Consider the following 133,378-nt stretch of genomic DNA (forward strand, 5'->3'; position numbering starts at 1 on the left):
GCTTTTAATATGCTCAAAGTTTTGTGGGTTTTGTAACACTAGCATTGTTAAAGAGCAGTGTTTCTTTAGCCTAGAGAACCTTGTACAATTGAGAACACTGAGTCAAACTCTAAGGTCCTAACTTTCTTTTCATAAAACTCTATGGTGTTAACTTCTGTTTCCCTGTTGTAAATACCCTCCATCTTAGCCAGAATGTGCACATACTGGGTCTGCTGGTACTGAGTTGTAGCCTTTTCTCCTTTTCCCGAATAAATCTTTTTCGTGATGGGGAAAAAAAAAAAAAGAAATACAAATAACAAAATGGCAATAACTATGTACCTATCAATAATCACTTTAATTGTAAATGGATTAAATGCTCCAATCAAAAGACATAGGGTGGCTGAGTGGATAAGAAAACATGACCCTTGCATATGCTGTATACAAGAGACTCACCTCAGATCAAAGGACACACAGGCTGAAAGTAAAGGGATGGAATAAGATATTTCATGCAAATGGAAATGAGAGAAAAGCTGAAGTTGCAATACTTATATCTGACAAAATAGCCTTTAAAATGAAGAATATAATAAAAGACAAAGAAGGGCACTATATAATAATAAAGGGATCAATCCAACAATAGGATATAACCCTAGTAAACACCTATGCACCCAACATAGGAGCACCTAAATATATAAAAAAGATATCGACCAACATAAAGACAGAGATCAACAGTAATACTACCATAATGGGGGACTTCAACACACCACTGACAACAAGGGAAAGATCCTCCAGACAGAACATCAATATGGAAATAGCAGCCTTAAATGACACATTAGACCAGTTGGATTTAATCGATATTTTTAGAGCTTTCACCCCAAAGCTGCAGAATATACATTCTTCTCGAGCACACACAGAACATTTTCCAAGATAGAACACATGTTAAGCCACAAAACAAGTCTCAATAAATTGAAGAAAATTGAAATCATATTAAGCGTCTTCTCTAACCACAATGCTATGAAATTAGATATCAAATACAAGAAAAAACTGGAAGACACACAAATACATGGAGGCTGAATAACATGTTACTAAATAATGAATGGCTTAATATTGAGATCTAGGAAGAAATCAAAAGATACCTCGAGACAAACAAAAATGAAAATACAACAACCCCAAATCTATGGGACGCAGCAAAAGCAGTCCTAAGAGGGAAATTCATAGCAATGCAGGCCTACCTAAAGAAACGAGAAAAATCTCAAATCAACAGTTTATCCTTACACCTAAGGGAACTGGAAAAAGAACAGCAAAATAAGCCCAAAGGGAGTACAAGGAAGGAGATAATAAAGATCAGAGCGGAAATAAATGAAATAGTGACCAAAGAAAACCCAACAAACCACAAAAGATCAATGAAACCAAGAGCTGTTTTTTTCAAGATAAACAAAATCGACAAACCTCTAGACAGACTCATCAAATTAATAAAAAATAAAATCAGAAATGAAAGAGGAGAAGTGACAACAGACACCACAGAAATATGAAAAAATTACACCAACAAATTAGACAACCTGGAAAAAATGGATAATTTTCTAGAAGCATACAACCTTTCAAAGCTAACTCAAGAAGAAACAGAAAATCTGAATAGACTGATTACTACCCATGAAATTGAATCAGTAATGAACAAGCTCCCAACAAACAAAAGCCCTGGACCAGATGGTTTTACAGGTGAATTGTACCAAACATTTAAAAAAGAATTATCATCTATTCTCCTCAAGCTCTTCCAAAACATCCAGAAGGATGGAAGGCTCCCAAACTCTTTTTAACAGGCTACTAACACCCTGATCCCAAAATCAGACAAAGACATTATAAAGAAAACTACTGGCCAATATCCCTAATGAACACACATGCAAAAATCCTCAACAAAACATTAACAAACAGAATTCAGCAACACATTAAAAAGATTATACACCACGTCCAAGTGGGATTCATTCCTGGTATGCAAGGTTGGCTCAATATCCACAAATCAATTAATCAAGCGCTGCCTAGGATGTGGAGAAAAGGGAACCTTCGTGCACTATTTGTGGATTGCAGATTGGTGAAGCCAGTATGGAAATCAATATGGAGGTATCTCAAAAAACTGGAATGGAACTACCTTATGACCCAGCAATTCCACTCCTAGGTACCTATCCAGAGAAGTCCAAAACATTAATTTGAAAAATTTATGAACCCCTATGTTTATTGCAGTGCTATTCACAATAGCCAAGACATGGAAACAACTGAAATGCTCACGGTAGATGACTGGATTAAGAAATTGTGGTACATTTATACAATGGATTATTACTCAGCCATAATGAAGAATGAAATCTTACCATTTGCAACGATATGGATGGACCTAGAGAACATCATGCTAAATGAAATAAGTCAGATGGAGAAAAACAAATACCATATGATCTAACTTATATGTGGAATCTAAAGAAAAGAATAAATGAACAAACTAATCAGAAACAGTCTCAGAGATATAGAGAAAAAAACTGATGGTTGCTAAATGGGAGGGGGTGGGGATGAGGGAGAACGTGAGGAAACTAGAAAGCACAAATTGGTGACCACAAGGATATGAAAGACAGTTTGGAAAATATAATCAATAATGTTGTAAAGATTTTGTAGGGTATCCAATGGACACTTGTCTTATTAGGGAGACCACTTCATGGACAGTGTAGATGCCTGACCACTGCAGTGTACACCTGAAGCTGAAGCTGAATAATAGTGAATGTCAAAGATAATTTAATATATATGTATATAGTCGCAGGATGTAGAGTACAGCATAGGCAATAGAGTCAGTGGAATTGTAACAGCTATATACGATGTCAGAGAGGTAGTAGATTGGGGCCTGGGGGTTATCATTTTGTGAGGGGTATGAATGTCGAACTATTACATTGTTTTGTACACCTAACCAAAACTAACCGAAAAAAAGAAGAAGAGGAGAAGGAGGAGTAGGCAGAGGAGGAGGAAGGGGAAAAAAAGAACATAAATATGAGTCATAAAATGACAATAACTATATACCTATCAATAATCACATTAATTATAAATGGATTAAATGCTCTAATGAAAAAACATAGGGTGGATGAATACATAAGAAAATAAAACCCATACATATGCTTTATCCAAGAGACTCATTTCAGATAGAAAGACACACACAGGATGAAAATAAAGAGATGGAAAAAGATATTTTATGCAAATGGAAATAAAAAATTAGCTGGGGTAACTATATTTATATCAGAAAAAGTAGGCTTTATAACAAAGGGTATAACAAGCGAAAAAGAACACTACAAAATGATAAAGAGCTTATCAAACAAGAGGATATAACCCTTGCAAACATTTATGCATCCAACCTAGGAGCACCTAAAATTATAAAGCAAATATTGATGGATATAAAAGGAAAGATTGACAAAATAAAGTAATTGTAGAGGACTGTAACACCCCACTGAGATATGGCTAGACTTTCCAGACAGAAAATCAACACAGAAACAGTGGCCTTAGATGACACATTAGGCCAGATGCGCTTAGTTGATATTTTTCAGGACATTTCACCCAAAAGCAGCAGAATATACATTCTTTTCAAGTGCATATGGAATATTTTCCACGATAGACCACATGTTAGGTCACAAAACAAGTCTCAATAAATTAAAGTAGATTGAAATCATACCAACCACAATAGTATAAAACTAGAAGTCAATTACAAGAAGAAAACTGAAAAACCTACAAACACATGGAGGCTAAAAAACATGCTAGTAAACAATGAATGGGTTACCAATGAGATCAAGGAAGAAATCAAAAAATACCTTAAGAGAAATGAAAATGAAAATACAATGACCCCCAAACTTATGGGACACAGCGAAAGCAATCCTAAGAGGGAAGTTCGTAGCAGTAGAGGCCTACCTCAAGAAACAAGAAAAATCACAAATAAACAATCTAACCCTACAACTAAAGGAAATAGAAAAAGAACAGCTAACAAACCCAAAGTGAGTAGAAGGAAGGAAATAATAAAGATTAGATAAGAAATAAATAAAGTAGGTCCAACAAAAAAATACAAAATATCAATGAAACCAATAACTATTTATTTGAAAAGATAAACAAAATTGATAAACCTTTAACGAGACTCAACAAGAAAAAAGAGCGAAGACCCAAATAAATAAAATCAGAATGAAAGAGAAGTGATAACTGGCACTACAGAAATACAAAGGATTATAATAAAATATTACAAAGAATGTATGCCAACAAATTGGACAATCTGGATGAAATTGATAAATTCCTAGAAACAAACAATCTTCCAAGATTGAGTCAAGAAGAAACAGAAAATCTAAACAGACCAATAACTACTAATGAAATCATATCAGTAACCAAAAAACAAAAGTCCTGGACCAGATGGCTTCCCAGGTAAATTTTGTCAAACATTCAAAGAAGAATTAATGTCTATCCTTCTCAAACTATTCCAAAAAATTCAAGAGGCGGTAAGGCTCTTAAATTTATTATGCAAAGCCAGTATTACCCTGATTTCAAAACCAAACACATTGCGAAAAAAGAAAATTATAGACCAATATCCATGCAGAACATAGATGCAAAAATCCTTAACAAAATATTAGCAAACAGAATTCCAGCAATATATTAAAAACATTATTCACCATAATCAAGTGGGATTTATTGCTGCGATGCAAGGTTGATTCCATATGCACAAATCAACTACTGTGATACACCACAGAAATGAAATAAAGGATAAAAATTGTATAATTATATCAATAGATGCAGAAAAAGCATTTGGCAAAATCCAGCATCTATTTATGATAAAGTGGGAATAGAGGGACCATACCTCAACGTAATAAATGATATATATTACAAAACCTTAGTTAACATCACTCTCATTGGGCAAAAGCTAAAAGTGTTTTCCTTAAGATCAGGAACAAGACAAGGATGTCCCCTGTCACCACTTTATTCAACGTAGTACTGGAAGTCCTAGTCACAGCAATCAGTCAAGAAAAAGAAATAAAAGTCATCCACATTGCAAAGGAAGAAGTAAAACTGTCATTATTTGCAGAGAGAAACCTGAAATCTCCACAAAAGTACAATTAGAACTGATAAATGAATTCAGAAAAGTAGTAGGATACAAAATTGATATTCAGAAATCAGTTGCATTTCATACAGGAATAATGAGCTATTAGAAACAGAAATTAAGGAAACAACCCCATTTACCCCATAAAGAAAATGCCTACAAATAAATTTAACCAGAGTTAAAAGACCTGTACTCAGATAATTATAAGACATTGAAGAAAGAAACTGAAGAAGATACAAATCAGTGGATGAATATACCCTGCCATGGGTAGGAAGAATTAAAATTGTTAAAATGTCCATAATTTCCAAGGTACATAGATTTGATGAAATCGCTATCAAAATACCAATGGCTTTTTTTTTCACAGAACTAGGACAAATGAATCTAAAATCTATAAGGAACCACAAAAGATCCTCAATAGCCATATCATTCTTGAGAAAGAAAAACAAAGCTGGAAGTATCATGCTACCTGATATCAAACTATACTACAAGGCTATAGTAATCAAAACAGCATAGTCCTGGAATAAAAATAGACACATACATCAATGGACTAGAACAGAGAGCCCAGAAATAAGCCCACGCCTAAATGGTCATCTAATCTATGACAAAAGAGGCAAGAATATCCAATGGGGTAAAGATAGTCTCCTCAATAAATGGTGCTGGGAAAACTGGACAAATACATGTAAAAAAAAAAAAAAGAAAGTAGACCTCCTTCCTACACTACACACAAGAATAAACTCAAAATGGATTAAAGGCTTAAATCTAAGTCCCCGAAGCACAAAACTCCTAGAAGAAAACATAAGCAATAAAGTCTCTGACATTGCTCTTAGTAATGTCTTTTCTGGATGTGTCTCCTTAGGCAAGAGAACCAAAAGAAAAAATATAAAAATGCATCAACCTAAAAAGTTTTTGCATAGCAAAGGAAACCATCAACAAAATGAAAAGACAACCTATCAATTGGGAGAAGATATTTGCCAATGATACATCTGAAAAGGGGTTAATATCCAAATTTATAAAGAACTCATATAACAACCCCAAAAAGACAAACAAGCCAATTAAAACATGGGTGAGGATCTGAACAGACATTTCTCCAAAGAGACATACAGGTGACCAAGAGTCAGATGAAAAGATGCTCAACATCACTAATCATCAGAGAAATGCAAATTAAAACCACAATGAGATATCTCACACTGTCAGAATGGTTATCATCAATAAATCAACAAACAAAATGTGTTGAAAGGGAACCCTTGTGCACTGTTGGTGGGATTGCAAATTGATGCAGCTAGTATGGAAAACATTATGGAGGCGCCTCTAAAAGTTAAAAATAGAACTACCTTGTGACCCAGCAATTTTTTGTCTGAGTATTTACCAAAGAAATCCAAAATACTAATTTGAAAAGATATATACACCCCCATGTTCATTTAAGCATTATTTACAATAGCCAAATATGTAAGCAATTTAAATGCACATCAGTAGATGATTGGATAAAAAAAGATTTGGTACATATATACAATGGAATATTACTGTCATAAAAAGAATGAAATCTTGCCATCTGCAACAACTGGATGGACCTAAAGGATATTAAGCTAAGTGAAATAAGTCAGACAGAGTAAGACAAATACCACATGATTGCCCTTATATGTGGAATCTAAAGAACAGAATAAACAAGCAAACAAAACAGAAATAGACTCAGATATACAGAGAAAAAAAAACTGATGGTTGCTAGATGGGAGGGGTGCAAAAGGTGAAGGTGTTAAGAAGTACAAATTGACAGTTACAAAATGGTCATGGGGATGTAAATGATAGCATAAGGAATATAGTCAATAATATTGTAATGACTATGTATGGTGCTAAACTTGTCAGCAGGATCTCTTTGCAAATTATGTGTCTAACCACAATGCTGTACTTCTGAAACTAATATAAAATAATATTGAACATCAACTGCAATTGAAAATAAAATAAATTCATGTAAGGCAAAACAAAGAGACATGTAGAAATGTGTTCCTATTTTGGCATAGTAGAAACAATTGTATAGACAAAAATTAAGATGGACTAAGTTCTGACAATGAAGTTCGTAAACTCATCCTAGAAAAAGTGCTACATACCTCATTGCTGAATATCACTATGGTCACCTTCGAAGTACTCTCCTTGGGAAGCTATGCATTGATGCCAGTGCCAACCCTGTTCCCCGAAAATAAGACCTAGCTGGACCATCAGCTCTAATGTGTCTTTTGGAAAAATTATAGTAAAATAAGACTGGGTCTTATAACATAATACTATAATATAATACTGGGTCTTATATTAATTTTTTGCTCCAAAAGACGTAATAGAGCTGATTGTCTGGCTAGGTCTTATTTTCGGGGAAACATGGTAATCCACCCTTCAAAGCAATTTTGGAACTCTTTCTGGAACGGTCATCAGAGCTGTCATTACCCTTGATGTCCTGAATGTCATCAAAATGTCTTCCTTTCAATATTTCCTTTACCTTCGGGTAAAGAAGTCATTGGGGGCCAGATCAGGTGAGTAGGGAGGATGTTCCAATACAGTTATTCGTTTAATGGCTAAAAACTCCCTCACAAACAGTGCTGTGTGAGCTGGTGCATTGTTGTGATGCAAGCGCCAGGAATTGTTGGCGAAAAGTTCAGGTCATCTAACTTTTTCCATGCAGCCTTTTCAGCACTTCCAAATAGTAAATTTGGCTAACTGTTTGTGCAGTTGGTACAAATTCATAATGAATAATCCCTCTGATATCAAAAAAGGTTAGCAACATCATTGCAACAAGTTCGCAAATTTAATTGTCAGCCCTTGTATATCTAAAAATGATTATTATTCTTTTTATTGTGGAATACTGGGGAACAGTGTGTTTCTCCAGGGCCTATCAGCTCCAAGTCGTTGTCCTTCAGTCTAGTTGTGGAGGGTGCAGCTCATCTTCAAATCCAGCCACCGTTTTCAATCTTAGTTGCAGGGGGCGCAGCCCACCATTCCATGTGGGAATCGAACCCGCGACCTTGGTGTTATGAGCACCGCGCTCTAATCTGGTTGCCCTTCCTGGAAGCTCAGCAGCAGCTCGTTGTCTTCAATCTAGTTGTAGAGGGCACAGCTTACTGGCCCATGTGGGAATTGAACTGGCAACCCTATTGTTCAGAGCTCAAGTTCTAACCAATGAGGCATTTGGCCCCCCTAAAAATTATTTTTAAGTGACTTGATTTCAAAGCCACTATTAAGGATTCTTTTTACTATCCCTATTTATCCATATATAAGATAACCACAATATCAACATTTTTAAGTGGATTTGGAAACAAAGCCATTGACAGTAAAATTGTTTGCATTAAATTTTATAATATTTTTTAAAAAGCATATTACAATATTACAATCTGGATATTGAAATTAATACAGCCCACCAATTTTGTTCAGATTTCCCGTTTTACTTGCATTCTGTGTGTGTGTGTGTGTGTGTGTGTGTGTGTTTTACTTAGTTTTATACAATTGTATCTCACATGTCGGTCTGTATATCCACCTCTACACTCAAGATACAGAACAGTTACACCACCACATTCACTCCTGTTGCCCCTTTATAGCCACGTTCCTTCCACGCCCTCCTGTTCTCCAGTTCCAGTGTGTCGTCCTTTCAAAAATGTTATATAAATGGAATCATGCAGTATGTAACCTTTTGGGATTGGCTTTTTTTCACTCAGCATAATTCCCTGGAGAGTCACTGAGTTGTATGTATCAACAGTCCACTCCTTTTCTTGTTGAGTAGTGTTCAGTGGTATGAATCGACCAGTTTGTTTAACCATTATCCATGGAAGTACTTCCTATGCTGTTTCCAGTTTTGGGATATTACAAATACAACTGTACAATATTCATGTACAGTTTTTTGGTTTGAACATGAATTTTTATTTGGTATCTCATTTTTTCATTTATTTCCAATTACCAGTGAGGTTGAACATCTCTTCATATATTTGTAGGCTATTCAAGTTTCCTCTTTTGAGAAGGGCCAATTTTGCTCATTTTTGTCATTTGGTTATTGCCTTTTTCTTACTGCACTGAATGAGCTCTGTATATATTTTCAATACCAATCCTTTGTCAGTTATACAAGATTGTATGTGTTGACATTTTGGTGAGCATTTTTTCTCAAAGTGATGTGAAGTTTAGGGATTGACAGAGAATTTCTGAAACTTGGATTTGGATCACTGATGATGGGACAGAGAAGTTCCACTTAGTGAATGTCATTCAGGGTTTCCCACATTGAGTTCGGGGAGACTGCTGCACCCCTACACTTTGTAGCATTGCCTTCGCATCTGTTAAATGCCAGCAATGTGCTTAAATGGTGGCATGTTGGATACTAGACAAAACTTATCAAAACTTCTGCTTGCTTGAGGACAAATGCCACGAGCCCTTAGGTTTGTTTTTAGCAAATCCTTTACATAATTTTTGGAGGACTTTCAGATGTATTTACTGCATTACATAACCATATTTTTCAGCATTTTGACCAGCCCTCAGAAACTGCTGACATCGTGATTTACTATTTCACTGGTGTTTCCATTTTCCCAGCACTGCAGCCAGAATTTAGAATTCTGACTCACCCTTCAGAGAGCCACAGAGAATGCTGATTATTCTGGTATGGTCAATGCTCACAAAGCGACTTTGAAAGGGGAAATAACTCTTGGACATGCCAAAGTCAGGGCAATTTCAGGTAATAGTGAGGCTTTTTCTTTTCTTTCTTATCTGCTCAGCTGCTTATTCTTTCTCCCTTGACAGAAACAGAAGCCACATTTCTGTAATCCTGGCCACGAAGCTGTGGATTATACAAGCTGGCTTGGCCAGTACTGTCCTGAGCTCAGTGAGTTGTCTTTTCCATTTAAACCAAGAGCACACTGAGTGCCTGCTGTGGCGTGATGCCTACAGTAAAATGGTCTGCATAGCTGAGTTAACAGTTCCAAATTTAGCTCTCATTTTGATAAATTACTTTATAAAACTTTCCCTGATAAAATTATCTTGACTAGTTTATTTATATGAACATTGCAATTCCCCAAATTACTAACAGAGAAAACTGATATACAAAGTTTCTTGTAATTTCCCCTGAAACCAAAGCAAAAACTATAGCAAGTAGTAGGATTTCTAGGAGTGTGAGGTTTATACCTATGTTATACAAATAAATGTTAAGGAAAACAGGCTTTGGACATTTTCAGTACATTGTGGTGAGGAATAAATATGGTATAATACATGAAAATCCTTTGCAAATTCCAAAGCGTTTTATGAAGGTAAAATAATATTAAGATCAGTTTCTGTCAGCCTGCTACATCTGAGTCACAAAATTCCTTTTCCCCATTGATTTATTATATATAAGGAAAATATTTTGGACACGTGAATAGTCAATCATAGTATTTCTCTTGCATATAAAGAATCACTAGAAGTAATTTTTCCTTTTATTTAGATGTTGCTTTCCCCATTTGATGCAATAAAAGTTCTCAGGAGACTAAAACCAAAGGTTTATCCAAAATGAAGTTTTCTTTGGGTGATACAGAATTCAAAGACAGCTCTGGAGTAAACTGGATAGTTAATTTGATCTTTTCTGTGCTTACTCTTTTCTTTCTTTTGGCCACTTCAAATACATGTCTTGTTTTCTAGGGATTTCCTGAGTTGATCAGGGCCACTTCTTTCTCTCTTCAAGGTTGACCTGCCCTGTTCCATCACAGTCAGAATCGCACAGATTCAAGCACAACCTCTCTAGGTAAGAGCTATATATTTAAGTAGGAGGCATTAGTATCCGAACCTACTGTTTTTCACAGGGTAGGATGCATACAATGCTTTTAGGTTGTATATGGCAGAGCATCAATTAAAGTTGCATTATATAGTGATAAAGTCTCATTTCAATCTCTTTCAATCCTCTGATCCACGTCAGGGAGAAAGTCTGAGTTTGCTGCTTACCAACCTTTAACTCCTTTATAACTTTTCATATGGAGGAGAGCATAGGTTGAGTAGCCATTTATAACATTCATTTTATTATGATAACATAATATACAAGTTATACTGTTTTCTCACTTGTGCAGTAAAGTTTCCTCTTTTTTGCCCATACACACATACATATTTTATTTTATTGCTGTACAGCTGAAAAGTTGCAGACTTTGTACATTTTTTAACAGAGATATTATTGATATATAACATTATATTAGTTTCAGGTGTACTATATAATGATACAATATTTGTACGAGGAGTAATCAAGAAATACAGTGAATAGATAAATTTTAAAAATTTATTACAGTAAAAGACACATTGCCATTAATCCCCCTCAAAATACTCCCCCATCACTTCAAACATATTTATCCCATCGTTCTTGCCACTCTCTGAAGCAGTTCTGGAAGTCCTCTTTCATGAGTGTCTTTAGCTGCACTGTTGTGGCTGCCTCAATGTCCTGAATCAATTCAAAATGTTTACCCTTCATGGTCATTTTGACTTTGGGGAAGAGCCAGAAGTCGCACAGTGACAGATCCAGTGAATAAGGAGGATAAGGACACACCATAATGTTCTTATTTGACAGAAATTGCTGTACCAGAAGTGACATATGATACAGAACCTTTCCTTGTGATCAAGAACTACAGTTAATGCTGTTGCTGAGTGCCATCCAATGGAAAAGCAGGGATCTTCAATACAGGAAGTGGCACATTGAACCTTAGTAATAGTGTGTGACAAGTTTCAACTTGTTCAGTGCAGTTGGCCGGGTGTGAGCTATGGTTGAGAGAAAGTGTGTTTTAAAGTGTGCAGTAGGTGACGTCATAGGAATGGTGGCAGCAAGGTGGTCTGCTTGAGTTCTCCTCTGGAATTTACCATAAATTGAACATCTATAACCCACCAAAGGACTCTAAGAGACTCATACAGGATTACTTGAAGGTGGGCAAATTGGGCTAGCAGGGGAACAGAAAGGGAGCTGAGTGGAAACGCTGCCGGCACCCACGGGTACTGAGACACAGGGGTTCCCAGGACAGAACAGAGACCACAAGAGCCAGGATGTGGGCTCTTTCCCTGCATCCCACAGCTGATCTCCCCTGCTGAGAGAGCAGCATATCCAGCATTTGAGGCAGTACCTCAGCTGAAACCTCCAGCTTGGCCCTAGCTTGGACAAAGGACATAAACACCATACCTGGGCCCCTCCTCCCACCCTCCTAATCCTACCCCCGCCCTTCCAGAGACTCAAACTGGCCCCTGAACTGAGGAGTCGTGGCAGATTACAGAGGAGCTGTAGCGCTCAGGATCTGGAAAGACCTGGCTTGCAGCTCTGACCCAGGCTGGGAAGAGTTGACACTGTAGTGCTGGGAGAGAGAAGACTTCTCCATCCCCAGGCCCCACCTTTTCTGGCCTGCCTAGGGCAGGGCAATTACAACTGCAGAGACACACCCAGTCACCATCAGGCAGCAGATGCAGCTCTGGGCTTTCAGCAGCTCAGAAATCTCCCGCCCTCCACATCCACACACACACACACACACACACACACACACACACACGGAAGAAGTGCCCTAAGACTCAGGAGACCTGGGCACAGGGCTGGTTGTGTTACTCTCAGTGGGCATATGTGCAGGCAAGAGGACAAACTGCACTGACTTTGTAAAAACTACCATCCAGACCCCATAGCCCTACTCATCTAGCATAGCAGTCCCAGGGTCACTTTGGCGACCAGGTGACTGGCTGTGCCTGCACAACATGCAGAGGACTCTTTGGTACAGCAGAGGACAATTTGGAGATTACTTGGTGGGCTTAAGCCAAGACTGGCACTGCTTGTTTTGTTTTGGTTTTGTATTTTTGATATTTTTGCCTGTGCTGAGTGTGGGTTATTCGTTGTTTTTACATGTGAGTATATTTGGTTTTTTCTTCGTTGTTGTTGTGCTTGGTGATTTGCTTTGTTCTGAAATTGTCCTACACCAGGGCCCAGCTCAAGAGGCACAAGATCCAACACACCCAGAGGCCAACTCCAGATCAAACCAGAGTATTACCGGGTTTAACCTACAAGTGACACACCCAGGGGGAATTCTCTACAGGCACAAGAGCCCATAGGGGCCAAGCCTCATTTGAGCAGTCAACCCTCACACAGCAGAACATCCACTGTGGGCAGAGCCAAGTCTCACAACTAGTCAGCCTAGGAGTCAACCCCACCTACTTACAAGCCAAAAGCAATTAAAGATCAACTTTAACAGGACAATATACACAACACAAGAGTCACCTTTGGAGCACATGCACAGGAGAACAAGCAAGTGGTGCAAGTTAAATATAAAGGTCACATACTACATAAGATAACCCAGCAAAAACCAAGAACCCTAAGGGACCTACCTAGTACATCAAAGCAAACACAGAGAGTCAGCCAGAATGGGGAAAACAAAGAAACATGTCCCAAATAAAAGAACAAAAGAAACCTCCAGAATTGGAACCAAATGAAATAGAGGTAACCAACCTATCAGAGACAGAGTTCAGAACACTGATGATAAGAATGTTTAAGGAGCTTAGTGACGACATAAAGAAGGATAGAGAAATCATAATGAACAATCAGTTAGAACTAAATAATATAATAACTGAAATAAAGAACTCACTTGAAGGAATTACCAGCAGGTTAGAGGAAGCAGAGGATCAAATCAGCGACTTAGAAGACAAGTTAGCAGAGATCACCCAAACGAAACAACAAAAAGAAAAAAGAATAAAAACCAATGAAAATGGTTCAAGAGACCTCTGGTACAACATCAAGCGCACAACATGCACATCATAGGAATACCAGAAGGTGAAGAGAGGAAGCAAGGGATTGAGAACATATTTGAAGTAATAATGTCCAAAAATTTCCCTAACCTGGTGAAGGAAACCAACATACAAACCCAGCAAGTACAGAGAGTTCCAACAAGGATAAACCCAAACAGGTCTACACCAAGACACATTATAAGTAAAATGGCAAAGCTTAAAGACAAAGAGAGAATCCTAAAAGCAGCAAGAGAAAGACAGAGGGTTACATACAAGGGAACTCCTATAAGACTATCAAATGACTTTTCTACAGAAACATTGAAGGCCAGGAGGGAGTGGTAGGAGATACTCAAAGTGATGGAAAACAAAGGCCTACAACCTAGATTGCTTTATCCAGCAAGGCTATCATTTAAAGTTGATGGAGAGATAAAGAGCTTTCCAGAAAACAATAAACTAAAGGAATTTATTACCACCAAGCCAGCATTGCAAGAAATACTAAAAGGACTTCTGTAAATAGAAGAAAGATCAAAACAACCTAACTACAAATTTAAAAATGGCAATAACTATGTACCTATCAATAATCACTTTAAATGTAAATGGATTAAATGCTCCAATCAAGAGACATTGACATTGGTGGCTGACTGGATAAGAAAGCAAGACCCTTGTATATGCTGTATACAAGAGACTCACCTCAGAACAAAAGACACACACAGGCTGAAAGTGAAGGGTTGGAGTAAGATATTTCATGCAAATGGAAACGAGAAAAAAGCTGGTGTTGCAATACTTATATCTGACAAAATAGACTTTAAAATGAAGAACATACTAAAAGATAAAGATGGGCACTATATAATAATAAAGGGATCGATCCAACAAGAGGACATAACCCTAGTAAACATCTATGCACCCAACATAGGAGCACCTAAATATATAAAACAGGTACTGACTGACATAAAGACAGAGATCAACAGTAACACTATTATAGTAGGGGACTTCAACACACCTCTGACAACAAGGGACAGATCTTCCAGACAGATAATCAATATGGAAACAACAGCCTTAAATGATATATTGGACCACTTGGATTTAATCGATATTTTCAGAACATTTCACCCCAATGCTGCAAAATACACCTTTTTCTCAAGCGCACATGGAACATTTTCCAAGATAGACCATATGTTAGGCCACAAAACAAGTCTTGATAAATTTAAGAAAATTGAAATCATACCAATTGTCTTCTCTGATCACAATGCTATGAAATTAGAAATGAACTACAGGAAAAAAACCGGAAGACACACCAATTCATGGAGGCTGAATAACTTATTACTAAATAATGAATGGGTCAAGCAGGAGATCAAGGAAGAAATCAAAAGATATCTCGAGACAAATGAAAATGAAAACACGACGACCCAAAATCTATGGGATGACGCGAAAGCAGTCCTAAGAGGGAAATTCATAGCTTTGCAGGCCTACCTAAAGAAACAAGAATCATCACTAATAAACAGTTTATCTTCACATTTAAGGGATTTGGAAAAAGAACAGCAAAATAAGCCCAAAGGGAGTACAAGGAAGGAGATAATAAAGATCAGAGCAGAAATAAATGAAATAGAAACTAGAAAAACAATACAAAAGATCAATGAATCCAAGAGTTGGTTCTTAGAGAAGATAAACAAAATCGATAAACCTTTAGCCAGACTCATTAAAAAAAGAGAGAGAGAGGGCCCAAATTAATAAAATCAGAAACGAAAGAGGAGAAGTGACAACGGACACTGCAGAAATACAAAAAGTTTTAAGAAGTTACTATGAGCAACTATACGCCAACAAATTTGACAATTTGTAAGAAATGGACAATTTTCTAGAGGCGTACAACCTTCCAAGGCTAACTCAAGAAGAAACAGAAAACCTGAATAGACTGATTACCACCACGGAAATTGAATCAGTAATCAACAGTCTCCCAACAAACAAAAGCCCTGGACCAGATGGCTTTAACAGGTGAATTTTACAAAACGTTCAAAAAAGAATTATCACCTATTCTCCTCAAGCACTTCCAAAAAATCCAGAAGGAAGGAAGACTCCCAAACACTTTTTACGAAGCCACTATCACCCTGATCCCAAAATCAGACAAAGACACCACAAAAAAAGAAAACTACAGGCCGATATCTCTAATGAACATAGATGCAAAAATCCTCAACAAAATATTAGGGAACAGAATTCAGCAATACATTAAAAAGATCATTCACCATGATCAAGTGGGATTCATCCCTGGTATGCAGGGGTGGTTCAACATCCGCAAATCTATTAATGTGATACACCACATTAACAAAATGAAAATTAAAAATCACATGATCATATCAATAGATGCAGAAAAAGCATTTGATAAAATCCAACAGCCATTTATGATAAAAACCCTTAAGAAAGTGGGAATAGAGGGATCTTATCTCAACATAATAAAGGCCATATATGACAAACCCACAGCTAACATCATACTCAATGGGGAAAAGCTAAAACCATTCCCCCTAAGATCAGGAACAAGGCAAGGTTGCCCGCTATCTCCGCTTCTATTCAACATAGTTCTGGAAGTTCTTGCCACAGCAATCAGACAAGAAAAAGAAATAAAAGGCATCCAGATTGGTAAGGAGGAAGTAAAGTTATCATTGTATGCAGACGATATGATACTATATATAGAGAACCCTAAAGACTCCACCAAGAAGCTATTAGAGCTGATAGATGAATTTAGTAAAGTAGCAGGATACAAAATTAATATTCAGAAATCAGTTGCATTTGTATATACCAATAATAAAACATCAGAAGGAGAAATTAAAAAAACAATCCCATTTACAATCGCTCCAAAGACTATAAAATACCTGGGAATAAATTTAACCAAAGAAGTAAAATATCTATACTCAGAAAATTATAAGACACTGAAGAAAGGAATGAAGGAAGATATAAATAGATGGAAACACATATCATGTTCATGGATAGGAAGAATTAATATAGTTAAAATGTCCATACTGCCTAAGGCAATATACATATTCAATGCAATTCCTATCAAACTGCCAACGTCGTTTTTCACAGAAATAGAACATATAATCCTAAAATTTATATGGGACCATAAAAGACCCCGAATAGCAAAGGCAATCTTGAGAAATAAGAACAAAGTGGGAGGTATAACAATACCTGACTTCAAACTATACTACAAGGCTACAGTAATCAAAACAGCATGGTACTGGCATAAAAACAGACACATAGATCAATGGAACAGAATAGAGAGTCCAGAAATAAATCCATGCCTATATGGCCATTTAATCTACGACAATGGAAGCAAGAATGTACGATGGAGTAATGACAGTCTATTCAATAAATGGTGCTGGGAAACCTGGACAGACACATGCAAAAAAATGAAGTTGGACCACCTCCTTACACCATATACAAAAATAAATTCAAAATGGCTTAAAGACTTAAATGTAAGATCTGAAACCATAAAATACCTAGAAGAAAATATAGGAAGAAACTTCTCAGACATTACCCGGAGTAAGATTTTTACTGATATATACCCTCGCTCGAGGGAACTAAGAGAAAAAATAAACATATGGGATTATATCAAACTAAAAAGTTTTTTCACAGCAAAGGAAACCATCAATAAAACAAGAAGGGACCCTACTGAATGGGAAAAGATATTTGCCAATGATATATCTGATAAGGGATTAATATCACAAATCTATGGAAAACTCACTCAACTCAACTCCAAAAAAAAAACAACCCAATTAAAAACTGGGCAGAGGACACGAAGAGACACTTTTTCTAAAAAGGACATAGAGATGGCAAACAGACATATGAAAAAATGCTCAACCTCACTAACCATCAGAGAAATGCAAATAAAAACCACAATGAGATACCACTTCTCCCCAGTCAAAATGGCTATTCTCAATAAATCAACAAACAACAAGTGCTGGCGCGGATGTGGAGAAAAGGGAACGCTTGTGCACTGTTGGTGGGATTGCAGATTGGTGCAGCCACTATGGAAAACAGTATGGAGGTATCTCAAAAATCTGAAAATGGAACTACCTCATGATCCAGCAATTCCACTCCTAGGTATCTATCCGGAGAAATCCAAAACTCTAATTCAAAAAATCTTTATGCACTCCTATGTTTATTGCAGCTCTATACACAATAGCCAAGACATGGAAACAACCGAAATGCCCATCGGTAGATGACTGGATTAAGAAACTGTGGTACATTTATACAATGGAGTATTACTCAGCCATAAAGAAGAAAGAAATCTTACCATTTGCAACAACATGGATGGACCTAGAGAACATTATGTTAAGTGAAATAAGTCAGACAGAGAAAGACCAATACCATATGATCTCACTATATGTGGAATCTAAAGAAAATAAGTAAATGAACTAATCAGAAACTGTTTTGGAGACATAGAGGAAAAACTGAGGGTTGCTAGATGGGAGGGCTTTAGGGATAAGGGGGAATGTGAGGGGATTAGAAAACATTCAGTAACCACAAGATGGCCACGGGGTTCTGAAAATTAATTTGGGGAATGTAATCAATAATGTTGTAAAGATTTTGTAGGATATCCGATGGACACTTGTCTCATTAGGGAGACCACCTCAGGGATGATGTAGATGCCTGATCACTGCATTGTACACCTGAAGCTGAAGCTGAACAATAATGAATGTCAATTATAAGTTTGTATGTATATGTATATATATACATGTATATATATATATATATATGTATATATATATATGTGTGTGTGTATATGTATGTACTTACAAGAAGCGGAGTACAGCATTAGGAATAGAGACAGTGGAAAGGTAATGGCTCTGTGCGATGTCAGAGGGTTAGTGGATGGGGGAGGAAGGTTCACACAATGTGAGGGATATAAAAGATAAACGTCTAAGTATTACTTTGTCTTGTGCACCTGAAACTAATTAAAAAAAATGGCTTTGGAAAAAATAAAGGTCCATTGCATTCCTATATACTAAAAATGAAATCTCAGAAAAAGAAACAAAAAACAACAATTCCTTTTGCAATTGCAGGAAAAAGAATAAAATATCTAGTAATAAACATAACCAAGGATGTGAAAGACCTATATGCTGAAAACTATGACATTTTTAAAACAAATTGAAGAAGACACAAAGAAATGGAAAGACATTCTGTGATCATGGATTGGAAGAATCAACATAGTTAAAATGGCCATATTACCCAAAGTAATATACAGATTTAATGCAATCCCCATCAAAATCCCAATGGCATTTTTTAAAGAAATAGAACAAAAAATCATCAGATTTGTTTGGACCACAACAGACCCCTAGTAGACAAAGCAATCTTAAGAAAAAAGAACAATGCTGGAGGTATCGCACTCCCTGACTTTAGTTTGTACTACAGGGCAACAATAATCAAAACAGCATGGTACTGGCATAAAAACAGACATGTAGACCAATGGAATAGAATTGAGAACTCAGAAATAAAACCACATATATATGGATAGATAATTTTTGACAAAGAAGCTAAAAACATACAATGGAGAAAAGATAGCCACTTCAATAAATGGTGCTGGGAGAATTGGAAAGCCACGTGCAAAAGAATGAAACTGGACTGCTATCTGTCACCATGTACCAAAATTAATTCAAAATGGATCAAAGACTTAAGCATAAGTCCTGAAACAATAAACTGCATAGAAGACAACATAGGTACTAAACTTATGGACCTTGGGTCCAAAGAGCATTTTATGAATTTGACTCCAAAGGCAAGGGAAGTAAAAGCTAAATTAACGGAATGGGACTATATGAAACTTAAAAGCTTCTGCACAGCAAAAGAAACCATCGACAAAATAAAGAGGTAATTAACTGAATGGGAGAAGATTTTCGCAAACAGTGCCTCCAATAAGGGGCTAATATCCAAAATATACAAGGAACTCATGCAACTCAACAACAAAAAACAAACAACCCAATTGAAAAATGGGCAAAGGACCTGAAGAGGCATTTCTCCAAAGAAGACATACAAATGGCCAATAGACATATGAAAAAATGCTCAACATCACTAATCATCTGAGAAATGCAAATAAAAACCACAATGAGATATCACTGCACCCCAGTCAGAATGGCTATCATCAACGAGACAAATAGTAACAAGTGTTGGAGAGGCTGTGGAGAAAAAGGAACCCTCATACACCGTTGGTGGGAATGCAGACTGGTGCAGCCGCTATGGAAGGCAGTGTAGAGGTTCCTCACAAAACTACGAATAGAATTACCATATGACCAAGCAATCCCTCTCCTGGGTATCTACCAAAAAAATCTGAAAACATTTATCCGTAAAGTCACGTGTGCTCCAATGTTCATTGCAGCTTTATTTACGGTGGCCAAGACATAGAAACAACCAAAATTTCCTTCCATAGATGAATGGATAAAGAAGTTGTGGTACATATACACAATGGAATACTATTCGGCGGTAAGAAAAGATGAAATAGGACCATTTGTGATAATATGGGTGGATCTTGAGATTATAATGCTAAGCGAAATAAGTCAGACAGAAAAAGCAGAGAGCCATATGATTTGACTGATATGTGGTAATAAACCAAAAACAACAAAAGAACAAGACAAACAAGTGAGAAACAAAAACTCATAGACACAGACAATAGTTTAGTGGTTTCCAGGGGGTAAGGGAGGAGAGGGGTGGTAGATGAGGATAAAGGGGATCAAATATATGGTGATGGAAGGAGAACTGACTCTGGGTGGTGAACACACAGTGGGATTTATAGATGATGTAATACAGAATTGTACACCTGAAATGTATGTAAGTTTACGAACAATTGTCACCCCACTAAACTTTAATTAAAAAATAAATAAAATAAATAAAAAATAAAAATTAAAAAAACTTTTGTATTGCGAAGGATACTTTAAAGAAAGTGAGGAGAATATCCACAGAATGGGAGAAAATATTAGGAAGTCATATATCTGATAAGGGTCTAGTATCAGAATATATAAATAACTCTTAAAACTCTACAATAAAAGGATAAATAACCCAGTCCAAAAGTGAGCAAAGGATTTGAAGAGACATTTCTTCAAAGATGATATACAAATTGACCAGTAAGCACCTGAAAAGATGCTCAACTTCACTAGCCATCAGGTAATGCAAACCAAAACCACAACAAGATACCACTTTACCCCGACAATGATGGCTATAATCAAAAAGACAACAAGTGGACAAACTGGAACCCTTATACATTGCTAATAGGAATGTAAAGTGGTACACATGCTTTGGAAAACAGGCAGTTTCTAAAAAAGCTAAACATAGAGTTATTATACAACCAGCATTTTTACTCCTAGGTATATGCTCAAGAGACATGAAAACATATGTTACACAAAAACTTATACACAAAATGTTGATAGCAGCATTATTTAGAAGAGCTAAAAAGTAGAAACAATGTCCATCAACTGATAAATGGATAAACAAAATGTATATTCAGGAAATGGCGGCATAAGGAGTGCTTCTTGAAATCTCCTGTGGAAGTTAAAACAAATTGAACAACTACAATTCAACAAAGGACTCGGTGCACATCACACAAGCATGCCTGAGATACTTGCACTGTGAATCAGCTGAAGGTGGGCAAATCGGGCTAGTGGGGGAGGAGAGGAGGGGGAAGGGCAAAGATGAAGGCCCCAGGCCGGGCCACAGGGCCTGTCATGCAGGGTCTCAGCTCCCACTCCCCACATAAGAACGCAGGACATGGTGAGGCCAAAAAGGAACACCCACGGAGCCATAGATAGGGGAGTCATACCACTATAGTCTCAGTGGTGGCTGGGTTGGAGACACAGGAAGCAGGAGCCACACGATCCGCAATCCGTCATCCATTTCTCTGCCAACCAACCTCACTTGCTAACTGCAATCCGCCGTGCAAACTGCAGTCCACTCTTGCTAGCTCACCCACCATCTTCTTGCTAGCCCCCATTTGCTGCTGGCGTAGCCACAGCAGTTATATTAGTGGCAGTGGCTCATTGGTTACAGCTGACGGCCAACTAGCCACAGCTGATGGCCATCCAATCACAGTTGATGGCCATTTATTACTCCAGAGTGAACCTTTCCATGTGAGAGGGAGAGCCTGGAAACTGCACACCTGGTTTTGTCCCCACAGGGCCCCATGACGCAGACCAGAGCCACAGCCTCGGAAGAGGGAAGAATTCAGGCTCCAGGCGCACCCCTTGTGACCCACAGTCCTGCCTGAGGGATCAGCATACAAGGCAGCCGAATCCAGAGTTTGAGGCAGAGACTTCAGGTGAGAACAGTGGTGTCATGCGGGGTCTCTGGTCCCGCTCCCCGCACAAGAACACAGGACATGGCGAGGCCAAAAAGGAACACCCACGGAGCTAAGGACAGGGAGTCATACCATTATTTCTCGCTGGCGGCTGGGTTGGAGACACAGGAAGCAGTAGCCACATGATCCGCAATCAGCCAATCACTTCTCTGCTAACCAACCCACCAACGTAGCCCAGCAGTTATATCAGTGGCTAATGGCTAACGGGTTACAGCTGATGGCCAACTAGTCACAGCTGACTGCCATCTACTACCTGAGCCAGCACCTTTCCACGTGAGACCGAGCCTGGAAACTGCTCTATGGGACTCTGTCCCCACAAGTGGCGTAAGCCCGCACCACTAGGCAGAAATCAGACAACAAAGACACAGAGCCTGGCTGCCTCCCTCTCATCCTTACAGAGCTCACCCTTCCCAAAGTTATAAGTAAGCTTCAGAAAAAACAGGTAGCAATGTTGGATTAAAGAACAAAATATCTACAACCCTGACAACTGCACTGATAGTCCCATGCACTCCTGCGATAAGGAAATTGCTGCGGGAGATTGAGACAGCTCTGGGCTGGTGAGAGCCACAAACACCAGCCGGCTTTCCACATACCTCCCTTTCCCCACCTTTCCAGGCAGTTCCCTGTGGGGTAATTAGAGCCTGGGAGACACACGGACTCAGCATTGAGCTGCAGGGAAAGCTTTGGGATTTCAGAAGCTCTGGCCATGGTGTTCTCCGTGCATTTTCGAGGGCTGAGGCAGAAACTGCATTGACTGTACAAGCAACTAACCACACCCCATAGCACACTGGAAGCCTGCCCTGCCCATCTAGAGCTGCATTGCCAGGGGCACTCTGGGCACCTGGTGGCTGGCCCCGCCTCTGCAAGCTACACAGAAGAGGTTTGATACAGCAGAGGACAGCCTCCAACAGCCTGGGGAGACTGCTAAATGGTGTTAGGCCAAAAACTGCTCTGCAACATAGACAAGTGGTGGCTGGACTTAGTGTATTTTTTTTCTTTCTCTTTTCTTTCTTTCTCTTTTTCTTTCTTTTTTTTCCTTTCCTCTTCTCTTTCTTTCTCTTCCTTTTTTTTCTGTTCTTTTTGTTGTTCTGTTTTTCTTTGTTTTGTTTTTTGGGTGGTTTTTAGTTTTTTTTCTGTTTTTTGTTTGCTTGTTTGTTTTCCTTTTGTTTTTGTTGTTTTTGTATTTTTGTTTGTTTTGTTTGTTGTGTGTGGTTTTTGAGTGTGTGTGTATTTGGTTTTTGTTGTTGGTTTTTGTTTTATCTTGTTTTGTGGGGTGGTTGTAGTCTCAGCATTGGTCCAGGAGACGAGATTACACCGAATTTGTAGAAACCACCAACCTGTAGTCCCTGTAACCCCGCCCTGCCCACCTACAGCTGCATTGCCAGGGGCACTTAGGGCACCTGGGTGGCTGGCCCCACACCCACCAACAGTGGAGGATGTTTTTTATAGCAGCAAACAATCTGCAACGTCCTGGGGAGATTCTGGTGGTGAACACTGACACAAACACTGCACCGCGGGTCAGCCAGTTGTCTCTGTTGGTTAGAGCACAGTGCTCATGGCACCAAGGTCACCAGTTCGATTCCCCCATGGGCCACTGAGCTGCACCCTCCACAACTAGATTGAAAACAATGGCTTGACTTGGAGCTGCACTGCCAGTGGGCTGCTGGTTGGCTCAGCTGGTTAGAGCGCAGTGCTCATAATACCAAAGTTGCTGGTTGGATTCCAACATGGGCCAATGAGCTGCGCCCTCCACAACCAGGTTGAAAACAACGACTTCACTTGGAGCTGAGCTGCGCCCTCCACAATTAGATTGAAAACAATGACTTGACTTGGAGCTGAGCTGAGCCCTCCACAACTAGATTGAAAACAACGACTTGACTTGGAACTGATGGGTCCTGGAAAAACACAGTTCCCCAATTTGAAAAAAAAAAAACAATAAAACTGCACCACAACCACTAAGAAGCAGCTCTCGGGAATTTAGGAGCCTGAGGTGGAGGCTAGCGGCAGTGTCCTCGGGGCGAGATACAAGGTGGTCACAGGCCAAGTACAGGCATGAAATCTGAATCTCTATTAACGTTATAAAAACCACCGGTCACATTTCATGACTCACTTGAACTCCACCCCACCCAGCTAGTGCCACATCACCGAGAGCACTCTTAACATCAGGTCAACCAGCCAGACACACAGTCCTAAAGAGCCTCTTTCAACAGTTGGGCCTTACGGGCAACTGACAGGTGGCAACAGGCATAGGGGTCCCTGGGCCTTTTGCTAAACTGTCTCAGGCCCAATATTGGTGGCAGCCAGCCTCAATTCACAGAGAGGCCACCTCCACATGCCTTCAGGTCCAGCACAAGCAGCAGCCAACTACTTATAGCTTTGAGGCACCTACCAGAAAGCCACGGGCTGGTAACAGGCAGGACTGAAATTGCCCTGCATGGGAGCCCCACGCAAGAGACACCAGAAACAATATACACAGAAGCCAGCTTCAGACAACACCAGAAAACTACCTGATTTGACCTACAAGCAGCACACCCAAAGGAAATTCTCAACAGGCACAAGAGCCGGCAGGGGCAAAGCCTCCACTTAGGCGGTCAGCCCTTACACAGCAGCTCATGCACTGTGTGCATTGCCAGTTCTCATAGCTAGTCAATCTGGGAATCAATGCCACCCACTGACACGCCCAAAGCAATCAAGGTTCAGCTGCAACAGGAGAACACTCACAACACAAAGGACACCTCTGGAACACACACATAGGACATAACTGTGTTTCTCTGAAAATAAGACCTAGCCGGACCATCAGCTCTAATGCATCTTTTGGATAAAAAATTAATATAAGACCAGATATTATATTATATTATATTATACCCGGTCTTATATTAAAATAAGACTGGGTCTTTTTTTTTTAATTAAAGTTTATTGGGGTGACAAATTGTTAGTAAAGTTACATAGATTTTTGGTGTACAATTCTGTAATACATTATCTATATCTCACATTATGTGTTCACCATCCAGAGTCAGTTCTTTTTCCATCACCATATATTAGACCCCGTTTACCCTCTTCTAGAGCCTCTCTCCCCCCCTTCCCCTCTGGTAACCCCTAAACTATTGTCTATGTCTATGAGTTCATGTTCCTTCATTTGTTTGTCTTGTTCTTTTGTTGTTTTCAGTTTTATATACCACATATCAGTGAAATCATATCGTTCTCTACTTTTTCTGTCTGACTTATTTCACTTAGCATTATAATCTCAAGATCCATCCATGTTGTCACAAATGGTACTATTGCATCTTTTCTTACTGCCAAATAGTATTCCATTGTGTATATATACAACTTCTTTATCCATTCATCTATCGAAGGACATTTTGGTTGTTTCCATATCTTGGCCACCATAAATAAAGCTGCAACAAACATTGGAGCACACATAAAACCAGGTCTTATATTAATTTTTGCTCCAAAAGTCCCACATGGGCCAGTGAGCTGCGCCCTCCACAACTAGACTGAAGACAATGAGCTGCCGCTGAGCTTCAGGGAGCGGGGGGGGGGGGGGGGGGGGGTGAAGGGGAGGCAGCCGGATGGCTCTTGGTTAGAGAGTGAGCTCTTAACAACAAGGTTGCTGGTTCAATTCCGCATGGGATGGTGGACTGCGCCCCCACAACTAGACTGAAAACAGCTAGTGGACTTGGAGCTGTCCCTCCACAAGATTAAAGGACAACAACTTGGAGTTGATGGGCCCTGGAGAAACATACTGTTCCCCAATATTCCCCAGTAAAATTAAACAAACAAACAAACAAAAAAAGAATCAGTCTATTCTTTACTCCTAAGGAAACTGGAAAAGGAAGAGCAAACTAAGCCCAAAGGGAGTACAAGAGGGAAATAAAGATCAGAGAGGAAATAAATGAAATAGAGACCAAAAAAATAATACAAAAAATCAATGAAACCAAGAGCTGGTTGTTTGAAAAAATAAACAACATCGACAAACCTTTAGCCAGACTCACCAAGAAAAAGACAGAGATCACCCAAATTAATAAAATAAGAAATGAAAGAGACGAAATGACAACAGACACCAAAGAAATACAAAAAATTTTAAGAAAATACTACAAGCAACTATACACCAACAAATTAGACAATCTAGAAGAAATGGATAAATTTCTAGAAGCATACAATCTTTCAAGGCTGAATCAAGAAAAAACAGAAAATCTGAACAGACCAATTACTACCAATGAAATTGAATAAGTAATCACCAAGCTCTTCCCAACTAATAGAAATCCTGGACCAGATGGCTTCACAAGTGAATTTTACCAAACATTCAAAAAGGAATTATCACCTATTCTTCTCAAACTATGCCAAAAAATCCAGAAGAAGGGAAGGCTCCCAAGCTCAGTTTATCAGGCCACTATCACCCTGATCCCAAAATCAGACAAAAGCATTACAAAAAAAGAAAACTATAAGCCAATATCTCTAATGAACATAGATGCAAAAATCCTCAACAAAATATTAGCAAACAGAATTCAGCAATACATTAAAAAGATTATATACCACGACCAAGTGGGATTTATTTCTGGTATGCAAGGTTGGCTCAATATCTGCAAATCAATTAATGTGATACACCCCATTAACAAAATGAAAAATAAAAATCACATGGTCATACCACTAGATGTAGAAAAGCATTTGACAAAATCCTGCATCCATTTATGATAAAAACTCTCAGCAAAGTGGGAATAAAGTGATCATATCTCAACATAATAAAGGCCATATATGATAAACCCACAGCTAACATCATACACAATGGGGAAAAGCTAAACACATTCCCCTTAAGATCAGGAACAAGACAAGGTTGCCCACTTTCTACACTTTTATTCAACATAGTTCTGGAAGTTCCAGCCACAGCAATCAGACAAGAACAAGAAATAAAAGGCATCCAAATTGGAAAAGAGGAAGTCAAATTGCCATTACATACAGAAAACATGATACTATATAGAGAGGACACCAAAGATTCCACCAAAAGATTATTGGAACTGATAAATGAATTTAGTAAAATAGCAGGATGTAAAATTAATATTCAGAAATCAGTTGCATTTGTATACACCAATAACAAACTATCAGAGGGAGAAATTAAGAAAACAATCCCATTCACAATTGCTTCAAAAACAATAAAATACTTAGAAATAAATTTAATCAAGGAAGTAAAAGACCTGTATTCAGAAAATTTTAAGACATTGAAGAGAGAAATTAAAGAAGATACAAATAAATGGAAACATATACCATGCTCATAGATAGGAGGAATTAATATAGTTCTTAAGTGGTCCATACTATACATAAGGCAATATATAGATTCAACGCAATCCCTATCAAATTACCAATGATATTTTTTCACAGAAGTAGAACATATAATCCTAAAATTCAAATGGTACCATAAAAGAATCCAAATAGCCATGGTTATCTTGAGAAATAAGAAGAAAGTGGGAGGTATCATGCTACTTGACATCAAATCACACTACAAGTCTGTCATAATCAGAACAGCAAGGTATTGGCAGAAAAACAGACACATAGATCAATGGAACAGAACAAAGAGCCCAGAAATAAATCCATGCCTATATGGTCATTTAATCTATGACAATGGAAGCAAGAATTTACATTGGAGTAAAGCAGTCTGTTTAATAAAAGGGTCTGGGAAATCTGCAAAAAAATGAAGCTGGACCACATTCTTATGCCACATACAAGAATAAATTCAAAATGGATTAAAGATTTATATGTAAGACTCAAAACCATAAAACTCCTAGAAGAAAATATAGGAAGCAAATTTACAGACATTACCCTTAGTAATATTTTTACTGATATATCCCCTTGGGCAAGGGAAGCAAAAGAAAAAATAAACATGTGGGATTACATCAAACTAAAAAGCTTTTCTACAGCAAAGGAAACCATCAACAAAATAAAAAGGTATCCTACTGAATGGGAGAAGATATTTGTCAATGATACATCTGATAAGGGGTTAATATTCAAAATTTATAAAAAACTCATACCAAAAAAAACCAAGCAACCCAATTAAAAAATGGGCAGAGGACATGAAGAGACTTTTCTCTAAAGAGGATGTACAGGGGCCGGCCCGGTGGCTCAGGCGGTTAGAGCTCCATGCTCCTAACTCAGAAGGCTGATGGTTCAGTTCCCACATGGGCCAGTGGGCTCTCAACCACAAGGCTGCCAGTTCAATTCCTCGAGTCCCGCAAGGGATGGTGGGCTCTGCCCCTGCAACTAAGATTGAACATGGCACCTTGAGCTGAGCTGCCGCTGAGCTCCTGGATGGCTCAGTTGGTTGGAGCGTGTCCTCTCAACCACAAGTTGCCAGTTTGATTCCTTGACTCCCGCAAGGGATGGTGGGCTGCGCCCCCTACAACTAGCAACAGCAACTGGACCTGGAATTGAGCTGCGCCCTCCACAACTAAGATTGAAAGGACAACAACTTGACTTGGAAAACAGGCCTGGAAGTACACACTGTTCCCCAATAAAGTCCTGTTCCCCTTCCCCAATAAAATCTTTAAAAAAAAAAAAAAGAGGATGTACAGATGGCCAAGAGACATATGAAAAAAATGCTCAATGTCACTAATAATTAGAGAAATGCAAATAAAAACCATAATGAGTTACCACCTCACCCCGGTCAGAATGGCTATCATCAATAAATCAACAAACAGCAAGTGCTGGCGAGGATGTGGAGAAAAGGGAACCCTCATGTACTGTTGTGGGGATTGCAGATTGATGCAGCCACTACGAAAACCAGTATGGAGGTACCTCAAAAAACTGAAAATGGAACTACTTTATGACCCAGAAATTCCACTCCTGGGTATCTAACCAAAGAAATTCAAAACACTAATTCAAAAAAATATGTGCACCCCTATGTTTATTGCAGCACTATTCACAATAGCCAAGATATGGAAACAACAGAAATGCCCATCGATAGACGACTGGATAAAGAAACCGTGGTACATTTATACAATGCAGTATTACTCGGCCATAAAGAAGAATGAAATCTTACCATTTGCAACGACATGGATGAACCTAGAGTGAAATAAGTCAGACAGAGAAAGACAAATACCATATGATCTCACTTATATGTGGACTCTAAAGAACAGATTAAACGAACACACAAAACAGAAATAGACTCAGACATATAGGGAAAAAAAATCTGATGGTTGCTAAATTGGAGGGGTGTTGGGACTCTGGGGGAGAAAGTAAAGGGATTAGAAAGTACTAATTAGTAGTCACAATATAGCCACGGTGATACGAAATACAGTTTGGGGAATATAATCAATAATGTTGTCAAGATTATGTAGGTTGCCAGATAGGCACTGTACTTCACAGACTGTGTAGATACCTGACCACTGTGCTATATACCTGAAGCTGAAGTTGAATACTATTGAATGTCAACTATAATTAAATATATATACCATGTTTCCCCCAAAATAAGACCTAACCGGACAATCAGCGCTAATGCGTCTTTTGGAGCAAACATTAATATAAGACCCGGCCTTATTGTACAGTAAGACTAGGTCTTATATAACACCGGGTCTTATATTATTAATGTTTGCTCCAAAAGACACATTAGAGCTGACTGTAAGGTTAGGTCTTATTTTCGGAGAAACGGGGTATATATGGTCATGGGAGGTGGAATACAACATTGGGAATATAGTCAGTGGAATTGTAACAGCTATATTCGATGTCAGAGGGGTAGTAGATTGGGGGCCGTTATCACTTTGTGAGGGTTGTAAATGTCTAACTATTAAATTTTTTTGTAACAAAAAAGGACTTAAAAAATGTATATCCATAAAATGTAATATTATCCAGCAATTAAAAAGACTGAAGCACTGATTCATTCTACGGCATGGATGCACCTTGAAAACATTGTGTAAGTGAAAGAAGCCAGACACACAAAAGGCCACATATTGTGTGATTCAATTTATATGAAATATCTAGAATAGGTAAATCCATAGAGACACAAAGTAGATTAATTAATTAAAAGTAGACACAAAATAGGTTGGAGGGGGGAACTAGGGAGGGGTGTGAGGAATGGAGAATGAATGCTAATGGATATGGATTTCTTATGATGAAAATATTCTGGAATTAGTGGTAAAGAGAACACAATCTTTTGAATATACTGAAAAGCACTGAATTGTACACTTTAAAAGGGTGAATTTTAAAGTATATAGATTTTGTCTCAATTTTTAAAATGCAGTAAAATTAATAAAAATAATATCACAGCTAGGATATTGATATTGGTATAATCTACCAATGTTATTAAGATTTCCCTAGTTTCTCTCTTGTGCTTTCAGTATTCTGTGTTTCTACAAAGGACTTAGCAATTATGAAGAATTATATTACTTTTAAAAATAATAAAAACCCTACGATTATATGTAAACCCATACTTAGAGCTGGAGTTACAACCCACAATTCTCATTGTAATTTCATTACAAAAATTGCCCTTCATATATAGTTTTATAGAACTAATATCATAACACAAAAGGCTATTTTAATTCAACGCAATTTATCTGTATATCACGTTCTTAACACAGCAATATAAATTTCCAGGGTTCTTTTCTGGTTTTTAACCATGAGGCATACTTACTTCATCTTAATTATGAACACTTTTACACCATGCTTTTCTTTTTTAATGTCTCGTTTATTATAAGAAGTTTGCATATTGCCTCCCAAGACATTAGAAATATCCCTTTGTCTATTCACTACGTGTACACTTAAAACTAACATGTTGAATGCCAACTATAATTTAAAAAATAAAAACCAAATAAACAGAAAAGAAATACTCCTTTATAAAAGGGACAGAATATTTCATCCGATGGCTGTACCATAATTCCCATAAATTATCCCCTTATTGTTGGACATTTTGGATGTTTCCAATTTTCTTGCTGCAAACTGCTGCAGTAGGCAACTTTATTTTCTTCTTTTGTATGATTTCCTCCGGATAAGGGGTGGGGTTTCCTCCGGGTAAGGAGAAGGAGAAAGCCTCCTTCTCCTCCCCGCAGGTCTGGGGGCTGGTTACTGATTCAAGATTTTGAACATCTTTTTGGCTCGTGGCAATTTCACCTTGGCGCAACATCTGCTCTCCGCCTCCCCTGCTTCCTGCTAGGCCCCAGCCTCACTCAGCAAAGCATGACCCTAAAGGCTGGCCCCTCCCCCCACATACCCTTTTCTTCTGCTCTGCTGTCACCCTTACCTTCGTCACCTGCGGGCCTCTGCTCCAGATGCTCAGCAGGCCTCCTCCTCCCCGCAGGTCTCGGGGCTGCCTCCTCCCGAGGCAAGTTGGTGCTACGCGTCGCAGCGCACGGCTATCCTGACTCAGCTTTGCCACAACCAGTGCAATTTGGCACGTCGGTTCTCACTGTCCTTACCTTGGCCTCAAGGTGTCCTGCCCAAGTCCCCAGGAAGACAAACCCTGAGTGGTGTTTCATTTTCCCCTTCCCATGCTTTCCCGCCCCCAGCGCTGGGCGTATCTAGTAGGCCCTTGATAAATACCCAAAGTATTTTAAAAGCACATTGAACTTTTTCCATGCTGATCTTTCACTTTAGTTAGATCCCTTAAAGTACAAAACAATCTGCACCAGGAGCAGACATGAATTATAAGAGCAAGTTCATGCATTAATTCATTCAACAAGAATTTACTGAGCACCTACTACATGCCAACATTATGCAGGCCAGTGAATAAAAGACAGTAAAAGCAATATAGTGAAAATAGTGTGTTAGATGGTGATTCGAACTAGGGAGAAACATCAGGCCAGGGTAGAGTGAGGAGTGGCTAGTGAGGCCTCCCTGATAAGGTGACAATAGTAAGAACTGGCAACATTAATTGGGGTCTATTGCGGGACAGTGTACTAGGGCCCTCACTTCCAAAAGCCGTTTAAACTCACGGCACAACGCAATGAGGCAAAGACGACTACTACTCCCATTGCACAGATAAGGAGGGAGTAAGGCGCAAAGCTGGGGTGCCGGTCAGTCCTGAGTCTAAGGCCTCGGCAGTCCCCCAAGGCCTCCACGTCCGCCTATCCCCGGCCTCCGGACCTACCCCGGCGGGGACAGGGTTAACTCCAGACGGGACCTCCCCAGCCGGAATATGCGCTTGCGCAAAGCGCGGAGTGCGCCTGCGCAGAGCGCGGTGCGACGTGGCCAGCCGGAAGTGGCTTAGACGGAACTGTCACCAGACTGAGCTAGCCACGGAAGTCCAGCACAGGGCTGCTGCTTTGCGACCCCGCTGGAACGACCATGCTGAAGAAATTCGACAAGAAAGACGAGGAATCGGGTGAGAGAGCCTAGGCCTGGGTCAGGCTGGACCATCGTGCAGGCTGTCAGCACCCTTCCTAGGAGCCCTCTTTTGGGATTTCTGTCCTCACCCGAGGTCGAGGCCCAGTGAGAGGCAGGGTCTTGTGCAAAGGTCCGCAGCTGGTCAGTGGCAGGCCTCGGAGAGCCCGAGCCACTGTCCTCCTTTCTTAAGCTCGGACCGCGATTCGCTGGGTGACCATGGGGCAGGTCACGCGCCTCTCAGCGCCTTAGCTTCTCCATCTGTACGGGGAGTAGCAGGTGCTCCTTTATTACTTTCCAGTCTGACCTCTTGGGATTCGCCGGGGATGTGTTGGTGCTGGCCAAACTGGGGTATTTTCTGTGGAGCTCATGTCTTGGAGCTGAGAACCTTGACTCGTTCATTTATTCAGCGAATATGTACTGAGCACTTACTACCTGCCAGGAATTGGCATGTGTCCAGCACTTACTGCAGTGTCCTGATACTGCAGGAGGACAAGTGAGACACTCAGTGCCTAAGCTTGGAATAGTAGAATAGTCACAGGTATAATGGAGGAGACAGACAGCAACCAAATAGTAGCACATGTAGTTAATTACAAATGTGACATCTGCTGTGAAGAAGTACTAATCGCTAGGAGGTGGTGGTCCCTATGCAGTAGTAGGGACTCGGTTTAACTACCTTTTGCATAAAGGAATGCAAGACATGACACCATGAAAGGCAAAAAAGGACCGTGCCAGGGCTGTTGGGTGACTTAAGTGCTTTATGGTAGAGGGCGCCCCCTTGCAGGAGAGGGATAGGATCTATATGCAGGTTGTGGTTGCCATTCTGAGTTTAGACTTGACTAGGTAGACAATAGGGACACCTGTCCCTTCTCTATGGGAGAGTTTTGAGATTCAGGGTCACAACTTATACTCACTCAGTCTTTTCTGCTCTCCAACCGCAGGTGGAGGCTCCAATCCATTCCAGCACCTTGAGAAGAGTGCAGTACTCCAGGAGGCAAGTATCATTTGCTCCCCTCCATCTTTCATCATAATGTTTACTATCGATGCAGTTTTAATACTAACACATTGAAAGTTCTGGTTTAAAGAAGAAAGTTCTGGTTTAAAGAATAATAGGAGAGAAAACCTGTTTCTGGAAAGACAGGAAAGCTTTGTTCCTGGAGAGAGTTCATCGTGCTTACATTTTTGTAGTGGTTCTTCATTTCTCTTTCTAGTTAACAAGCATTTAATAATTATCTTTTAGTCAATAAGTCAGTACATTCTTAACTGATATTTAAATTTAAGGAAGATTTCAGCAGTTATTAATAAATCAAAGGAAAAAACTATTTTCTTAGGAAAATAAGCTTGTCTAAGCAAGTGTATTTATTTACCCTGGGACTTCCCAGCCCTTGAATGAGCTTGAGGGCAGTCAATGGAAGGGAAATAAATTGGGCTAGAAGATAATATCCTTGGTCCCTTCTTCTTAGGCCCGTGTATTTAATGAAACTCCCATCAACCCTCGGAAATGTGCCCACATCCTCACCAAGATTCTTTACCTCATAAACCAGGTAACAGGGTCAGGTTGAGGGGTGGAGAAATGGTGTTGGGGGATGTTGCGGGTAGGGGGGAGAAAGTCAAACAGCCCTTAGGCGATTCAACAGCTGCTGTGTGGTTGTAACCAGCAGCCAGGATCTGAGGATTTGGCCTGGGATGATCCAGCAGGAAGAACCTTCTGGACCATCTGTTCAAAATTGAAACTTTTTTCTTGGTTAAAATAGGGGGAGCATCTGGGGACCACTGAAGCAACAGAAGCCTTTTTTGCCATGACCAAGCTCTTTCAATCCAGCGATGTAAGTGCCCCAACCCCAGCTTTCCTTGAGAGGGGATAGCTATGACAGGGTGGTAGGAGCACCAAGGGAAAGTGACCCCACCAGTCAGTGTGGACTGCCTTTACATCTTCTGGAGTTTTCTTTTCCTCACCCTGACCCTCATACTGGGCTAAAGGTTATAGGATGTTTCCTATCTCTTTCCCAGCCCACCCTCCGTCGGATGTGCTACTTGACCATCAAGGAGATGTCTAGCATTGCAGAGGATGTCATCATCGTCACCAGTAGGCAAGTTTAGGGTCTGTGGATGGCTGTTCTGATGGGTTCCATTGATACAGAGGCCATTTTTTCTCATGTGTACTAGACAATGAGACTTTTGATTGACATATTGCCAAGTGTCCTTTCATCTTCTGTCTCCCTCATTCTTCAGTTACAGCTGCCTACCCCATGGCAGCCTCCAGAGTGTGCTGTTTCCCTTTTAATTTTCTGTCCTTAGCTTGGGCACAAACCTTTCTTTCCCTTGATTCCTCTTAGTCAGCTGAGCCAGAATACAACTCTCACAACGACTTTAGTGAGTATCAAGAGAGAACATGAGAAAAATAGACATAGAGAATGCAAGAGGTGTACAAATAGACCTCCTTACTAAGTATTTCTTTCTATCGTAGGCTGAGTGATTTAGGAGACAGATGTGACTAAAGTACAATCCCTGCCTTTGAGAACTGGGGCACAATTCTCTCATTTCTTCTTGTCACAATTTTTTTGGGGGCGGAGGGAGGTGTTATATATTCATTTGTAGATTCATTTAGAAAATATATTTTTGACTGTCTACCAGTCCCTGTGTGTAGCTCTTGGAATAGAACAGCAAACAAGACAAATATGTCCTCTGCAGCATCCCCAGAATTGACAGAGAAATAATCAGATAGTCAGGCGTTAAAATAGGATATATTATGGTTTACCATGGGATGTGTGATGGGCTGTGAGAGCAGATCAGAAGGGCACCCAACTTGAGTTTGGATCAGGAAAGGCCTCCTAGAACTGTCTGAGTGGAGTCCTGAAAGAGGAGTGAGAAAGAGCAGGCCAGAGGTCGGGGGGCAAGGCGTTCCGGGCTAAGGAAACAGCATACCCAAACACCTGGAGAGGAACAATCACATGCCCTACTTGGGGCCTTCTTTGTTGAAGAGTTTATGCTTAATGCTAATGGCAGTAGGAAGCCTTGGAAATGTTTCAGTAAAAGCAGGGGAGTGACCTGGTCAGTTTTAAGGTTTATAAAAATCCCTCTGGCTGCTTTGTGAAGTTTGGCTTGGAAGGGACAAAAATAGAGAACAATAATTAGGAGACTTGTATAGTAATCCAGGCAAGTGTGGTGCTGGCAGCTAGAGAGGAGTGGACAGGGACTTGGGCTTGTGGAAGGCAGGCCAGGCTCCTGTGTAGGGACAACACCCTCTCCCCCTGCAGCCTGACAAAGGATATGACCGGGAAAGAAGACAACTACCGGGGCCCAGCCGTGCGAGCCCTCTGCCAGATCACTGATGTGAGTCTGCTCCCCCACCCAGCCATCCTGCTCTTACCCTGCTTTTCAGTAAAGGTTCAGTTTCATCCTTGGCACGCTGTAGGTTGTCCCCCACCTCTGGGGCAAAGCACCGAGCCAGGTGATGGGGGGTGAGAGGTGAGGTGCACGGCAAACATGTTTGCTTTCTTCCTCCTTTCCTCACCCACCCACTCCACATCATCTGCATTCCTAAAGGTTGCTGAGAATTTATTGTGTCCCCTCTTGCCCCATTCCTTGTCCCTCCAGAGCACCATGCTGCAGGCTATTGAGCGCTACATGAAACAGGCTATCGTCGACAAGGTGCCGAGTGTCTCCAGCTCTGCCTTGGTGTCTTCCCTGGTGTGTAGCTGCGGCCGGGGCCCTGCATGGCTGGGCGTGGGGGTGGGGATCAAGAACTGAAGAAAATATCAGTCACTTTCCAGTAGGAAATAAAAAGTATTTCTGTATCCTCAGATCTTAGAGTCCCAACCTCCTTCTCAGTGAAGAGCACTAAGGAACTGAGTTGATTGAGGAGGGGCCAGTTGGATGGCCTTTGACCCGTCCTTTGTGGTGACAGATTATTGGAGTTCGGGCATGGCAGGAAATCTGCTAGGGCAGGGAGAGTGAAGGTGGGAGCCACCCTATGCTTGTGCACCATCTCAAAGGAGCAAGACAATGGAGAGGTCCTGGGCTTTAAGGAAAGAACCAGGGCCCAGCTGAACTGCGAGCCGGGCCCAGGAGATGCCTCCTGCCTGCATGCTACTTAATGTACCCCATTGCCCACAGCACCTGCTGAAGTGCAGCTTTGACATGGTCAAGCGCTGGGTGAATGAGGCCCAGGAGGCAGCATCCAGTGATAACATCATGGTCCAGGTAAGGTGTGAGTGGAGCAGTAATGTTTAAAATACTTAGGGGAAAAAAATACTTAGGCAGATGGCATGCCATTGGCCAGTCAGAATGGACTCTCACTGTAGAGATCCTGGTGGCCCCTAGACAGAGCAGGTTTTAAATCTTTTGTCATTGGATTGTGGCGAGATTTGGGAGGTTTGGGGAAAGAATCTAGGCCACCACTTGGGACGATCCAAGTGGAGTGGGAGGCTTGCGTTAGAGACTGCTTACCACTTGATGCCAAAATAGTCAAGTCTTTTGATAAACAGCTGAGTATTATTTTAAGATATGTGATGTAGAAAACCTGACCCTGACAGGCAGAGGGCCTTTGCCATGCTGGCTCTGTTAGTGATGCAGGGAAATATCTTGGTGGGACTTTTGTCTGCCTAACTCTTCTTTAGTGAGCTAGGCCAGGAATGCCTTTTATCTCAGTTTGCTTGTCTGTAAAATGGGAATAAAAGTTTCTGCCTCAGAGCTGTGAGGATAAAATGAGACAGCATCCATAACATCTGACCCATCTGGAGTATACCTATAGGCGGTCCGTGTGTGTTTATCTCTTTCTCCTCACCCACTGCACTTATTCTCATCTCCAGGGCCAGCTATGGCCCCTCAAAACACTTCCAGGGCCAGAGAAACTTCCCATACAGAAGGCACCCACAACATTCTTAGTGCTTAAATACTACTCTGGTAAGGAAACAGAAAAGAGCAGAAAGGACAGGAAATAACTCTGTGCACCTTACATCTCTGGAAGGCAGTCCCTGGATTTCAGGCCCTCCAGACCTTGCTTTGCTAGTACCTGCCATGAGTCCTGGGGCGAGTCAGTGGGCTAAGAATATGCACCTTCAGGGGTGTCATAGGGTTTATCATTGTAAGGTCTCATGTCTGAGGTGTTTTGCATAACACCTTACATACAATATATGTCCATGCTCAGGGCCCATTCCCTCCTTTTTCCTGTCGAAAGACACCAGGTCTCCTCCCATTTTTTTCATCTCTTTGGTGTCTGTTGTCTCTCTTCACATCTGTACTCATGATGCCTGTCAGGGCCCTTGCCAGAATCGGGGGTGGGAACAAGAACTATAGATATACTCATGTGATTTGTTGAGCACTGTGCCAGGAGCCATTTATACGGACCATCTGGGGGAATTGTCACAGCCACTCTGTGAAGCAGCTACTATTTTAGAAATGAGAAGGCTGAAGCCCAGAGAGACACAGTGGCCTACCCATGGCCACATAGCTAGTAGACCTGGGCTTCACATGCATGAACTCTGCTTCTATCTCCTGTCCTCTAGTACCATGCACTGGGACTCCTATACCACGTACGTAAGAATGACCGCCTGGCTGTTAATAAGATGATCAGCAAGTTCACCCGACACGGCCTCAAGTCTCCCTTTGCCTACTGCATGATGATCCGGGTGGCCAGCAAGCAGCTGGAGGAGGAAGACGGAAGGTAACGGCTTTTGCCTTCCCTGCCTAGATGGGACCTACCATGGGACCTATCACTCAACCTGCCATGCTGAGCCATTTCCAACTTCTTGCTGCCTGTGTTCTTTCGTAGTCGTGACAGCCCAATGTTTGACTTCATCGAGAGCTGCTTGCGCAACAAGCATGAGATGGTGGTGTACGAGGCCGCCTCAGCCGTCGTCAATCTACCAGGCTGCAGTGCCAAAGAGCTGGCCCCGGCTGTGTCAGGTTACCAGACATTCCTTTACCCTAGCCTCACACATTTGTGACTTCTGGGAACTAGACCCCGCGCTAGGGGTCAGGAGGAGAAAGAAAATGCCCTCAGTCTAATAGGCCACAGTCTAATGTTAAGAAAAGGAATCAGTACCTAGTAATCACCTGTTCTGTGCCAGGCACTGTATTGGGGCCTCTCATATGTGTTACATTTTGGGGATGCAGTACTTTTAGTTCCATCTTACCATTAAAGAAGCTGGGACTCTGGTAAGTGACAGGTGAGATTCACATCTGCTCTGCAGCCTGTCTGGCTGGCTAGCCATGGCAAGAGGGCCTGGTGGAGGAACCCAGGAATTATGAAAACAGTACATGCTCCCTTGGGGCCGAGGTATCTCAGGAGTCATGGCTCCACCACTTAGCATCTGAGTGAGCTTGGGCAGGTCATCCATCCTCTCCATACTTCACCTTCTCTGGAATGTGAAAAGTAATCATTCCTGTTACATAGGGTTACAGTAGGCTGTAAACTTGTGTAATCTACACAAATAGCTTAGAATAGTGCCTAGCACCAAGGTTCTTTGCTATTATTAAGGAGAATCCACTGCCTCAAGTTGTTTCATATCTAGTCAGTGAGCATTCAGTGCCTTGTTTGTGCAGGTTCCTGTGCTAGGTATTGAGATCTCACTATATATCAGAGTAGCAAGCATGTAATGATGCGCTAAGTGTTTGGTACCAGAAGTGGGCACGTTGAGAGGTTAGAAAAGGAGAGGTTCTTAGGGGTGCTAAACCTAGATTCAAAGAGTAGGAGAGGGGGAGAGTGTTCTAGGACAAACCCAGTGAATGATAAGATATGGCAGGAGAGTTCAATTTGCAAGTATTTTAGAATAAATGGACCTCCTGTTTTTCTAATCTCCATAATAGTGGAGCAACCTGCTCAGGCAGAGAGATGGGGTTCATGTTTAGGAGACAAGTCTCCCTTCTTGGAGACAAAAATACAAGAACTAAATGAATTCATTCACTGATTTGGGTGTTCGTTCATTCTTATTGTATTCCCCATATTTCCAACATAATGAAATACATAAATAAGATAGAGCCTTCAAGATAAGAGTTATTTTAAGAAAAACAAAAGTAAGGCCTGAAAAAGCATAAAAGAATAAAAGCCAAATTATATAAAGGAACATGGATACTTCAGAAAACAGTAGTCATGTTCACTGCTATGGCCAGAACAGAATTGAGCCCTGAGTTTCCTGACAACCAAAGCACAGGGCCAAATATGCTTCCTGACATGTGCCCATGTTGTATAGGAACCGAGGCTGTTGTTTAAACCAGGACTGAGGAAGTTCTGTTAGTTTCTGTGTGTACCTCAGGAGAGTGGAGTGGATTTCTGTTTCACACAGGTCCAGGGATCAGGCTTCAGATTCAGGCAGTCCTGGATTTCAGTCCTGATTCTACCATTTATTGACTGCTAATGTGGAGTTACTTTAGTTGCTTTATCCCTTTGTGCCCTAGTCTCCTTATCTGTTAAATGGGGATAATAACAGTAGCTGCTTCATAAGGTTGTGAGGAATCAGTGAGAAAAGGTACAGCAGCTTCTCAGCACAGTGCCTGGCACACAGCAGGTGCTCAGTAAATAGCAGCTGTCATTATTCACGAGACCCACTGGGCTGTCATATGCATATTAAGAACTCTGTGCTCATGGATCAGGTACCAAGGGAGAAGAGAGTTCGCTTCCTTGGTTGAGGTGGGGATGCCAGCAGGGAAATGAGCTGAGCAGAGGGTTTGGGTATGGACAACCTCAGAGCTCTTGTACACAATCAATGCCCTGTTCCTGTCCCTCCCCTGGAGGCCTACCTGGGGTTTCCCAGCAGCTGAACAGTGAGGGCAGCCTGGCACATAGGATCTGTCTCCCCACAGTGCTCCAGCTTTTCTGCAGCTCACCCAAGGCTGCTCTCCGCTACGCTGCTGTCCGCACCCTCAATAAGGTAAGGGTCCAAGGGTAAGCAGAATGGGAGCCTGGCTTTCTAAGAGGGTCGGAGGAGGTGGCTTGATCCAGTTGGAGGTGTTTCCTAGCTCCTGACTTGACCTGGATGGGTGTAACCCTGGTCACTGTTACTTTCCACCAGATAGTGAGATACACTCATCTAAGGGACCTCTGACTGAGCCAGACCCATCTAGCGGAATGACAGAAGTACTATTTTGTATCTTTCGTCCCTGTCCTCTTTATCTCTTTCCTCCCAAAACAGGTTGCCATGAAGCATCCATCAGCCGTGACAGCCTGTAATCTGGACCTGGAGAACCTGGTCACAGATTCAAATCGCAGCATTGCCACACTGGCCATCACCACCCTCCTCAAGACTGGCAGCGAGAGCAGCATTGACCGCCTCATGAAGCAGATCTCGTCTTTTATGTCAGAGATCTCAGATGAGTTCAAGGTACCCGGGGCACCTTGGGAACACCCCAGTCCCCAGAGTCAGGAAGATGCTCTGTGCCCCCTCTCCATGTTCCCTAGCCTCTAGGCTAGGACTGACCTGACAGATTGTTCAGGCTTGAGGCTTCAGTGAAGAAGGCTGGCACATCACCTTTCAACAGGCACCCTGGGAGATGTGCACAGCCCTGTCTCTGGTGTTTGTCTGTATTGTTCCTTTGTACAGTCAGTTGGCAGGGCATGATATAAGGACTGAGGGAGTGAATGTTGTCAAATATGATGCTGTTTTTCAAAGTCTGGGTGATGGTGGTGCCGTTGATCAGTTTGGGGAAGGAAGGGAGGGTCAGGTCTTGGAAGAAGGAAGGGGAAAGGTAATGATGGTGACTGCAGACATGTTGCGTTTGTGAGCACCACATGGAGCTCAGACAAGAGATAAACATCTGGGAGTCAGTGGCGAAGTTGAATATTGAATGTCAACTATAATTAAATATCGGGGGTGCCAAAAAAATGTATACAAGTGGACATTTTGGTCAACGTTGCTCAAGCAGTAGTTCGCCGTAATCAGAAATATCTGGATGCTCATGGTAACCACTCTGAGCACCTCTTGTCATTGCAAAAGTCAAACGTGACTTATATTCATCTTTTGTTTTTGGTATATATTGAGTATTACAATTTTAATACAGTTTTCCTTTCTTAAAATATGTATACATTTTTTTGGTACCCTCTGTACATATATACGTGCATATATAGTTACAGGACATGGAGTACAGCATAGGAAAGATAGTCAGTGGTATAGAAACAGTTATATACGATGTCAGAAGGGTAATAGATTGGGGGGGTATCACTTTGTGAGGGATGTAAATGTCTAACTATTATATTGCTTTGTACACCCGAAATAAATAAATAAATAAATAAATAAATAAATAAATAAATAAATCTCTAAAAAAGAGCACAACAAAAAAAACCACGGGATGAGATAAGATTGCCAAAGAGACTGTGTGAGAAGAATAGAGAACCAAGGACAGAATACTCAAAGAGGAGCCAGAAAAGCTGATGGAGGGGAATCACAGTGGAGTGTGATGGAGGATAGGAAGAGAAGCAGGATAAGTGGATGGAAAGGGGGCTCATAGACTTACCTTGAGGTCTGAGTAGCAAAGTAGAGTTTGGGGGACCTAGAGTCTGGATCTGGGACTGTTGGGACTGCTCTGCCTAACACCCTGCGCTGGATGGGCTCAGGGACTGCATACTCCCTGTGGGGATGGAGTTCCTCTGTCTCTCTGCTCTGCGCCGTGTCCAGAACCTGGCCTTGCCTAAGGAAGGACTCCGTTGGCACTTAGTGAACTAAGTAAATTGACCCTGGTGATAGGAGGCTGCTGCTCACACGTATCTGTTTGACTCAGGTGGTGGTTGTCCAAGCCATCAGTGCCCTGTGTCAGAAGTATCCTCGCAAACATGCTGTCCTCATGAACTTCCTGTTTACCATGCTACGGGAAGAGGTAAGAATAGGAGGCATGCAGGGCATTCCAGAGCCCCTGGTGCAGGAAGTGCTTTGGCTGCTGTCACTGTGCTCAGCTTGGAGCCAAAAGACCATTTTTGGGTGTACCATGATCAACCTGTTAACCAGGTAGATTTCCTGGTGCCTCCGGTCCCTTAAACTTGTCATAGACTAAGAGATAAACATGCAACAATTACTAGTAATTACAGTAATAACTATAATGACTCGCTACTTTGGCTTTAAAGACACAATAGGTGCCCTGAGGCGATGCTTATGCAGAAGATGGGAAACAGTGTTCTATACTATTTAAAAAAATTTTTTGAGGAACCACCATACTGTTTTCCATAGCATCTGCATCACCCATTTTGCCTTTTATCTTAAAGTTGGGAAGATAATAAGACTCAAAATGTTTCTTTTAAACCAAATACTGTTGGAACTGGAAAGACCCCAGTGAGCATTCCGTCCAAGCCTTTTACCCAAAACGGAGATTGAGTACAGAGAGTCAGGTCCCTTGTCTCCAGGTTCTGTGTTTGGACCACTGTCCCTGGTCCTGGTTAGGCTCTGAGCCTCACAGCTCATTTCTGGAGAGAGCAGTGTCCTCATTCAGCTCAATCTCCTGCCGCAGGGTGGCTTTGAGTACAAGCGGGCCATCGTGGACTGCATCATCAGCATCATTGAGGAGAACTCAGAGAGCAAGGAGACGGGGCTGTCGCACTTGTGCGAGTTCATCGAGGACTGCGAATTCACTGTGCTGGCCACCCGCATCCTGCATCTCTTGGGCCAGGAGGGGCCCAAGACCAACAACCCCTCCAAGTACATCCGCTTCATCTATAACCGAGTGGTCTTAGAGCATGAGGAGGTCCGGGCAGGTGGGTCTGAGCCAAGGCTGAAGTTGGGCTCCTAGCTTGTTCATGAGTAGACAGCCTTGGCAAAGGGGCCTAAGCCACCAGTGGGGAACAGGATACTTGGTGTTCTTGCCTCATAAGCTCAGTTTTTAATAATATTGTAGAAGGACCTGAGATGCTTAGAGGTCATCTGGTTGAATGGTTCTTAGCCTCTCGTTTGTTTTATTGTTTGTTATTTTAAGTTTCACCTTATATTAGTGTTTAACTTTATTTCTTTCTTTAATAATAGCTTTATTGAGATATAACTCACATACCATAAACTTCACTCTTTTAAATGAGTGTGCAATTCAATGTGTAACCATCATTATTTATTTTTTTTTTAAAAGGGGTACAGGACTTTATTGGGGAACAGAGTGTACTTCCAGGACTTTTTTCCAAGTCAAGTTGTTGTCCTTTCAATCTTAGTTGTGGAGGGCGCAGGTCAGCTCCAGGTCCAGTTGCCGTTGCTAGTTGCAGGGGGCGCAGCCCACCATCCCTTGAGGGAGTTGAACTGGCAAACTTGTGGTTGAGAGGACGCGCTCCAACCAACTGAGCCATCCGGCAGCTCAGCTCAAGGTGCCGTGTTCAATCTTAGTTACAGGGGGCACTGCCCACCATCCCTTGCGAGACTCCAGGAATTGAACTGGCAATCTTGTGGTTAAGAGCCCACTGGCCCATGTGGGAATCGAACCGGCAACCTTTGGAGTTAGGAGCATGGAGCTCTAACTGCCTGAGCCACCGGGCAGGCCCCATCATTATTTATTTTTAATTTACTGTTATTTTCTCCCTATGCCCACTGGACAGATTTTCCTCTTTCAGCAGTTGATAATCATTAAGTATTGATTTTCTCATTGATATTAATCTAATGCTTAACTGTGAATTAAGGCTACTTGGATACAGAAGCTGAGAAGCCTGACATTATGGCCAGCTCCTGGGAGCCTCATCATAGTTCATGCTGAAAATGCCTCCTGGAACTCTACATTGGGTCTGCATTCTCCATGAAATAGATGAGGAAGTTGAAGCTGGGTGGTACCAAGATCCACCTAGAGCCACTCGTGAAATTGGCTCTGGTGTATCAGGTATTTCATATGTGCTTCATAAACACAGGTGCTGTGAGTGCTCTGGCCAAGTTTGGAGCCCAGAATGAAGCGATGTTACCCAGTATTTTGGTGTTGCTGAAGAGGTGAGTCTAGGCCTGAGGGTCCTGATGGATGACATAGTTCCCTCAGGCCGAGGCAGCTTTCTTTTATCTCTTTTTTTAACTAAAATGGGGTGGTGGTGGGGAGGTGAGTTATACAAGTATAGATTGTAGAGAAAAAATAGAAGGCATAGAAGAGCATGAAAAATAATATCATATAAAAATCTCTTCACCCAGATGTGACTGTTCATTTGAGTTTATTTTTTTTAAACAGCTTTATGGAGATACAATTCATGAACCATACAATTCACTCATTTAAAACGTACAATATGATGGTTTTTAGTGTATTCACAGAGTTGTAACAGCCCTCACCACAATCTAAAGTTTAAAAGATTTTTATTACTCCAAAAAGAAACCCTGTGTCCATTAGTAGTCATTCTCCACTCCCTCTACTACGTCCCTGCCACCCAGACATACACACACAGACACACACACACACACACACACACACCAGCCCTAGACAACCACTAATCTACTTTCTATCTCTACAAATTTGCCTATTCTGGATATTTCATATAAATGCCATCATGCAATTTTATGGCCTTTCGTGTGTCTGGCTTCTTCAAAATGTTTTCAAGGTTCTTCCATGTTGCAACATGTACCAGTGCTTCATTCCTTTTTATTGCCAAATAATATGTCATTGTATGGTTATACCACATTTTATTTATCCATTCATGAGTTCATGGATATTTGGGTTTCTTACTGTTTGGCTCATGTGAATAATGCTCCTATGAACATTTCTATACAAATTTTGTGTATACATAGGTTTCCAGTTCTCTTGAGAATATAACTAGGAGTGAAATTGCTGTGTCATATTAAATTCTTTTTTGACATATGCTGTTGGATACAGAAAATTGCCTCCCTCACTGGGTGGCCTTTAGGAAGAGGATCCAGAAAATATGATTATGTTCACCTCCTAGTTAAAGTCTTATGGACTCTTCTGTGGGTTTGATGGCTGGATACCACATCTGGGGACTGAGCTCTCAGAGCTTTAAGAGACCTTCTTTCTCTTACCACCCTCTGATGAAGCCCTGCAGGATCCCTACTGCCACCCCGTGGGCCCCCCCGTCAGGACTACCTTGTGTTCTGGCTGCAGGTGTGTGATGGACGATGACAATGAAGTCAGGGACCGAGCCACCTTCTATCTCAATGTTCTGGAGCAGAAGCAGAAGGCCCTCAATGCAGGCTATATCCTAAATGGTGAGTCTTTCCCTGTCTGTCTTTGACCCAGCCCGCTACCAGAGCTGTGACCCTCCTTGTCACTCCAGAGTAGACACATCCTCCCTGGTTAGGGGTAATCTGAGGCAAGACACTCTTGGCTGCACTTCCATGGCAAGTTCACGGCATCCCTGTGACCTTAGGAGATCTCAGGTCATGTGGTTCATACCAGTGTGCGTGGAAACAGCCCAGTGAATGGAAACAGTAGTCATTAATATAAACCTCTATTTGTATATTTGTATAGTGCTTTACCCTTTATCAGTCACTCCTGTGTGTATGTTTACACACCAATCCCATGAAGGAGGGTTTGGATGAGGAAATGGAGGCTCAGAGAGTTAAGTGGCTTTCTCAGGGCCATACAACCTAGACGCCAGGACCTCAGTTTTCCATGAGAGATTCCTGGTGCTCATTCTGTCATACATGCCAAACAGAGTGACCTCTCTCTCCCACTGGCCTCTAGGTCTGACTGTGTCCATCCCTGGTTTAGAGAGGGCTCTACAGCAGTACACCTTAGAACCATCAGAAAAACCTTTTGACCTCAAGTCTGTGCCCCTGGCCACCACACCCATGGCAGAGCAAAGAACAGGTAAGTAACACCTATACTCCTTCCAGAGGCCCTCAGATTCAGGCCTCCATTGGAGCGTCTGCAATGACCACAAAACCACTAAACCTAACCTGGATGGTGTTGTGCTGGGCGGAGGGATCAACCCTTCTTGTCTTCTGGCTCTAGGAAATGGAGACACATACACACAAACACTTGTTCTCTTTATCATATGTTCTATATTTCACACTCTCAGGAAATTACAATCTCTAAGTAACAGCACCATGCTCAACACGACACTGCTCCACTACTGGAGTTGTTGGTCATCATGTGTCTTTGCTTCTGCAGAAAGCACTCCCATTACAGCAGCCAAGCAGCCTGAGAAAATGGCAACTACCCGGCAGGAGATCTTCCAGGGTGAGTAGCAGTGCTTGATGGAGCTCTCAGGAGTAGGGCTCAGCCTCCTCAGCTTTGGAATAGTTGCTCTCCTGAAGGGAATTCAGAGTAAGACTATTGTTTATCAAGTCTGTCCTGAGTGCTAGGCCCTGAGAGTACTTTAGACAGCACATTTGACCCTCATGTGGAGGATATTAAGTCCATTTGGAATCTGAGGAATTAGAAATTCAGAGAAAGTAGTGATTTGCCCAAGATTGTACAGCAAGGAAGTGGAGGGGCTGGAATTAAGATTCAGATTAAACTGGCTCAGAGCTGCCTGTCAGCCTTAGGTCTGAAATCTTAAACCCCTGGAGGACAGGCCAGTTCAGGATGTCTGATTCAGCATAGTTGAGGTCCAAAGACATTGGAACTTTTTCTTGAATTCCAGATGTGTTCCATCCATGTTGTATTGTAACATTAGTTTAAGTACTCATCTATTCCTTTGGTCTTGCATTTTTAAGGGGCAAGGCTGTGTATTTAATTGCCAGATCGTCTTAGCCGTTGAATTCCTACCTTCAAGGGCTATTACATACCTCTATTCCTTTGTGAAGCCCTCCCTGATCTACTAAGCTCTTCTGTCCGGTCACTTCTACTGCAGCTCTTCTGTCTTCTCTTAAATAATTCTGTGTGGTTCTTCACATGTTCTGTCTTTTATTTTCTCTATCACCACACTTAGCACAGTGCCTTCCTTCTTCAGAGTAGGCCCAGTTATTGTTAAATTGAATTAAATCCCCCTTTTCCATTCCATTCCAGAATCCTGTCTCCTCTCAACATACTATCTTTCAGATTCAAGAAAACTAGGATCCTGAGCTCACTGGGATCACTCATAACCTGAAACTTTTCATTCTGTATTAATTCCCTCATGCTGCTAAGACACGGAATCACCACAAATTTAGTGTCTTAACACAAGACAAATTTATTATCTTGGGTCAGCAGTCCAAAATGAGTTTCACTGTGTTGGCAGTGCTGAGCTCCCTCTGGAGGCTCTAGGGGAAAATCGTTTCTGCATAGTGATGCCTTTCTCCATCTTCAAAGTCAGCAGCATAGCCTCTTCAAATCACTCTGACCCCCTGCCTCCCTTTTATAAGGACCCTTGTGATTACATTGGGCCCACCCAACTAATCTAAGATAATCTCCCCATGTCAAGATCCAACTTAATTATATCTGCAAAGTCACTTTTACTGTGTGTGGTAACATATTTACAGGTTCTGGGAATTAGCACATTAATATCTTTGGGGTGATCATTCTGCCACTCCCTCTAAGGTCTTCCTCCAAGGAAGACTCTTCCTAAGCCTCTTAGAGTGTATTGATTCCATTTTTAAACAATCTTCCAAAGCCTAACATTTATTGATCACATGTTAAATTTCAGGAACTTTGCTAGATCTTGACATTTATTGCCTCATTTATCTTCGTAACAACCCTGCGAGCAGTGAGCAAGATTATTGCATCTATTCTATTGATGAAGACTCTGAAACTAAGAGACATTAACTGATAGCTACTACCAGAATCCCCCAGATAGTGTCAGGTCTAGAAACTTGAGGCCCAATGAAATGAATTCCCATAGAAAAGCACTCCGGTGGCTGATAATCATGATCATGGTGGTATACATAACAGTTCTTCCTAATAGCTAAGCTGGCTCTTTCTGGGCAGCTGGTAGGGCCTAGCCCTATACCACACAGCCAGGATCTAGCAGTGGGCTGGGACCTATTGCATGCATATTTGTTAGATAGGGTCCTTCAGGTTACAGAGGGCTGAAGCAGTCATATAGGCTCTTTGTGGTGGGGGGGAAGCAAAATAATAATAATAAGACCTACTTTCTTTTTCTGTTCCTCAAACATGCATTAAGTGCCTACTAAGTACAGGGCAAAATAACAGATCTCTGGCCTAAGAGTGCAATTCCTGTCTTTACAGAGTTCAATTTAATTGGGGAGACAAATTGAAAATATTAGAGTAGTGGTGTTCAAATATTAGTAGACATCAGTCATTTGAGAAAAATTGTTAGAAATTCAGATTCCTGGGTACCAGAGATTATAATAGAGCAGATTTATGATGGATCCAGGAATTGGAGTTTTTAATGAGCCCTCACACTAGGTAATTCTGACACAGATGATCCATGACCCATAGTTTGAGGAATCCTGTCTCTGCCGTAGAATAGGAAGGAGAACAGCAGCTTTAGCCATCGTAGGTGGACACCATGTGCAGACAGCTTCCAGATGCCTCATTCACCTGGACAGGTCAGGGTGGGGGCCCATGGGTTGGACCAGAAGATCCAGCCTACTGCTGGAACCTGGCTGTGGAGTGTAGGGCTAGGCCTTATCAGATGCCCACAGACCACTCTAAGTTGAGTTTTCTACAACACTCTGAATCTGAAACCTCTCTTTTTGTTTTAATTTATTTTTCAATTATAGTTGATATAAGAATGTTATATTAGTTTCAGCTGTACAGTGAAACTTTTCTTCACTGGCCATTTGTCTTAACTAACAAATGTATAGGACCAGATTGTTCTTTTACCTGATTCTAGCTATAACAACATCCAACTCATCCTCTTAGTCTTTTCCTAGTCTTCATCTAAAGAATCCTTGCTGAGCTTCTAAAGTTGAGGGGAGTCTCCAAATGGATTACACCTAGGATATTGGGGTCTCCCAGTCAGTTTGTTTCTTCTGAGGTCTTTTCTGGGACAGAGGGGAATTGAGTATTCATGGTGGGTGGTACAACTTGAGTAAAATTAGGGAGATGAGAAAACACATCAATATATTTAGGAAATAGTGAGTAACCAGTTGTACATACATGTCCACCCACTTGGTAGGATGAAAGTCCTTGATAATTGGGCATGAGCATTTACTAGAAACTATCACAAGTTGGTCTGTGAATTGAGAAGCTGAGTAAATGTGTGGCCTGTGGTTTTCAGAGCAGTTGGCCGCAGTGCCAGAGTTTCATGGACTGGGGCCCCTCTTCAAGTCCTCGCCTGAGCCTGTGGCCCTCACTGAGTCAGAAACAGAGTATGTCATCCAGTGCACCAAACACACCTTCACTGACCACATGGTGTTCCAGGTGAGCAGGGAGGGCTGAGGCCCTGCTGAGGCCTCCTAGGACCAGGGTGTGGTCCTAGGTCTGATGGGTCTTATAGGGTCATGTCACCCCCAACACTGAGTTAGTTGGGAACCCAGTTTGATGATGGGGTCTGTCATCAGCTGGTATGTCTCACGCACACTTGACCCAGGTCTTTTCTGGCTTCTGAGTGTCAGCATGGAGACAAGGAGCCTGGGCAGGGTGACTGGCCCATGGGGTGAGAGGTAGAACCTCCTGGCTCTTCCACTGCAACAGAGCTTGGACCTAGAGCAGTGTCTAAGCAACCCCTCTCCTCCCTGCTCCAGTTTGACTGCACGAACACACTCAACGACCAGACCTTGGAATATGTCACGGTGCAGATGGAGCCCACTGAGGCCTATGAGGTCCTCTGTTATGTGCCTGCCCGGAGCCTACCCTACAACCAGCCTGGGACCTGCTACACGCTGGTGGCACTGCCCAAGGAAGACCCCACAGCTGGTGAGCCCCTTTCCAGATACCAACCTGGTTTCATGGGAGCCCGCACGATCATAATGAAGAGGGCAGCTTGTGCACCAGCCTTTTGTCACCTGTTAGAGCTTTAATTCCTTGATTTCAGTCCTGAGAAGAAGAAGAATGGCTAAGTGCTGGGTACTTTTCATTCATGATCTCATTTCCTCCTCATGGAAGACCTATGGGAATAAGTACTGCCATCCCTATTCATAGATGAGGAAACTGAGACTCAGGTTAAATGACATCTAAGTTTAGATGGCTGATGAGAGGCAGAACCGAGATCTGTCTGGTCCTCAAACCAGTACCCATTCATCATGCCATGCAAAAGTACAAAGATGGGCACAAAGACAGGCACAAACACTGAAACATTTCAAATTCACTACTCCCAAGGAAAACACCAGCTTCTTTTTCTAGGCCTTGGACAGTGGGCCTGTGACTGTTACATGGACGTAGCTGTCCTGTGTCATTTCTGCTTTCCTCTTCTTCCCTCCCCCATGAGGGAATTTCTTGAACCTATGACTTGACTCTCCTGCCTTTCTACAAGGTGGTGCCTTCTGTCCAGATTTGTAGAGTTGGATGGCATGTTGCCTGGATAATGTGGCAGAGGCCTGGACAGCCAGCTGTGGCTACCTGCCCTATGGAAGAACTTGTACCCTGATCACCCAGCCTTTCTTTCCCACAGTGGCCTGCACATTCAGCTGCATGATGAAGTTCACAGTCAAGGACTGTGATCCCACTACTGGAGAGACCGATGATGAAGGCTATGAGGATGAATATGTGGTAAGAAGTTAGTGTCAGGAGGCTCAGTTTTGTGCCTAAAACTGAGAGCAACTCCCTCCTGGAGCTAACAACCAAACTTGAAGTATTTTCTTGCTGGTTTTGGCTTTATAGCTCTCTTTGAAAGAAATTTTTTTTTTAACTTGAAAAAAATACATGCTTATATGTAAAAATAAAACTTGGGAAATACAAAAATATAAACACACAGGAAAACATTACCCATAGTCCTTGCGAGTTATTTTGGGGTGGGGGGAAAGTTGTATAATTGAGATCATTCTGTATATTATAGAGCTTGCTGTTTTCACTTAAAACCATAGTGTATTTTCCTGTGTCATTACAAATACTTCATAAACAGTTTTTAATGGCTTTAAAATAATCTGTTATATAGCAATATCATAACTCACTTGATTCCTTTAATGTTGGGCATTTGGGATTCCACATTTTCACTATTTATAAATGCTGCATTAACCATCCCTTTGGATAAAACTTTTTATCTGCATCTCAGGTTATTTGCTTAGGAAAGATTCCTAGAGGTAGAATAAATCAAAGGGTAAGCATGATTTTAAGACTTTTCAATTCTTTTCAATACTGTCAAATTGCTTTCTAGAGAAATTGGATCAGCTTGCATCTGCCCAGGGGTGTCCAAACTGCGGCCCACGGGCCAACTGCGGCCCGCAATCCATTTTTAATGGGCCCGCAGCAAATTCCAAAAATATATTTAGTTTACTTAAATAAACCAGGTGAGGCAATACATACTTCACCTCGAGTGAGTGGCCCAGCTGTTTGTGTATTTCACCGCATATGGCCCTTGGTAAAAAACGTTGAAAAAAGTTTAGGACACCCCTGTGCTAGGCAGTCCTTTCATGCACTAAAATAGCTCTTCCAATTCCACCTTTCTGAGCTTAGATGGAATCGTTCTGGGGTTTGACCAGGCAGCAGTGGTTCAGTGCCACCTGAATGTAGACCACGATACTCAATTTAGACATAGAGATTGTTAGAGCTCCTTATGACTAGGGGCCAATCACTGTGGAATATAACTGACATCACTGTTGTGTCATCCTAGAGCTATTGTTGAGGGGCCTTCCCTGAGGTAGCAATGACCCTATAGGCAGGAACTGGCCTAGGGATTTCCTGGGGAGGACTGAATTTGAGGCATTGCTTTTACTGTAGGAGCTGAGTCCTACTTATGCACACCGTAAACCTCCACAAGAGTAGGGGCTCCTTTGAGAAGGAGGAAATGTACATAAAGGGAAACATAAAGTTTCCGTTTATGTACATGAAGTCCAAGGTGGGGGTTAATTGTATCATGTAAAGAGAGGACACAGCTAAGATGGAAATGTGGATCAAATATATGTCAGGCCCAGAGGACATAGCTGAAGTAAGGGGGAGGACCTCCTGAGTCATAGGGACAGAGCCATAGCAGTCAGAAACTCTATGATGTTCCCATACAGTCTCTGGGTCCTTGAGGCACTGACTTAGGCAGGCTTCAGAAGGGATGTGATTTTGCAGCTGACACCCTAAGGTGAATACTTGGGTCAGGGTGTTTTCCATTGAAGGGACTACCTTGGTTGTGAGTACCTTGAGGACAGGTACCCAGTCAAGTGGCTGTGTGTCCCCAGAGCCTAGCACATTGCTCAGTGCCTAGCAAGTTCCCGTTGAATGAGTTGCAGGAAGGGGTGAGCAGTGAGTTCAGAGCAGAGGCCCAGAGGTGTGCAGAGCAAGGATTCTCTCCCCTGAAAGTGGGTGCCTAACTTCCATCTCTGTCTCCCCAGCTAGAAGATCTGGAAGTCACTATAGCTGATCACATCCAAAAAGTCATGAAGCTGAACTTTGAAGCAGCCTGGGATGAGGTAGGGGAAGAGTTTGAAAAGGAGGAAACATTTACCTTGTCTACCATCAAGACACTTGAAGGTAAAATCCTTGGCTGCTGTTGAAGTGCTCCTCATCTTCCCTCCCCATCCCTGCCCCTCAAGGATCTAGGGCCATGGCTATAGCACATATTTCAGATACCACTTCATTAAAAGCCCCTCACAGCAGGCTTAGGGGATGGGGGAGTTGTGGTGGCAAAAAGGGGAGACAAGACATGTGGCTTATTGATACTGTGATTTCTCCCTACAGAGGCTGTGGGAAATATTGTGAAATTCTTGGGAATGCACCCTTGTGAGAGGTCAGACAAAGTGCCAGATAACAAGAACACCCACATGTTGCTCCTGGCTGGTAAGCAGCATTTTCAGGTGGGAAGTGCCTGGGTAGCTTGCAGCCTGGATGCTGCTGCATCCTGGGCTGAGGGCTCCCGCTGGGAACAAGGGACTGAAAATTGGTTTTGAAAATTCACGAAGTGAAAAAAGACCTGCAGTGAAATGTCTCCTTTCCGACCCTTGCTGCCAGTCATCTAGTTCCCTTCCAATAGGCAACCATTGTTACTATTATAGACAATACCAGTATCCCTCTAGCAATTTTTATGGATATAAAAGCCGATATTTCCCCTTTTTAATTCAAACGTTTATGTAAAAATGGTTTTGCTTTTCACTTGACAGTGCATCTTGGAGATCTTCCCTATCAATATGTAGAATTTCCTCATATTTAAAAAAAATTGTGGTAAAGTATACATAAAATTTACCATTTTAACCATTTTTAGTTGTACAGTTCACTAGCATTAAATGTATACTCACATTATTGTGCAATTATTGCCACCATCCATCTCCAGAACTTTTTTATCTTCCCAAACTGAATCCTCATTCTTTTTTGCATCTGCCTCGTATTCCATTGTATGGATGTACCATATTTTATAGAACCATCCTGTATTGATGAACATTTAGATTGTTCCAGTCTTTTGCTATTATAAACAGTGCTACAGTGAATAATCACATACATACATATATACATCTACACATACCTATTTTATTTTACTTATATGCACTGAGGTCAAAGTGCATTTCTCATTTTGATAAATTTTTCCAGTTGCCTTCCTTAGGAATTATATGACTTTCTTCCTACACTCTGGACCATGCATTGTATTATCAAACTTTATGACCTTTGCCAGTCTGGGTGAAAATGGTATCTTAGTATAGTTTTATTTTACATTTCTGGTATATTGAATAACGTTAAACATCTTCTCAAATGTGAATTACCATTTGTATTTGCTGCTCTGTGAATTATTTTCATAATCTTTGTCTAATTTTCTAATAGGAATGGGATTTTAAGCATTCATCATGGAAATTTTTAAACATACACAAAAATTGAACAGTATAATGAACCCCCATGTGCTGCTTCAACAACCACAGTATTTTAAAGCAAATTACAAATACAGTATTTTGCATGGAAATCTTTTTGTATGTGTGTGTTCCTCTAATAGATAATGACTGTTTAAAAAGGGGTGACAATACAATTATCACACCTAAGACAATGAACAAAAGGAAATGGGAGATTTTTTTTTTTTTGCTGAGTGTTTATAAACATGGTTGAGAGTAGCTCTGCTTCAGTGCCCTGTCACAGCTGACAGCCCTGAAGGCTGTGTTTCCGGCCACACTGAAGCAACCCAGTCCCCTGGGTTTTGAAGACACCTGCTCTGTGGTTTTGTTATGGTGGGACTGTCCCTTCATCTGTGCTCTTAGATTCAGCCAACAATTGTGAGAGCCTCTGTGACACCATAAGGTACAGCCTCATATGTCCATTAATTCATTTGGTCTAGGTAGAAGCTTAAAATATGGCTAGTATTATTATCTCCTCCACTTTGTAGCTGAGGATACTACAGCTCAGAGAGGTAAAGTGACTTGTGCAAGGCCTCACTCAAGGATTTCAGCCCTTCAGGATAGCCTCTGCAGCCTACTTCTGACTTATACTCCTGTACTTCTCTGTTCCCTTCCAGGTGTGTTCCGGGGTGGTCATGACATCCTGGTGCGCTCCCGGCTGCTGCTTTTGGACACAGTTACAATGCAGGTGACAGCCAGAAGTTCAGAGGAGCTGCCAGTAGACATCATTTTGGCATCTGTGGGCTAAAAGGCCAGCCTACATAGACTTTACTCCTACTCTTTCCCCCCAATACTATGTAGAAGTCGCACCTTCCTCATGTACTCAGTGGAAACTCCTTCCCAAGCTTCTGTATTCAAAAACAATTAGGAGTCACTGCAATTTTTTTTTTAATTTAACCCTTTCCCAAAGACTGTTAGGGGATAACTTGTTTTTTTGTTGTTTTTTTTTTAAATAGGGGATGATTTTAGCTTATCCTAGAACTTGCTGCCCTGCCTCCCAGGGAAGGACATCGCAAATTATAGAATGCTTGCATCTCTTGAATTTATCCCCAAAGAAATCAGCTTATTGCTATAAATAAATCAGCATGTATTTATTGAATGACTGCTACTACTGCAGACTCATACTTAGGGACTCCACCTTCCCCTTCTTGGCCTCCCCACCACCAAGAACACCTACTCTATCCCCTTTGCATCCATAGCCCTTTGGCTGCTGTACTTACCATGAGGCAGGACACCCTCCTACTACTCTCTGACCAGCCCTACACTCAGGAACAGAAGCAATGCAGGTTTGATGAGGGAATTACAGCAGCTGACAGGCTTTGAGTCCATGGACTTATTCTTGCATTTTCACAACCACCTTCCTTTTGTAGGCGATGGATTGGAGCCCCAGAAGGTTTGGGGTTGATGACCTAGGTGTTCCCTAGCATCAGGTCTGAGGTGGAGTGTGTGCTGGGGTTTGTCTGCTCCCACTTCCGTCCAATTTGGGGAATGCACAAAAGGGAAGAACAGCCCTTAGAGAGCTATTATTGGCTTCAGATACAGAAATCCCTGGTTTATGTCCCAAGGTAACAGGCTCAGAGACCACCTCAGCAACATTTTTAAATTCATGCCAGGTAATTTACCAATTTTGTGGCTGAAATACACCTGCAAAGCCCATTTTAAAAAATCTAGGGCAGATGGGTGACTCAGTTGGTTAGAGCGCGAGCTCTGGGGCAACGTAGGTCAGCGAGCTGTGCCCTCCGCAACTAGAGTGAAGTCAGTGAGCTGCTGCTCAGCCCCCAGGGTGGCCAGATGGCTCAGTTGGTTGGAGCACCAGCTCTCAACCACAAGGTTGCCAGTTGGACTCCCACAAGGGATGGTGGGCTGTGCCCCCTGTAACTAACAACTGCAACTAGACTTGGAGCTGAGCTGTGCTCCACAACTAAGGCTGAAAGGACAACAACTTGACTTGGAAAAGTCCCAGAAGTACACACGGTTCCCCAATAAAGTCCTATTCCCTTTCCCCAATAAAATCTTTAAAAAAAAAAAAAAATCTTCGCCTCACCCTTAGTAAAGATTCAGATTTGGCTGGGGAGGGGAGGACCCTGAAAGAACTCGTTCTGGTGCCTAGTGAAGTTTGAATGATTTGTGTGATTCTCCAACGGAAGTTTTCCTAATGGTCCAACTTTGGCTCCAAACTATGAGGCAGTTAGTAGGATTGCGAAGTAAAAAAAATGTTTCCTGATTTCACCCGTACAATCACCTGGTGCCCTAGAGTTATGGTTCCCGCTATAAAAAGGATACTTGAGGCTCCCTGGGACGTATATAGAAACTGCCAGGGCCGCAGGGATAAAAGCCTTGTCCTTGCGGATCCTTCCTTACCCCCATTGCTGCGTTTCGCCCTGGTAGGGAAGTTAACCCCGCAGGGGAACAGACGAATATGGAGGAAAGTGGGACTCGGAGAACCCAAAGGTAATCCTAGTCTCCAGGGGCACTTTTAGAAGATTCAGATTCAGGGGGCCACGTACTGTAGTCATGATGGGGGAGGAAAGAAGCCCGGACTGCCAAGCTCTCGGGACGTCGCGGGGACCAACCCCCCTTTGGGGGCGGGGCCTAGCGCTTGAGCGCGGGCGTGCGGAGTGTGAGGGCGGGGCTGGCGGAGAGGTCAGCTGGCGGCCCGGCAGGACGGAAGCGAGGCGGGCTGTTGGGTGAGAGGAGTGAGGCGACGCGGACGGCCGGCGCGGGTGAGGCGGGGCGGCCGGCCCGGCAGAATTAGGAGTGAGGCGACGCGGGCGGCCGGCGGGGGTGAAGTGGGGCGGGGCGGATGGCCGGCCCCGAGGTGGGGGGCGAGGCGTGTTGGGGCGGGCGGCCGGACCCCAGCCCCGGCGCGGCGGCGCCAGCGGGAGGTCTCGGGGCCACCTTGACGCCGAGACTTGGGCCAGGAGCCCGGGGCGGTGGGCGGTCTGGAGGCCCCTGGTACTTGGGCAGAAAGGAGCCACGTTCGACAGGAAAGAGGATGAGTTTTGATGCTACCAAGGGCTAGCGCCCTCGCTGCCCTGGTCGCCATCATCGAGGTTAGCAGTTGCTCGCTCGTGTGAGGCCCTAAGTAATCCCAGGAAGGAGAGAAGGAAAAGGAGTGGGGACAGGACTGTGAGGACCAAAAGAGTCACCCACAGGAAGGAGTTAGTGGCTCCAGAAGTAACCACAGATATCCCCTTTTTCCTTTCTTGACTGAAACATTAAGCTGAATAAATTGACCTCAGAGAAATCTGTTTTCTTGGCATTCAGTCAGGTATTTATGGAGCGCCTCATAATACTTTATTTAATGCCTTGCAGGGAACTAGACAGTGGGCTTAGGTAGTGAACAAAACAGTCACAGGCCTGTTTTCTTGGGGAAAGACTTTCCTGGGGAAAACTTGACAGATGGTTCCGTGTTTCCCCGAAAATAAGACCTAGCCGGACAATCAGTTCTAACCTGTCTTTTGGAGCAAAAATTAATATAAGATCCGGTCTTACTTTACTTACAATAAAATGTATATAAAATATAAGACCGGGTCTTATATAATATGATTAATATAATACCGGGTCTTATATTAATTTTTGCTCCAAAAGACACATTAGAACTGATTGTCCGGCTAGGTCTTATTTTTGGGGAAACATGGTTACATAAAACCACAGTTGGTGGTGGGAAGTAGAATCCTGTGGGAATCTTGAGACAATGCTATGAATAAAGGAATAAAACCTAACATTTGAGAAATACAAACCTAACGTTTTGTGATCTAAAGGTTGTGAGAGGCAGCGTTGAAGAATGTGTGGACGAACATCCTGTCACTTACCTAGAGATGTTCTCACAAGAGCTTGTGCCTATCAGGATGGGCAGGGCCAACAAAGGCTCCCAGAGTGGAGAGACGCTGACAAGTATTGCCCCTCGTACAACAAGAGCCCTCAATCAAACAGCCCCGTGCTTCTATCTCGACTACACTTTGAGAAGGTAATCACTTTATGTGCGCTGTATTAGCTTCTGGCCCAGCATTGTGATGGTCATCTACTTCTATAGTTAACCCGTGAACAATGCGGGGTTTAGAGGCGCCAACCCCTGTGCAATCAGAAACCCAAAAATCTACATATAACTTCTGAGTCTCCAAAAACTTTACTAATAGTGTTGACCAGAAGCCATAAACCGATAACATAAACAGTAAGTTAACACATATTTTGTATGTTCTATGTGTTGTAAACCATATTCTTACAATGCAGTAAGCTAGAGAAAAGGAAATATTATTAAGAAAAATTGTAAGGCAAATAATACATTTACAGGCAAGTAATACGTTTACAATATTTATTGACAAAAATCCTCATAAGTGGACCTGTGCAGTTCAAACCTGTGTTGTTCAAGGGTCAACTGTATTAGATTTGGTGTATGCTCAGCCTCTGAGATGAGACTAAAAACCAGCCTTTATTTGACCCCCAACTGAGAACCACTCTGGGCCTCACTGAAAGGAGTTGTATTGGTATCTTCCAGTCTTTAAAGATAATTTAGTATTCTTCAGGCTCCTTATTTAAGTGTTCTCTATGCAAGGCATACTACCCTTAATGCCTGTCAAAGTTACATGAGCCTTGTATTTGAATACATTTTTTTAAGACAGCATCTTTCAAACCTCACTGATCATCAGGGTCATTTGAGTATCTTTGAAAAAAAAATAAAAGATTTCCATGCCTCTTACCAGTCCAGCTGAATCAGAATCTCTAGGCGTAGGGCAGGATTAAGACTAGCTAATCTAAAACCTCTGATGTTTCTTGAACATTGAAGTTTCTCTTCTTCTTGCGTGTGTTTTCAGTCTTCATGTTTGTCTTTTACTGAAGCTATAAACAGATGTATCTGTTATCTGAAGTTTAATTGCATTCGTTGTGTTTATAGTATTTACCCATTGTATTTCTAGAATGATCGATAATTTATAATCATGTTTTGGCTCTTTGCTTTATTTTCATTAAAAACATGTGATGTGATAAAAATGCTTCATTCCAGAAGTTAATAGTTTCTCCATGTCTTTTTTATTTATTTATTTAAATTTTAAATGCTCTTGATACTTTTTTTAAAAATCATGATTGTTTCCATGCTGGATTTTTATTCTATTTGATCCATAATGCTTATATCACTTTATAAATCTGATTATACCCCTGCTACATGATCTTCAGAACCCTTGTGATAATATGATAGTCAGAAAAGATTCATTTCTACATTACAGGGCTCACATTATTTTGAAATAAGCATACCAAATAACATTGATCTTTTTGACTGAATGGAGCCATTTACATAGAGTAGTATTCTTGAACCATTTTTAATGGATGTATACTTCCCTATTGAAACAAGAATACTTTTTTTTAATGAAGAGGATAATAAAAATAAAATGAATATAATGGGGAAGCTTGATTGGGAAAGGAAACAATAAAACATGTTTTAAAGATGGTATAATTTGAAGTGAAAAGAGAGGATTAAATGTATGAGACTTATTCTTTTTTAGCCTCAGTTCTCTGTACCACTGCTTTAGAATTATAGAATGAATGTTAGCTGGAAGAAAATTTGTTTAACAGATGTAAAGACAAGAGTTGTAGAAAGATTATGACTTGTCCTAGGTTACCCAATCAGTCTGAGGTCCAGACCGCTGTTCCCACCCTAGTGGACACTTCCTGGAACTAGAAATAGGGAAGGTAGAGTGCCTAGCAGGTATAGCCCTCCTTTTCTGTCAATGGTATGAATTCGCTGATTGATGTAGTGTTTTGATTCCACATTGCTAATAAATTTTGTTAAGATTGCTAGCATTTCCTAATTTTGATAAATATTTGAGGCTTCATGTTTCTCAAACCCGTAAATTGTAAAGCAAAATTAGAACCATTTCAGCAGCTCGTTAATCCATATATATCATCAACGGCTAGCACGTATGTATAGATTGCAACATTTGCATTTGAAACCACTAATTTGCAGATTATTTCCTTTCATGTATATACCCTACCCACCTGTTCAGGTTGCAAGTCCAAAAAGATAGAGGAAATGATGACTAATACTGAGCAGTATTTTCAATATTTTGGCTTCACAAGCCACTTTTTATCATACCCAGTGGAGGACAGCCTCACGTTTGGGTTTGATTTATAGTTGTCCAGTGATCATATTCAAGTTAAAGGTGATCACTGGAATTTGTAAGAGTAGGATTTCTCAACCTCAACATTTGACATTTTGTGTGGGATAATTCTTTGTTGTGGGAAGCTGTCCGGTGCATTGCAACATGATTAGCAGGATCACTGGCCTCTATCCACTAGATGCCAATAGCATCGCTCAGGTCATAACCAAAAACGTCTTTTGATAGTGCTAAATATACCCACTAGATTCCAGTAGCACACCCCCTTCCCCACCCATCCCAAGTGATGGTGGTGGTGGTATAGGTGGGTTTCAAAATTGCCCCATGTTAAGAACCTCAGATTTAGGGGTAGCCAGTTACCTCAGTTGGTTAGAGCGTAGTGCTGATAACACCAAGGTTGCTGGTTCGATCCCTGCATGGGCCGCTGTGAGCTGTGGCCTACTTTAAATAAATAAATAAATTAAATTAAAATTTAAAAACTAGAAAGTAAATGAACTGTAGATTTAAAAAAAAAAGAACCTTAGGTTTAAGAGTATTGTTGTCTTGCAAATTTCTGATGAGAGATCATTTAGTTGGCAATTATGTAATGTTATCTTTCTTATTCTCATTTATGCTTTGGGCAGGGACCCTTCTGCTTGGACGGCACATTTGATTCTGGAAGAGAGGATTTACAAAAGCTCTGTGTTTTCAAACTTCTTTCTTCTTCCTCCTATCCCTGATGAGGTTAACACTTGGGTTTACGTCCTCCAGCCTACCATTTCTTCCAGGGTTGTCTTTTTCTCAGTTATCCTGAACATTTATTAATTTGTTTTATTTTTTTTCCTCTTGGCATACAATATACCAAGGCTGGGTAAAAATACATACATATACACATGCACACACACACACAGTTAGTCCTCATTCATAGATTCCATGTTTGCAAATTTGCCTACTTGCTAAAATGTATTTGTAACCCCTGAAATAATACCCATGTTGCTTTCACAGTCATTCATGGTCAATACCGTGGTGAAAATTTGAGTCACCTGATGTACACATTCCCAGCTGAGATTGAATAAGACGAAGCTCTTAAAAACAAACAAAACAATGAAGTTCTACCTTCTTGTTTCAGCTCTTATACAACAAACAAATATCCTTTTTGCAGTCTATTTAATGCTATATTTTTTGCATTGCCGTGCTTTTTTGTTTTCTCTGTTTAAAATTGTCCCCAAGCATAGTGCTAAAGTTCTGGCTAATATTCCTAAATGTGAGAAGACTGTAATATGCTTTACAGAGAAATACATATATTAGGTAAGGTTCATTCAGGCATGAGTTACTGTGCTGTTGGTTGTGAATTCAATATTAATGAATCAGCAATATATATGAAATAAAATGTCTTTAAACAGAAATACACATTAAACAAGGTGATGTATTAATCAATTGATGAAAATATTGTCACCATAGGCTCATAGGAAACTAACCCAGTATTTCCCCTAAGAGCAGCAGTTCAATATTCAATGTTCACAGCAACTTTGTAGAACCTAACTGCCGTGAACAGTGAGAATGGACTCTGTGTGTGTGTGTGTGTGTGTGTGTGTGTGTGTGTGTGTGTATGTGTTGATAGAAAGGGGATTAACTAATATAAGCAAGATTTTGAAAGAAACAGGACAGGATCTTTCAAGAGCACTGTGGAGGGATTAGCTTTAAGCAAAAGGGAAGCCCTTCTGAAACACTCCTACTGATGATTTGTTTCTTGGCATTCCATCCTTTCTTGACTTTACTTATTCTATTTTTTTTCTCCCTGGATACTTTTTATTAGACTCTACTTCTTCCTCATTTCTCCTTTTCTCTTTATGTACCCCCAGGTTAAATCCTATGCTTGATTTACTCCCTAAGAAACTTTATCCTAATGGCTTTAACAATCACCTTTATATAGAAAATTTTACTATTTTTAATTCTAACCTTATAAAATATTAAACTACAATTTGTGTGCCTATTCCCTTCCACATATTTTAATGATTCTGCAAGGTAGGTATTGTTCACTCTATTTTGACAGAAAAGAAGGTTGAGGGTCCAGGAAGTTGAGACTAGTCAGACTTCATAAGTAGCAAAGAAGGGATTTTTGAACCAGGATCTTCTTGCAAAGGCCTTATTCTTTCCATCGTACCAGAGTTTGGCAAACTGTAGTCCTCAGACCAAATCTGGCCCACTGCCTGTTTTTGTAAATAAAGTTTTATTAGAACACAGCCATACTCATTCATTGTTCTTTGGCTGCTTTCACACTACCAATAGTGGCAGAGTTCAGTTTTGAGTCATTACAACAGAGACTATATGGACTCACAAAGCCAAAAATATTTACTATCTGACGTGTTACATAAAAGTTTGGTGATCCATCCCTCTACCATGCTACCTCTCGCCTAAGCTTTAATTTCACATGCTTTTTTGACATAGTAAACAGCTCTACTTGGATTTTATTCTAGTGACTTAAAACAACCTTTATTAAATTCACCTGTGAGGAAGAATTAGGACAAGGTATTGTAGCTATGATTTATCTTTTCCCTGAAGTCTGGGGCCTCAGTTGAAAAGACTTGGCATCTGGGGCTAGAATCATCTAGGGCCCCCCTGACCATTTCTTTAAATGAAATTTTATGGAATACAGCAATATCCATTTATTTACCTATTGTCTATGGATGCTTTGTTCCTATAACAACAGAGTTGTAACAGAGACTTTATGGCCTGCAAAGTTTTTAGTATCTGGCCTTTTATAGAAAAGTTTGCCAACATCTGATCTAGAGGCATCTTCAGTTACTTATCTGGCAGTTGATGTTGGCTCTTATCCTGGTCTGTTGACCATAATACCTACATGTGACCTCCCTGTGCAACCTGGGATTTTTCACAGCATGGCAGTCTTAGATTTCACAGCATGGCAGTCTTGGATTTCTTACATGGCGGCTTAGAGCTCCAAAAGCAGTGTCTCAGCAAACAAGGAGGAAGCTGAAAACCCTTTTCTGACCTAGCCTTAGAAATCAGTGTCACTTGTGCCACATGCTGCGTGTCACAACCCATCCATATTCAAGGGAAATGGAACATAGATCCCCAGCTCTCAATTGGAGGAATGGTAGAGATTTTGTGATCATTTCTTTCAAAATGCCACAGACTTGCCACTATTATCAGAAATTCAACATGTGATCTTTCCCCAAACCCTCCTCAATTTTTTTCTCGTTTGTTCAATAGTACCATCATTATTTCATTCTTCTAGGCCTGAAAACTTAATCATCCCTGTTTTCTTTTTCCATTTACACCACCACAATTTCTTTTTTTTTCTTCTATCTTTTGGATGTATTTTAGTCTCTACTGTCACCAAACCTCTGCAACATTGTAGTAGCACCCAAAATGCACCCTAATATCGGTTTATTCCAACCTATAGTATACTATGCCATGCAAAATAGTGTATATGTGCATTTTAATCTGGAGAGTTCATCAAATTCTCAAGGGCTAATTACCAAAAAAAAGTTTAACCGTGTGTTGGGGTCCCCAAGACCACCCCCACATTTGAAGATTCATTAGAAGGACTCAACATATAAGGAATATAGTGACTAAGGTTTATTACAGTGAAAGTATACACAATAGAATCAGTAAGGAAAAAAGACACAAGTAGAAATCTAGAAAAATCCATGCACAGGCTTCTTTTTGTTCTCTCCTTCCTGGGAAGAGGTACACTAAGCATGTCCCTTCTCCATCAATGGAAAATGTAGTAACATATGCAGTGTTTGCTCAGGGAAGCCCATTAGAAACCCCAGGACCAAGGTTTGGGTGCTGGTCATGTAAGCACTCTCTGCTTAGCAAGTACCAAAATTCCAGACTCCCACAAGGAAAGCAGGTGTTCAGCATAAATCTCATCTTTTGCACAAGCTAGTCACAATAAACCATGCTTATCAGTAACGTAAAGTTGGGAATACTCAAAATCCAAGTTCCCAGATGCTAACCAAAAACCAACCTTATGAGCAAGCCCTCCTAAAAATAGCTTCTTCACAATTGCTTTTGTGCACAAAACCACTTCCTACACATTCTTGACATGGCCTCTTGCTCATCTAATTTTGTACCTGATCTTTCCTCCCATCTCTTCTCTGTCTGAATTCTATACAGCTTGTGGGATCCAATACAAGAATGAACCCTCCCTACCCCCTTCCCTGCTGCCTCTTCTGAGTATCTGATACTTCTCCATTCCATCCTTCACAGATCACTCTCCACAGAACTGCTTTGACACTCATTGTATGTACCACTTACGTGGCCCATAGCCTGTAATATTTTATATTAATATTTTTATGTTTGTGTGGCCTCACATATTATAGTTCCTTTTGAGGCTGAGCATTCCTCCACATGCCCCCATAGCACCATGTCCCTTAATCACAGCATATACCTTATTGCATTATGGTTGTCTGTAACATGTGCTTCTTGAGAGCTTGAGACCACATGAAGTGCAGGGCCTAGCACTATGTCTGTCTCTCAGTGGGCACTAATTAAAAGTTTACAGGAATGAAACCTCTTTGAATCCCTTAACCTACCCAAGCAGAACGTCTTACATTCTGATAAATATGATTGCTAAAGAATACAAGTTATATCATAAATCACTCAAATTGTTTTCACATGGAATCTTTCCTTTTTAATAATCTTTTCTCTATTATTTGTATTTCAATATTAATAGTAATGTAATGCATATGCTAAATTTGGTTTTCTAAATTTCATTATTATCCCCTCATTGGATCTTAACCTTTCTCCATGGCAGGGTGCTGACTCATCTGAGCGTATCATTGCTCCCATGCGATGGGGCTTGGTCCCATCTTGGTTCAAAGAAAGTGATCCTTCCAAGCTGCAGTTCAACACTACCAACTGTCGTAGTGATACCATAATGGAGAAACGGTCCTTCAAGGTAAGTAGCTTACCTAGGGAAAAGGCACATATCCTGTACTTTTCTTTTAACAGAGCTAATAGTACCTAATAGTGTCTGTACTTTTTTCTAACAGCTCATAGTACCTGAGAAATGAAATAAACCTCTCTTTGGAAACTTCCTTAAGGTCCCAAAATGTGTTTCCAGTTGTTAATGTTGAGTGCTGTTTTATTTATTACTGTGTAACAAATCATGCCAAAACTTAGTGGTTTAAAACAAAACTGTATTATTTCTTATATTCTGTGGGTTGACTGGGCTCAACTGGACAGTTTTCACTTGGAGATTCTTGTGTAGTTATAATCAGATGACAGGTGGGGCTGGATGTCTAAGATGGCTTCTTCACCAACATGTTTTACACCCCAGCTGGGATGAGTAGAACAACTAAAAGCCTTTCCACATGCTTAGCTGGGGGTTGTCAGGGTAATCAGTCTTCTTACACGGCATCTGGCTTACCCAAAGCTCATGATCCAAGATAGCAGAGCAGAAGCTGCAAGGCTTTGTGACCTATCCTTGGAAGTCATACAGCATAACTCTGCAGCATTCTATTGGCCCAGCCCAAAATCAGTGTGGAGGGGACTACATGGGGTGTGAATACTGGGATGCATGGCTCACTGGGGAGCCAACTTTGGAGACTGGCTACCACAAGTGCCTATTTGTTAGAGAACTATTGCTGTTATGTACATTATTTAATCTTTTCAACATCTGTGTGAATGGTGACTATACAGATGAAAAGTGAGGTACATAGAATTAAATAGCTGCTCTAAGGTCACACATTGGTAGACCTAAGATTTTTAACTCAAGTCCATGAAACATGATTCTATCACTAAGACCATATCTTGCTCACATTTTCCCTCAGATGCCTCTGGGAAAGGGAAGACGTTGTGTTGTTTTAGCAGATGGATTCTACGAGTGGCAGCGATGTCAGGGAACAAGCCAGAGGCAGCCATACTTCATCTACTTCCCCCAAATCAAAACAGAAAAGGTATCATCATCAGCACTCACAATAAATATTTAGAAAGGCACAGAGAAACAAATCCAAGAAGGACATTTTTTTTCTTTCCTCCAGTTTTTTTTTTTTTTTTAGCTTTATTGAGATATAATTCATCTTTCAAAGTATGCAAGTCAGTGAATTTTTAGTATATTTAAAGTTGTGCCACTGTCTAATTCCAGAACATTTTCATCACCCCAAAAAGAAATCCCGTATCCATTAACAGTCACTTTCTAGTCCCTACTCCTCCCAGCCCTGGCAACCACTAATCTACTTTCTATAGATTTACTTATTTTGGATATTTCATATATATGGGATCATATAATATGTGATCTTTTATATCTGGCTTCTTTTACTCAGCAGAATGTTTTCAAGGTTCATCTATGTTGTAGCATGTATCAGTACTTCATTCCATTTTATGGCTGAATAATCCATTGTGTGTATATACCACATTTTGCTTATTCATTCACCATTTGGTGGACACTTGGGTTATTTCTCCTTTTTGGCTGTTATGAATAATGTTGCTATGGACATTCATGTACATGTTCTGGCATAGATATGGGTTTCAGTTTCTCTTGGGTTTATGCCTAGGAGTATATTTGCTAGGTCATATGGTAACTCTGTGTTTAACATTTCCCTCATAGAACTTCCATTTTAAGACACACGATAAACTTAGTCTGTTCACATAATATTTTAAGGAGTTTGAAAATAAATCAGACATGCCAACATCATGTTTTCTTTAATTAGATTTATTAGTCTGACACTGCTAAAGCATTTGCATTCTCACCACAGTTTGCTTTGTTAAAATTGATAATTGTTTGTTCTTCAGATGATGTCATCTCATTTTGGGGATTTCTCATAGTTAAGAATGTTTGCCTTACCCTCAGAAAATTCCCTCTCTAGCCAATCTAGTAACACAGATGATTTGGTAGAAGAAAAGGTTATTAAATCTATAAAAATTAATAGTTAATTATAATAGTTAAATATTAAGTACTCACTGTAAGCCAGATACTCTTTCTAGGAACTTAATTGTATTAATTTATTTAGTATTTCTAATAACCTGTGAAAAAAATACTGTTATTCTCATTTTTCAGATGAAGAGACTGAGACACAAGAGAGAAAATGTAAAAATTGTCCTGTTCTCCAAGACTTATTTTAACTTCACCTAGTAACCTTTCATTCATCATACAACAATTATTAAAGCCCTTGCTTCTGAGTGGTATGGTCAAGAAATAGAAATTTGTACTATTTTATAATAAGAAAGCAGTGTACGAAGGTGATCATTAAGTATTAGGGAAAGACCTAGAATTAGAATGTTTAAATCCTGTGACTCCCTAACTCAGTGTTTTAACATTTAACATACAAAAGTATGAAATCTTTTTGTCCCTAATGGTTAATCCTAAATGTGGTTGGTCAGTAATATTCTGTCTCTTCATGTTGTTTTGGGGTAAAAGATTATTGGTTTGTCTGGAGGCAATCACTGTGATGCTTTGTCTCAGGATATTTAGCTTTCAAATAGTTATTGATTATCTTTTTCCCCCTTAAGAGTTTTCCTATACTCCAGAGCATTTCTATCATAAGAGGAGGATACTGGCTTAGGTGGAGATTAAATTTTCAGAGAGGAAGAAATACCATTTCAAAGAATGATCTACAATATCTCTTTTTCCCGTTTAATTCCAGGTTACCACTCTTGTTTGTATTCAGATTAATATCTTTTCTTGAGGTAAAAATTCACACAAAATGCACCATTACCACCATTTTAAAGTATATAATTCAGAGTTCTTAGTATACTCACAATATTTTGCAAGCATCACTACTATCTAATTCCAGAACATTTTCATCAACCCCAAAAGAAACCCTGTGCCCATTGACCAGTCAGTCCCTCTCTATTTCTCCCTTCCTCTAGCCGCTGGCATCCGTTAATCTACTTTCTCTGTCTACAGATTTGCCTCTTCTGGACATTTCATATAAATGGAATCATACAATATGTGTCCTTTTATGCATCTAGCCTCTTAGCATGATGTTTTCAAAGTTTATACATATAGCAATATCAGTACTTCATTCCTTTTTATTGCCAAATAATATTGGCAATAAAAAGGAATTTTATCATATGAATAATACCACATTTTGTTTCTCCATTCATCAGTTGATGGATATGTGAGTGCTTCTACTTTTTGGCTATTATGAATAATGCTGCTATGGACATTGTCATACAAGTATCTGTTTGAGTCCTTCAATTATTTTGGGTTACATTCCTACCCACAGTGTATGAGGGTTCTGGTTTTTCCACATCCTTGTTAACACTTATTATTTTTTGTTTTAATTATAACCATCCTAGTGGAGATGAAGTAGTATTCATTTTGGTTTTGATTTGCATTTTCCTAATGACTAATGACATTTGACGATTTTTTCATGGCCATTTATATATCTTTGGAGAAATACCTATTAAAGTTTTTTAAATTAAGTTGTTTGTCTTTTTGTTGTTGAGTTGTAAGCCTTTTTTATATAATCTGGCTACTAGACCCTTTCCAGCTTTATGATTTGCAAATATTTTCTCTCATTCTTTGAATTGTGTTTTACTGTCTTGACAGTGTCCTTTAAAGCATAAAAGTTTTAAATTTTGTTACTTTTAAACAGTGTATCTGTTTTTTCCTTCATTGTGCCTGTGGTTATTGTATTTAAGAATCCATTGTCAAACTCAAGGTCATGAAGATTTACCCCTCTGTTTTCTCCTAAAGGTTTTTTAGTTTTTAGCTTTACATTTAGATCTTGGATCTGTTTTGAATTAATCTTTGTATATGGTTTGAGATTGAAGTCCAACTTTATTCTTTTGCGTGTGGTTATCCAGTCATCCCAGTACCATTTGTTGAGAAGACTGTTTTGTCTCCACTGCATAGCCTTGGTACTCTGTCGAAAATCAGATGACCGTAGATATATAGGTTTATCTCTGGACTCTAGATTCTATCCATTGATTTATGTCCATTGTTATGCAATATCACACTGTAGCTTTGTAGTAAGTTTTTAAATGGGGAATTTTGAGTCCTCCAACATTGTTCTTCTTTTTCAAGATTGTTTTGGTTATTCAGGTTTCCTTGAAGTTCCATATAAATTTTAGGATCAGCTTATTTTTTTCCTGCAAAAAGGACAATTGGAATTTTGATAGAAATTGCATTGAATCTGTAGATCAATTTGGGCATGTGCCCATTTTGCCATCTTTATAATATTAAATCTTTCAATCCATGAACACAGAATGTCTTTCCATTTATTTAGGTCTTTAATTTCTTTTCAACAGTATTTTATAGTTTTCAGTATACACGTCTTATACTTCTTTCCTAAGTCTAGTATAAATAATACTTTCACCTCTTCCTGGACAATGCAAGAACTTTAGAAAACTTTATTCTCAGGTCAGTATACACAAATCAACAATATTTCTATATACTAACAACAAACAATTGGAAATAACAGCATTTTTGTAAGCTGTTGGAAATAATCCAATAGAGACCAGGGAGAAAGTGTAAGTCACTGGAGGGATGTGCTTGCATATGTGAGAGGAACTGGGATCTAGTGCACCAGTGGAGAAGTTGACCTAGCAAAAGGCATAGACCATTAGAAAGTGGAGGAAAGGCAACATATATGGTAGGTGGGAGGTGCATTGATAGGAAGCAAGGGAAGCTCTCTTGAATGCTTCTGTTTTGCCAGTGAAATTGGAACCAAAGTCATCAGCTGAGAGTGAGGATGGGGAGGGAATTTCAGATATTTGAGAATGGGGGAAGAGTATTGAATGATTGTCAATAAATGGACAAGAGAAATGTACTAGGATTGCCAAATCATTGCTCCATCTGGATTTTGTTTTAAGGAAGAAAGTAGGGGTTTAACTTTCTTTTTCCTAGTATCTACCCAGTTATCCCACATCTATTCATTGAATTCTTTCATTGCTTTTTTTTGTTATTTTCTTTCTCCTGTTAGCTCTTTTTTACTTCAACTCAGTCTCTTCTCTTCCATTTACCAAATCCCTCTACAAAGGCTAGACTTTTTCTTTGCCAGCTTGAAGTAGTGCATGCCTCAATATACCTTACTATATTTATGGTTTTCCAGTAGTGGCAAGCTACAAGGCTATAAGATGGTAGAGCTATTTCTGGTTTTGTGTCCAGTGGATGCATTAGCCAAATGTTACCCATCTTTCAAGGATAGGGAAGGAAGCCTCTCTACAGCCGCTTCTCTCCCAACTGCAGAGATGAGCCCCTCTAAGGACCCTGCATAGCAAATAGACAGGTATGGCTCCTCTGAGAGAATCCCCAGGCTTCCTTCTACCCTCTTCAGGCAGCTGCTAAATGCAAGATCCTTGCCCCAGACCTTCTTCACACCAGTGGCCCTTGCTCTTGCCTTAGAGGAGCCAGCATGTTTGTCCTGGCTATTTTGTTATTCTAGGGATGGGGTGAAGGCTGTGCATTCAGGCTGTCACCTTCCTAGATTCTCTTCTGTGATTTTTTCCATTTAAAATTAACAGTCAGAACTCCTGGGGCTGTTTCTTGAGGGAACCACTACATAATATTTCCATTTCTTTACTCTTCTCCATCTTTAAACTAGAATTGTGTATCTAAAAAGAGAATTTTCCTCTGGCAGTCTTCTTGAGAGATTATTAGGCACTTGTGTGGACTAGGATAGCATATTCCTCAATTCTATACAATCACCTATAAAAATTTCTCTCTATTCAAAGGACATTTATTAAGCATATAACATGTATCATGCTAGGCTCCTGGAAATTCTTTCATATTTTTCAGAGAAATGATTTGTATCCTTGAAGCTTTACAGCTAAGACACAAATAAATCAACAATCACAGACTAGGGATGAATGCCCAGGGAAGACATGTTTGTGAGGTTATGGGGGCACAGAGGACGGACTGGGGCATCATAGACAAATTCCCAGAGGAGGGAATTTTGTCGACTGCAAATTGTTGTGTCTTTTTTTTTATCCAATTTGACAATCACTCTTTTAATTTGTGTTCAGAACACTTAACATTTAATGTAATTATTTATACAATAGGGTTAAAAATTCATTATTTTGCTAGTTTTCTGTTTATCAGCTCTTTTTTCCTTTTCTCCTGTATTTTCTGACTGCTTTTGGATTGAATATGTTTTTATGATTTCATTTTATCTCTACCATTGGCTTATTATTTTCACTTTTTTAAAAAAGTATTTACTAGCTTCTCTATAATATACATTTTAAATTAATAACAGTTTACTTTCAAATAATATGCTGCTTGTGTAGTGTAAGGACCTGACAACACTGTATTCCCAGTTCCTCCCATCTTTTGGTAGATTGTCATACATTTTACTTTTTAATATGCTTTAAACTCACAATATATTGCTGCCGTTTTGCTTTGGACAGTCAATTGTATTTTAGAGGGATAAAAACTAAGAAATTTTACATTTACCTTCATTTTAGCCATTTTCATGGATCTTCACTTCATTGTGTAGATTCAGGTTTATTTCTATCTGGCATCTTATTCCTTCTGCCTAAAGAACTTCCTTTTAATATTTTGTGTAGTGCAGGTCTGCTGGTACTTGTTGATTGGACAAAATAGCCTTTTAGATAGTCTGCCAGAAAGAGGGTTTATGTGGGAAAAGGAAAAAAACAAAACCACCACAGCACTGTGAGAACACGCACCTCCGGCTGGCTGCCCCAGTGCTGAGATACAGACCTCCCAAGATGGCCTTTATATATACCACACCACCGCAGGAAGTTGGAACCATAAAATTTAACAGGAAGTCGGGACTAGAGAGTAACAGGAAGCTCAGCTCCATCCATAGACCCCCACCCCTCCAGCTCCCTGGTCAGTTTTCTTAAAGTGCCAGTTTGTTTTTATCATAATGGATTCCATTTTTGTTTGTCAAAAATCTAGTTCTTGGGGTGGCCGGTTAGCTCAGTTGGTTAGAGCATAGTGCTGATAACAAACACCAAGGTTGCCGGTTCGATCCCCAGATGGGCCACTGGGAGCTGCGCCCCCTTAAAATAAATAGATAGGTTAGGTAGGTAGGTAGGTAGATTAGATAGATAGATACCCACCCATAGGGATTTAAAAACAAAAAATCTACTTCATTTTTTTTAATAATAATGATTTTATTTATTGAGATATAATTCACATACCATAAAATTTACCCCTTTAAAGTATACGTGCGTTTTTAGGTTATTCAAAATGTTTAGCAACCATTATCACTATCTATCTTCAGAACATTATCACTCCCCCTGTCCCCCAGAAAAAAACCCAAACCCATTTTTAGTCATTCCCTGCCCCCAGATACTGGCAGCCACTATCTGCATTTTTGATAGGTATTTTCACTGTCTATAGAATTTTGGTTTGGTAGTTTTTTTTGGTGTTTTTTTCAGCACTTAAAAAAAAAGGTACTTAATTTTCTCTTGCTCTCATAGTTTCTTTTGAGAAGTCTACTGTAATTCGTGTGTGTGTGTGTGTGTGTATGTGTGTGTTTGTGTTTGTGTTTGTAATACTTTTACCACTTCCTACTTCTACCACTCCTCATTCCCCAGTGCTTTTAAGAGTTTCTTTGGTTTTTAGAAGTTTGATTATGTGTGTGGTGTGTGTGTGTGTTTGGCATGTTCTTTGAGCTACTTGGAGTCTTTCATAATTTTTGGGAAATTCTTAGTTATTATTTAAATATTTCTTTTGCCATATTTTCTTTCTGGGATTCTAATTACACATGTGTTGGACAAATTGATATTGTCCATAGTTCTTGGATGTTCTGTTCTATATGTTTCATTAATTTTTCTCTGTGTTTCATTTGGGTAATTTTTATTGACCTGGTTTTTGTTTTTGTTTTTGTTTTTTAATGTGGGTGGGATTTTTTTTTTAATTCGGGAATATTGGGGAACAGTGTGTTTCTCCAGGGCCCATCAGCTCCAAGTCGTTGTCCTTCAATCTAGTTGTGGAGGGCGCAGCTCAGCTCCAAGTCCAGTCGTCCTTTTCAATCTTAGTTGCAGGGGGCGCAGCCCACCATCCCGTGCAGGAATTGAACCAGCAACCTTGTTGTTAAGAGCTCCCGCTCTAACGAACTGAGCCATCTGGCCCCCCCTCCAGCAGCTCTGCAGCAGCTGGTTGTCTTCCATCTAGTTGTGGAGGGCTCAGCTTCACTGGCCCATGTGGGAATGAAACTGGCAACCCTGTTCAGAGCTCACGCTCTAACCAACTGAGCCATCCTGCCACCCCTTTTTTGACCTGTTTTTAAGTTCACTGATTCTTTCTAATTTCACAAAAATTCCTTATCTGTTCATCCATATTGCCTGCCTTTTCTACAAGAGCCTTTAACATACCAATTATACTTATTTTACATTCCCTGGAATTTTCAGCATTTGGAAAATGTGATCTTTTGAGTCTGATTCTGTTTATTTCTATAGCTCTTGGAAGTTGATTGTTTGTTTTGGCTTTTTAATGTGTTTTATAATTTTTGATTCATTGCCATAGTATGTAGGACAGAGATTGAGATAAATAATATTTATGCCTGGAAATGGATACAGTTATTTTTCTATTAGGCCATTAATGTGTGAAATTAAGTTGATCTTGTCAGGAACTGAACTGGGTTTGGGTTTTTGTTGTTACGATTACCTTTGTTTACCACTGCTTTTAAATCCCTTGTATCACTTTGTGTTTATGGTAAGTTGGTTCTCTAGATGGTTTTTCTCAGTAGTCCTACTCCCTTCAGCTGTAGTACTTCCCTTTGAGGCTCTCTCCATGCTCTTGCTCCTGCTCCAGAATTAGGCTACTGTTGCTTATCACTTGCTGCCACTAATCTGAAGGGGCTTAGAGAGCATTCTCTGTTGTCTTTGCTCAGTCTCCATGTTAGGCAGAATTATGCACCTGGCTCTCAGGCTCAGCCTTTCTCAGTGATACTGCTCCTTCCCCAGGGGAATAGAGGGTTTTATTTTCTTTTACTCTTACCCAGCCTCAGTGAGTCTTTACCTGTATCTTAGGGTTGATAGGGTTTATTACCCTTAAGGCTTTTATCCCCTGGCCCCTTAAGGCTTTTATTCCTTAGAGGAGACGTGATCAGGTGAGGCTTCCTGCCTTTCCTGAAAAAGAAGAGCTCCACTCCTCTAGGTGTACACCCGCAAGGAAAGCTTTCTCCACTGTTCTGCCCTGCTCCCAATCTTTCCCTAGGTGCTCACACCTAGGGAGCTCTGTGGAGAAGAGTCTGCAAGCTAATGCAAACAGCGCTGATGCCTATAGGTCCCAGGAATTCTGTACTCTTAGGCTAGCCCACACTCTGTATTTAGCAATATGGTAATAATTTTATCTGAATTCTTATCTGCTGTTTGAAGGCCTTGCCTTCCTCCTGTTGCCACTGGTAAGCCAGTGCATGTGTCTCATCTCCCCTTGGAGGCCCCTGTCTTTCTATAAAGTCCGGCTAATTGGTTCCCCTGTGACCTCAGTTCTCTAATATGTTTAAGAAAAGTTATGATTTTGTAGATTATCTAGCTTTTTTTCTTCTTGTTAAGGTGGAGGTGACACCCGTTTAGCTTTCTGTATTCTAGGCCTTGAACTGAATCTTAAATGACGAGTAGGATTTGTCATGATAAGAAAGGGTGGGAAGAATGTTTTGGGCAGGGAAGGTTGCCTCAGCAAGACACAGTGGGAACAAAATTGCATGAGAGCTTCATTTAGAAACAGCTGGGTTTGCTTCAGATTAATACTGTAAGTGAAAGCTGGAATGATGGACCAGATCATAGAAGGCCTGAATGCCTAGTGAAGGTGTTAAATTGTATTCTGAAAGCATTTAAGAAGCCATATATCTATAGCTTTGGTGGGTACTTGCCACCAAGCCTCTTCCTTCGATGACAGTGGATCACCAGGAGTTAATAAGGCTTCAGCTACATTACCTTTTAGATGACTGCAGTGCTTGTAAGTCTGTAGTGATTGTTAAGATGCCCATCCCGCATGTAGAAGAAGGCTATTGAGTATCTAATCTGCCGATGTATTTTGCTTCCAGTCAGCCAACATTGGTGCTGCCAGGAGTCCTGAGGACTGGGAGAAAATCTGGGATGACTGGAGGCTGCTAACAATGGCCGGGATCTTTGACTGCTGGGAGCCACCAGAGGGAGGAGACTGCCTGTATTCCTATACCATTATCACAGTGGATTCCTGCAAAGGCTTGAATGACATCCACCATAGGCAAGTCACACTTCTTATCCATGGGTCCAAAAGGATTCGGAGAAAGGTTTGTTCTCTCTGCTTGTAGATAGGTAGCTTTTGGAATTTTAAGTTTCTATATAGACACATCTAAAGAGTAGGAAACTAAGACAGTTGCTTTGCAAAATAGGGTTACAGCCAGTTTGACTGTAATATGACATGCATTCTTAAAAATCACCACATAATGCAAAATTGTACAATGAAAACCACAGAACTTATGGGAAAAGTGGGGTTAAGAGGGCAACACTTAAAAACTTTGTCAGTGACACATTAAAAAATAATAGGAATCTATTAAAAACTACCACTTTTTTATACATTAAGTGGTTAAGAAATACGTAGATACTATATATAATAAATATGGTACTTTACCTTAAAAAGACCCGTTTGCTTGTGGAAGTGAGTGTCAAAAGAGTTGCAGCTTGTGAGTTATTGTGAAATAGTGGAAGGAAGATTATGCAAAGTTTATGATCTTTTGTGGTCTTAAATCCTAGGCTTTTTTCCCTTTGGAATATAGAAACATGCATTTATAATATACATATTTAATCGAAATTGAAGATTTTGATCCAATGCATAGCCTTCTCCTTCAATTAACTTTTGTATCACTGCTGGAAGTTCTTTAGCAGCATTTTCATCTGTACTCATGTCTTCTCCCAATTGCTGAAAGCTTTGGAAATTGCATCAGTGTTTGAAACCACCAAACCAGCCATTAGTAGCACTAAAAGGAGCCACTTCTGTGGTTTTTGGGTCTTTATGTACAGATAGTACTTTCTCCTTGTGATAAAGCTTTCATTTTTTTCACTGTTTGGCATTCAATCCATATGTTAAAGAATCTTTCTATTGCTTCTGTTCCTTTAGGCCTGATTGGTATTGACTTCACAATACTTCTTAAAGTTGTCCCAGCTATGGACGTTCCTTTTGTTTTCACAACGTTGTCATTTATGTGGATTCCTTTATGTCTGTTGCTCAGGAGATAGCACATGTTCTCTTTTTACTTTCAAGATGCTTTGGTTATTTCAAGCTTCTCCTCAATACTTAAAGTATCCATTAGCATGCACTGCTTAGCATGCACTGAGCTAGGAAACTTAGAGGTGTTTGAGATGTCAAATGAATAGTTTTTGTTTGTTTTTCTAGAGAGAGAGAGAAGTTCACAAATGCACAATAAAAGCAAACACGACTTTGGAGGATAGTATGTAGTGAACCAAGATAGCTGTCAATGTTTGAGATTTGTGGATATGTGTATTTTGTGAATTCCTACAAGGCTCATTTCAGCAGGGTGCAGTTTTCTGGGTTCACTTTGTCTTTCTCACAGACAAAACTGTACATAAGCAAACACAAGTATGCATTATGTTTAAATTGCTCTCTAATATACATACCAATCACAATGGAGTAGATTCCCATTTTTAAAATGAGTACTAGCAGGACTGACTATACTTGTGTAGCAGTTTCACAATTTTTGCCAGATATGAGTGCCCTCAGAAGTGATTTTGATGTTTTGCTGAAAAGAATGCAATGCTACACATATGAAGATTACCTATTTTATCTTGTCCTAAGCATTCTCTGTGAAAGTAGGCTATCATGTGATAAAGTAGTTCTGTTTTTTGCTAATTCACCTTAAAATAAATTCCCATTTCATCTAAGACACCATCAATTTTGAAATGTACCATTATTTTTCATGCCGTTAAGAAATGTGAAGTGCTGAAAATTATTTCCTGCTAAACTATATTACAATGCAGAGATGCCATTCATCATAAAATGCATCTGGATTTCAGAGATTGTAAAATATTTTGAGAGGGATTGCGTCAACTTTATTGTTTTGGTATTTTTTAAATTTTTTTAATTTTTCAATTACAGTTGACATTGAATATATTAGTTTCAGGTGTATAGCATAGTGATTAGACATTTATATAACTTAAAAAGTGATCCCCTTGGTAAGTCTAGTACCCACCTGGCACCATACATAGTTACTACAATATTATTGATTAGATTAACTAAGCTGTACTTTATCACCCCGTAAATATTTTGTAACTGCCAATTTGTAGTTCTTAATCCCTTCAACTTTTTCACCCAGTCCCTCAGCCCCCTCCCATCTGGCAACCATCAGTTTGTTCTCAGTATGTATGAGTTTGCTTCTGCCTTCCTTGTTCGTTTTTTAGACTCTACATATAAGTGAAATCATATGTTATTTGTCATTCTGTCTGACTTATTTCACTTAACACAATACCCTCTAGGTCCATCCATGTTGTCACAAATGGTAAGATTTCATTCTTTTTTATGGCCAAGTAACATCCATTGTATATATGTACCACTTCTTCTTTATCAGTTCGTCTTTTGATTGGAGCATTTAATCCATTTACATTTAAAGAAATTATTGATCAGTATCTATTACAGTTATTGCTTTTTGGGGTTTTTTTTGTTTGTTTGTTTGTTTTTAGTTTTGTCCTTTTCTTTCATTTAGGACATGTTTCTTTGTGTCCTCATTTTGGGTGCATCCCTGTGTTTACTTCTGTGTATTAGGTAGAGATCAGCTACGCCCCTGCCTTGGTAGAGTGTTATGTAGTAGGTGTGCTGTGGGGCACAGTGGCCACCTGAGCTGGTTATTCCAGGGGTGTTCCCTTGTGTAAGTTGTGTGTGCTCTCTTGTTGTAGTTCAACCTTGACTGCTGTTGGCACATCAGTGGGTGGGATTGACCCTCAGGTTGACCGGATGTGAGGATTGGCCATGACCACAGCAGAGGAGCTGTTATGTGGGGTTCACTTTAGCAGGGCTCTGGTGCCTGCTGAGTCCACCCTTTGGGTGTGTCATTTATTATGTTAACTGGGTGGTGCTCTGGTGTGGTCGAAGACAGCCACCAGGTGTGTTGGTTCTGGGGCCTTTTGGGAGGGTCTTCAGTGCTGCCCAAGGTCAGCTGCTGCTTGTTTCTGGCCTAGCGCCACCTGGTAGGGGTGACAGGTTCCTGGAAGTGGTTATGCTATGAACCAAAGCCAGCAATCACTAGTGCCAAGCTTGGGGCCACTTAGCAAGAGATACAGGGCATGCTGAGGCCAGCAGCTCCTCATTTGGGGTTTGTGGACTTTTGAGAGATTTAAGGAAAGTCTGCAGCAAAGGCCAAGACTGGCCAATTGTAAGAAACAGCCACTGAAAGAGGTTTGGGCCAGCCTATGAATTGGATGGGGTGGAGTCTGAGCGAATCACCAGGGAGGTATGAGAGCAATGTTAGGTTAAAGGAGACTCAAATTTGGTGCCCGCCTGGGCCTGCCGGCAGGGTAGGAAAAAAGTTCAAACAAAGGAACAGTAGTTCCTGTGGGAGAAAGCTGCCCCTCTAGCCCTCACTCTGAAGCCAGACAATTCAGTTCCTCCCTGTAAGTTCCTAGTACTTTGCAAGCTGCTTTCCCTTCGCTGGAGCTTAGGGCGAGTATTTGTGAATGAATGAGTCTGTGTTTGGGCCCTTTTAAAGGACGCCTCGGTCTACAGCAACCCTCCATCTCACCCAGACTGAGTCCCCACTGATTTTCACAGCCAGATGTTGTGGGGACTCCTCTTCCCGGCACTGGTGCTCCAAGCTGGGGAGCCTAGTGTGGGCTGAGATAGCCCTCCCAATTCTTAACCACCACACATGGTTGTGGGGCCTGCCCATTCTTCATCTCCACCCCTCCTACCATTCTTGATGTGGCTTCTTTATATCCTTAGTTATAGGAGTTCTGTACAGCTGGTCTTCAGGTGGTTCTCAAGGGTGGTTGTTTCATAGTTTAGTTGTAATTTTGATGTGGTTGTGGGAGGAGACGAGCACAGTGTTTACCTACTCCCAATAAAATATTTTTTTTGAAGTACATGTTTGATTTGTTGAAGCGACAGTAATTATTAAAATCGATGTTTATGCATTTATCTCCTAAAATCAGCTGTACCACCCACCAATGAAGTGTGTACCATGCTTTGCATTGGCCTAGGACATAAAACTGGAAGCTAAGCATAGGATCTTTCCTACATCTTCCTGGGTACCAGGAGTCATCTTAGACAGCCTCTTTGCTTTCTGAGGTATAGTTTCCTTTTGTTCACAATTATGTGAATCATTCTTTCTTACTGTAAATCTGTCATAGGTGGTAAGGCTGGAGATTATTTTTGATAGACAAGTTTTCCAGGACCTATTTTCCCTTTAATTCTAGGCTGGAGCATCATAGAAAGGTCACCAGTTTGCTAACGGGTACACTGGAGTGCACTAGATGCAGTCTAGTACTATTCACTGTCTTTGCCATGAAACTTTATAAGCTGGCTCTCCTAGTGTTGAATTTTGTGCCCTGTCAGGTTGACCAGGGAGCACATGGCAGCAGTCAGCATGTGAGGCACAGAGGGCTGATGGGCTTTTCCTTGTGATGATTTGTGGTATCTGTCTGCTCTCCCTATCCTCACTCTGCCTCTCCCAACCAATTTCTTGACCTCACCGGCTAGGATGCCTGCCATATTGGATGGAGAGGAGGCAGTCTCTAAATGGCTTGACTTTGGCAAGGTCTCAACTCAGGATGCTCTGAAGTTAATCCACCCAATAGAAAACATCACCTTCCATCCAGTCTCTACCGTGGTGAACAACTCTCAAAACAACACTCCGGAGTGTCTGGTTCCTGTCAACTTATTGATCAAAAAGGTAGGGGCCTGTGTCTCTGACAGTCCTTTTTGAGCTTTCTGTCTTCTGCCAGGATAGCATTTTCTTTTAGAACCAGTGCTGTACAATCAGAGCTTTAATTCATATTCCTTATTCACAGCAAGGTCAAGCAGAACAGTGAATCAAAGCTGGCTATAACTTTGAGTACTTAGAGCGCATTCAACATGTAAGTGCTGGACTCTATCTAGATCTTCTGAGTCAATCAATGTTCAGCACTGAGCTTGGGCTTCTGTAGCATTAAGAAGCTTTTTCGGTGAATCTGGTAATAAGCCAAGTTTGAGGACCCCTAATCTAGAGGGCTATTGTGAGAAAGACAAAGGAGCCCTTGACCGTAACTGTATCTCTGTCTAACCAACTGGAATTTTTATTCTCTTCTCTGTGCCTCTGCTTTCACAACTACATGTTGGAGGAGTTTCGATCTTTGTTCTCTCCTTCAAGACAATTTGAGAATATTCCTGCCATAAACTTTAATTTCTTAGAATTGGTAAGCATCCAGAAGATGTATTCTGAAGGGAAGGTGAACAAGCAAAAGGCCTGCGATGGGGAGGGGAGCTCCAGAGCAAAAAGCCGCTCCTGCTGACATTTGGGAATAAAGGTTTAGGAGTAGCAACTGTTTTTTAAGTGGCATAGAGGGACATGAAGTAGGACATGGCTCTGAGTGTTCCTAGAACAGGCATCTTAGAATGACTGATAAGTGGTAAAGATGATGATTGCAAGAACAGCTACCCTCCATTTTGCTTTAAGTTTTTAAAGTTTTCCACACCTACAGTCAATGTCATCTTTTTTCTTTTGTCTCAGTTCTCTATAAATTCTACAACCCTGACTTATTAGATGTCGCTAAAAATTACTCATTTTGCACTAGACACTTTCCCATTTCCACCATGGTCTTAACTCCAGAAAAATCTGCATTCTGAAGAAGTGGCATAATTCGAATTCAGAACCGTCAGTTCAGGAATAGGTTGTAGATAAGGAAATCAGAAGAGCAGTGCCGGGCAAGGAGAGGCTATGCTGAGGGGCTGCATGGTAGGGGAACAGCCTGTTCAGCCCTAGGCTGAATCCCCTCATCATGGGGTCTGTTTGAAGCCACATCTCCCCAGCTTCATTTCTCCATACTCTGCCTGGTCACAATGAATTGCATTCTTTTCCCTGAGAATGCCTCATTCTCTGCATGTTTGAATGCCTGCCAGGTCTCTTCTCTGACTGGCTCCACACACCTCCTCTGTAAAGCTTTCTCGAAGAGCTATTCCCTACCGCCTTGTATCCCTTCCATCACACTCAGTTGTTCTTCTCTTCCCACTCCTGACTAGTGGGGCCTATCTGGCCCTTAGTAACATTTTCGAAATCTGTTAGTACTAATGCCTCGTCCCGTTTCTTCCTTGGAGTTGGCCTTTTCCCAAGAGCTTGAGCTGGGTAGTTTGAGCTTATTTGTCTTTTTCCTAGGATCTCAAGGCAAGTGGCAGCAGCCAGAAGATGTTGCAGTGGCTGGCCACAAAATCACCCAAAAAGGAAGGCCCCAAAATACCCCAAAAGGCAGAGTTAGATGTGCCCCAGTGGTCCACCCAGTCCCTGCAGAAGAGGCCATTCCCCACCAAGAGAGGCAGCACTGGACTCCTGGAGCGATGGCTGAAGCAAGAGAAGGAGGAGGAACCAGTGGCCAAACGGCCTCACAGTCAGTAATGCACGACTTTCAGAGACCAAGGTCATGGTTTCCAGTAATAAATACTGCTGTTGATAACAGATTCTTGCATTGTGTGTTTATGGATTGCTTTGGGAGGAGGTAGCACAATGTTAGTTGACAGTTGTGAGTTCATGGGGCAATGGCTATACTAGCTATGACCAGTAACAGTGGGGCTGTGAGCAGCCTGGGAAGAAGAGGAGCCACCTCCATCAACTCATAGGGGTACATGATGTCTGTAGTCTTTCCTGGTAGGACTGGTTGAACCTTCCCTCAAAGCCTGACCTTACTGGCAGTTCTCAGCCCCAACCTGACTTGGTACTGCTAGTAAAGGTTGTTTTCTGCTCAGCCTTTAGGCTCTTTCACTCTTTTGCAACTAAGTTCTTAAAACATTGTTTTTGGGTTTTTTTCTGAATAAATTGTATTTGATAAACTGTCTACATTTCATAAAATGCTGCTACGGGTAGGGAGAGTTCTGGATCTTGCTGTTTTGGGCGTTCTGTGGACAAAACTGCTTTTTTGGAAATAATAAAAAGACTCAGTGGGGGGTTCTTTGTTGAGTCTCTTTTCTCTCAATCATGGAAGTTGTCTGAATCCTTTAGCTTAAAATCAACCTGACTGAGTGCTTGCCAGATACAAGTGGCTGGGGGAAGAACAGGGTACAGAGGCCAAGACCCTGTCCTTACACAGGGAGCACAGGGTCTGGGTGAGGAGAAGTACCAGTCACAGCCCTCCAGCCCTATCCAGAGCCCCAGAATCTGGGTAGAACAGGACACAGAGGATGACTTGGGCTAGGGGTGAGGGTGGGAGCTGACCATCTGTCTGCCCCAGCACAGTCAGAACACCTGTCATTTGCTCTGCAGACCCCTCCTTGGCATTGAATCGCTTAATAATTAGATATTTATTGGGGGTGGTTATCTCTTGTCCCTTTCCCCACCCAGATCATTAGTTTCATGAAAGCAGGGACTGCTTTTTCACCATTTTTTTTCTCCCAATGTTAACAGTAGGTGTGCAAATATTTGTTAGATGAATGTGAGCACTTACTGCATGCCCTGCCTTGTGCTAGACAAGGAGTCACATGCATTAACCAGGTGCCACTCCTGGCAATTAAGCAGTTGCGTGTGCACAAGCAGGGCACTGATTTGACAGGAGGGGGCCTTCCCAGGGATCCCGGAGGAAGGAGCAGATGAATCTCCAGAAGCACCAGGACTGGTCTGCTTTTGCCTCCTTGGGGCATCTGGGAGGCAAGGCCCTGTAAAATGTTAGGTGGCTGGACAGAAGCAGGCCCTGAGATGACCAGAGGACAGGGCTGCGCCAGCCCCAGCTTCCAAAGAACCTACCACTGGTGGGGCACTGGTCCAGGACCTATGCAAATTAGAGGTCAGAATTTCCACCAATCAGAGGGCAGCTCTGGCACTTCACTGCAGGTCCTGGGTGGGGCATGGTCTCTGGCACTGATCGCTGGGGTGACCAGCTCAGCCTTCCTTGTCTCTAAATTCCTCATGGGTTCACCCTTCCAGCTGAGGAGGCAAGGTTGGCTGGTGGTGGTGGTTAGTATTCAGGCACTGTGCACTGAAGGCCAGGGGCGCTTTCACCACTGCTTCCAGTTTTGTTTGGGCTGATTTGCATGGGGTGTTGGTTATTTTACAAGAGATTTTAAAAATACATGTAACTTGCCAGAAGGTTGACTGTTTGGACTTTTATCATATTTACTTTAGGCTTAGTAGCGACAAAAATGAAATACCCTTTATTTTTCATTACTATCTCCCCATTGTCAGGGTTGTAAATCAGTTTGGTAGGATCTTTTCATTTTAACGTGAAAGAATAGAATGTCCTCAGGAATGTGTCCTTTTCATTTAGGTTTTTATACTTTCACCTAAATGTCGTGTTAAAAGCACATTGTTATATCTAAGAACACATCTTGTGATTTCAGGTTTACATAAATGATGTTATCTTGGGTATTTCATTCTGCTTTTTTTTTTTTTCCCAGGTGGATCATGAGCTTTACTTGGTATTGCCAAATTGCTCTCCAAATTTTCACCTATTTCTGAAGCATACGAATCCCCCTTTTTACCACCTTTTGCTGATACTCAATCTTGCAAACTAGAGCAATGGAGCATCAGTCCTGTCCTTTGTAAAGAACAAATCTCAGGGACATAAAGGGTAGCCTTCTCCGCCTGTCTGAGTGTAGCCGTGTCAGGCCAGGACCCCAGCTTTTCTCTGGGGCAGGTGGGACAGCCCTAGGATATGGCTGTCTGGTCTCTGGGCTAGGCTCCCAGATGGCAGCTGTTCCTAACTCCCCAGCCAGCATAGTGACCAAGCTTGATTCCAGGCCTAATTTAGGGGATTGTTTCCTGCTCTGTAGCCTTAGAGGAGGCAGAAGTTCTCCAGCACTCCAGGTCCTAATAGGCAGGTGTCCACCCTCCACTCCTGTCTGCAGTCCTTCTAGATCCATCTCCTGGTGCTAAGCTCGTGTGCATAAAGCCCAAACCTGCTTTGTACAGAGGCAGAACAGACCCAGGCAAGGGAGGGGCTTGTCCAAGGGTACACAGTTTGGCATAGGTAAGTTGAGGACAAATCCAAGAGGCTCCTGGTTTGGGAGGGGTATCTAAGCTTGGAGTTTGCACAAGATCCTGCTTGCTGCCTGGAAAGCTCAGAGGGCACGTTGGTGGTGGGAACCACAGAGAGTAATGGGTGGCTTCAGACTGCTAGATCCCCACCTGGGCCTGTACACCCTTCCCCTTAACCAGAGCAAGGAGCAAGTGATTGAAAGGGTGAAACCTCATTCCTTGGGGAAAGGAGCTTTGGCTTAGGTTGTATGGGAGGGTTTCCAGTACATGAAAAACTGACCAAGTCCCTTGTTCTCTCTGAGACTTGGTTTGCCCATCTTTGAATCATGAGAGTGGGTGCTCACAATCGAACTCCCAATCGAAGACCCAGAGCAACAGATGCTGGTTGGTGGAGACTCGGAACCTGTATTTGGGCTGGTATCCCTCATGTGGAGATAGATGAGGACCCTCTACCCCACAACCTTGCATCCCAGGTCTTCAGGGAGGGGAGGCATGCTGCAGGCTCTGCAAGCAAAACTCCCAGTGGGCAGCGGAAGTTAGAGGATTAGCTGGAAAAACTGGAGGCATCAGTGAAAGGGGTTGGACAATCAAGCTGAACAACACAAATTTTAAAGGGCAGCCAGGTTGGTGTAGGGCCCCGTTACCACACTCCTTAGCTCTTAATGGAGGAAGCCACAAGAAAGATAGGAGCTGGGAGGAAGGCAACACAAGGTGGGCGAGAAAAGGTGGGCCTCTGGAAGCACATATCTGTAGGGTGCATTGCACAACGCTCTGGAATCCTAATCTCTGTATGGAGAGGTTGTTACCTCTGGTGCAGACCCTCAAGACCGGAAGGTTGGGTGTCTGGCTTTCACCACTTAAGGCTTCCTTTGTCTCAGTCTTCTTCAGGACACCACCATCCAAGGCTTATCTTGTGAAGCAGCCAAAAGGACTCATAGAAGATCGAGTGATAAAGGGGAGACTGCAGGCCACACTGAGCTCACACATGATTTTCTTTGGCCCATACTCTATTTATTTTTAATTGGGGTAAGATACACATAACATAAACTTGACCATCTTAACCATTTTTAAGTGTACAGTTCAATAATGTTAAGTATATTCACATTGTTGTGCAACCAATCGCCAGAACTTTTTCATCTTGCAAAACAAACTCTGTACCCATTAAACACCAACTCTTTATTTCCTCCTCTCCCCAGCCCCTGACAACCACCCTTCTACTTTCTATCTCTATGAATTTGCCTTTTCTAGATACTTCATATAAGTGGAGTTATACAGTATTTGTCTTTTTGTTTCTGGTTTATTTCACTTAACATAATGTCTACAGGATTCATCCCATGTTGTAGCATGTGTCAGAATTCCCTTCCCCTTTAAGGCTGAATAATATTCCATTGTACATGTAAACCACATTTTGTTTATCCATCTGTTGGACACTTGGGATGCTTCTACCTCTCGGCTACTGTGAATAATTCTATTTCAGTTATTTTGGGTGTATACCCAGAAGTGGAATTTCTGGGTCATAGTAATTCTATGTTTAATTTTTTTGAAAAACTTCCATACTGTTTTCCACAGCAGCTCCACCATCCTACATTCCCACAATAATGGACAAGGGTTCCAGTTGCTCCACATCCTCACCGACACTTGTTCTTTTTTTTTTTATAGTAGCTATCCTAATAGGAGTGAGATAGAATATTTTTTTGTGCCCACATCTTAAAAATGGAAGGTTTCACCAAAAAATTAAAGTTTGTAGTTTCCACATAAAAAATTCTTGAGAAGTGCCTCGCCTCAGATGACCAAGCCTCATGTGAGACCACTGCCAGGTTGATGCACCCTCCCACACACCTCCTGAATGGCCCAGGACACTCCCTCTGCCTCTAGAAGGAGTACTTAGAAACATTTCATGAGGTGCTTTCTGAAAAAATTGGAAGCTCTGCCCACACTGAGCCACTATTCTGTTAGGTTGGTGCAAAAGTAATTGCGGTTTAAAATGTTAAAAATAATTGCAAAAACCGCAATTACTTTTGCACCAACAATACCTAGCAACAATCATCAGGACTGGGTAGTAACTATTCTAATTAGCTGGAGTCTTGTGTCTTCCAGTTGGGCAAACTGCCCTGTCTGGCCTGGTTCCTGTGCACCTCTGTGTTTGAGACCCTGGTCTGGTCTCCCCTCATCCTCATCACACACAGACCCATTTTATAACTGGGAACTATGATGGCTTCGTAATGGGTCAGCTTGTCTAGACTGAACTACATTTCACAGAACTCCCTTACATGTATGTTTTCTGTGAGGGTGGGTCACAGGGCAGATACTTGCCAGATTTGGAAGGAAGCAACCATTTTGGTTGCTGATCTGCTGATGTACCTCCTTGGTGTAGAGTAGCAACTAGGTCTGAAATTACTCTCTTTTTCCATGGATTCTCCTTCAGTTTTTCTGAAGGAAACCCTCATCACCAGAGGCAACAAGACTGGACACGTGTTAGTCCATCCTGGGGTTACAGCTTGTGCTACTGGATTTCAGCCTGCTCATGATCTGTACCTCCTGTCTGGGTACCTCAAGCTCCAGCATCAGTCAGAGATCCAGACTTACAGAAACTGCTTAATCAGTCCCACAAGTGTGAAGTGTGCAGGCCAGTTCCCTTTAGCAAATCAAATAGATAGATGTGTGCCTATATCCCTTTTGGTTCTGCTTCTCCATTGAACTCTGATATGGGAAACAAAAGACACATGAGTTCCTGCCTCATGATCTCTCATTCGACTCGTTACTTTCACCATTCCCCAAACTCAGGAGCTTTTTCCATACCTGGGGGCCTGTGCTTGTGCTGCTCCAGCCTGGAATGTCTTTACCTGGAAGCTCCTGGTTTATCTGTCCTCTGGCATGTGGCTGAGCTCCTCCAGAACAGGGAGCAGTTCTAATAGGTCTCCATCCCTGCCTCTGCTCAGCCAGTATGTGCTGAATGAACAGCTGTGGACTAGGCCCTTGATATGAGACTGCAATCTATTCTCCCAATACCTCTGCAAGTGTCACTGCCCCTTTTGCAAGTGCAAGTGGCTCAGTACCCTTGTGTTGAGTGCTCAGACCTCCCCAACAGGTCGTGTGCTTCAGTGCTAAGCCCTGCCCTGGCAGAGGGACAGGTTCAGCTAGGTTGGTCCATGGAAGTTGACTGGGTGAGTTGCTAAGGCTGGCTATGTCTTTGGGTCACGCAACCATCCCTGGGACTGAAGAGGTCAGACTCCCAGAGCCATGTGGCCTAAGAGTAGGGTGGGTAGTATCCCCAGGGGGAAATTAAATTGTTCTTTATTATGAGAAGAATGGGAGGCCTGCCCCAAGGGCTGGTCCACTGGGTACTCCAGTGCTCCTGGAGGAGGTAGGCCTTAGGGTGGTGTAGACAGCAAGCTAGGGGCCCAAGTCATCAAGGAACTGAGGGGGGGTGACAGGAGATAGGGGTGCAGCAGCATCAAAGCAGGAGGCCCCTGGGAGAGCCAGGAGGTGTGAGCAGTAAAGGGAAGACTTTGGTGGGAAATATGGAAAGGCAATGTGGAATAAGGATGACCTGGGAAGGTATTTGGGGGAGTCCTGGAGCTCACCGGATATCCTCAAAGGACAAATGGTCATCAGGGTGGGTGGTTTTGGTTAGGGAGATTTCCAAGAATGGGATGAAGCTCAGTGTGAATTGTTGGGCAGGATGGAGCAGTATGCAAGTGCCAAGGTCCCTGGCAGTAGCCCTTCCCAACCCTCTGAATCTCAGAGCCACCTGGAAGCTGATCAGAAAGCCAAGTCCCAGGCCTTAGCCCCAGATTCCGACTTGGACAACTGGAGCGAGCCCAGGTGGCATCTGGGCTGGGTTTCTGGTTTAAGGAAGGAGGGTGAATTCTGAGGAATCACATTTAACTGGTCAGGAGCACCATGCCACAGAATCCTGGATAGGCTGAGGCCTTCCATGGTCTCTAGCTACTGGCAGCCTGCTGGCTGGCCCTGAAGGCAGTATGGGACAGGACCTGGGTTGACACAATGGCTTTGCAGCTTGGCACCGGGCACATTGCCCCCCCCCCCCATCAAAGCTGCAAAGTAGATGAAGCTGTTACTAATGAGCAAGTGGCCAGGACATGGGCTGGCAGGGTGGGTGGAGCTGTCAGCCCTGGCCCACTACTGTCCCAGTCTCCAACTGAGGCCTACCTGTTTCCTGGATGCCCAGTTCCCCAGAACCAAAACAGCCACAACTAAGTCTAACATCACATTTCCTCTGCCCTAATAACAGTGCTTCCTGCTACCATGAGTTACAAGTCTCCACACCCAGGTCAGAACCCCATCTTCTCTCTGAACTTCTGCCTAGAGAATAATGTTATGTTTTAAGCAGTGTGTCTGTGACGGGAAGGTCAAGCAGGGCAGGCACTTGTGCTGGTTTTACCCACTGCTGTGTCGTCTGGGCACAACACAGGAGACAGGTAAGACTCAACACTAGCACCTGGCCCTGCAGTTCCCTGAGGCAGGAAGCAGTGGGAGGAGCCCCACACACAGAACATTAAGAGACTTAAAGAGGGAGTGGAGTGGCCACTTGCCCCATGTAGGGTCTGAAAGGTGGTAAGTGGTTGTAATCTGCCCTGCGATGACCCCACTTTGTCTGCCATGCTTTGTCTGCCATGTCTGCCATGCAAGGAAGGGTAGTAGCTGCCATGCTTGGCTCAGGGTTACCAGCAGGCCAGGGGCTCTTCCCCAGTGGTGGTCCTTCTCCTCCCAACCTATTGCCCTTCCTCCACCCACCACCTGTAGTCTCCTACACAGGGACCAAAAGATCCTCTGCATTTCTCACCTAACCTCAACCCAAGCCTGCCCAGCTTGATATGTACTACCCACTGTTCTATAACAGTCCCTAGGTTTTAGGATTGTTTAAAACCTGTTTTGCAGGGTTATTTTCATAGGAACATATCAGAATAGGCCTCAGCCTGCTGCCCAGCTGAACAAACTATTCCAGGGCTGAGGGTCATTCTTCCCAATTTTCCCAGTAACCCTCCAGTCCATCAGCACTCCAGATTAGCCAACAGAGAGGATCAGTGCCTTTCAGGCCACACCTCAGATTGTGGTCAGTGAGCCAGAGCCCAGGGCCTCATCCCCACTATGTCTGCCACATCAACATAAAGTCACACAGAACTCTGAATAACTAGTCTGTGAGAAAGCCCACCCTGGTGTGCCCTTGTAAAAGCTGAGGGGCCCTAATCAGTTAACCCTGAAAGAGCTCCGTTTCCCCCACCCCATGGTGGGGAGGGAGGATCCTTGTCGGGACCGGACTAGCTTATCTCCAGCATCTTTCCAACTGTACTCCCGTCTGTCTCCTGAGGATCCTTTCGAGTCAATCAGCTGCTCCCCAACCCCCACCCCGCAGGGGACTCCGAGCTCCAGGCCTACCTCCCTAACGGATGAAGCCTGGGTAGGACTCCTGGAAGTCCATCATCCCATCCAAGATGCGCTCCGATCACGCTCATTCCTATTTCACTAGTAAGAAAACAAGAGCGGTTCAAAGGTTTAAACAATTTATTGTGCCCCCCAAAAGGCTAACGGGAAGAAGGGAAGCGCCGCGTAGGCCCGCGCGATTGTTTGTCGCACACCCAAAGGGGGAGTGAATGGGGAGCCGGAAAGGGCGCCTAGAGGCCGGTAACCATAGCGACAGCCGTTGCCACCGGCGAAGAGCCAATGAAGGCGTCGCCAGGGCCGTTTCAAAATCTAAAAGCAAACAAAAAAAAATGCTACCACGGCGAGGGGGGATGGGAGGAAAGGAGCGACCCCAGGCCCTTCGCTGCGCTCAAGCGGCCCGGACCGGGGTAACCGTACAAAACTACACACTTGGGGTACAAAAATCGAACACCAAGCCGACCCTGCATGCCCGCGCGCTCACTTGCGGCCCTTCGGCACTTTAGGGACGCTGGGCTTGGCCGCCTTCTTCACCTTCTTGCCCGCAGCCGCCGCCGCCTTAGCCTTGCCGCCTTTGTCCTTCGAGGCGACGCCCTTCTTGTGCGAGCGCTTCTCAGGCTTCTGGCCCTTGGCAGGATTCTGGTCTGAGCATCGGGTGCCGGCTGCGCCTGGGGCCGCCTTCTTGGCCTTGTGCACCGCGGCCGCGGGGACAGTGGCGGCCGCCGGGACCCCGCGCCGCTCACCACTGCCATCCAGCTTCTTGCGGTTGAGCTTAAAGGAGCCATTGGCGCCGGTCCCCTTCACCTGCAGAAGCGTGTCGTTTTGCACCAAGGCCTTGATGGAGTACTTGAGGTAGGTGCGCCCGTTCTGCTGGTCGAACCACGCCACCTTCTTGGCTTCCGTATAGATCTTGGCCAGCGACGAGCCGTTGCGCTCGCCCAGCCTGCGGATGGTCTCCACCACCAGCTGGCTGTATTTGCCCGGCTGATTCTTCTTCTTGTTTTTCTTCTTCTTGGACGGAGACAGCGCCGCCGAACCACCAGCTTTAGCTGCCTTTTTGGCCGCCCCATCGGCTGTAGTCAGCGGCAGGGCCTCCTCGAGCTCCACAGACATGGTGGCGAGCGGGTTGGTGGCGGGCGGAGCGCGGAAGCCCGGGGGCCGCGCGGGAAAAAGGAAGGCGAGGGGCCGAGGGGATGCCGGGGGGCTGGGGGCGCGCGGCGGCTCCAGGCGGGAGCGGCCGCGGCCGGGCCTAGGGCCGGGCGGCAGGGCTGGGGTGGGGTGGGGACCCGGCCGGCCGGAGCGGGCGTCCCTGGCTGTGCCTGGGCGGGAGCCGAGGAAAGCGTTGGGGTAGTCGGGTCGAAGCCGAAAAACTGTCTAGGACGGTTGCCGCTACCGCTGCCAGAAACCGCTGGGCGTGCGCGCTGCGCTCTGGCGAGGAGGGCGCCCCTCTCCTCTTTTATAGCTCCGCGGCGGACCACGTTGAGAACAACAACAGCCTGGTCCGAGCCAGCCCTGACTTGTGCTTTTTGGAGCCCTTTCCCCGGCTGCTGGATTCCTGGACCGCCCCTCCCCGGCACTGCTGCGATCCACCTCTGCGACCCGGGCAGACCCCGAGCCCGAGGCGCCACGAAGAAGCGTCCTGCGCCCGGGAAGGGCCCGGCATTAGGGAACGGAGGAGTGAACCCTAGGCTGTTGGAGCGCTAGTGGAGGGGGGCATCAGGTTTTGGGGGCAAATAGCGCGGGTTCCGGGGGAGGCCCCAAGGCCCTGAGCTTTGCGGCTGGCACCCAAGAGTGCTTCACGGGCACCTAAGCCATGACCGCGTCCCGGGAGCCCCAGGCTTGCCCACAGGACCAGCTTTAATTTGTCCGAACTAACACAGGGCACGCCCTCACGTGGTCGGCTGGGGCAGTGTGACGTGAGATAGGACATCTAGGGGGGCCTCCATCTTCCAGCCGCGCACTCGCGCGGTCTTGTTATGCCTCTCGGGGCCCGGGTGCAACACGGGAGGAAGCAGGGGAAGACTGCAGTACTTCTCTAGGGAGATTTTCTTGCCCCCTTCACCTCCCACTGCTGATGCTCCAAGTACCCCATTTTCTGGTGCTCAAGTACCCGCCACCGTTCCCCCCCCAAAGCCAAATGTGGAGGCTTTTCCCGGCCACACCCCTCCCCCTCTCGCTTGGGGTGGGAAATTGAAAGAGAGCTCTTCTGGCGACCCCCCCCCAACCCCCCACCGCCGATCCCGGGTACCAGAAGAAGCCCTCCGCGACGAGGTTGGTGGCTGTGAGCTCTGCTGGACCCAGTATTGGGGATACAGAGGAGACGCGGGACAGCCTCCAAGCCAAAGAAGCCTACACTTTGAGGAAACTGAGACTATGGGAAGACACTCAGGGAGGAGAGCTAATCCCTTTGGAGTGATTAGCCCCACGACCGTAGGGGCCAGTGACATGGGTGCAAACAAGAAACAGTCCCCTGAGGCCCTCGTATGGAGGATGGGTGCGTAGGACGGGAGGCTAGATAATTAAGGATCCAGGGTGGGGAGAGGTGTAGGCTGTGAGGTCCGTAAAAGGTGAAGGTGCGTTTTGGGGACTTATGTTCCAGTAGATCCCTTTGATCAGGTGTGGTGGTCCCCTCCTCTCGTCGGAGCTCACCCCATTCACAGTGTTTGCACAGGCCCCATTTGCCCTCGGAAAAGCTAGTGAAATGAATCAGCCCCAGAAGAGAAAGTGAGGTTCGGAAAGGTGGGATTTTTCTTGAGGGAGGGTTCAGGACAGTGAATACACTCCATAGGAGAGAGAAGATAGATTGTATACCAGGTCCCTGCAAAGAAGTCCACAAAACCCTCTCCCAGGAAGGAGAACCTGAGTGGACTGTCTGCTGGGGTTTCTGAAAGTGCCCCTGAGCTGAGCCCTGGAGGTGGCACTGGGGAGTGGGAAGGGTCTTGCAGAGACTGCACTGCTTAAGCAAAGACCGAGTTCTGAAAATTCAAATTGTGTAGGGGCTGGGGTTTGGGGGCCCAGCTTCGTGGAGGTTGAGAAAGAAGCTGCAAGATGGGGGTGCCGTGGCCCATGGACAAGTGTCTGCCCAGGAGCTGGAGAGGTGCATGAGGGCCCTCTTGAGGTGGAGAAGAGTACGTGGAGATGGGATGGGAACAGGAAACAGAGCAACTGGCCTGAGGTGGAGGGGAGATGGACAGTGATTACCTAAGAGGGGCACGAGCTTGAGTCTCTGAGCAGAAGGACAGTTCTTGAGCCCTGGGGGAGGCCTGGCCATGATTGGAGGAGAAAAATAAGTGGAGGGGGGCACAGCAGGTAGGCAGTATAGCCCAGGCCATGGGGGAGAGGAAGATACACAAGACATGGTTCATAGTCCATGCCAGCCTGGATGAGTTCCTTGGCCTGCCACTGAAGGGGGTGCTTTTGCCTAGAGGGGGGCGGCCTGTAGACCAGGGTGCAGGAAGGCTAATTCCAGGCTTTGGGAGCTGGCAGGAACCAAGTGGTTTCATCCCACTGGCCTCATTATACAGATGAGGAAACAGGCCCGGAGGAAGGGTTAGTTAGTGGCTAGGGCTTGGGGTACTGCCAGCCTTCAGGGATGCCTCTCAAACTCCACACTCCCAGGTAGGTAATTCCCTTGCCACCTTTAAGGAAATCATGGGCGGAAAGCCTGAAGTGGCCAATGAAAAATTATAAAATATGAGAAAATGAGAGCACCTGGAAATGGCAAGGCCTAGCAGACACCCCTTCCCCAGGGCCTGGCCAGTCTGGAGGGCGCTCAGGGAATGGGTCACCTCTCCCTAGGTGAGCTCATCCAGTCCTGGGGCTTCAAACACCACCATATATTGATGACACCCTGTTTCTGTCCCCAGCCCTGACTTCTGTGTGTCTCCTGACCAACAGACTCTGGCATCCAGCTGCCTGCTGCTATCTCCACATCTGTGTCTTGGCTAAAACAACTGATTTTCTCTTGCAAACCTGTTTCCCCAAACTTTCACAAACTGTTCTAGCCAGAAAGCAAGACACCCCTCTGATTTCTTTTTTCCTCTACCCTCTCACCCAACCCATTGTCAGGTCAAGCCCCACATTCATCCACTTCTCCCCAAGCCACTGTGCTCTCCACCCTTCCACTCTGGCCTCTGAAGTCCACAGCAGCAGAGGGAGCAGCTAACAGAAGTCCAATCCTGTGCATCCTGCCTCTGCTAAAAGGCCTCCAATTCTTATCAGACAGGATAAATCTGCACTCAGCCACACTGGCCTTTATCCTCATACCCAGGGGGCTCCCACCTCAGGGCCTTTGCACTTGCTGTGTGGCTACTTTCATTCAGATACAATCCTTAAATACCTCTTCAGAGCAGCCTCCTCGGGCAGCTGTGTAAAATACCTCCCTAGAATTCCTATTACCACCTTTATTTTCTTCATAGCACTTACCATCTAACCTGATTTTGCCTATTGAGTATTGGGAGTTCTCTTAAGAACAAAGCTGGATCTGCATTGCTCCCTGCTGGACCCCAATCCTAGGCATACCCTGCCTGCCTGATGCAGCACCTGCTCACTCTTGTCTAGGCCTGAAGACACAGGTTTGCCCGAGCAGCAGCAAAAGGAAGGTGGACTGGGAGTCAGGAGCCCCTGGTTTGGCTTGGACCTTGGCTCTCCCACAAACTCCACGTGTGATCCACAACTTCCCCCATACTGCCCAGCCTCTGTTCCAGTTTGTGAAAAGGGGTTGGATGTGTAGAGTTTGAATAACCCAGCTTTGACACTTTGATTCTGGACTTCTGAATAGAAATATATGGCCTCGAGAGACGAGGACCCACGGAATACAGCCTGGCTGGAGGACAGGACACAAACCAGCGGCCCAGGTGTCAGGGGAGTAAGTTGGCAGCACCTAGTGGAAAGCCCAGGATTGGAATTACAAAACTGGGCTCTGGGCAGGCTCCTGTGTCTCTGTGGGCCTCAGGGTTGTCATCTGTGAAAGGGTTATATGCATAAGAGCTCACAGAGTCACCTTCAGCTGCAAGGGTTTCTGAAAGCGTGGGCAGGAACCCTGGGGTGGGAGGGCGCAGGAGGCAGAGAGGTGCTGCAGGAGTCACCAGCCCTGGGGACGGGGTTCAGAGGCCCTGCCACCTGACGGCCCCTGGCCAGGGAAGACGCAGTAGGCTTGGACCAGGCTGCTGAGAATAATAGATGAGGGCCAGAGTATGTATCCCCAAAATGTGTTTTAAATTAAGAGGTTGGCTCTAGCCCGTGTCTAGGATGGGAGGTAGGGTAGCAGGGCCCAGTTTGGGATTTAAAATGTGACTAGGCATTTAATACTTTTCAGAGTTTAAGGGGAGACAAAAGGAAATAACCAGATAAGACTATGGGGAAGGTTGCCTTTAAGATGCAAGTGTATATCGTGAAACCCTAAATGGGGACATTGTTAGGGGCCCTGGCCGCTCACCCCCTGTGGCCTGGGTGGTGAGCTTCAAGGGGCCTGCAGGTCTGACTAAATGGGGCGGAATAGCCAGAGATCAAAGGGTTGGACGAGTTGCTGCTCAGGCTGAGAGGATGCTAAACGGGACTGGGATAAAACAGAGTTCTTGGAGGTCCGGCTTGGAGGGAGCCTAATGGCGCCTCTTGTCTGCGTGGGGGTAGGGTTAAAGAAGTGCTGGGCCCCACCTCTGCAGGGTACTGAGAAAGGGGCTGGGGACTGAGGGCTCCATCCACCTCCCCTTCTCGTACCTGCTGGTTTCCAACTGCTCAAGCTTAGGGCATCAGCAAACTAGGGGCCCTCCAAAGGGTTCTCATATAATAGGCGTTTTTTTGTTTTGTTTTGTTTTAAAGAATGGACTTAATAGTACTCATTATGAAGAAACCAGACCTTGCAGGACTTCACACAGCATCAGTGCTATCTTTACTTGGAATCACATTGAGAAGGCCTGTGTCCCAGTCTCCGTTTACTGCAGACCCACCTGCACAAGTCTGCATTATTCAGCCTCAAGGGAGGGCTTCATCCCAGGGACTAGGGGTGCCAAGTAAGAATCCCCAACCTAGAGATAGGGCCTGATTGCTGTAAGAGTTGTGGATGATTGAAGATTTGAACCTGTCACCTTGAACATGAACAGTTTTTCATCTCCAGAAATAATTTAACCATCTCCTCTTCTTGGTTCTCCAAGAACTGTAAAGGTGACTGCACTGGGCAGAGTGGTGGCACAGAAGAAAAGGGAGGTGGGGGCCCCAGCCTGCCTTGGGCCCAGTTCTGCTATAAATTACACTGCCTTTCCCCAGGCATTTTTTTTCTTTTTACTTCTTTGAAAGCCAGTTAGTTTTTTCTTAGTTATTCATGGTATGAAACCCAAGTGGTGTAGAAGGATATGAAGTGAAAACAAAGTCTCGACCCTCAGTCCCACTGCCTTGATAATGGCCACAGCTCATGTTGGGCTTACAAGCTGGACCTATCCATACGCATACATCTGAGAATGGCACTTTTGTGCTACTTGCAGATGAGATATACACATGCACTTCTGCATCCTGCTTTTGTTTACTCTGGGCATCTCCATCACTTCATCTGGGTGTAACTTGTTCTTTTGAATAGTTGCAGAGTCCCACAACTGGTTATGTTAAATAAACTCAGAGTTTATTTAACCAGTCTTCTTGATAGTCATGCAGTGCTTGTACAATGGTGCAACTACTATCCTTTCTTGACTGGCCCTGAAATAGCTACAGGATTTATCCTTACCAATGGGTTTCTCTTTCAAAGTGAAATGTTAATTCTTGATGACCTGTGACTAGGTTACACTCAGAGCATGCACACCCCCTTTTCCTCCTACCCATGCCTGCGTCCCCATCTGGGTCCTGTTGCCACACATCATGCCACCTTGGTGTGAGACCTCAGGATTTGTTTTTCATCCTTTTCACATTTTGTGACCAACCAGCTTGGTTTGCCTGCATCCTTCCCTGGACCCCCATTTCAGGCGCTGCTATCACTGCCAAACCCTCAGTGACCCAGCCTCTTTCTTCTCCTCAGGGCCTTCCTCTTCATCCTCACCCCTTACCCCCACTGCCATCTCTTCTGGGCCAGGCACAGTCTCAGCCACCAGCCTTTTTTGGAGGCTCGAAAGCATGTGATTTCATGCCCCCTTAGCAGTCTGACTTCTGCCTGATTTTCTAACTTCATCTCCCATTCTTCATTCCCAAAAGAAGTCAGCCTCCTGCCCTCTGTAGCAACGCTGAGGAATCCAGCCTGACTACCTTTCACTCTGTGTCTCACCAGACTCTTGACCCAGAAGCCTCCCCTGCCCTAGTTGTCCTGGGGTTTTTGCCCAGCTCTCTGGCCTGTGGGCGGCACAGGGCCTGGTGCTGGAGCTCAAAAAGCTTGGACCAGGGGTGAGGGATGAATGAGGGAATGAGAAGAGGAAACTAGAAAATGGCTTCTCCAGGGCTCACCCTTAAACAACTTCCCAGGCTCCTGCTCAGGTTCACCCTTGGGTGGGAACAGTGGAGAAAGAAGCTCAGAGTAGCTCAGTCATTTCGGAAGCATTTATGGAGTAAAAGGCCTCTGGAGGAGAGGGAAGCCCCCACTGTGTCTGCTTTGAAGGGATTTCCTTTACTTTGGGGCCAAGGTCTCCTAGGTACAATCCCGAACCTTCCCCTACCCGAATGCCAGTTTAGAGGCTCAGCGAGAACACTGGCCCAGGAAATCTCATGGACCCACGCAGCCTGTCGGTAGCAGCCTCGCCTCTGCGGGAAGAAGCCTCCCCTCAGGCATGGCTGCCACTGTTGAGCCAGGAATGTCTTCTAGCCTCAGACCTGTGGTAGAGCTTGACATCTCTTCTCCAGAACCCCCAAGGTTTGAGGCCTGGGGAGCCAGGACAGGATCAAGAGACCATTCTGACCAGGGGCCCCAGGCGACCAGGACAAAACTTGACAGAGAAACAATCTTCCAGTGTCTTCCTGTGCAGTCAGCCCCGGGCAGCCTGCTCTGGCCACTGCTGCAGCAGGATCCCTCTTGGCTGAGGTGCAGGCAAGGGAATCTTGGCTTTATCTCTCTTACAAGCAGTCTCAGTTTGTGGAGACTGTCTTTCTGGGGAAGAACTGAAAGCCATAAAGGGTGTATGAGTAGCCTGAAGCCAATGCTCAGCAGAGTCGGGGACGCCACGCGGCAGGGCCCACTTGCCAGGAAGTGCACATTCTCATTGTGGGGGTATTTCTATCTCCACTGTCCTGAGCAGGAAACAGGCTTAAGAAAGATTGGGTAATACTCCCAGTGTATCTGGCCAGGAAAAGATGGCAAAGCATTTGCTGTTTACCCCATTTCAAGTCACCCCTCTGCCATCCTCAGTGGCAGAGCACTTTCTAGTACTTTGTTTTATACCATTTATCACTTTCTGAAGTTATCCTATTTCATGCCTGTCACCCCACTAGAGCAGGGACCCTAACTCACTGCTGCTCAGTGTCTGGCACACAGTAGACACTCAATAAATATTTGTTGAATGAATGAGATGGGATTCAAACCCAGCTAGGGTTTGGTGCATTTGTGCTTCCTGTCATAGCACTAACTACTTACACAGGACCCAGCTGAAATTGTCTGTGCTAGGCTCACTAGGCCACCTGGTAGAGCAGAAGCCCCACAGGGAGTGACACTTTTGAAAAACCTAGTAGAAAGCCTGCTGTGACCTTTGCAAAGCTTACAATTTTATTTCAGTTATTGGCTTGTCCAATCTTGGGGAATCACGAAATTCTCTACTAGTCAAGAACAGGTGAACAGCTGCGCTTAGAGTTTCCTCCTGAAATGAATTGCACAACCTCAAACCAGACTCTGTTCCCTGCCATCATCGGGGGGGGGGGGGGCTGGAAGAATGGGGATGCTATGGCTCCATGGGGTAGGGAGTAGCAAATGGACTTGCCACTTCAGGAGACCACTGGCCACCTGGCCCAATCTGCCATCATCAGCTGTCTGGTCTCCCTGCTTCCTCTGCCCTGCCCTCAGTTTAATCCAGTCCTTTCTCCACTTAGAGGCAGCCAAGGTAGCCTTTTAAAAAGTGAACCAGAGGGCAGCTGGTTAGCTCAGTTGGTTAGAGCGTGGTGCTAATAACACCAAGGTTGCCGGTTCAATACCCTCATGGGCCATATGAACTGTGCCCACCTTAAAAGGAAAAGAAAGTGAACCAGAGCTTGTTGCTCTCCTGTTAAAAACCCTTCAACAGCTCCGCCACCAGGCCCTGCAGCATCCGGGCCCTGCTGACCTCTTCAACTTTATCTCCCTGTACTCCTACCCACCCCACTGCCTTCTTTCACTGTCAGGTTCATCCTTAACTGACACCATGTTCCCTGTGCTATGGCACCAGCTGTCCTGCCTACCTGAATCTTCCTCCATTTCTCCAACTCTTGATCTCCACAAGCTCCTTCAATCCTGTTATCCTGATTTCTCATAAGTTTTCTCTAACTGAATTATCTTTTATTTACTTGCTTAATATCTGTCCCCCTACTCCCAAGACCTTGTCTGTCTTGTGTAGCATCAAATGATGAGAATCTAGAAATTAATCTAACTCTTGGCCCGAGTCAGGACTCAGAATTGTATTTGTGGTAGGGGGAAAAAAAACAACCAAACCAACACCTAATCTAGAGCTCACTTAAATGACTCTCAAAATGTGTTCCTTTATTCCCCTCTAATCAGGTAATAATTTTGAACGAGGTGGCCCTTGAGGAACGCTTTGGGACCATTGAGGTGTAAATGGTAAGGGTCCTCAGGCCTGTCTTTCTGTCCCATCTGCCCACCCTCCATATTTCACATGAAGCAGTTGAGGTCCAGAGAAGAGGCAGGCCCCAGCCAGTACATTTGGATTATACTCCAAGTCTAGTTCCCAGTCCAGTGCTCTTGCCCCACCTGACTTCCTCATCTGTCCATTTAGCTGGGCCCTGTGGAGGGGAAAGCAAGGCCAAAGAGAAGCCACAGGATGGGAACTGAACAAGTATCGGAAAGCTGTCCATCCAGGCCAGGCCCCAGAACCACGCTTCACTGGGAATATCTCAGAGAGCTGTTTAGCCTGAAGAAGAATGTGAGGTATGTCTGAGCACTCTTCTGACATCCAAACTGCCTTCTGGACCTGCCCATTTTGTACCATCTGTCCCCAGAAGATTGAGAAAGCTTCAAAGTGGGTCTTCTTGTTGCCAGATCTTCACAGAGGCCAAGGTTTTCAAAGCCCTCATCGGATCCTGTCTGCCCCCACTTAAAACACTCAGGCAGTTTCCCATCACACTTAGAATAAAATCCAAACATCTCCCCACAATTCTGAAGGCCTAACAAGGTTTGGGCCTTGCCAATCTCGCTCCCATTCCTTCCCATGCCCCTTCATGGCCTGCCTTTCTGTCCATGCGGTGGACAGAGCATTGAGCCCAACCCCACTGTGCTGCCTTTGCACTGCTGTTCCCTCTCTTCGCAGACTTTCACAGGTCCCATCCCTTGTTGCCAATCAAGTTACTATCACCTCTTCAGGGAAGCCCTCCCTAAACACCCCATCTGAAGTAGGGTTACCCCCCTCCCATCTTTCACCATCACTTTTCCATGTTTTTCTTCATAGCATTATAGCTACTTGGAGTTTTTGCATTTATCCGAGTCTCTCCATCCCACATGAAGGTCAGCTCCTCTGTTTTTTTGTTTTGTTTTGTTTTCTTTATTTTATTTTTTAATTTATTGGGGTTACAATTGTTAGTAAAATTACATAGATTTCAGGTGTGCAATTCTGTATCACATCATCCATAAAAGCTCCTCTGTTTTATGTACCACCAAATCCTCTGTACCTAACACACAGTAGATGCTCAATAAACATGTTTGAATAAATGAAATATGAAGAACCCTCATTGAGTACAAAGATTTGGCCTGTTCTTTTCTGCCCGAAGTATTGAACTGGGTGTCTGGAGAGCCTGGCGGTGAGGAACAAGACAGCATCTTCCCTCGTCCTCCCATCTGACATCTTAGGATTGTGGGTGAGCAGCTCACCCTAGCTGAGGACTGAGGGTTCACAAAGGTGGACATTAATGTATTGGTCTATCTTCCCATCCCCACTGTAAGCTCCCCTGCAGAGAGACAGGCAGTCTATGCTGAGCCCATGTCTTCTGCCCAGTGCCCATTTGAAGGGTGGCTTGGTGTGGATGTTGATAGTATATGCACGCCAAGTGTGGTCTTATGAACAGCCTTGGATCTGGGGAGCTGGAATGGTTCTCGGGATGGACAAGATCTTCAACCCTAGAGTTAAAAACGACCCATGGGCATGTTGCATAGTTCGGGTAAGTAACAACCAAGGCCAGAGTCAATCGTTTTGGAGGCCTTTGGGGACATAATGAAACAGATCTCTGGTATATATCTGGAAGATGTTTAGTGCTGACTTGGGAGATTCTGGACCTCTGAAAGGATGGTGCCACTCATTCTCTATTTCAGGGGGAGACGGTAGTAGGTTCCCAGCTATCGCCATTTTTAGCTGCCTAAGTCCAGAGCCTCACCAGAGTGGGAGGACTATTCTCCCAAATAGCCCCTGTAGTTTCAAGGGTATGCCCACACAGTTTTCAATTCGGTGCTCTGGGGCACGCGGGAGGCGCGGCCCTTTCTGGCCTCTGCCCAGCGAGGCCGCAGAGCCGGCGCTGGCTGCGCGGGCAGTGGCAAGACCGCCACCCAGGTTGTTGGGCTCCGCACGGCCGTTAGGCGTTGGGCGCGCGCCTCCTCCCCAAACGTCACCGCACCGCTGCCTGGCCCCTCCCATCGTCTCCACTGAGACCGCAGGCTCTCCGGCGCCCACCTCTCAATGACCTTGTCGGAGGTTATGTCCCCCGGAGCTGCGCGCCCTGCATCGGTCGACTTTCACGGCTCCTGGAACGCCTGCCAGCTTAGTGGGCTGGTATCTCCAAGACTTGACAAATCCTAAAACCACCGGAGTCCGTTATTAACATGCAGACTCCCTTCTCTAAGGAGTCAATACTTCCAAGGAGGGGCGTGGGATTCTCTATTTTAACAAGGTGATTCTTATGATTGATTGACTGGCCAGGGTTGGTAAAGAACTGATCCAAAGCCTAGAGAGCTGGGATCCGTGGGTATTGTTACTAGTGATCCAGGACCTGCATTAGAGCTTTCCCTGTTGGGGGGCTCCAAAGCCAAACCTCAGGGGTTTGTCCCCTGGGCACAGATGCTCCTGATAACTTGCCCCACCATGGGGCTGCAGTGACAAGGGTAGAAGTCCCAGGGAAAGCAGTCCTGCTTTGGGGACTGCTTCCCCTAACTTCCTTAAATCCTGGCCAGGCCACACAGAAGTTCTGCAAAACTGACCACTGTCTTTGATCTCTGCTGGGAGTCTGAAAGAACATTGTAGCACCCACCTGTGGTCCCTCCCACCTCAGGTTAGGCCATATCTAAGCCTGCCAAGGAGAACAATTGTCATTTCACAAGACCCCCTTCACAGATTTATACATGTCCAGAGTTCCAATAGAAGAACCAGTGAGTTAAAAATATACTGGGGCACGCTGACCTGAAAGCTGACTTCTAGGGTGATCTGAAGTGAAAGCTGGTGCATACATGACCTACCTATCACAGTGCCAACTACCAAAGCTGGCTTCCAGAATCACCTTTTATCCAGTACCCTGACCATTCCTGATGCTGCCTTCAAAGCCTGCGCAGTTGGACCGCCAGCCCCTGTGGTTACACTGGACACTGGGAACCGGTGCTTCCCAGACCTTCCTGATCATAAAACAACCACAGACATATTCACAGGTAGAACTACCACACTCCACACCTCAGTGCCTTTCTTGTTCATGCTGCCCATATATCTGTCTGGGATGCTTTTTAAATATTGTCCCAGGGAGCCAAAAGAAAAAACCAAAACAGAAGACAAAAATATTTATTTTATGTGTCCCAGGGTCCACAAACTCGTAGGCCTACCTGGACGGGTAGATAATATAAAAGAATGAAGTGGTTTGTGAGGGATTTGCGACCTAGAGGGCATTGTGGGCCCATGAGCGGGCAACTGAAGCCAGTCCCACTTGCTGTGCCAAGCAGAAGGTACCGTGTTTACCCGAAAATAAGACTTAGCTGGACCATCAGCTCTAATGCATCTTTTGGAGCAAAAATTAATATAAGACCCGGCCTTATTTTAATATAAGACCGGGTCATAACATAATATAATAGACGGTCTTTATAATATAATATAATATAATATAATATAATATAATATAATATAATATAATATAATATAATATAATATAATATAATATAATACCGGGTCTTATATTAATTTTTGCTCAAAAAGACGCATTAGAGCTGATGATCCAGCTAGGTCTTACTTTCGGGGAAACACGGTAGGCCCAAGGCTGCAAGATATTCTAAGGAGAAGTGGAAAAACAGTGTTTTAAAATATGTAATTGTTTGTTTTGTTTTTTAAACATTGGAATATTCAAAATTCAGATTAAAGAAAAAATTTCAAGAAGTAAAACAAAACACTTCTGCAGCACAGGGTTGCCCCATAGGCATATTAGCAACTTTGGACTTTGTGCAGATTCAACCCTGTCTGCTCATGACCTTATTGAAACTTCATTTAAACACCCCGTGTGCAGATCCCTGCACACCTTTTTGCATGTGGATGGTGCCACAAAGATTCCTCCAAGTTACTGGGGCTGTCTGCCCCATGAGTCTGTGAGCCCCCTGCCTTACTCAGTTTCCTGACATTGTTCCCCACTTCGTGAATGCCAGGAAACCTACTGCTGATCGGGGACAAGTGGCTGGCCAAAGATACTTTACCAAACTGATCTTGGAACCCAGCCTGGAAGAAGATGCCCCATGAGAAGGAGCCAGCCCTGAGGCCGGCCCCTCCATGTCTGGGCCTCTTACCCACTACGTGCCACTCAGCATCGCCAGGCTGACCACCAGGGTGCTCTCTTCTCCCTTTAACTTTCTGCCTCAGACTTGGAAGCAAACTTGCTCCAAAGCTCTTCTTGCACTTCCCAACCTAGAGATCAGGGGAGAAAGCAACAGTGTAGCAGTCTGTCTTGCAGTGATGCTCCTGGCAACTTCCACAGGTCTGGTTCACAGCTAGCTCTGACACTCCCAAACCCAGTGCCAAAAAGCTGCAACTAGTTCTTGGACCCCTTTTTGATTGGCATATGTGCTAAGTAGCAACCTGCCTTTGTTCATCATCCAGCACCCTACTCAAGTGCACCAGTGGTCAGCTCAGGGACCACATTGTTCGAGAGAGCCCTTGCCCCCTCCAGATCCAGGTGTGGCTTCCCAAAGGGACGTGACGGCCACGATTTCCTCCAGTCACCGTATTCGGATGCACACAGTAAGGGGCATGTGAAGAGCAGTTCTGCAGGCTTCCCACCTTGATTAAGAAAGGAGAGGGATTTCTCTTTTTCTACACAGAAATACACAAAGCAGGAATAGAAATAAACCTCTGTGCTCACTAATAGTTGTCTCTTGCCAACCTGTCATCTGACACAGGGCTACAGATTCTGGAATACAGTGACTCCAGCTACTTTCCTAGTTCTGTAAGGAGCCATAAACCCAAAGCTTCTGCATATTCACCACTATTCAAAAGCTTGGTTCTCAACCCCAGCTACACACTCAAATCACTGGGTAAGCTTTAAAGATACCACTGCCTTCTCCTAGGCCAATTAAATCCAAAACACTGAAGGCAGGGCCCTGGCATGAGGATGTTTTAAAATTCTAGCTCTCTAGGCATCCAAGGCATCTCCAGAGTGGAGAACGACTGCCTTAGGACATGTGGAAATGTAGTTTTGGTAGCTTCGGCTCTGCTGTGTGGAGGAAATGAGCTCCAGGGGCTCCCAGTGGTCAAAGGGGCACGCTTCCCAGCATCCCAGTTTCCAGAATGCCCATGATGGTGCGAGCCATTCCAATGGTAGTGAGACTGGGAGAAAAGGGAAGGTGGCGGCACCACACTTTCCTAGACCGTTTCACAAGGAGGGAAGGGTGGGTGCCTGAGTGTCATTCTCTTTACCCCTCTGCTCCCAGCTTCTTCCAGAAGCAAAGCTGGTAGTCTTGCCCACAGGCTATCTTAAAAGCAATAGCCAAAGAAATCAATCCCTCTTTACTCCTCCTCCCAAACATTGAAAATATCTCACTTTCTATTCACACAAGGCAGTTGCAGTGGAAGGCAAAGCAGTCAGAACTCAGTAGCTCTCTCTACCCAGGTTGAGAGTGTAGTTGGTGGTCAGGGAGATGGAAGCCTGCAGCTGGGGAGAAAAACCTTGAGCCACATCCCCTGGCCAATAAGCAACAATGGGCAGACAGAACCAATGGGCAGGAGAGATAAACGAACGGGACCAGGGAAAGTTTCTAAAGTCCTGCAGGCACACTGGTTAAAAGAGCTGTGTGTATGTTTGGGGGTGGGAGGGTGGGGCAGGAAGGGAGAGCTGTCCTATAGTTAACTCTATCTCATTATCATAATAAACACTTCCCTAGGCAGCGATTTAAGATGCCAATGAGACATGTGACACATGAAGCAGTGCAGGACCCAACTCAACATACTTTGGGGAGGAGAAAAAAAAGAGGAAGTGGTGGCCCCCAATCCCAAGAGCCTATAAAATCCATGGTACCTGTAAGCCTCTGAGCAACACACCATTCTTTTTTGGAGTGTGCTCTTCTTTGGTGCATCAAGCTTTCACTTTAATAAGCATTTCTCTTTGCAAAACTGTTTTGTCCACTCTCTTGATTTCTATCCTGACAGGGGCAAGGACCCCTGCGCTGTTCACAGAAGGATCTACAGTGGTCCCTCGGTTTTCGAACGTAATCCGTTCCGGAAGACCCTTTGAGTTCTGATATATTCAAAAACAGCCAACAGCTAGGCCTAAGGATCTTGCACTCGGTGGAAGCCGCATGACACATTCGACTTCCGAGGCATGTCCGGAAACCGAAGCATTTACTTCCGGTTTTACAACGTTCGTAAACCGAAATGTTCGTCAATGGAGATGTTCGAAAACCGAGGTACTATTTTATATCCCTTAGTCTTGTATGCTGTGTGATTTTGAGCTGACACTGAAAAGGTGTCCATTCTGGAAAAAGTACAGAGTATGGAGGAAGTTTGAGAGCAGTTGCAGAGGAAGCTGGTGTTTTATTGTGCGGCTAAGCCCTATTTTCAGGTTCATGGACTTTAGGAACTAATTGCCTTTGACCTTTTTAGATCAGCAGTTTCCTTTTTTAAAAAATAAAATGTACGTAACATAAATTTTACCATTTTAACAATTTTTAAGTGTACAATTCAGTGGCAGTAAGTATATTCACAATGTTGTGCAACTATCAGTATTTATTTCCAGAACTTTTTCCATCATCCCAAACAGAAACTCTTTAACAGCTAAATACTAACAATCCATTCCCCTTGCACCCAACTTCTGTTCTATTATTAGTCTCTTATGATTTTTCCTATTCTAGGTGCTTTCATGGTAAGTGGAATCATATATTTATCCTTCTATGTCAGACTTATTTTACTTAAAATAATGTCTTCAAGTTTCATCCATATCATAGCATGATTCAGAATTTCATTCCTTTTTGGAGCTGAATAGTAGCATTCCATTGTATATATAGACCACATTTTGTTTATCCATTCATCTGTTGAATCTTGGATTGTTTCCACTCTGGCTATTGTGAATCATGGTGCTATGAACATGGTGTATGAGTATCTCTCTGAGTCATCAGCTTTCAATTCTTCTGGGTATATACGTAGGCGCGGAATTGGGTCATATGGTAGTTCTATGTTTAACTTTTTGAGGAATGGTACAATTATTTTCCACAGCAGCTACACCATTTTACATTTCCTCCATCATGTACAAGTGTTCCAACTTCTCCACATCCTTGCAAACATGTTTGGTTTCTGTTTTGAATGATAACCATACTGATGGGTGTGAAGTGGTTTTGATTTGCATTTCCCAAGTGACTAATGACATTGAACATCTTTGCATATCCTTACTGCCTATATATCTTCTTTGGAAAAATGTCTATTCAAGTGTTTTGACCATTTTTGAATTGCATTGTTTGAATTTTTGGTTATTGAGTTGTAGGAGTTCTTTGTATATTCTGATATTAATCCCTTATCAGATATGTGATTTACAAAAGCTTTTTTTTTATTCTTATTTTTTCAATTTTTTATGAATTAAAGTTTATTGGGGTGACAATTGTTAATAAAGTTACACAGATTTCAGGTGTACAATTCTGTATCACATCATCTATATCTCACATTGTGTGTTCACCACCCAGAGTCAGTTCTCCTTCCATCACCATATATTTGATCCCCTTTACCCTCATCTCCCACCCCCCCACCCCCTTACCCTCTGGTAACCACTAAACTATTGTCTGTGTCTGTGAGTTTTTGTTTCTCATTTGTTTGTCTTGTTCTTTTGTTGTTTTTGGTTTATTACCACATATAAGTCAAATCATATGGTTCTCTGCTTTACCTGTCTGACTTATTTCACTTAGCATTATAATCTCGAGATCCATTCAAGTTGTCAGAAATGGTAGTATTTCATCTTTCCTTACCCCACCGAATAGTATTCCATGGTGTATATATACCACAATTTCTTTATCCATTCATCTATCAGAGGACATTTTGGTTGTTTCCATGTCTTGGTCACTGTAAGTAAAGCTGCAGTGAACATTGGAGCACACAAGTCTTTATGGATAAATGTTTTCAGCTTTTTGGGTCGATACCCAGGAGAGGGATTGCTGGGTAATTCTAGTCTTAATTTTGTGAGGAACCTCCACACTGCCTTCCATAGTGGCTGCACCAGTCTGCATTCCACCAACAGTGTATGAGGGTTCCTTTTTCTCCATGGCCTCTCCAACACTTACCATTTGTCTTGTTGATGGTAGTCATTTTAACTTGGGTAGGTGGTATCTCATTGTGGTTTTTATATGCATTTCTCTGATGATTAGTGATGCTGAGCGATTTTTCATATGTCTATTTGCCATTTGTATGTCCTCTTTGGAGAAATGTCTCTTCAGGTCCTCTGCCCATTTTACAATTGGGTTGTTTTTTCTTGTTGTTGTTGAGCTTCCTGAGTTCCTTGTATATTTTGCATATTAGCCCCTTAGCAGAGGCGTTGTTTGCAAAAATCTTCTCCCGTTCAGTTGGTTGTCTCTTTGTTTTGTCTATGATTTCTTTTGCTGTGCAGAAGCTTTTAACTTTGATATAGTCCTATTCATTTATTTTAGCTTTTACTTCCCTTGCCTTTGGAGTCAAATTCATAAAATGCTCTTTGAACCCAAGGTCCATAAGTTTAGTACCTATGTTTTCTTCTATGTAGTTTATTATTTCAGGTCTTATGCTTAGGACTTTGATCCATTTTGAATTAATTTTGGTACATGGTGGCAGATATCAGTCCAGTTTCATTCTTTTGCACGTGGTTTGCCAATTCTCCCAGTACCATTTATTGAAGAGGCTGCATTTTCTCCATTGTATGTTTTCGGCTTCTTTGTCAGATTATCTGCCCATATTTATGTGGGTTTATTTCAGGGTTCTCAATTCTATTCCATTGGTCCGTGTGTCTGTTTTTCTGTCAATACCATGCTGTTTTGATTATTGTTGCTCTGTAGTATAAGCTGAAGTCAGGGAGTGTGACACCTCCAACATTGTTGTTTTTTTCTTAGGATTGCTTTGGCTATTCAGGGTCTTTTGTGGTTCCATACAAATCTGATGATTTTTTTGTTATATGACTTTAAAAAATGCCATTGGGATTTTGATGAGGATTGTATTAAATCTGTATATTGCTTTGCGTAATACGGCCAATTTAACTATGTTGATTCTTCCAATCCATGAGCACAGGATGTCTTTCCATTTCTTTGTGTCTTCATTTTTTTTTTAAAAAAAACTGTCTTATAGTTTTCAGTATATAGGTCTTTCACATCCTTGGTTAAGTTTATGCCAAAGTATTTTATTCTTTTTGCTGCACTTGCAAAAGGAATTGTTTTTTCAATTTATATTTCTGAGATTTCATTGTTAGCATATAGGAACGCAATGGAGTTTTGTACGTTGATTTGTAGCCAGAAACTTTATTGTATTCGTTGGTTGTTTCTAATAGCTTTTTGGTGGAGTCTTTACGGTTTTCTACATATAGCATCATATCATCTGCAAAGAATGACAATTTAACTTCCTCATTCCCAATTTGGATGCCTTTTATTTCTTTCTCTTGCCTGATTGCTCTGGCGAGGACTTCCAACACTATGTTGAAAAGCAGAAGTGATAGGGGTCAGCCCTGTCCTGTTCCTGAACATAGAGCAAAGGGCTTCAGTTTTTCACCATTAATTATGAGATTAGCTGAGGGTTTGTCATATATGGCCTTTATTATGTTAAGGTATTTTCCTTCTATACCTATTTTATTAAGTGTTTTAATCATAAATGGATGTTGTATCTTGTCAAATGCTTTTTCTGCATCAATTGATATAATCATATAATTTTTGTCCTTTATTTTGTTTATGTGATGTATAACATTGATGGATTTGAATATGTTGAACCATCCTTGTGCCCCTGGGATAAACCCCACTTGGTCGTGATGAATAATCTTTTTAATGCATTGTTGCATTCGATTTGCTAGAATTTTGTTTAGGATTTTTGCATCTGTATTCATCAGAGATATTGGTCTGTAGTTTTAGTTTTTTGTGTTCTCCTTACCAGGCTTTGGTATCAGGGTAATGTTGCCCTCATAAAATGAGTTAGGGAGTACTGTCTCTTCTTCAATTTTTTGGAAGAGCTTGAGCAGGATTGGTATTAGATCCTCTTTGAAGGTTTCGTAGAATTCACTAGTAAAGCCATCTGGTCCCAGATTTTTGCTGTTGGGAAGGTTTCAGATGACTGATTCAATTTCCTTACTGGTGATCGGTCTGTTTAGATTTCCCAGTTCTTCGTGATTCAGCCTAGGAAGGCTATATGTTTCTAAGAACTTGTCCACTTCTTCTAGGTTATTGAATTTGGTGGCATATAGTCCTTCATAGTATTTTTGGATGATCCTTTGTATTTCTGTGGCATCCGTGATAACTTCCCCTCTTTCATTTCTGATTGTGTTTATTAATGTCTTTTGTCTTTTTATTTTAGTGAGTCTCAGTTCTCAATTTTAGAATACCACCACATAGAAATAATGACAAGGGTTTGTCAATTTTATTAACCTTTCAAAGAATCAGCTCTTTGTCACATTAATTTATTCTAATGTCTTTTTGTTCTCTATTTCATTTACTTCTGCTCTGCTTTTTATTATTTCTGTTCTTCTGCTGATCTTGGGTTTCATTTGTTCTTCTTTTTCTAGTTCTTTAAGGTGTAACGTCAGTTTATTTATCCGGGATTTTTCTTGTTTCTTGAGATAGGCCTGTAATGATATAAATTTCCCTCTTAAAACTGCTTTTGCTGCATCCCAAAAATGTTGGTTGGATGTATTTTCATTCTCATTTGTTTCTATCTATCTTTTGATCTCTCCTCTTATTTCTTCTTTGACCTGGTCATTCTTTAAATGGATGTTGTTTACTCTCCATAGTTTGGGATTTTTCCTGTTTCTTTTTGCAGTTCATATCCAATTTCAAAGCCTTGTGATCAGAGAATATGCTTGGTATGATTTCAATCTTCTTAAGTTTGCTGAGACTAGTTTGATGTACCAATGTATGGTCTATCCTTGAGAATGTTCCATGTACACTAGAAAAAAATGTATAGCCTGATGTTCTAGGATGAAGTGCTCTATAAATGTCAATTATGTCCATTTCATCTTATGTGTCATTTAGGGCTGCTATTTCATTATTTATTTTCTGTTTGGATGATCTATCCATAGTTGTCAATGATGTATTTAGGTCCCCTACTATAATTGTGTTTTGGTCAATTTCTCCCTTTAGTTCTGTTACTAGTTGCTTGGTATATTTCACTGCTCCCTGATTGGGGGCATAAATATTGATGACTGTTATGTTTTCTTGTTGTACCGTTCCCTTTATCATTATGAAACGTCCATCTTTGTCTCTTGTTACCTTTTTTTATCCTGAAGTCTGTTTATCTGACATCACTATGGCTACACTTGCTTTTCTCTGGATACCATTTGCTTGGAGTGTCAATTTCCACCCTTTCACTTTGAATCTATGTTTCTCCTTGTAGCTGACATATGTCTCTTGGAGGCAGAATATGGTTGGGTTTACTTTTTTGATCCAATTTGCTACTCTGTGCCTTTTTATTGGTGAGTTCAGTCCATTTACATTTAGGGTGATTATTAATATGTGAAGATTTCCTATCGTTCTATCTTTGGTGTTCTGGTAAGACTGTGTCTCCATTGTTTCTTTGCCTTTTGTTGTTTTCTGTTACTTCTATGTGGTGGTATTCTATGATTTCCCCCTCTGTCTCTTCTTTTATTACGTTGTATATTTCAGTTCTAGATTTTCTTTTTTGAGTAGTTACCATTAAGTTTATGTAAAAGAAAATTTCATATTTAGAGTATTCCACTTTCTTCAGCATGCTTACTTTCTCCATTCCCATATTCCGGTTCAGGCCCTTTACTCTCCCCGCTTTTATGTTTTGGTTTTCAAAAATTATCCCTATTTATGCTGGTCGAATACCTTCCTTCAGTATTCCTTGAAGTGCAGGTTGTGTGTTAGAAAATTTCCTCAGCTTCTGTATGTCTGGAAAGGTCTTTATTCCTCCTTTATACCTAACGGATACCTTTGCTGGATATATCATTCTTGGCTCATAATTTCTCTCTTTCAACAGTTTTAATATTTGAGTCCACTCCCTCATGGCTTCTGGAGTTTCTGCTGAAAATTCTGATAACCTAATGGCTTTCCTTTATAGGTTACCCTCTTCTTTTCCCTGGTTGCTTTGAGGATTCTTTCTTTGTTGTTATTTTTTTGACAGCTTCAATACAATGTGCCTTGGAGAAGGCCTGTTGGAGTTGAGATAATTAGGTGTTCTAGTTGCTTCTTGGATTCGAGGATCCAGTTCTCTCCACATTTGAGTTCTCATTGACTACTTGTTTGAATATACTCTCTGTTTCTTTCTCCCTTTCTTTTCCTTCTGGTGTGCCCATTATTCTTATATTGCTCTTTCTGATGGATTCAGAAAGTTCTCGTAGAGTTCTTTCATTTCTTTTAAGACTCAAGTCGCTTTCTTCTTCCATCCATGTCATTTCAAGATTTCTATCTTCAATGTCACTGATTCTTTCCTCCATCTGGTCATGTCTACTACTTAAGCTGGCTGTTTCATTCTTCATTTCTTTTATTGCGTTCTTAAACTCCAGACATTCTATTTGGTTCTTTTTAAAAATTTCAGTCTTTTTGGTAAAATGTTTATTTTGTACTTTGATTGTGTTTCTGAGTTCATTAAACTGCCTGTCTGTGTTTTTTGCATCTCATTGAATTTTTTCAGAACTGCAATCTTGAATTCTCTGTCATTTAAGTCACATATTTCCATGTCTTTAAGTTCATTTTCTGGAGAATTTTCATTTTCTTCCTGAGCTCTTTTTACCTTGGTTATTCATGGCAATAAATTATTTATTATTTCTCTTCCTAGACATCTACAGAAGTCGGTTCTGCAACAGGTTGGTAGAAAGAAGTCTTTCTTTTGTTTTCCAGTAGGTGTTTGTAGAATGTTTTATTTTCTCTCTGACTGCAGCCTTTTATTCTCTCTCACACTGTAGTGTTATATTTTCTCTGAACTCTTCCTGCTTCTCACTCAATGGGGGGATTCCCTGGAAGGTGGGCTTCTGCTCTGTAAATAGTTCGCCTCGGTCATTGTGTGACCCCTCTGTGGGGGGCAGGTAGAGAGCTTTTGAAGTTCCAAAGCTCTTCCTGCACCAGATTCAGAGCCCATGTGTTTCAGCAGTTCTGTTTATTCCTGCAGGGATCCGCCCAGATAAGTGAGGATAGGGTCAGGGTTGGGTGTGAGATGTGGCCCAGAGCAATGGTGGTGACCACCACCACAGCCAGTCCTGCTTCCACAGCTCCCTCCCCTTTGCTGGACCTAGTTGGGTTGCGAGTCCATGTCGGTGGACCACAGTTCTCAGAACTGTAAATATTCTATTCTTTTGATCTGACACTGCTACCATTTCGCTTCTAGCACTGGGCAGGTGGGGGCGTGGTGAGCTCTGGGAGGGTAGGGAGTGGGTAGCTAGGCTTCTGTTCTCTGCTTGGCAGTGAGGGCTTAAACCACCGTTTTGAGCCTTCTTCCCTCAGTCTTTGCTCCAACATGTCTGCCGTGAGCGTTGGGTTCACCGTGTTATATGCTGTCCCCTCAGCCCTGTGGGCCATAAATGGAGCTCTAGCAGTCCGAGTTCTTCCCTCTCGCACAGCTATGGTAGTTCTGGAATGCAGGGAGCTCGGAGCACCGAGCTAGGTCTGCGTCCTGTGCTGGCGCAGCTCCATCTCCGCACTTCTCCCTTCCCTCCTCCCTCCCGCTCGCGCAATCTGCCCACCTTTAGATGATTTCAGTAGGCACTTCTTAGTTTTGCCTGTCTGCTGTGCAGGGAGTCCTTTGTGGAGTTATAGTTGTTCAATTTATTGTACATTCTAGGGGAGATTTCAAGGGGCTCACATCATGTCACCATTTTTATGACATCATCGCCCTCTGATTTACAAAAGTTTTTAATTTTGATGAAGTCCAACTTACCAATTTTCTCTTTTGTTGCCTGTGCTTTTAGTGTCACATCCAAGAAATCTTTGCCAAACCCAGTGTCATGAAGGTTTCCCCCATGTTTTATTTCCTAATGGTTTGATAGTTTTAGCTATAACATTAGCTCTTTGATCCATTTTGAGTTAATTTTTTTATATAGTGTTAAGGTCCAACTTCATTATTTTACATGTGGCTATCCTGTTTTCCTAGCATTGATTTGCTCAATAGATTGTCCATTCCCCATTTAATGGACTTAACATCTTTGTTAAAAGTTGACCATGTATGTGAGGGTTAATTTTTGGATTCTCTATTCTATTCTGTTGGTCCACATGCCTGTTTTTACGCCAGCACTACCCTGTTTTGTTTACAGTTTTGTATTAAGGTTTGAATCATGAAATTAAATGTGAGGTCTCCAACTTTATTCTTTTTCAAGACTGTTTTAACTATTCAATGTCCCATGATATTCCATATGAATTTTAGGACAGGTTTCATCTGCCAAAAACATCATTGGGATTTTAATAAGGATTGCATTAAATCTGTAGATAGTTTGGAGTAGTATTGTCACCCCAAATAATGACTTTTTTTTTAAATTTATTTTTAATTTATTGGGGTGACAATTGTTAGTAGAATTACATAGATTTCAGTTGTGCAATTCTGTATCACATCATCCATAAATCACACTGTGTGTTCACCACCCAGAGTCAGCTCCCCTTCCATCACCATACATTTGATCCCCCTCACCCTCATACCCCACCCCCCAACCCCCTTACGCTCTGGTAACCACCAAATTACGTTCCCCAGATTAATTTTCAAACCCCGTGGCCATCCTGTGGTCACCGACTGCCCTCCAATCCCCTCACCCTCCCCCCCACCCCCCACCCATCCCGCCCATCTAGCAACGCTCAGTTTTTTTTCACTTAACATAATGTTCTCTAGATCCATCCATGTTGTTGCAAATGGTAAGATTTCTTTCTTCTTTATGGCTGCATAATACTCCATTGTATAAATGTACCACAGTTTCTTAATCCAGTCATCTACCGATGGGCATTTTGGTTGTTTCCATGTCTTAGCTATTGTGTATAGTGCTGCAATAAACATAGGAGTGCATAAAGATTTTTCAATTGAAGTTCTGGATTTCTCCGGATAGATACCTAGGAGTGGAATTACTGGATCATAAGGTAGTTCCATTTTCAGAATTTTGAGATACCTCCATACTGTTTTCCTTAGCGGCTGCACCAGTCTGCAATCCCACCAACAGTGCACAAGCGTTCCCTTTTCTCCACATCCGCGCCAGCACTTGTTGTTTGTTGATTTATTGATGATAGCCATTTTGACTGGGGTGAGGTGGTATCTCATTGTGGTTTTTATTTGCATTTCTCTGATGGTTAGTGAGGTTGAGCATTTCTTCATATGTCTGTTTGCCATCTGTATGTCCTTTTCAGAAAAATGTCTCTTCAAGTCCTCTGCCCATTTTTTAATTGGATCGTTTGTTTTTTTGGAGTTGGGTTGAGTAAGTTTTCCATAGATTTGTGATATTAATCCCTTATCAGATATATCATTGGCAAATATCTTTTCCCATTCAGTAGGATCCCTTCTTGTTTTATTGATAGTTTCCTTTGCTGTGAAAAAACTTTTTAGTTTGATATAATCCCACATGTTTATTTTTTCTCTTAGTTCCCTCGAGCGAGGGTGTATATCGGTAAAAATCTTACTCCGGGTAATGTCTGAGAAGTTTCTTCCTATATTTTCTTCTAGGTATTTTATGGTTTCAGACCTTACATTTAAGTCTTTAAGCCATTTTGAATTTATTTTTGTATATGGTGTAAGGAGGTGGTCCAACTTCATTTTTTGCATGTGTCTGTCCAGGTTTCCCAGCACCATTTATTGAATAGACTGTCATTACTCCATCGTACATTCTTGCTTCCATTGTCGTAGATTAAATGGCCATATAGGCGTGGATTTATTTCTGGACTCTCTATTCTGTTCCATTGATCTATGTGTCTGTTTTTATGCCAGTACCATGCTGTTTTGATTACTGTAGCCTTGTAGTATAATTTGAAGTCAGGTATTGTTATACCTCCCACTTTGTTCTTATTTCTCAAGATTGCCTTTGCTATTCGGTGTCTTTATGGTCCCATATAAATTTTAGGATTATATGTTCTATTTCTGTGAAAAACGTCGTTGATAGTTTGATAGGAATTGCGTTGAATATGTATATTGCCTTAGGCAGTATGGACATTTTAATGATATTAATTCTTCCTATCCATGAACATGATATGTGTTTCCATCTATTTATATCTTCCTTCATTCCTTTCTTCAGTGTCTTATAATTTTCTGAGTATAGATCTTTTACTTCTTTGGTTAAATTTATTCCCAGGTATTTTATAGTCTTTGGAGTGATTGTAAATGGGATTGTTTTTTTAATTTCTCCTTCTGATGTTTTATTATTGGTATATACAAATGCAACTGATTTCTGAATATTAATTTTGTATCCTGCCACTTTACTAAATTCATCTATCAGCTCTAATAGCTTCTTGGTGGAGTCTTTAGGGTTCTCTATATATAGTATCATATCGTCTGCATACAATGATAACTTTACTTCCTCCTTACCAATCTGGATGCCTTTTATTTCTTTTCTTGTCTGATTGCTGTGGCAAGAACTTCCAGAACTACGTTGAATAGAAGCGGAGATAGTGGGCATCCTTGCCTTGTTCCTGATCTTAGGGGGAATGGTTTAGCTTTTCCCCATTGAGTATGATGTTAGCTGTGGGTTTGTCATATATGGCCTTTATTATGTTGAGATAAGATCCCTCTATTCCCACTTTCTTAAGGGTTTTTATCATAAATGGCTGTTGGATTTTATCAAATGCTTTTTCTGCATCTATTGATATGATCATGTGATTTTTATTTTTCATTTTGTTAATGTGGTGTATCACATTAATAGATTTGCGGATGTTGAACCACCCCTGCATACCAGGGATGAATCCCACTTGATCGTGGTGAATGATCTTTTTAATGTATTGCTGAATTCTGTTTGCTAATATTTTGTTGAGGATTTTTGCATCTATGTTCATTAAAGATATCGGCCTGTAGTTTTATTTTTTTGTGGTGTCTTTGTCTGATTTTGGGATCAGGGTGATAGTGGCTTCGTAAAAACTGTTTGGGAGTTTTCCCTCCTTCTGGATTTTTTGGAAGAGCTTGAGGAGAATTGGTGATAATTCTTTTTTGAACGCTTTGTAAAATTCACCTGTAAAGCCATCTGGTCCAGGGGTTTTGTTTGTTGGAGACTGTTGATTACTGATTCAATTCCGTGGTGGTAATCAGTCTATTCAGGTTTTCTGTTTCTTCTTGAGTTAGCCTTGGAAGGTTGTACGCCTCTAGAAAATTGTCCATTTCTTCCAAATTGTCAAATTTGTTGGCATATAGTTGCTCATAGTAACTTCTTAAAACTCTTTGTATTTCTGCAGTGTCCGTTGTCACTTCTCCTCTTTCGTTTCTGATTTTATTAATTTGGGTCCTCTCTCTCTTTTTTTTAATGAGTCTGGCTAAAGGTTTGTCGATTTTGTTTATCTTCTCTAAGAACCAACTCTTGGATTCATTGATCTTTTGTATTGTTTTTCTGGTTTCTATTTCATTTATTTCTGCTCTGATCTTTATTATCTCCTTCCTTGTGTTCCCTTTGGGCTTATTTTGCTGTTCTTTTTCCAAATCCCTTAAATGTGAAGATAAACTGTTGATTAGTGATGTTTCTTGTTTCTTTAGGTAGGCCTGCAAAGCTCTGAATTTCCCTCTTAGGATTGCTTTCGTGGCATCCCATAGATTTTGGGTCGTCGTGTTTTCATTTTCATTTATCTCGAGATATCTTTTGATTTCTTCCTTGATCTCCTGCTTGACCCATTCATTATTTAGTAATAAGTTATTCAGCCTCCATGAATCGGTGTGTCTTCCAGTTTTTTTCCTGTAGTTCATTTCTAATTTCATAGCATTGTGATCAGAGAAGACAATTGGTATGATTTCAATTTTCTTAAATTTATCAAGACTTGTTTTGTGGCCTAACATATGGTCTATCTTGGAAAATGTTCCATGTGCGCTTGAGAAAAAGGTGTATTTTGCAGCATTGGGGTGAAATGTTCTGAAAATATCGATTAAATCCAAGTGGTCCAATGTATCATTTAAGGCTGTTGTTTCCATATTGATTTTCTGTCTGGAAGACCTGTCCCTTGTGGTCAGAGGTGTGTTGAAGTCCCCGACTATAATAGTGTTACTGTTGATCTCTGCCATTATGTCAGTCAGTACCTGTTTTATATATTTAGGTGCTCCTATGTTGGGTGCATAGATGTTTACTAGGGTTATGTCCTATTGTCGGATCGATCCCTTTATTATTATATAGTGCCCATCTTTATCTTTTAGTATGTTCTTCATTTTAAAGTCTATTTTGTCAGAAATAAGTATTGCAACTCCAGCTTTTTCTCGTTTCCATTTGCATGAAATATCTTACTCCAACCCTTCACTTTCAGCCTGTGTGTGTCTTTTGTTCTGAGGTGAGTCTCTTGTATACAGCATATACAAGGGTCTTGCTGTCTTATCCAGTCAGCCACCCTATGTCTTTTGATTGGAGCATTTAATCCATTTACATTTAAAGTGATTATTGATAGGTACATAGATATTGCCATTTTTTAAATTTGTAGTTAGGTTGTTTTGATCTTTCTTCTATTTACAGAAGTCCTTTTAGTATTTCTTGCAATGCTGGCTTGGTGGTAATAAATTCCTTTAGCTTATTTTTTTCTGGAAGCTCTTTATCTCTCCATCAACTTTAAATGATAGCCTTGCTGGATAAAGCAATCTAGGTTGTAGGCCTTTGTTTTCCATCACTTTAAGTATCTCCTGCCACTCCCTCCTGGCCTTCAATGTTTCTGTAGAAAAATCATTGGATAGTCTTATGGGAGTTCCCTTGTACGTAACCCTCCGTCTTTCTCTTGCTGCTTTTAGGATTCTCTCTTTGTCTTTAAGCTTTGCCATTTTAACTATAATGTGTCTTGGTGTGGACCTGTTTGGGTTAATCCTGGTTGGAACTCTCTGCACTTCCTGGACTTGTATGTTGGTTTCCTTCATCAGGTTGGGGAAGTTTTCAGACATTATTACTTCAAATATGTTCTCAATCCTTTGCTTGCTCTCTTCACCTTCTGGTATTCCTATGATGCGCATGTTGTTGCGCTTGATGTTATCCCAGAGGTCTCTTAGGGCCATCTTCATTGTTTTTTATTCTTTTTTCTTTTTGTTGTTCCGTTTGGGTGATCTCTGCTACCTTGTCTTCTAAGTCGCTGATTCGATCCTCTGCTGTTAATTCCTTCAAGTGAGTTCTTAATTTCGGTAATTGTGTTCTTTAGTTCCAACTGGTTTTTCGTTATGATTTCTACATCCTTCTTTATGTTTTCTCTAAGCTCGTTTCTTATGATTTCTACATCCTTCTTTATGTCTTCTCTAAGCTCCTTAAACATTCTTATCACCAGTGTTCTGAACTCTGTCTCTGAGAGGTTGGTTACGTCTGCTTCATTTGGTTCCAGTTGTGGAAGCTTCTTCTGTTCTTTTATTTGGGACGTGTATCTTTGTTTCCCCATTCTGGCTGACTGTGTTTATTTTGATATATTAGGTAGATCCCCTAGAGTTCTTAGTTCTTGCTAGGTTATCTTATGTAGTATGTGTCCTTTATATTTGACTCGCACCACGTCGTCCTCCTCTGCGTGTGCTCCAGAGGTGAGTCTTGTGTTGTGTACACTGTCCCGTTCAAGAAGATCTTTAATTGCTTCCCGCTAATGAGCAGGTGGGGTCAACTCCTGGGCTGACCTGCCGTGAGACTTGGCTCTGCCCCCCGCAGGGCACTCTGCTGCGTGACGGTTGCCCACCCCAATGTGATTTGGCCTCTATGGGCTCCAGAGCCTGCCGAGAACCCCCTCTAGGTGTGTGACCTGCAGGTCAAACCCGGCTGCACTCCGATTTGGTCTGGAGTTGGCCCCCGGATATGCCGAGTCCTGTGCCACCCAAGCTGGGCCCCGGCAGGGAAGTCCCAGAACAAGGCAAATCACCAAGCACACAGCAGCAACGACAACAGCAAAGAGGAAAAAAAAAAACAAACAAACAAACAAACAAAAAAACAAAACAGCCGATAACCCCGCTCGACACAGGCAAAGATATCAAAGATACAAGACAAAGCAAAACAAAACCAAGCAAAGCAAAACAAAGCAAAACAAAAAGCAGCGACCGTTTCGGCCTGAGCCCACCAAGCAATGACCAGGTGGGCAATAAGCCCCCTGCTTATTGCGCAGGCAGAGCCGGTACCTGGTGCTCAGAGAGACTTTGGGACTGCAGACTTAAAAGCGTGGGCCTGAGGGGTCTGGATGATAGACTCCACACAGTCAGTGCAGCTTCTGCCCTTGTCCGCACGTATGCACACCGAGAGTAGCACCACCAGTCCTTTGTCCAGAGCTCCAGAGTCCTAGGGCACTCCTTCAGTGTGTGTGTATGGGTGCGGGCGGGAGATTTCTGATCTGCTGACCGTGCCTCACAAGCTGGGCCCCGGCAAGGCAATTTCAGAACAAAGCAAATCACCAAGCACAACAGCAAACAACAACAACAAAGAAAAATATCAAATACGTTCACATGCAAAACCACCTGATAACCCCACTCGACAGAGGCAAAGATCTCAAAGATATAAAGACAAAGCAAAACAAGACAAAACAAAGCAACACAAAAAGCAGCGACAGTCTCGGGCTAAGCCCACCAAGCAATGTCCAGGTTGTTCTCTGCTGTACCAAGGAGCCCCCTGCTTATTGCGCAGGCAGAGCCGGTCACCTGGTGCCCAGAGAGACTTTGGGACTGCAGACTTAAAAGCGTGGGCCTGAGGGGTCTGGATGATAGTTTTTATAATGTCAGTGCAGTTTCTGCCCTTGCCTGCACAAATGTACACTGAGAGTGGCACCACCAGATACGTGACCAAAACTCTTGAGTCTTAAGGCACCTCTTCAGTGTGTGTGTGTGAGTGCGGGCGGGAGATTTCTGATCTGCTGAAAGCCCAGAGCTGCGCCTGCCTCACTGCTGATCTCCGGGTGTGTCTCGCAGCTGCACCCACCCCACCCTAGGCAAAGCCAGGAAGGTGGGGGCTGGAGATGGAGGGGTCTTCACTCTCCCAGCCCAGCCGTGCGTCGCCCTCTTCCCGCAGGCCAGAAAAGGTGGTGGCTGGGGTGGAGGCGTCTCTTCTCTCCTAGCGCAGCCAAAATCACGCACACTACCCCAGTCTGCCTGGTCAGGGCTGCCCGTCAGGCATCCAAAGCCTGAGCCTCAGATACCAGTCCTCGGTTCAGGAGCGGGTTTAAGTCTCTGGAAGGGGCGGAGTAAGATTGGAAGAGCGGGGCGGGGGAGGGGCCTAGGTATGGGAGACTGCACCCCCCCCCCCCCCCCCCCCCCCCCCCCCCCCCCCCCCCCACCCCCCCCCCCCCGTCCGCCGCAGGGCGCGGCGCCTTCCCGGCGGGAGAAATCAGCCATGGGACGCAGGGAAAGAGCCCACCCCCCGTCTCTGCGCTCTCCGCTCCGCCTGGGATCCCGTGCGTGCCCGGCTCAGCGGTTTTCGGTTTTTCGCCCCCCGCCAGCTGAGGCTCCGTTGGGGGCTGGGCTCTCTCCGCCGCTGCCGGCTGCCGGCCGGCGCTCTCACGCCGCTCCTCTTTTTTCCTTTCCTTGCTCGTCCAGTTAGCGTACCTTCAAGAATTTCTTAGCTTCAAGTAATCCACGAATCTCCCCACTATATTGTGTGGTGGAGCGAAAATTTCTTTGATGGGTTATAGGTCCCGTTTGCAACAAGATCCGGAGGAGAACTCAGAAAGTGCGCCCTGCTGCCCGCCATTCCTATGACGTCACTCCCCAAATAATGACTTCAATCTGAACATAGGATCTCTTTCATTTATTTAGGTCTTTGTCAGCAATATTTTGTAGTTTTTCCGTTTACAGGTCTTTCACCTGCCTGATTAAATTATTCTTCATATTTTATTATTTTTGATGCTATTGTAAATGGGATTGTTTTCTTAATTTACTTTTGGACTGTTTCAGTTAGTATTTAGAAATGCAACTGATTTTGTATGTTGATTGGATTCTGCAATGTTGCTGATTTAGTTTATTAGCTCTAATGGCCTTTCTGTGTGATTCTTTAGAGTGTTCTACATATAAGATTGTCTCATCTGTAAACACAGATACTTTTACTTCTTTTCCAATTTGGAGGCCTTTTATTTATTTTTATTCCCTAATTGTTCTGGATAGAACTTTCAGTAATATGTAGAATAGAAGTGATGAAAGTGGGCATACTTCTCTTTTTCCCTGATCTAAGGAAAAGAATTTCAGCTTTTCATCGAGTATGATAGTTTGCTGTTGGGGGTTTCATATCCAGTCTTAATATGTTGAGAAATTTCCTTCTATTGCTAGTTCATACAGTGTTTTTATCATGAAAAAGTGCTGATTTTCTTTTATGATGGCATAGAACACATGAGGATTTGCTTGTTTGTTTTGTTTTAACACAGGAGACAGGTAAGTTTTAAGTGAGGTGGGTCCTCAATTACTGATCATTATCAGGAATTCAGGAATGAGATCACAGTGTTTCATTTTCTTTCAATTTTTAAAGAGCAGCCAGAAAACGATTTTGTGGGGTGTCTTTCAATATTAAAATATTGGGTGGATTTCTGTGGGGGAAGTGGATCAAAAATATGTGCAATATTACAACTTAGTGGTGGAGGGGAGGGTTAAATGACATATTTGAGATCTTTAAGTTTTTTAAAAGGCTAAATCTCTTAGGAAACGACAGTAGGTCTTACACATAACTATAGCTCGTAAGATATATGGGGAAATATTTTTACACCAGTTCAACTCTGGCTGCACATTAGAATCACATGGTTTCAGGACAAGTTTTAAGAGCCTGGGCCCCACCCAAGTTATGTAAGTTCAGCAAATCAGGTAGGGTCCAGGCCCTAAAATGATTCTAATATACAGCCAGGCTTAAGAGAAAGGAACCTTCTTCCAGCCAAATTTTGGCAAGTAATTAACTTGTTCTCTCCTCGGTTTTTTATAAGTGTGGGTTTTTTTTTTTTATTATTAGTTTCAGGTGTACAAAACAACATAGTGACAGTTATACACCTCACAAAGTGATAACCTCAAAAAGTCCCATATGATACTGTACATACGCATAGCAATTACAATACCATTGACTATATTCCTTATGCTGAACTTTACATCCCATGACTATATACATCCCATGACTATATTAAATTTGCAAACTTGCCACCACATGCTTACATTGGCATCACTGTACAGCTCGGTAAGGTTTCATAACCTTGGTATATTGGTGTCTCACAGCTGTGTTCGTGTTGATGTGTGGTGATGTCTTGCTGAGTGGCATTCATTATTGTTGTTGCGTGTTTTTGTGTGCCATTGGGAGAATGTCTGAGCTTGAATTTGAGCAATGAACAAGCATTAAATTTGTTACACTTGGCAATAGTGGAAGTGAAATCAGGGACACGTTAGTCCAAGTTAATGAGGGTAATGCCATGAAGAAAACGGCAGTGTACAAATGGATTAAACATTTTTCTGAGGGGAGAGAACACGTCACTGATGAAGAGAGGTCAAGGCGGCCAGTAACTAGCAGAACTGACAAAAACATTGCAAAAATTCATCGAACTGTGCATCAAAATCGTCAGCTGACTGTGAGAAGCACAGCAGTCCAAGTAAACGTTGATAGAGAAACAGGAAAATTGTAACTGAAAATCTTGGCATGAGAAAGGTGTGTGCAAAAATGGTCCTGAAGGAGCTCTTGCATCGCAACAATGCACCAGTTCACAGGGCACTGTCTATGAGGGAGTTTTTAGCCAGTAAACAAATAACTGTATTGGAACAGCCTCCCTACTCACTTGATCTGGCCCCCAATGATTTCTTTCTTTGCCTGAAGATAAAATATTGAAAGGAACACATCTTGGTGACATTCAGGACATCAAGGGTAATACAACGATTGCTCTGATGACCAGTCCAGAAAGAGTTCCAAAATTGCTTTGAAAAGTGGACTAGGCGCTGGAATTGGTTCATGGCTTCCCAAGGAGAGTACTTTGAAGGTGACTATAGTGATATTCAGCAATGAAGTATGTAGCAGATTTTCTAGGATGAGTTCACGAACTTGTCAGACCTTGTGTGTGTGTGTGTGTGTGTGTGTATGTGTGTGTATACCAGGGGTGCCAAAAAAATGTATACACATGACTTGTATTCATCTTTTGTTATCAGTATATATTGAGTATTACAATTTTAATACAGTGTTTTTCCCTTCTTAAAATGTGTATACATTTTTTTGGCACCCTCTGTGTGTGTGTGTGTGTGTGTGGTGGTGTGTATTTAATTATAATTGACATTCAATATTGTTTTATATTAGTTTCAGGGGCACAGCACTGTGGTTAGGCATTTATATAATTTATGAAGTGATCCCCCGATAAGTCTAGTACCCACCTGACAATATACATAGTTTTTTACAAAATTATTGACCATATTCCAAATACTGTATTTCACATTCCTGTGACTATTTTGTGACTACCAATTTGTGCTTCCTGATCTCTTTACCTTTCTCACCCATCTGTCCAACAACCCTCCAATCTAGCAACCATCACTTTGTTCTCTGTATCTGAGTCTATTCTGTTTTTGGTCATAGAGTCCACATATGAGATCATAAGATATTTGTCTTTCTCAGTCTGACTTATTTCACTTAGCGTAATATTCTCTATGTCCATCCATGTTCTTGGAAATGGTAAGCTTTCATTGTTTTTATGGCAGAGTTGAATAAATGTACCAAAATTTATTTATCCAATTGTTTATTGATGGGCATTTCAGTTGTCTCTATAGCTTGGCTATTGTGAACAGGGCTGCAATAAACATAGGGGTACATATATTTTTTTCAAAGTGTTTTGAATATCTTTGGATAAATACCCAGGAGTGGAACTGCTGGGCCATAAGGTAGTTCTATTTTTAATTTTTGGGGGAATCTCCATACTGTTTTCCATAGTGGCTGCACCAATTTGCAATCCCACCTCAATTTGCATGAGGGTTCATCATTTATTGATGATAGCCATTCTGACAGGAGTGAGGTGGTATCCCATTGTGGTTTTTATTTGCATTTTTCTGATGATTAGTAATGTTGAGAATCTTTTCATATGTCTACTGGCCATCTGTAGATCTTTGGAGAAATGTCTATTCAGGTCCTCTGCCCACTTTTTAATGAGGTTGTTTGTGTTTTTTGGTGTTGAGTTGTATGAGTTTTTAAATAAATTTTGGATATTACCCCTTATAAGAAGTATCACTGGCAAATAACTTCTCCCATTCAGTAGGATGTCGTTTTGTTTTGTTGATGGTTTCCTTTGCTGTGAAAAAACTTTTTAGTTTGATGGAGTCCCATTTTTTTGTTTTTCGTTTTTTGTTGCCCTTGCCCGAGAAAATATATCAGAAAAAATATTATTAAAGGTAATGTTTGCGAGTTTAGTTCCTATATTTTATTCTATGAGTTTATAATTTTGGGTCTTATATTTAAATTTTTAATCCATTTTGAGTTTATTCTTGTATATGGCATAAAAGGTGGCCCAGATTCTTTTTTTTTTCATGTGTATGTCCAGTTTCCCCAGTAAAATTTATTGAAGAGACTGTCTTTATGCCAATGTAAATTCTTGCTTCCTTTGTCGTAGATTAAATGACCATATAGGCATGGATTTATTCTGGGCTTTCTATTCTGTCCCATTGTTCTATGTGTCTATTTTTTCTGCCAATGTCATGCTGTTTTGATTACTACAGGTTGTAAAATAATTTGATATACCCCCCACTTTGTTTCTACTTTTCAGGAGTTCTGTGGCTATTAAGGTCTTTTATGGTGTCATATAAATTTTAGGATTATTTGTTTCTAGTTCTGTGAAAAAATGTCACTGGTGTTTTCATAGGGATGAGTTGAATCTATATATTTAGGTAGTATGACACTGTAACTATATTAATCCTTCCTATCCATGAGCCTGGTATACGCTTCCATTTATTTGTATCTCCTCTAATTTTTCTCTTTCAATGTCTTATAATTTTCTGAATACAGGTCTTTTACTTCCTCAGTTAAAATTTATTCCTAAGTATTTTTTTCATGCAATTCTAAATGGGATGGTTTTCTTAATTTCTCTTGCTGATAGTTCATTATTAAAAATGTAACCAGTTTATGAATATTAATTTTGTGTCCTGCTAACTTACTAAAGTTATTTATCAGTTCTGTTTTTGGTGGAATCTTTGGAGTTCTCTCTATATACTACTATTATATCATCTACAAATAATGGACAATTTTTTGCAATTTTTTGAATTTGTAATTCCTCCTTTCCAATTTGGATGACTTTTATTTATTTTTTCTTGTCTGATTGCTGTGGCTAGAACTTCCATTACCATGTTGAATAAAAGTGGGGAAAGTGGACATCCTTGTCTCATTTCTGATCTTAGGGGAATGCTTTAAGCTTTTCCCCATTAAGTATGATATTAGCTGTGGGTTGTCATACCCATTAGCCTTTATTATGTTGAGATATGTCCCTGTAGCCCACTTTGCTGAGTTTTTTTAAATCATAAATGTACGCTAGATTTGTCAAATGTTTTTTCTGCATTTATTGATATGACCATATGATTTTATTTTTCATCTTCTTTACGTGGTGTATCACATTAGTTTGTGGATATTGAACCAATCTTGCATACCAGCAATGAATCCCACTTGATTGTGTTGTATGATCTTTAATGTACTGCTGAATTCGGTCTGCTAATATTTTGTTGAGGATTTTGTATCTATATTCATTAGAGATATTGGCCTATAGTTTCCTTTTTTTGTAATGTGTTTGTCTGGTTTTGGAATCAGGGTAATGGTGGCCTCGTAAAATGAGATTGGGAGCCTTCACTCCTCCTGGATTTTTCAGGATAGTTTCAGGACAATAAGTTTTAATTCTTTATTGAATGTTTTGGTAAAATTTACCTGTGAAGCCATCTGGTCCAGAAACTTTTGTTTGTTGGGAGCTTGTGATTACTGATTCTTTTTGTTGGTAGTAACCCGTCTGTTCAGATTTTCTGTTTTTTGTTGATTCAGCCTTGGAGGGTTGTATGCTTCTAGGAATTTATCCATTTCTTTTAGATTGTCCAATTTTTTGGTGCATAGGTGCTCATAGTATTTTCTTAACATTATTTTTCTGTTTCTGTGGTGTCCATTGCCACTCTCCCCATTCATTTCTGATTTCATTATTTGGATCATTTTTTTCTTGATAAGGCTGATTAAAAGTTTGTCAGTTGTGCTTATCTTTACAAAAAACCAGCTCCTGGTTTCAGCGATTTTTACATTTTTCATCCTATATTTTTATTTCCACTCTGATTTTTATTATTTCCTTCCTTGTAACTCAATTTCGGCTTTGATTGCTGTTTTCTTTCCAGTCCTCTTAGGTGTAAATTAGGCTGTTCTTGTTTCTTATGTAGGCATTGGTATGAATTTCCCTCTTACGGAAACTGCTGTTGCTGTGTCCCATAAATTTTGAGTCATTGTGTTTGCATTTTTGTTTATCTCAAGACATCTTTTGATTTCTTTCTGATTTCATCATTGATCCATTCATTATTTAGTAGCACATGTTTGTGTGTGTTTTCCGTTTTTTTTTCTTGCAATTGATTTCTACTTTCATACCATGTAGTTAGAGAAGATGCTTGATGATTTCGATCTTAAATTATTGAGACTTACTTGTCTTGTGGCCTAACATGTGGTTTGTCTTGGGAAATGTTCCATGTGCACTTGAAAAGAATGAATATCCTGCTGCTTTGGGGTGAAATGCTCTAAAAATATCAAATCCATCTGGTCTAGTGTGTCATGTAAGGCAGCTGTTTCTGTGTTGATTTTGTCTGGAAGATCTGTCCATTTTTGTCAGTTGGGTGTTAAAGAACCCTACTACAATTAAGTTTGCAAACTTGTTGCAACGATGTTGCTAACTTTTTTTGATGTCAGAGGGATTATGCATTATGAATTTGTACCAATTGGACAAACAGTTAACCAAGTTTACTGTTTGGAAGTGTTGAAAAGGCTGAATGAAAAAGTTAGATGACCCGAACTTTTCACCAACAATTCACGGCTCTTGCATCATGACAATGCACCAGCTCACATGGCACTGTCTGTGAGGAGTTTTTAGCCAGTAAACAAATAACTGTATTGGAACACCCTCCCTACTCACCTGGTCTGGCCCCCAGTGACTTCTTTCTTTACCCAAAGATAAAGGAAATATCAAAAGGATGACTTCAGGACATCAAGCGTAATTTGACAGCTCTGATGGCCATTCCAGAAAAAGAGTTCCAGAATTGCTTTGAAGGGTGGACTAGGCGCTGGTGTTGGTGCATAGCTGCCCTAGGGGAATACTTTGAAGGTGACTGTAGTGATATTCAGCAATAAGATATGTAGCACTTTTTCTCGGATGAGTTGGTGAACTTAATTGTCCTGCCTCATATGATTATGTTACTGTCGATCTCTCTGTTGATCTTGGTCAATATTCATTTTATATATAAGTTGCTCCTATGTTGGGTGCGTAAATGTTTACTAGGGTTATGTCCTCTTGTTGGATTGATCCCTTTATCATTATGTAATTTCCTTCTTGTCTATTACAGTTTTGTTTTAATTCTATTTTGTCTGATATAAAGTATTGTTACTCCATAATTTTTCTTGTTTCCATATGCGTGAAATATCTTTTCCATCCCTTTACTTTCAGTCTATGTGTGTCTTGATCTGAGGTGGGTATCCTGAAGACAGCATATGCATAGGTCTTGTTTTCTTATCCATTCAGCTACCCTATATCTTTTGACTGGATCATTAATTCATTTACATTTAAAGTGATGATAGGTACATAGTTATAGCCATTTTATTATTCACATTTTTTTTATCTTCGTTTTCTCCTTTCTTTTGCTGAAAGAAGTCATTTTAACATTTTTTTGGTATACTGGCTTGGTAGTAATGAGCTCCTTTATTTTTTTCTTGTCTGGGAAGCTCTTTCTCTCTCCTTCAATTTAAAATGATAGACTTGCTGGGTCGAATAGTCTTGGTTGTAGGCCCTCGTTTCTAATCACTTTGAATATGTCCTGCTACTCCCTTCTGGTCTGCAAATTTCTGTTGAGAAATTAGCTGACAGCCTTATTGGAGCTTCTTTGTAAATAACTAATTGTCTTTCTCTTGCTTTAGGATTCTCTGTCTTTAACATTTACCATTCCAGTTATTATATGCATTGGTGTGGACCTGTTTGGTTTCATCTTGTTTGGGGCTCTCTGTACTTCCTGGCTTGTATGTCAATTTTCTTTGCCAGGTTAGGGAGGTTTTAAGTCATTATTTCTTTAAATAGGTTTTGATCCCTTGTTTCCTCTCTTCTCCTTCTGATACTCCCATGATGCAAATGTTGTTACATTGATGTTGTCCCAAAAATCCCTTAAAATGTCCTCTTTTTTAAAAAATTTTCTTCTTTTGGTGTTCTAATTGGCCGTTTTGTGCTACTTTGTCTTCTAAATCACTGATTCGATTCTCTGCTTCATTTGATCTGCTGTTGCTTCCTTGTAGTGTATTTTTTTGTTGTTTCTCCTTTATTGGAGTTTTAGTTTAAACAGTAAAACATGCTTATTCTAATAGTTCACATAGTACACAGGTATATAAAAAATAAGTCAGTCATCTCCTCTATTCTCCAGTCTTTATTCTTCTTACTCTGCCTCTTACTCTGTCAGATATTTATACTCATATAAATATTATCTGTACTTTAATATCATGGACAGAGTAAATATACTTTTATACTTTAGTATATTTATACTTTTTAGTATATTTATTAGTAAATATACGAAATATAGGTAAGTATACTTTTAAATTATTTATTTATTTTTTTAAAATTTATTGGGGTGACAATTGTTAGTAAAATTACATAGATTTCAGGTGTACAATTCTGTATCACATCATCTATAAATTACATTGTGTGTTCACCACCCAGAGTCAGTTCTTCCATCACCATATATTTGATCCCCCTTACCTTACCCTCATCTCCCAGCCCCGACCCGCTTACCCTCTGGTAACCACTAAACTATTGTCTGTATCTACGAGTTTTTTTTGTTTGTTTGTTTGGTTTTTTTTTTTTTTACTTAGTTGTTTATCATTTATATCCCTCACACTGTGGACCCCCCGCCCCCCGTCCACTATCTCTCTTACATCGCACCGAGCCACCCCATTTCCACTATCTCCACTCCCAATGCTGTACTCTGCCTATTGTAAATGTATACATACCTATATATACATATATATATATATACATATATAATGTTATTGTTGGCATTAATTATTGTGCAGCTTCAGGTGTACAGTGCAGTGATCAGGCATCTACCTATTCCCTGAGATGGTCTCCAAAATGGGACACTTGTCTACTGGATACCCTACAAATGTTTACAACATTATTGATTACGTTCCCCAGATTAATTTTCAAAACACCGTGGCCCTCTTGTGGATACTTGTTTTCTAATCCCCTCTCCTTACCCTTTACCCCCATCCCCCCTGCCCATCTAGCAACCCTCAGTTTTTTCTCTTTGTTTCCAAAACTGTTTCTGATTAGTTAATTCACTTATTCTTTTCTTTAGATTCCGCATATAAGTGAGATCATATGGTACTTATCTTTCTCTGTCTGACTTATTTCACTTAACATAATGTTCTCTAGGTCCATCCATGTTGTTGCAAATGGTAAGATTTCTTTCTTCTTTATGGCTGCGTAGTACTTCATGTATGAATGTACCACAGTTTCTTAATCCAGTCATTTACTGATGGGCATTTCGGTTGTTTCCATGACTTGGCTATTGTGTATAGTGCTGCAATAAACATAGGAGTGCATAAAGATTTTTGAATTGGAGTTTTGGATTTCTCCGGATAGATACCTAGGAGTGGAATTACTGGATCATAGGGTAGTTCCATTTTCAGATTTTTGAGATACCTCCATACTGTTTTCCATAGTGACTGCACCAATCTGCAATCCCACCAACAGTGCACAATCATTCCCTTTCTTGACATCCGCGCCAGCACTTGTTGTTTGTTGATTTATTGATGATAACCATTTTGACTGGGGTGAGGTGGTATCTCATTGTGGTTTTTATTTGCATTTCTCTGATGGTTAGTGAGGTTGAGCATTTCTTCATATATCTGTTTGCCATATGTATGTCCTTTGTAGAAAAATGTCTCTTCAAGTCCTCTGCCCATTTTTTAATTGAATCGTTTGCTTTTTGGAGTTGAGTTGAGTGAGTTTTTTACAGATTTGTGATATTAATCCCTTATCAGATATATCATTGGCAAATATCTTTTCCCATTCAGTAGGATCCCTTTTTGTTTTATTGATGGTTTCCTTTGCTGTGAAAAAACTTTTTAGTTTGATATAATCCCACATGTTTATTTTTTCTCTTACTTCCCTCGCGCGAGGGGATATATCAGTAAAAAGCTTACTCCGGGTAATGTCTATGAAGTTTCTTCCTATATTTTCTTCTAGGTATTTTATGGTTTCAGATCTTACATTTAAATCTTTAAGCCATTTTGAATTTATTTTTGTATATGGTGTAAGGAGGTGGTCCAGCTTCATTTTTTTGCATGTGTCTGTCCAGGTTTCCCAGCACCATTTATTGAATAGACTGTCTTTAGCCCATCGTACATTCTTGCTTCCATTGTCGTAGATTAATTGACCATATAGGCATGGATTTATTTCTGGACTCTCTATTCTGTTCCATTGATCTATGTGTCTGTTTTTATGCCAGTACCATGCTGTTTTGATTACTGTAGCCTTGTAGTATAATTTGAAGTCAGCTTTGTTATACCTCCCACTTTGTTCTTATTTCTCAAGATTGCTGAGGCTACACGGGGTCTTTTATGGTCCCATATAAATTTTAGGATTATATGTTCTATTTCTGTAAAAAACGTCATTGGTAGTTTGATAGGAATTGCGTTGAATATGTATATTGCCTTAGGCAGTATGGACATTTTAACTATATTAATTCTTCCTATCCATGAACATGATATGTGTTTCCATCTATTTATATCTTCTTTCATTCCTTTCTTCAGTGTCTTATAATTTTCTGAGTACAGATCTTTTACTTCTTTGGTTAAATTTATTCCCAGGTATTTTATAGTCTTTGGAGCAATTGTAAATGGGATGGTTTTTTAATTTCTCCTTCTGATGTTTTATTATTGGTATATACAAATGCAACTGATTTCTGAATATTAATTTTGTATCCTGCTACTTTACTAAATTCATCTATCAGCTCTAATAGCTTCTTGGTGGAGTCTTTAGGGTTTTCTATATATAGTATCATATCATCTGCATATAATGATAATTTTACTTCCTCCTTACCAATTTGGATGCCTTTTATTTCTTTTTCTTGTCTGATTGCTGTGGCTAGAACTTCCAGCACTATGTTGAATAGAAGCGGAGATAGTGGGCAACCTTGCCTTGTTCCTGATCTTAGGGGGAATGGTTTTAGCTTTTCCCCATTGAGTATGATATTAGCTGTGGGTTTATCATATATGGCCTTTATTATGTTGAGATATGATCCCTCGATTCCCACTTTCTTAAGGGTTTTTATCATAAATGGCTGTTGGATTTTATCAAATGCTTTTTCTGCATCTATTGATATGATCATGTGATTTTTATTTTTCATTTTGTTAATGTGGTGTATCACATTAATTGATTTGTGGATGTTGAACCACCCTTGCATACCAGATCATACACTTGATCATGGTGTATGATCTTTTAATGTATTGCTGAATTCTGCTCGCTAATATTTTGTTGAGGATTTTTGCATCTATGTTCATTAGAGATATCGGCCTGTAGTTTTCTTTTTTTGTGGTGTCTTTGTCTGATTTTGGGATCAGAGTGATAGTGGCTTCGTAAAACGTGTTTGGGAGTCTTCCCTCCTTCTGGATTTTTTGGAAGAGCTTGAGGAGAATACACAATAATTCTTTTTTGAACGTTTTGTAAAATTCACCTGTAAAGCCATCTGGTCCAGGGCTTTTTTTTGTTGGGAGATTGTTGATTACTGATTCAATTTCCGTGGTGGTAATCAGTCTATTCAGGTTTTCTGTTTCTTCTTGAGTTAGCCTTGGAAGGTTGTATGCCTCTAGAAAATTGTCCATTTCTTCCAGACTGCCAAATTTGTTGGCATATAGTTGCTCATAGTAATTTCTTAAAATTTTTTAAATTTCTGCGGTGTCGTCACTTCTCCTCTTTCATTTCTGATTTTATTAATTTGGGTCCTCTCTTTTTTTTAATGAGTCTGGCTAAAGGTTTCTCCATTTTGTTTATCTTCTCTAAGAACCAATTCTTGGATTCATTGATCTTTTGCATTGTTTTTCTGGTTTCTATTTCATTTATTTCGGCTCTGATCTTTATTATCTCCTTCCTTGTGCTCCCTTTGGGCTTATTTTGCTGTTTTTTTCCCAGATCCCTTAAGTGTTAAGATAAACTGTTGATTAGTGATGTTTCTTGTTTCTTTAGGTAGGCCTGCAATGCTATGAATTTCCCTCTTAGGACTGCTTTTGCGGCCTCCCATAGATTTTGGGTCTTCATGTTTTCATTTTCGTTTGTCTCGAGATATCTTCTGATTTCTTCCTTGATCTCCTGGTTGACCCATTATTTAGTAACATGTTATTCAGCCTCCATGAATTGGTGTGTCTTCCAGTTGTTTTCCTTTAGTTCATTTCTAATTTCATAGCACTGTGGTCAGAGAAGACAATTGGTATGATTTCAATTTTCTTAAATTTATCAAGACTTGTTTTGTGGCCTAAAATATGGTCTATCTTGGAAAATGCTCCATGTGCGCTTGAGAAGAACGTGTATTCTGCAGCTCTGGGGTAATGCTCTGAAAATATCGATTAAATCCTAGTGGTCCAATGTGTCATTTAAGGCTGTTATATTGATTGATTATATTGATATATATGTTGAAGGCTGTAATATTGATTTTCTGTCTGGAAGACCTTGTAGTCAGAGGTGTGCTGCAGTCCCCTGCTATGCTAGTGTTACTGTTGATCTCTGTCTTTATGTCTGTCAATATCTGTTTTATATATTTAGGTGCTCCTATGTTGGGTGCATA

General features: G+C 42.0%; 3 protein-coding genes across 8 annotated transcripts; 2 read left to right on the plus strand and 1 right to left on the minus strand.

Annotated features, from left to right (window-relative positions):
• The first annotated feature begins 32,263 nt into the window (after positions 1-32,263).
• On the plus strand, positions 32,264-55,181 carry COPG1 (COPI coat complex subunit gamma 1). Its single transcript, XM_033087207.1, has 24 exons — positions 32,264-32,412; positions 33,353-33,405; positions 33,875-33,955; positions 34,166-34,237; positions 34,422-34,501; positions 35,669-35,744; positions 36,009-36,101; positions 36,528-36,614; positions 37,919-38,076; positions 38,185-38,318; positions 40,215-40,282; positions 40,544-40,732; positions 42,126-42,221; positions 42,846-43,089; positions 44,212-44,287; positions 45,399-45,502; positions 45,981-46,106; positions 46,410-46,478; positions 49,405-49,547; positions 49,871-50,042; positions 50,737-50,834; positions 52,604-52,742; positions 52,950-53,048; positions 54,700-55,181. Exons 1-24 carry the CDS (start codon positions 32,376-32,378, stop codon positions 54,828-54,830), a joined length of 2,625 nt encoding a protein of 874 aa, XP_032943098.1. The 5' UTR covers positions 32,264-32,375; the 3' UTR covers positions 54,831-55,181.
• Positions 55,182-56,666: 1,485 nt separating this feature from the next.
• Positions 56,667-82,177, plus strand: HMCES (5-hydroxymethylcytosine binding, ES cell specific). 6 transcript variants are annotated; one of them, XM_033087663.1, is made up of 7 exons: positions 56,667-56,769; positions 57,847-58,052; positions 64,955-65,098; positions 65,973-66,098; positions 75,105-75,286; positions 79,748-79,940; positions 81,399-82,177. In XM_033087663.1, the coding sequence occupies exons 2-7, from the start codon at positions 57,870-57,872 to the stop codon at positions 81,633-81,635; spliced, it is 1,065 nt and encodes a 354-aa protein (XP_032943554.1). In that variant the 5' UTR covers positions 56,667-56,769; positions 57,847-57,869; the 3' UTR covers positions 81,636-82,177. The 6 variants fall into 6 exon arrangements, with proteins under 6 accessions (XP_032943554.1, XP_032943558.1, XP_032943553.1 ...); XM_033087662.1 differs by having other exon boundaries at positions 56,702-56,805; XM_033087665.1 differs by having other exon boundaries at positions 56,754-56,839.
• Positions 82,178-89,711: 7,534 nt separating this feature from the next.
• LOC117011892 (histone H1x) lies at positions 89,712-91,324 on the minus strand. The gene has a single exon (XM_033087640.1). It carries the CDS (start codon positions 90,717-90,719, stop codon positions 90,087-90,089), a length of 633 nt encoding a protein of 210 aa, XP_032943531.1. The 5' UTR covers positions 90,720-91,324; the 3' UTR covers positions 89,712-90,086.
• Between the last annotated feature and the right edge of the window lie 42,054 nt (positions 91,325-133,378).

The sequence above is a fragment of the Rhinolophus ferrumequinum genome, chromosome 19 (assembly GCF_004115265.2).
Source record: "Rhinolophus ferrumequinum isolate MPI-CBG mRhiFer1 chromosome 19, mRhiFer1_v1.p, whole genome shotgun sequence".
In the NCBI taxonomy this organism is placed as follows: domain Eukaryota; kingdom Metazoa; phylum Chordata; class Mammalia; order Chiroptera; family Rhinolophidae; genus Rhinolophus; species Rhinolophus ferrumequinum.

What these genes read in the sequence shown, in the direction of transcription:
- COPG1 (XM_033087207.1), top strand. Translation starts at nt 32,376, where the DNA reads ATGCTGAAGAAATTCGACAAGAAAGACGAGGAATCGG. An exon ending in CTGCCTTGGTGTCTTCCCTG is followed by an intron (nt 36,102 to 36,527) that starts GTGTGTAGCTGC and finishes CATTGCCCACAG; the next exon opens with CACCTGCTGAAGTGCAGCTT. An exon ending in CCACATGTTGCTCCTGGCTG is followed by an intron (nt 53,049 to 54,699) that starts GTAAGCAGCATT and finishes GTTCCCTTCCAG; the next exon opens with GTGTGTTCCGGGGTGGTCAT.
- HMCES (XM_033087663.1), top strand. Translation starts at nt 57,870, where the DNA reads ATGTGTGGACGAACATCCTGTCACTTACCTAGAGATGTTCTCACAAGA. An exon ending in TGGAGAAACGGTCCTTCAAG is followed by an intron (nt 65,099 to 65,972) that starts GTAAGTAGCTTA and finishes ATTTTCCCTCAG; the next exon opens with ATGCCTCTGGGAAAGGGAAG. An exon ending in CCCAAATCAAAACAGAAAAG is followed by an intron (nt 66,099 to 75,104) that starts GTATCATCATCA and finishes TTTTGCTTCCAG; the next exon opens with TCAGCCAACATTGGTGCTGC.
- LOC117011892 (XM_033087640.1), bottom strand. Translation starts at nt 90,719, where the DNA reads ATGTCTGTGGAGCTCGAGGAGGCCCTGCCGCTGACTACAGCCGATGGG.